This window comes from Argiope bruennichi, chromosome X1, assembly GCF_947563725.1.
Source record: "Argiope bruennichi chromosome X1, qqArgBrue1.1, whole genome shotgun sequence".
Taxonomy (NCBI): domain Eukaryota; kingdom Metazoa; phylum Arthropoda; class Arachnida; order Araneae; family Araneidae; genus Argiope; species Argiope bruennichi.
Window position 1 is genome coordinate 113,411,173 of NC_079162.1, and position 144,179 is coordinate 113,555,351.

Below are 144,179 nucleotides of genomic sequence, written 5' to 3' on the forward strand. Positions count from 1 at the left end.
ACATGGAAACTTTGAAATGATATTTTGTGTTATAGTGCTATATTTTTGTGCTATTTTAGACATAAATAACTAACTTCTTGGTAATGGAATATGCCGTGAAAAATTATTCATATCAGAAGACATCTATGAGGGATGAACCAAAGCTGAGACATATTTATTTTGATACATATTTCATTTAAGAAATTCTAATTAGGTTTCAATTATAGATTTTGTTTTAGCATTTTTTTTTGTTCCAACTTTAAAAAACAGTTTTTTTTTATTTGCATGTACCGAACTTTTCAATGTTTAGAAAGTTCTTTGTTCAATTTTCAATTTATCATTAATAATTTTTAAGCATACTGTTCAACATGGAAACTTTGAAATGATATTTTGTGCTATAGTGCTATATTTTTGTGCTATTTTAGACATAAATAACTAACTTCTTGGTAATGGAATATGCCGTGAAAAATTATTCATATCAGAAGATATCTATGAGGGATGAACCAAAGCTGAGACATATTTATTTTGATACATATTTCATTTAAGAAATTCTAATTAGGTTTCAATTATAGATTTTGTTTTAGCATTTTTTTTGTTCCAACTTTAAAAAACAGTTTTTTTTTTATTTGCATGTACTAAACTTTTCAATATTTAGAAACGTTCTCTGACATCCATTCAATTTTCGATCCGTCATTAATAATTTTTAAGACTAAAGTTCAACATGTAAACTTTAAAATGATATTTTGTGCTATGGTTTTTCGTTTTAAAAATTTCTTAAAAATAACAAAACAAATAATTCAGTTAATTTTCATTTTTTCTATGTGCTTGAAACTTATTTCTAATTAAAAAAATATTCATTTAGATTTATAAATTGCAGTATTTCTACTTCATGTTGAATTTCTCAGAGAAAAAAATATTTAAGTCAATAATTTTATAATAAAATATCTAGTTTGACAATACTTTTATTTCTGAATAATGTAATTAAATGACTTTCAAAACTCTTCACACACATAGCATAAAGAAATGTGCGAAAATATTTGATGTAGAAGATCATAAATAGTATCTTTATTAAAATTTGCTTTATTATAAATTAGAAAATTAGTCGATTTTTTATTTGTGGATTTTTGTTTTTTATTCAAATACCATAAATAAAAAATTTTTGCTGAAAAATAAACTCATTATTCCAAATAGTTAATAAAACTTTTAGATTCTATTTAAATAATTATTTAACATGAATTATTTCGTGCATAAAATATTGCTTTGCTGATAAATTATTTCAAAAAATTCTTTATTCATTATTATTCTTTATCCACTATATACGGCAGATATTTGGACGCATTTTAGGCTGATTTTTAATACGTTATGAATAATATTAATAAGTATTACAATTTATTAAAGAAAAATTTAAATCAAAAATTAAATATTTAATACCAATTAAAATATTTTGATTTAATGATAGGACAAGTAAGATTCACTGAATATTTTGAATTACATGAAGTGTTGTGAGAGAATTCTGGAGGAAAACGTTTAATGGAAAGGATTCATAATGGATCGTATTAGCTATTTTGAAAATGTAATTAAAAAATTAATTTATATTCTTGTACAAATGCCATTTTATATCATTATCGAATGCTAAATATTAGTATAACGCTGAGGGAAAACTAGAAATCAGGAGATATTAATTATAAGTTCATTAATTTATTCATTTATTATATTTTTATAAATAAATATTTTATAAATCTTTTAAAATAATATATTTTTCATTTATTATATTATATTATTTCACGATCATGTGTAACAAAGATTTGAGTAATATTTGAGCAAAATATTATTTAAGTAATTCTAATAAAGTTATGAAAAAATACCAGTAAAATTTTTATAGATGAATGTTATAAGAAAATTAACTAATATATTAAAATATAAGTTTAAATAATATGAGTTTAATATCTTAATTTATTATAATTAATGTATTAAAATAAAAATTACTACTTTATTAGAAAAAAAAGTTCTACAGATTTGATCAAAAGCATCTTATTTATTTCTACTAAAAATAATATTATTTCCCTTAATTAAAGTAATATATTAATTAATGATATTTCTGATATAATTTACTTTTCATTGTTAATTATGAAGTCTCATAACCCATATAAGCTTCTTAAGCAATTAAATTCATTTTAGTTGTGATTGGCTTCAATTGTGTTTGAGAGATGTTATACCTTTCAAATAAAAGTCTTAAAATATCCTTCAGCGAAATTCATTTTGATTAAGAAATTTCATTTCATTAATTTTCTTCATTTTTTTTTTCTTTTCAGTAAAAGATGTAAAGTTTTTATAACAGAAATCGCTTTTCAAATTATTAAATTAATTAATGTTTCATGATGTAGTCTAAAGATGTAAAGTTTTTTTTAATAGAAATTATTTTCCAAATTATTAAATTAATTAATGCCTGCTGGTGTAGTATCGTTTTCTAACCAAACATCAGTGTTTAAACTGAAATCTTTTTTCTTGTTCATTCCTTGTTCATTTTGAATTTTATTCTTATTCCTTATCAAAATCCCTTGATATTTTCTAGGAATTTGCTTTAAATTAATAAGTACCGTCCATAATTCATACGATAAAAATATTGCTGATTTTACTTGTAAACGTTGAAAGTAATTTTTGTTTTCCTCAAACAAGTGTATATTGTTATCATCTTGTTAAAATAAATTTTCATTTTTTTATACTATTATTATATTTATGTTAAATAAAATTCTCGGAACTTTTGGAAACTTTTTTCAAAATTAATATTGAATTATTTTCTTTTCTGGTAGTGAACATGATATGTTTTATTTCATTAAAATAAATAAATTTCTTTTCTTAAAAATAAAATATAAATTAAATTAAACAAACCATTGAGAAAATTAGTTTTGAAAAGGTATAAACTTTCCAGTGAAATGATAATTTAAAACTTAACTTTTGTATTTGTTATCACAGTTAAAAAAATGAGCTGGAATCTCTCTTTTTCTTCTCCAAAAGAATAAAGATTTGTTAATCCTTTATCAGACAAAAAAATAAATTTAAGAACTTGAAATAATGAATGATGCCATTTCTCTATTTTATGCGATAAACTAACTAATTATCGTATTGCTGCGAAATTAAATCACTGAATGACTGATCCATTGACTATAGTAACACTGGTAATCAATTACAAAATGGTAGTTACTGTCATATGCAGTCTCTTTCTCTGATCAAACTTGAAAGAACATATCGTGTAACCCAAGGTGTGGCCAACTCAACACCATAGCTATTGTAGCATCCACAGGGAAAACAAGAATTACTAAGTCCGACAGACATTTATCTTCTCAATCTTATATTGAGATGCTCTCTGACGGATAATCTTCCTCTTTAAAATTTTCTTGTTTTGAATTAAATTCTTCAGGAAACTATCAAATCTTCTCAGATCAAAAGAAAATTTTAATTAAATACTTCGCCGTCCATTTGTTATAGAATGTTATGATCTAAATCGCAATGGCATTCTTTCTACACAAGGTTGTTATAATTAAAATAATTAAACTTACTAATTAAAAATAATTAAATAATTAAATTAATACTTAGAAGATTGTGCCGGGCTTTCTATGGCCTATAATTATATGAAATTTGAATCATAGATACTTGATATCACATACTTGAGGTCTATTAAATAAAACATTAGCACAGAATTAGCACTTCTGTGGCAACAGGTAAGAACCTGCAAACTTCTTGGTCCCACTCTAATATCTTAACTTCTTGGGCATGCCGTCATGGAACATATTGTTACAATTTTTTTTTTTTACTACAAATACCGTCAATTAATCGTAACGCATTTTATCGCTATAGTTCAGCAGCTTTCTTGCTGGCTAATCCTCCAAGACCTCCCGGTCTCGAGTGCTTGCTTTTTTTTATAGTCTTCCCACAGGAAGTGATGTCATTTACAGGAAGTGGCGTAATCTTGGGAAAGTCCCAGAACTTTCTCCAAGTTTCAAGGAAAAACTGGTCTCGGTGATATAATGTTGGGACCATCTGGAGTCTTCTAGAAGATTCCTTTCGTCGCCAAGGTCACCAACATTTCTCGCCAAGTCGCCAAATTTTGTCGCCAAGGTCGGCATGTCAGGGATACGTTTTTATCACTTCATAATAATATGTATTGTAGTATCTGCTGTCCAAATTACATGCCATTATGACCCATAAAAACCTTGCAGCATTACCTATAGATGATTTTTGTGCTATTTTTTTATTTAATAATCTTAACAGATTTAATACTTATTTAATAATATTAGTTAATCTTAAATGTGTGTGGTTCAAATTCCACGTCTTTTTGGCCCAGAGAATGCCCTGTAGAGTCCTCTAAATATAGAAAGTTTAATTAATACTACCCTATATATATCAGCTCTTTCAGGAACATCGTTTAACATTTAAATATTAAACGTTAAACGTTTAAACACATAATATCAACATGTCAATTATTATATCACGTAATATGTAACTTATCACTACAAAATCTCTGAAAATATAAGTTTTAATTATCATATTAAATCTATGCATCATAAGAAGAACTGAAATTTCAGGCTTTTACATTAGAAAATCCAATTTATCATATTCAGATATTCCTTTCTCTTTTTCATAAATTTATCTCCCCTGTCGTCCTTTAGGTATCGCTAAATCCCGTACTCATTTCTTATTCAAAACTTCACGTTTCCAGTATTATTGAAACACCGTGAGAGAATAATATATCTTCATTGTGTCAAGAATACTTTAAAGAAAAGAAGCATAAAATATTGAAAGCGATAAATCAACGTTTCACTGAACCAAGCATAGTCCTTATGCTTCCTTAAAGCTCCTCATGCTTTCTAAAAAGAAAATATCAAAATCTATTTCTTTTTCACGCGATACTTTTCTTATTACACACAAATGTTACTTCATGTGAAAAACAACGCGGTGCAGCACAGTAAGTACTTGAAAGACATCCAAAAAATAAAATCCAATAATCTGCCTTTCCTAACTGTTATAGGTATACCTGGAATTCGATCCCTTTTACATATTTTCTCGATTCTTTTTCCGTTTCTTCTTTTAAAGTATGTGACAATTGTATGGGACATAATCTCTTTATCAGATGTATTTTTCTTTTAACAGATGGAAACACCAGATGAAGTATTTTTAGCATTAATTTGCGGATTAAGGGAATGATTGCCAGAATAAGAATTCATATAAATACTTTCTTTTCCTCCAATACAAAGAATCATTGGAAGGAGAATTTGTGATTTAGCTATGAATGCAAGCTCATTCTCTTGTTATTAAATTATAATATGCTGTTAAAAAAGAGAAATAAAATACTATGAAGGGAAGTGCTTGAGTTAATGCAGATCAGAAAACTGATGCTTGTGAAAGTCATTTGATTTTGATTGTGAAAATAAATAAAGTTATACATACATGATAAAAGAATATTTCTAATGTATTTATTCTTTTTTTTTTGTTGAAACATCTTCTATTACTGTATAGATCGAAAATATTTATTGCCACAATTGATCATTAATTCTAGGATATGTTTTTGCTCGATTTAACTACATTTACTACATTTACGTAAAGTTCTTATTCGTAAAATATATTTCATTTATCCGTTTTTATTTAATTATTATTATATTCTTATTTATAATATTTATAAGAATAAATATTTTAAACTTTATGACTTTAAATTTATTTATAAACTTTACACATACACTATTATTTATATATTGGAAATAACAATATTTTACTATTATGAAATATACATATTTCATCCTAATTAAATGTAATACAGAACCTACACTGATTATACTGAATAAAAATTCAATGTTTCAAATCTAAAATCCCATTTAACCGCAGACAGCATTACTCTAAATCAGAATTCAATATACAAACTTCACATCAAATAGCAAATAAAAATAAAAAAAAATAATATAAATATGGGTATATTAACTTATTAGTACTTCGTAGCATAATGTGTTTTAATCTATTATAACTATAAACTTATAGCTCTAATTATTACTATATCTCAAAATCAACAGTAAATTCTAAAAAAAAATGTAATGGTTCTGGTTGAAAACCAACAACATAATGATTCGAATACAGCAATATAATGCCATCTGAATTTAGGTTGATCGCATCTTGCAAAACAAATATCTTCCTTTTGCATTTGAACACAAAAATAAAACAATTTAAAAATATTTATATAATAATAAGGCCGATGTATAATCATACAGCATGCAAACTACATAACAAAAATATCCGTCCATGTATATCTGATTACAAGCTGTTGTTTAACTTGATTTGTTTCATGCGAAAAGTTGTAATCAATTCTTCATTCAGTTTATAATGTAACAAAAATCTGAAATTCTGTACAATTATTTGTTCTCGGTGAAAATCAAATTGTTTTAAATATCTTCAGAACACAATTACCAATCAGTCGACTAATTTTATTTAATTTTAAAGCAATAAGAGAGACTCTTTCTTATGATGAGTTTGAAAAAAAAAATGATTATCATATTATAATATAATTAATGTAAAAAATTACGAAATATATTAAAGACTAAAAATTAGAAAACAATAAAATAATTTTTTTTATATAAAAAAGAGGATTTTTTAATGCACGAAAATATAGAACTTTTACTCTTTTTTAACAAAAAAGGGAAAACTGAAAGTAGAAGCAAAAATCTTAAAGGCGTGAAATACTGAAAACAATAAAGAAATTAAGAACATTATGAATATAAAAAAGAGAGTAAAAGCTTAAACAATCATCTAAAATTGTGACATATGGTTAATGTGATAAAAATTTCAGAATATTTATAGCAACGTTTTTCTGATTTTTAATTTAAACTTCAGAATTTTAGATAATTTTTCTTTGCATTTTAATACACTTACAAAACTGCACTTTAAAAAATATTTTATTTTCATTTTACTTTCATGAAGAAAGCTTTTATTCCATCATTCATCTGAACGTTAATGTAATTCTAATGCGCCTTTTGTTCCAAAGATACTTGATGCGTTTATAATATAACAATAAAAACATAAAATAATGATCAATTCTTTGATTCACTTTCATCTTTTTATAGTTTTTGAACTTATCTTTTCGTCTACATCAAAATCTTAAATTAAATTATAAACATGTTAAATTTTCCTAGTTTCTGAACTTTCTTCTGATTATCTTGTCATAGTTTCTTTTTTCTGAAGAAAGCATAAGAATATATACACACTAACTTTTTAGGAAAAATTTTCCTAGGGTGTTACTGAAGTTGAGAGCATATATAAGGGGATAAACAGTTTGCTTCTTTTTATCATAATTTATTGGAAGAGGAAAAGAGATGGTCTGGCTTATAGACTTTTTATTGATTGATAGGGGTTGGATTTTTTTGCAAATAAGAATGGATAATATATTACTACTATCCTTATCTTTTGTAATTTATTTGTTAAGGTTATTCATTATGAAGAAATTACTCAAGTTCTCAGTAGGATTATTTATTCATTTAAATAACTGAAAATAGTACTTACAGTGAATTTGCGTGCAAAGTAAGAAAGAATGAGTTTCAGTATATACAGTTTCATTTCAGTAGATTTGATAGAAGGATTTGAATATACTCTATATTATGCTTTTCGACAATGAAGAAAAGAACTGTAGTTTATGTAACAGTTTAAAATGCTATATCAAATCCAAATCCATTTCGATGAATATTGATGAATCTAAAAGCTATTCAACAGATTTTATAATAAGTGATGAAGAAAAAAACAGTTCATAAAGAATTGTAACTAAGTGAGCGTGAGGCCCAAAAGGTTTTCACATATTCTCCAATAAACTTTCTATTCTTCCACCATACCCACTGGTGTGGTGTGGTGTGGTGGGGTGGGGAGAGGGAGGTGCCAGCACAGGTGTCGTCCTTGTCATCTGAGCGCGGTTCAAAATTACGAGGTCCGTCCCCAAATAGACCTAGTTTTGCTTTACAACGGGATGTTAATATAACTAAACTAAAACTATATTACTAAACTTTACACCATAAAATTCTCCATAAAATTGTAGATGTTGGATAAGGTCGCAGATGTTTTGCGTGACATGGGTGGTCGATAATTTCGAAATATAGATATTTAGCTCGAATCTAGCATTTTTACTGGATCCATTGAGAAGATATGTATTTTGGAAGATAAAAGTTTTAATTAAAATTATTTTAACAATCAGTATGCACTTCTTTATATATGCTTGTACAAAGATTTAATATTCCCCGTCTGTTGATCTCTTTGAAAGCATTATGTGCAATATTTTTGAAGGCAACTATATTTGTTTGAAAATTAAAATAATAGAAAAATTTTACGATGAATTTACAAATTTTACTTGTTTATAATTTTGGAACTTCAATAAAAAATAAAATTTCGATAAAAATATATTTTTTTACGAATGTTATTATTAACATTATTGCGTCATAATGTACTAATTGCTTCTACACCATCCTTTCTTCTACCTTTGGTTTTCAAATTTTCATAATATCCATTTAAGAGAACAAAACTGCCAAAGAAATAGTAAAAAAAAAAAAAAAAAATCTTATTTCACATCATTATTCGAAATTTAATTTGTGTTCCACATATATTAAATATCAATACTTGGAACAAAGAATTATTTCCAGTGAAAAAATTTCCTCTGTTGAGATAGGAAAGTTCCATGAACAAGGTAGATGAGAAACATTGATTGATGATCTAGACTGGTAATTAGTTTGTATCCTGAATAATTCTCGCAATAATTACAACAAAATGTTCATTTTATAAATTTTTGTTTTGCGCTATCGAAAAAAATTAATTTGAAAAAGTAATGTTCTAATATATTGGATTTTCCTCATTTCAACATTTTAATCCCCTTTTAACACTAGAAATTGTTTCAAGAATATATGTAGAATATTCTTTAGAATAATATAAGTCCTGATAACAATTTTCTTATATGATCGCAAAGTCATGCTAATTTATAACATTCTCAAAGACGACTATTTCCTTGGAAATGGTTTGTAGCTTTCAATTTACTTATCATTATTAATAAAATTAATTTATAATAAGAAACTGACTCTTTAACTTTCATAATCATTTTTACTAATAGATAGTTTGTCGAAAATGGAACATATTTACAGGTATGTAAAAATAGATTTAATTAAAAAAAACACTATTCATAAAAAAATATTTTTGAACTGTAAAAGCAAGATTTTATGAGTAAATGCATCACATTTTCATCCCTAAATCAACTTACAAAGCTAGTTACAAATTTTATATTAAATATTTTTTTTTAATATTTTGTTTGAATTGAAAAGCAAAATTCTTGAACTATGCAATTTACAACCTCATGTTTTTATATTATATTACCTTTTCGTAAAATAAAATACTACATTTTGTAAAAGAAATAATTTTTCGCATCCAACAATAGAAGGGGATACTAAAACAGATTCTTTGATTCAGTATACGAATTTACATAAGAAAAATAAAACAGCATGAATTCTTAGAAAGTCTCTCAAGTCAACTAAGAAAAATGAAGCTTCTTGGAGAAAACAACAAAACCACGAACAAGGTAAGCAAAATATTTTCTTCTTCACTTTTCTTTACAATACCTTGAGTCAACATTATATAGAATGAAATCTGTAATATTATAAAATTGGATTTTATCATTTTTCAAAATATGCTCATGTTTCAATTTATATTAAAAAACGGAATAATAATGCATGTAATGTTTGACAGCAATATATGCATTTAAAGTTACTTTTATTAAATGAATAAATAAATTTAAAGTTCACTTAAACAGCACAATAAAATATTTAATACTGAATTAATCTTATATGAAATAAAAAGCTAAATAATATTCACGAATTTCCATTTTTGAAAAAAAAAAAATATTTCAGTGATTATTTGTTAATTTGAAGAAATGGTAATTTCAACAGAGAACATTCATTCTGACTTTTGTTTGAACTCATTGGTATTCCTAGTTTAGTTTTGTTGTAATTTGAGACTAGCAGTTTTTGAAATAAAACAAAGGTAAATAAGTTAAGTACTTTTCTGTTTTGTTTCGAAGTTAATCTCTTACTCAAAACTCTCATTTCTTATTTTGTATTTTAAAATGAAAAATCATAAAATTGTTTTCATATTTTAAATATTATTTATAATTGACAAAACTAAATATACATTTATTAATAAAGGTTTCTTCTATTTTTAGGTTCATAATGGTAGAGAAATGAAAAGGAATAATGGAACAACTGAAGTGGAATGGAAGAGGTTAAAGAAGCCATTTATCATTAAAAAAATATTTCATCTTCAAATCCATCGCCTTATTTGTGAAAAATATTAGCTTATTAATGTGAAGAACAAAGATTTTCTTATTTAAAATATCCTAATCTACATGGAAGGAAAAATCGTTTTATATGGCCTATATTAAAAGAAACTATATTTAATTTATTTTTCATTATATCATATAATAAAAGAAACTTCCATTAGCCTAAGCCTAAGCCTAAGCCATACATCCAAGGCTTTTCAATCAACAGTCTAGAGGAAGAGAGTGCATTCAGGGCTTTCTGAAAGGAAACGTTTATTTTTAACGCAGCCTAGAATAAAAAAGGAAGCATGCTGAATTTTGCAAGATTAATATGATCAGTTACCAGATATATCTATGAGTTGTTAGCTGGGATATTTTTGGAAGACTGTATATTATGACTGAAATTTAATTTTGACTTTTGTTATCAAATTTACATGGACCAACTATTGTTTTAGAAAAAAATAGAAGCTTTCAGCTAAATGCAGAATCCAAGAATGTGCATTAGAAATTACGCAAATGGATTGCTAATTGTTTTAGGAAAATATGGATTATTTTCATTGTTTCATAACTTTTTTCTTGGTACTTGAGAGAAAAATTATTTTAGTTTAAGATTGTCTTTTTTCTTTCAATGTAAAACATGTACTAAACTTAATAAAAATTGTAATCATATGAACTTAAAACTGCTGAATGAACTTGATCATGAAAAAAAAATTTTGCTTCAACATTATGCAGACATTTCTTCTTCATAAAATGAATTTCTTCTAAATAATGGTTTTCTATAAAATATTTCTGAAGACGTTTGAAATAAAAATTATAAATTAAATCTTTATCAGTAAAAAAGACTACTCTTGTTCATAAATATCGAATCAAGTTCTCTTCATGTATTATTAAATTTTGAAAATGATTTTACGTGTGGAAATCAGCAGCTATCTTTTTTATGTTCCTTTTATATTGATTAAAAGAAAGCGATGAAAAAATAATCGAAGAAATTGTTGCGTAATCATTACAAGAATGATGCATTTCAAGAAAAGAATCTTCAAAAATTGTTATCGACCAACCTTATTACATAGCAGATGAATCGTGGATACAAAAAGTATGCAGTTTAATTCTGTTCGATTCCGCTTAAAATGTTGGAAGTTTTATGTATGCAATGTTTATGTATTGTATATATTGTGTCTATGTATTACATTGATTTTGATACATATTAAATAAATAATAATTTGATGATGGAGTCACTATTTAGTAGTTATTGTATAGTTTGGATATGAATTGCAAGAAAAGCCGTAAATAATTTTGTCTTTTGTACTTTAAAATACTTTTCTTCCGATAATATATCTTTTATATCTTTAATTTATCATAAAATAAAACCATATAAACCATTTGAAAGTATTGAAGATATACTTCAATTTTTTCTTCATTAAATGCTGAAAATGAGTATGAACGCTTTTCTATTTTTTATTTAATTTAATGTGCATTTAAACATGATCCTACATACAGATTATATATATTTATGAGATTCACTTTAAGATTCGAAGATATTTATTAAAATAAACTTTTTTAAATTTATTTCTTTGTAAATAGTTTCCAAGATTAACCAGAACATTCTAAATGAAAAATTGTTTCAAACAAAATTTGATATTTTTATCATTATATATAAACTTCCAGACAAATATCCGTGATTAACGATAAAAACTTGATAAAAACGCATTGCAATACCTTAAAGGTACATTGAAGAGAATAAAAACCAAAACAATATGATTAAAAAAAAATACTTTCATTATCAACTAACAAATTTTGAAGATATTTTTGGTTTAGATTCATTAATACTAAACTTTTTTGCCCTTTATTAATTGTATTTTCTGCTAATATCTTATTTAATTTCTATTATATATGGAAAAAATAAATTATATCAGAAATGCTTTGATATTAAATAAAGGAGCACATTTTAATAGATGAAAGAAAATTTTCAAAGTAACATCATTTTTTTTAGCTTCGTTAGTTATAGTTAAATTTTCATCCTCGATCATTTTGATGCTAGATAAGCACAATACTTCTTAATTATGTTTTTGCCTAAAAATCAGTTTGGAATTTTCGGGCACAAAATATTTAATATTATTAAGTAGGGAACCAAATTATTTCCAGAAATGACAAGTAATAGGTATAAATTTCTGGCAAACCTTTGTTTCCTATCTAATCAAAAGGGTGAATAAAGGGCATTTCTAAGAAAATTTCGTGATACTGCAAATCTATATGTTCGCAGAATAATCAAAGAAACGTTGTACAAGTTATCACCAAAATAAACAATCTGCAACTTCCTATGAAGGAGGGTATGTTTATATTACATCAAAGAGGCAAGGAACTTAGGTTCAGGTGGCTTTTCACCTTAGATGCAATTTAGTAGCTTTTCCTTTGGCAGTGTTACTACAAATAGCATATGATCCACTTATTCTGAAGAGGAGCGCATATATTCGTATACAAAGTCGAGATTACTTTTATAGATCAATTATTGTATTATATAATATATATATATATATATATATATATATATATATATATATATATATATATATATAAAGTGCCGTGAGTGTTGTAACACAGGTCCCATGATTTAGTTCTATGTCATTGCTATAAAAAGAGGGTCGTTGTTGATGATTCTTGAGTAAGTCCTGCACAGCTTCCTTCATTTTCACGTTCGAATGGAAACGTGCCCCCTGTAATACTCTCTTAATTGGATCAAAGATTTAGAAGTCATGGGGTGACAAATCCGGACTGCGCGGCGGATGCTCCAACACTTTCCAACGGAATTTTTAAAAGTTGTGTGGGTTTCACGTGAGTTGTGTTGGAGGGCATTTCATGGAGAAGGAAAACTTGTTGTATGAGAAGGCCTGACCATTTGCTTTTGATTGCTTTCCGTAGTTTCGTCTTATTACTGCAATATTGTGTTGAATCGATAGTGTTCCCTTGGGACAGCAAATCAATCATGAGTAGTCCATGGTAATCGAAGAATCAATAGCTGTACAACCGTGCGTTGTTACGATCCATGTACAGCACAACTTTACTTTCGATTAATTTCCTCTAATACGAACAGATTTCACTATTGAACGCCGTATGCAGTGCACACCTCCTACCGCCCTCTATATCCTTTTTCGGTGGCCCTGCTATAGCTGCAGTCATTCTGATAGAATCGCAAGTGTCCACTTCTTATTTGGGCAACCCAAATTATATATGTATATATATAAATCTTAAATAAATAGTAATCAATAGTGGAAATAAAATGTACAATAGAGGGCAAAACAAAGATCAATGCATTAATTGCTCATCAGGGGATGAAATTATTGTAGATCACAAAAGGAATGATAACATTTTCTGCAAACAGTGTTGAACAAGTAAATTAAAAGATATTGCCTTCACACCAAATGCTGTAGTAGACCAATGTTAGATATAAATTTGAGATTTAAAGGAAAATAAGTAAATAATATTAAGGAAAGTGCATATTGTATAAAGGCAAACAAAAAGGGAAGTAATGAAAAGTAAATCGCAAAGGAAAAAGAATGGTTTTTGTAGCGCGACTTAGGAGGGAATGTATGTAGGTGCCATCTGAGAGCTAAAAATGTGGGTGCGACGAATATTAATTTCGTAAATTATGTAGGATCTATTAGAGTTCGCTAGTATATCCTACAAAATTCCCAAGACACCATTTCAATTCAACTCACAAGAGTTAATAAAATATGCAACGAAGCTCACTTAGTTAACAATGAAATCCAATGCTTGATAGCTAACCTCAACATCAACAAAATACCCAAATCTGTCTTTGAACCGTTGATTATCGGCCTTAAGATGTAAGTAAAATATTGCGTTTCAGGGTGATATCGGTGCAATTATTTAATATTGCGGATGAGTTCCTTAGGAGGTTTGATTTTATCTTTAAGAGGCGCCGTTTGGCTAAAATATAGAAGTTCCCATTAATTATTTTTCCAAGCATCGTTAAATGAAAACAAATATTTACCTTCCATAATATTTGCACCACGTTTTGAATCAAAATATTTTCATTTTTCTAAAACTTTTTTTTATTTCAAATCTTTATTCTATTGTTGCCTTCACTGCAGTTAGTAGTCCTTAGTTGTCACTAAGCAAGCCTCACAAACCCAAGCTAAACTCAATCTATATAAAACTCTTCAGTTGCATCGCCCTTACACCCACGAGGAGAACTTAGAACTTCTGGGTTAGGATTCATTTCTTTTGTGATTAACTTTTCTTTACTTCTACTTCTGTTTTATCAAAGTATATTGTGCATTTTCCTTCGTATTTTTTTTTTAAATTCTGTTCTCAGATTTGCACAGCTTTTTTCAATCTCACTAACATTGGTCAATTATAGCATTTAGGGTAAAACAGTATACTTTACTTAATTGTTCGTCACTGTTATCTGAAAATGCTATAATTCAGTTTGCTTTATTACATTAATTTTATTATTCTGGGAACTGAATTTCTTGTCAAAAAACACATTTTCGATTTTTATATCAACAAATTCTGGCGACGCTGTCGCAATTTAAAGAATTTGCTCCAACATCGCTTTGAAACGCAATCCTTTATTTATATTTTAAAATTATTTAGGTTCAAAAACAGAAATGGGAATGCTACTAATGGTGAAATTATCCATGAAGCTCTTGATTTGATTTTTAACTTAGCTTGTTCCGTTGCATATTTCATTAATTCTTATGAATTGAATCAAAATGTTGTTATTGTAAATTTGTAGTATATATAAGAATTATTTAGTATATATTATAAAACTATTAAAGCCATTGATTGAAGTTCAAAGATTGAAGTGGAGAAATTATTGATGGTGATATTATCTATCAAGTGTTTTATTTCCTTTTTAACTGCGTCTGTTTCGTTGCATGCTGTATTAATTTTTATGACATGATTTAAAATGGGTGTTTTGTAAATTGTGCAGGATTTACTAGAGTCCTCTGGTATAATCCTAAAAATTCTATTCTCTTGAGTTCATTCACTCCAGAAATCTCTGATCCAAATCTTGATCCGCTACTATTATTTCTTAATACGTTCAAAAAATTCTATGTTATAATATTGATACGTGTAGTATTTTTTCCTTTTTTCGCAACTTTAATTTTAAAAGTTGATTGTAATGTTATTGTTTTAATTCATTGGACAAATCATTTCTATAATCTTCAGGATCTTTGAAATCTTAATCTTTTTACACCTTCTATGGATGTTTTTTACCTAATTGTTTTTGTTTGACTCCAAAAGACTCCATTCCTTTTTACAATGTTGGCTTATGTTTTAACGATTATTTTAGTTTATTATTCACTTAATATAAAATGAAATTAAAATCCAAATACAGATGGATCATAGAGTAACGTACTCTGTTTAGTAATGTATTTAAAAATAACAGATGATCAATCCGAAGAAAATAATGAAACAAATTTCATATGCTTAAACTGGAATGAATATGAAAATGACTTTTTAAAGTTGCAAAACATGAAAAGTTATTGATTCTACCAGCTGCAGTATCTTGTACACGTATATAGGAAGTACATTGAAAATGTAACATGTGAGCTGGAGGATATAAATAGTGATCAATAACAAAATAATTTTCTGCGAGTTTGATACTTTATTTAATTTATTTTTTATGCGTGCATTTTTAATCACTTTTAATTTTTCATAATCCATTTCCAGTGCATTCATTCTTATGTTTTTGTTTTAACAGTGCGAAAATTATTTATCCTATCTTTATTGACGTATGTTATACTTCTTATTTTTTTTTGGGGGGGGGGGGAAGGATTCATTTTACCATGCTTTCTGCCAACTGCATATAAACGTTAATTTCATTCCGTTCTGTAGTTTTAGCTGCAGATGTCCCGTAACTGGAAAAGTTATTTTATAGCCACCGTCTATTACAACCATTTCATTTTTATCCCTATCTTATCGCAGAAAAAACAGAATTGAAGACGCGAAGATATAATAAGGTTTAAAGTAATTATTGAATTTCAATAAGTTAGCAGAATTTCGTTGTTCGCATTATTATTTATTCATTTCATTTTCGTTTTTGTTTTTCATTTCGTTATTTGTCTTAAGTAACATGAAAACTCTTACTAAAGATGTTTTTCGTTATTTAAAAATTCTCTTTATTCAGAAGGAATTCAGCTTGGTGAAATTGAGTTTATTCGTCAAATTCTCAAGTAAATTCCTTGTATAGAAAACATTTAATGAAAAGTGTTAAATTTGAAGAGTGAAATGTTATCAGACTCATTACGTTTTGCTTGGATGGAGCTGCAATATTTCACTCCTCAAAATATCAAAAATAATTTTGCAGACACTTTTCGCATAATTAATTCACAGTTCGGGATAATTTCTGAGTGCATTTCTGTTTTGGTGACAGAAATGCTCTTTTTATATTTTCTGATCTTCTGAGACATGATTATGCGAATTAAAAAAAATGAAATTCATAAATTCCCGTTTAAATGAACTTCTTGAAAGATCTTCATTTCCTCTCTTAATAAATATGCTTAACACTTCCAATATCTCAAAGCCATTCAATATATTTTAAAAGGGAATAGTTGACTTTTATTTTATTAGGACTATTTTCTAGTAAATAAAGTTTCATGCGGGACGTTTGGTTGTTTCTATCTTCTAATTTAAATTACCTTAATTTTGAAGGTGGAGAATTTAATGAAGGTAAAAATAAAATTAAAAATAGTTTTTATTGCAAGCCTTATAATTGCAAATAAAGCATATTTTACATTTATAGTAGGCCAATGGTCACTTACTGTTGTGCTTTCACTGTAGTTAAGTAACATTGATCTCGGTCAGTGATTGACCTGTAACTGGAGATATGAATTTCCTCACGCGGCCAGAGACATGGAGTCAAGATGACTCCTTTTTTACTTTTCTTTTTTGTCTTTTGTTACTTTTCTTTTATGTTACTTTTCTTTTTTGTCTTTGTTACTTTTCTTTTATGTTACTTTTCTTTTTTGTCTTTTGTTACTTTTCTTTTATGTTACTTTTCTTTTTTGTCTTTTGTTACTTTTCTTTTATGTTACTTTTCTTTTTTGTCTTTTATGAATATCACTGGAATTTATTTTGGAAACATAATATATTCTGGAAATCATGTAGTTACCACTAGTATTAAAAATGTTAAATGTTATAATATTAAATTCAGAAAGATGTTATAAGAAAAACCTAAACAATCTTTTAATGAGTATTTACTTCATTTGGATATTACGGAATTACACTAATATTAATAACTGCTAGAATTTAACAAACAAAAATGAAGAATACGATGTTTTAAAATATTATTTTAAGAATATTTATTTATTTTTATCTATTTTTTTTGCATCATTCAAATTAAAAGCAGTTTCATAGGTATGGAGTCAATGACTCCATAAGTAGCAACACAAACTTTGATGAAGAATAACTCGGTTATACGCATGTATTCAAACTTAGACTTTTGTCCATCCACTGCTAAAAGAACAACTTGAAAGTACTGGGAGATGATTGTATTCAAGGACAAAATATCATGTGATAATCAGTGCTAATGAGCAAGGCGGAATCATTGTAACTCTCGTCTCCAATTACAGGTTACAAGCGGAGTACCTGGGAATACCAAGTGCTTTTTTTTTTAATTCCTTTCTCTTAAACTTGGTTAGTACAGAGGAATCAAGTAGAAATTATTATTCGAAATAACAATAACTATAAAGAGTAAATAGAAGTAAGCTGTCATGAATTTTCCTCCCAAATTTCGATGGTGTTATTTGCAAGTTTATTGCATTTGTTTATAAATAATTCTTTATAAACATTTTATATTTTATTCATTTTTTTTCTATTGAAGCTCTCTGTATGTTCTTTAATATATTTATATCATATTAAAACTGAATAATTTTATGTTTGTAAAGAATGAAATTTTGTAATCGATTTTTCGAAAGCTCTCTTATGCTTCTGAGTTTAGAAGTGCTAAGCACTTTTGTGTTCTCAATGAAAGCACTTACTTTAATATTCCAGAATAAAACTTAAATATATCAATTCACTGACCTGACGATTAACTAAATTGATTATATGAGACTGTCATCATTTTAGTAGGGAATTTGTAAAAACAGTATTACAAGATTCCACAATATTTATAACGATGATGATGATGTCGTGTCCGCGTTACCACGGAAAGGGGATGCAGTAGCTTCTGAGGGTAAAGGCCCCTGAGCACCCGAGGGCAGAAGTCTGACTTCAAGCTCATATGAAGATGAAACACACACATTCGCTTGCACAACCCCTTTTTAAAGGGGGACACATTCACACACCTCACAGATAGAACACAGTAACAACCATGCCCGAACCGAGACTCGAACCTAGGATGTCCAGGTCATGGGGAAGATGCGCTACCCCTATGCCAGGACGCCGGCATTTATAACGATGGATTATAAATTAAAACTAAACAAAGAAAAAAATAAATTGAAAAATTTATCCTCTTCTTACATAAATAAAAGTACTTTTAAAAATTACTTATTATTTTAAATTTAAAGAACTTTTTAGCACACGTTACTTAATATTATACATGAGATAAAGAATCTCATAATTGTAATTATTTTAAATTTACTATAGATTTTTAAATTTATTTGGGGAAAATGAATAAAATTACATAAAAACAGAAATTTTAAAGCGTTTATCTGAAATTCTTATTCTTGAAAAGACTGGTCACGCTATTGCAAAGAAGAAAAAAATTTTCTTTCGGTGTTCCACTGTGGATGCTGCCACATTATATTCAGCTAGCGTGCACTCTCTAGTCTAAACCATTTGAATTCGCATTTTATTCACGCAATAATGCACATGGATAATTAAATTCTATTTTTTTCATTTCATGGATTTGTTAAACTTTTAAAGCCCTTTAATATCCTAACTCAAAAATGCAAGGACTTAGAAAAATAATTTTTATACATAATTTTAACATCTAAAGTGCAGATTGGTGTCAGATTTTGGGGTTTGAATTCAAAGGATTGACTGTCCGTTGGTCTGTAATTTCGCATAGTGTAAGCGCGATAAGTCAAAAATACAATGACTTAGATAAGTAAAATTTGATACATTACAATGACTTAGATAAGTAAAATTTGATACATTACAATGACTTAGATAAGTAAAATTTGGTACACAGTTATAGCATTTAATGTGCAGATTTTCTTTAAAGTTCGTTAAATTTGTCAAATGCTTTACCGTCTGTCTGTTTGTTTATTCTCATGAATGTTAAAGGGGTACATCAGAAAAGCATTTACTTATATAATTTAAATTTAGTATGTGATCTTGTAACTAAAATTGTAGATGCGTGTCAAATTCTGTTTTCTTCCAGTTAGAGAAAAGGTGTCCAAAGTTCATATTCGAGTTTCTTCCAGTTAGAGAAAAGGTGTCCAAAGTTCATATTCGAGTTTCTTCACTATACTACGAAACAAATAATGTTTATGTGAGGGACTCTGAAAATAAAAATCTGAGTATTAGTGACATTCATTACTTTGTATAAGGTCCTGAATTTTATGCGGAGAGAATTGCGCCTTTTTTAGGGAGTTTGCGAGAAAGTTTCAGGAAGTCCATTCCTGCTAGTCCAATTAACCAAATTCTCCTTTTGTTAATGCTACTGTCAGAAGTTTATAACTATTGACTTAGTATTTATATTAACTGCCAGAATATATTTAAAATTCCTTCGTCGTTATTGGTCATCTTTTAGGATAAATTTGAAATGCTGTTTCATAATTAAACACTTCAGAAAATATTTTGTCTCCAGAAAATTAAAACATTTATATCAGAATTCAGCTATCAAAACCAAATAATCGAAGCAAAAGCATCACATATTTCAGTCGAGAGACAGAAAAATTTATAAAAATAATATTAAATTTCCTAATTTCAAATACAAAAAGAACAATCCTACAGGACAAAAGAAAAATGGACATTCAGAAATAATCTACGAAAGAAAAGTTTAATTTGACTTACCTGCAAACGTCGTTTCATTCGTAGACATGCAAATACAATAATTCTTAATATTTCCAAATAACCTTTTATTCGTAAGTACGGTACCTGCATATGAGATCTTATTTGCCGGAACTATACATGCAAATAATCCCTTCCTGAAAATAGCTACCATTTTAAAGTAAATTGTATTTGCATGGTTTCTATTTGCAGCATAACTGAAGTAATCTTGGAGCTTTTATTTCTTATATATTCCATTAAGTTTAATGTGTCACAGATAAAAATGCTTCTCCAAAATATCCCGCCTATAAATTTTTGCATATTAGTAGAATCATATTTTAAAGACAGAATTTAAATGTATACTTTCAATAAAGGAATCCCTAACGGTAAATAACAATTGAAAAAAAAAAAAAAACGAGAACTTCGTTTTCTTGTGTTTTTTGTTTTATATAAATTATAATTTAACTTTGGAGATATCCAGAATTACATTTTGCAGTTGCACTTGATAGAAAATAGAAACCTTTATATGTTATGGAAAAAAAAATCGACATTTTCAGTTTTAAGATACTCTATTTAAAAAATCCAAATAAATTGCAGATGTATTTTAATGTAGAAATAAGTCTAATCAAATGGTTTAGAGCAAGTCCTTCGCCATAATTCCAAACAGAATAAATGTACGTTTGATGCTATTCAAAACATGATCCTGTCCCTAAAAAATAAAATTGAAACTCTTCGTTTGTACAATATTAAGTTTCAAATATATCCTTTTTTCTAAGAATAATTTCGTCTGGTTTCTTTCAGTGTGAGAAAATAAAATTTGAAAAATCAAATACAATCAGAAAACAAGTAAAGATTTGAGCTCAATATATTGAGCATTCCTATGTATCATGTGAGTTTTTAATGACTGCCGTGTATAATCATTACACAGTGATTCTGTTTAACCACCATAAGCTTGGCCCAGCAAGAACAAAAATAACTCTTGTTCCAATAAAACACAACCAATCAATCAACCAGTATATAAATAATTTCACTACTGAATTCTCATTATACCGAATTTTTTATCACTGAATAAATAGAATAGCTTCTAATTTAATAAAAAGAATAGCAGGAATTCCATAAAAGTCACTTTTAAAAATACACTTTCAATACTGCAATAAAATTAAAGGAGTTTTATATTTATAATCTTATACTTTACAGCTTTTAATTTATTATTTACTGTTATAAATATTTTGAAATCTTACATCGGATTATCTTCTTCAAATTCATTACTAGATAACGGAATAAAAATTTAGTTAAACAGATTAACTAATAATTAAATTCCGAAAATTTTTTAATGTTTTATTGTCATTGAAAGCATAGAAGTGAGCCATATCTGAAAGATGCTGCACAAAAAGAAGTAAATAAAATCAGGTATAGTGTTAGAACTTTATGAATATGAAAGTAGTCAAGTTAAATAATGTTTATACAATTAACATATTTTATTCAGAAACTGTTCTTTCAAAAATATTCCCAAGCCCTATTTTTTGGTTAGAAATTCAAAAAATGCCATCGAAAATTATTGTTTCATGAGTTTATTACATAAAATATACTTACAATTAAAAAAGCCTTAAATTAAAGAAGTTCGAATAACAATATTGGCTGTTCATGTTAGATATTTTCATTAATATTTGGAGAAGTGAAAGCAAAACAAAAAAATGTTTAAGATTTAAAATAGTTTTTAAGAAGTGAGTAAAATTATATGCTCATTTTGATAAATATGTAAATTCATATCTGCTACGAAACCACTTCCTGCTGTTGCGTAATTCTAACACTATCCAGAGCACTTTGAGAGAAATAAAAAATATCTTCCATCCATAAGAAAAAAAATTCTTTTCAGATAGGTATATAAAAGGGAGAAAGTGTAAAGTTTGTCTAAAAAATAATATTTTCATTTTATCACCAAAGATGGGAAATGTCTGACAACTGGTTAATAATCGAATATAATTGCATGAAGTTTATTTATTTATTGGCTTGCATCATTTGTAGGATTTCAAGAAATTATAAAGGTACTACTTAAGATATGATTTCAGTATAACTTCTTCAATGCTAATTATTCAATTATTTTTATGTTTTTTAAATAAATTTTGTTGTTTAATAAATTTAAAAACTGTTATTTGTCACTTAGAAATTATCTTCCTTCATATATAAATAAAAATTCGAAATAAAAATTGAATTCTTTGGTAAGAAAATTGATTATAGATACTTTATTATTTAAAATTTACTTTACTGTTATTATTATTTTTCTTTATTTTTTTAAAATGACATATTTTAAAGTTAACATAACATAAAGTTAACATGACATAAAGTTAAAAACAGAATATTGAGATAATATATTCTTTCATTTCGTTCATCAAATATGAAATTATATCATTTTTAAACACTTCTAATATAATTTTATTAAATGAGTACACATATATGAAAATCATTGTTTTAAATAAATCATCACTTCATAATATTTATTGTTGGTTTGGAATTATAAATACCTTGTGTTGTTTCCAGTATTTATATTGTTACTTACTTGCTTTTTGATTTAAAAGGAAGACTAATCATCTTGTAGTTAGAAAGAGCTTAGCTAAAAATATATGGAAGTATCTGTAGGTCATCGTTTAGTTCGCAAATCGTTTTACGTTGATCCTTATATAATTCAATTTTCAAAAAGAACTTTATAGGCCTACTGGCTTTACACAATGCGTCACGTTCTCTGAAATTCTGATATTTCTATATTTTCAATGGTTATCCTTACAGATCTTAAAGTTTACAGGTTTTCCCATGATAATTAATATTCTTAAAATGGACATCTTATGTCTAATATAAATATTTTCAAGAGGGATTGAATGAATAAAATTTCAGCGAAAAATATAAGTAACCAAAAATAATTACACATGTGCTAATAAATATGCTTTATAAAAAACAATATTGCCGGCCGAAAATAACTGCATTTTTTTTTTCTCATTTTACTTTAAATTATCAGTCATTTAATGAAACAGACAACATACCTTACATATTTAATGCCTTGTAAAATATATGAATAAATTAATTGAAATTTAGGAAAACAACTTATTCTTATCAATTTGAAGATAAAATATCTAATAATGCACTAAAGGTAATATCACTCAAAATCAATTCCTGCATGAAAAATTTCTAAATGAAAACACTTTTTGATAAACTGCAGTATACTTTACTTAATATTTAAAATAATTATACAATATTTGCACATCAGAATCTGGAAATATTTTTAATTATTCAACTTATTTACTAAATATCAAAATCATTTAATTTTTTATAAGATTTGGCTTAAAAAAAACTTTAGAGTTACTTTCGTAAAACGAAAAGCCTTTGATTACTTAAATATTTAATTTCATTTTCATATCTACATATGCCACACAAAATATAATATGTTTATTGCTCCAGAACTCTGATTTAGTATCAAATATTGATGTATTCAGTAAATATAGATCAATTTCTGAATGAAAAATTTCTAAAATGAAAACGCATACTGACAAACTGCAAAATACTTTACTTAATACTAAAAATAATATAATATTAGTGCATCGAAATCTGGAAATCGTTTTATAATTATTTAGTTTATTTACTAAATATCAAAATCATTTAATGTTTTACGAGATTTGGTAAAAATCTTTTCGCGTTACTTTCGTAAAACGAAAAGCATTTGATTTCTAAAATATTTGATTTTAGATAATCTTCTTATACAACACAAAATATAATATATTGATTGATCAAGAACTCTGATTTAGTATCAAATATTTGATGCTGAGAGAGTCTGCTTATACGCAACATTAGTTTAGTAAGGTACCTACCTGACTTACATACTTCGTTTCACACGCTTGTCAACTCGGAAAATTTATTACAATTCGATAAATGGCAAATTCTGTTACTGCTTCTATTTTCTTCTTTCAGAATTTGTTGCTGTCAGGTGAAATTCGTGTATTTTATTACATTTACTCAAAGTAGAACTTCCATGCCTGGATATCGTAAATGTTGCTTGCACTATAACTTTTGCTATCCAGAAAACAGTTACCACGATTGGGAATAGTACCACTATTACAATGTGAGACGAAAAAGTTTTATTTACCCATTCTAGCCTAATTATTTGCCTTTCAAGATTAATAAACATTTCAGTTACAACTGCTAGATTTCACTAACAATTATATTACGTAAAAACATTTTTAATTGTATTATAAGCAGCAGTTTTATATTATTTCATATTTCTAGCTTCAGAGATGTTTTAGAATCACCATTTACAGTCATAAAATCTCAATTATTATACGCAAAAAAGCTTTTTTCAAAAACTAGAGAAGCATAATCACAAAACAAAACTGGTCCTCAAAGCATAAACATATACAGACTTTTCAATATGACTTTCTCAATCCATTCTAGAAAAAAAATGAATATAAAATTTCCAAACTAGGTCAGTGTATTTACTTTAAAAGAACTTTACTTAAAAAAAATTGAATTAAAAAATGTAATTATACGTAATAGTATAAATACAAAAAAAAGTATAATCCTCAAAATATAATCATTTAGAAACTTTTCTATGTGTCTTTCACTCTTCATTCTAGAAAAAAAAATGAATATAAAACTTCCAAGCTAAGTCAATGTATTTATTTTTCAAAAAAATGTAATTATACTTAAGATGTACGCACACACTAGAAGATTTTTTTTTTAAATTTTAACTTTAAAAATCTGGTTTTCTCACAGTTAGTCATTAATATACGTTTAAACTCATTTCAATAAGAAAAAACTATATTACACTAATTATTATTTAATGAGCTAATTAGCATATTTTTTGAAACATGATATTTTAAATTCTAATTAGTACAGACACACAATTCTAGTTGGAAATTATGCCTAATATTAGTCTTCATGTTCTCTGCCTCAATCAAGTTATAAAAATATATAGTTTTTTTGAACAATTTTTTCATCAACGATGAATAGAAAAAGTGGCATTTCTTCTGTAATTTTAACTTTTAAATAGCTATTAAAAATGTATTTTTCTAAATATAACTTTTACTAAGGCACAAAACATTCACTGTTTCATACAGATTATTTTGATATATAAATAATTGCATTTGGTTAATTTCTTGTTGAGTTACGATTTTTTGAATGAAGTAACAGTGAAAAAATATCATTCTTCATAAAATTAGTTTTAAAAAAACCGAAACTAGAGTTTTCAGTGAAAGTACCTCAAGAAAAATAATTATAACTCGAGAAATATTCTGAATATTGACAACATCTTAGTATTGTTTAAAAGCTACAGGATCAGAGAACATTTTGAAGCTATAAAAAAATATTCGATATTTTGAATGATTTTCGAAGTTCCAAGTGTGTACGTACACCTTAAAATTATTATTATAAGAAAAAAAAAAACTAATCCTCAAAATAAATATTTAGAAACTTTTCAATGAGCCTTTTTCACCTCATCCTAGAGAAAAAAATGAATATAAAACTTCCAATCTAAGTTAGTGTATTTGCTTTAAAAGACTTTACTTAAAAAACTGAATTAAAAAATGTAATTTTACTTAAAAGTATAATTCTGAGGAGAAAAACTAGTCCTCAACACATAAACATTTAGAAACTTTTCCATTTGTCATTCCCAGCCCACTCTCGAAAAAAAGATGAATATAAAACTTTCAAGCTAAGTCAGTGTATTTAGTTTAAAATACTTTACTTTAAAAAAAATCCCTTAAAATATGATTAAAGCAACTCTAGTGTACGTCCCGGCTCTTTTTATTGTAGAATCTATTGAGAATCTAATTCCATTTAATCCTTATATGAACACGATTATCAACATTTGAATCAAATTCTATAAATTTAAGCTTGAGTAATCAAAATGAATTTAAGAAAATTACTTCGATTCACTTCTCTTTCTTACTTTATTTTTGGTAATCTAGCTTTTTTTTGCATTGCAAAGGGCTTTTATTTATTTGCTGAAATTATCAAATTAAAATGTGCAGTGCAGGCAAATGCTCTTTAAGCTTATACATTCCACACTTTATATAATATGAAGAACGAAAATCAGTAGAATATACAATTTTGAAATTATTCATTTAAGAAAGATCGTTAAAAAGTTGTATTTATGAGAATTTAAATTTTGATTACCTAAGTCAATTTACAACCCATTTTGACACCTAGCAAATAATTTTTAGAGGCACCTGGTTTCTCGAAGTTTCTTCGAGAGGAACTTCATTTAGTCCATTAGTTGCTTAAGTTGCTCACTAGTAGTAACAAAAAAGTATGTAGGGCTAAAATATGGCGGATTGAATCAATAAAATCATCATGAATGAGATATCAATATTCACAAAATATAGAAGAAATGTTTAGGAATATTTCGGAATACAGTAGTTTTCAAAACAGCTTATTTTAATTAACGTGTCCTTGCTTTCTCTTCTGATGTTAACCCTTTTGCTTTTAATAAAAAAATCTAAGTAAGAAATTTAAAGTACAACCACTTTAAAAGCTTTTCGGGCGATAAAAGTACTTTTAAGTGGAGGGACAAATTTAGCCCGTTTTCTAGCATTATCGTTAGGAAAAAAGATTTTCGATATTTGCGTGGTAATTTGGTAATTACTTCCACAAGCAAATGCCATTTTGCTGACTTCAAATCATATGCTTGCTGGATAATAAAGGTAATAGAAGAGAATTTAGAAATTTTAAAAGAAGGTTTTCCTCCTAATTGAAGATTTATATTCTTAAGCATTCTTATTTACAAAAATAAATTGCATTGTTTTTAAATCACCCAGCACCTTTATGCTTTTGCGAAAATAATTATTTAATTTGCAGGGAGGTATTTTAAACATATACATGATTGCCGGTACAATATTCGGAAATAATATGTTGAATCCATTGTAGATTTTCTCTTTTGTGGCGCCGTTGAGATACATTCAAGTTAAGCTTTCTGTTCATTCGTGTCGACGTTAAAACAATCATTCGTTAACATAATCAGTAAAAAAGCTAATATAACATTTAAAATTACTCCTGAATTACTAGAAATGGATTTGTAATTCTGTCTTCTTCATATGACTAATAAAATACATGATACCATATGAAATTTTTCTAATAGACGTCGTCTGTACGTCGTCTAAACGTCTAAATTTCATCAAAATTAAGACGTTTAACATGCAACGATAGTGCATCTCATTATATGACTTACCATATGCAGGCTGATTTCTAGTAAAATAAGATTAAAATTCTAAAGCCTAGCTATTTTTTTACTGTAAATGATTTGATCTGATAAGGAAGTATGGGATTCAGGAACAGGTGTCATCTATGAGAAGGATCATTAACAACAGCCTATATATAGTTTCAAATATGCCGTAAACAAATGTCTAAAAATATAATCTTATTAGAAATCTCTCGGTTACTCTGTTTTAGAACTTTCATAAGGTATGAAATTTTAAAGTCACATTTTTTTTAAGAATTTGTTTTTAAAATTTATGAAAAAATATTTTGTTTTCTTCATTTTTCAAAATAAATAAATAAATTAGTGGGCACATGACACAAGAAAATTGCTTAGTGCAAACATTTTTTTAATTCATTTCTTATTTTTCAGTGTAAGGCAACATAAAATTAGAACTATAGCAAAATGCCATTTACAATTGTGTTTGTTCAGCGACTATTTGAAAGGAATGATATAAAATTCTAATGTTTATTTTCAATAGTTTCTCATTTATAGTTTTTAAGAAACTTCGAGGCTTTAACCGTAAATTATTATGTATGAAAACTGATTGGAGAGTTTTCAAATATTTCATATCTTCTTGATAGTATGCTAATTAAAAAATAAATTTTGAAAACGTTTTCAAAATTTATTTTTGTATGCTATAGCATACATGAATAGCATACATGATTAATAAAATTAATTTTTCGATATTTGTTGAAAGAAATTCATTATAAATTCCTCGAAAACGTTCCTGCTTTTAAAATAAGTGAAAGTGGTGCACCTGTAAAATTTAGGTTAAGTAAAACCTTTACACACTATCAGTTTAGTTTAGTTATATTAACGTCCCATTTTAAAGCAACGCTAAGGCTATTTTGGGATGGACCTAGTAATTCTGAACCACGGTTAGATGACGAGGACGACACCTGAGCTGACACCCCCATCTCCACTCCACACCACACCACACCACACCAGCGGGAACACACACTATCAGAATTAATTCTTTTTCGCAAGATACACGTAATTTCATAATAACAAATATTTCGGTTATGAGCATCAGAAAATATCATGTAGCATTCTAATAAGAGATACCTGCGAAGACATCCATTATACCATTTTTACAGAATGTGTCCTTCATTCTTTATCCTTGACTTGCATATCTGCCATATGATTCAAGATATTTGTATATTCATTAGCCAATAAAATGTGCCTTTTACCCCGTACATGATAGGATGCCATTTTCCTTCAGTTGCTCAGAATTTACTTTTGTGAGCTAAAATCAGCACACTGTATTTACCCTTTAATTTATGGAAACTACTGTATAAAGATTTGAAAATACTTTCTTGTCATATTTAGATGAAGCTATATGTCAAATGCCATTCTTTTTGAAAACCTTTCTCTATAAATAAATAAAAAAGTGTTGTAGCCGAAACAAGTAAAGAAGGAAAAATTATAAAATTACTTGATTTAATTTTTTTTCAAATGTTAGCAACTAAATGTAAATATTTTTCAAAAAAATTATGATGTTATTTAATTTACATGCCGAATCAAAATTATCCCTTTGATATCGATTTCCTGATTGTTATGATAGTATCCATAAAATATATCAATATAGATAGAAATTATATTAAGCATATTAATGCATTTAATATATAATAACTTATGTACCTCGGTAATATACTTTCAATTTTGCAGTCATAAGTACTCTAATGGTGGTTTGTGCCTAACATTATTCACAAATTGATAGATTTAGCTCAGAAAGTAACTATTTATCAACTCTGATAATTAACTATTCACTTATGTTTAACTATAATTCATCAAAACACACTTACTAGTCTATGGGATTATGTAAGTAATTTCGAATTGACTGTCTGCTATTCAGAGTATTATTGAGTAAAATTATACCTATCTTTTATAGACTAATTTTAGGTACTAATTGGAGACCGACATATATGTATATGTTCTATTACAAATATAATGATTCATATACATTGATGTCCTTAAATTAAGGATAATACCAGCTCCGGCAAAAAAAAGGTCACAAACAAAACAAAAATGATTTATTCTGAAATCCCAAATATTAAACAAAAGAAAAAAACAGATGGTGTATGTATGATACCATTAAAAAAACTATGATTTTTGCTCTCTGGAGCAATTGCAAAAAATATCTCTCTTAGAAAAACTTTATACATGGTTGGTATGATCTTTAAAACATTGTATGTCTCACAGACGATAAAATACAGTCCGTGCAACGCCTAAGCTTGCTGAGTATCAAATTATCGAGTTTATCTTGGGGAAGATTACTCCACTCAGCAAGAAATGCTCTCTGAAGTTCCGGTACACATGTAAGAGATGGTTGAAAAGCTGCAACTCGTCGGCCAAGTATGTCCCACACATGCTCTATCGAATTCAAGTCAGGACAGAATGCTGCCCATTCCATACGGGTGATATCTTGAAGGCATTCGTTTAAGATATTTTCAATTAATAATTTTTCCATTCCATACTTTTCTGTTTTATAAACAGTAAAGGCAAACGATATATATTTATAATTAGTTTTTGATCAATACATCGCTTCTCCAAGGAAATATATAAATTACTTAAATCTTTGAAAAAATCTTAAATAGTTTAAAATTTTACATAATACATAAAAGTACATAAAAAAAGTTATATATTGAAAGGCGTACGTAAATAGGTAGGATATCTGCCAAAGAGTGTCCTTGAACGTTCAAAAATGCGTTTCAAATCAAAAAACGAGAATGCATTTATAGCGAGGTGATTAAATTGTAATTCGTATAGCTGAAGAAAATAATAAAATTGTTTGACCATCGTTCGGATAAAAATTAATCAGTTTTACCAAGATAATATCGGGGTAAACCGATATTGAATTTACTTCCGTGGATAAAAAATGTCATTCTCGTAAGATTGATTCTTGATATCTTGTAGAAATAATTTCAGCCATGCCTATTTCTTATTTTTATTCGATTCCAGAAATGTCAATCACAATCAGAGTTATGGAAAACCGTTGCCCTGTTAATCCGCAGTTTGATAAAAATAATTTGAAAAAAAAAACTGTTATCGAAGGACCATCATTTTTGATTTTGTCTGAATTGCTTAAATGAAATAATTTCATGGTCTTTGTCACAGAAATTGTCTTTCTTCACTAAAGAAATAAACTGGCGCATTTCTCTTTCGAGAAGCAATATGATACCTTACTTTATAAAAACTATTTTCATCGCTGTTTTATTTCCATAATTGAACAATTTCGTTAACTATAAACCATAAGTTTCGACAGAAAGGCATTTAAATATTATTTCCGATTTTTATTTAACTTTTTACATTTACAAACAACAATGTTCTATTTTATATGCTTAAAAATTGGTGAATATCTCTACACTTTGACATCATTAATCTTTATTTATGTGCTATGCATCGAATTGTAGGAGATAAGAAATTCTATTTAGATTCTTCTACTTAATAATAATTTTTGTGCCTTAAAATAAACTTAGTCAAATAAAGTTAATATATACCTTATGTAAAACATACATCACTGAGGAAAACACACACAATACTCAGAAGATCTAATTCCTTCATTTGGAATGTGGTTCGTGGAATGTGATTTCACGTTATAGACGGGTTGCAAAACTATTTGGCGTTCAGTTCGTTAAGAATCCATTAAGTTGTCAATCAGATTGTAGTTGGGGAAATTGATCAGCATAATTACACGGAGGATATCCTCTGAGGGAGAAGGGAAGCGGATTTAATTCAAGACACCATTACTTCGCTTCAGAGACTTTGTTAATGAACATTGGAACCAGATACTGGGCGAATTTTGCAGAAAAACGATGATTCAGAATTTGCCAATATATTCAGTTTACTTTAAATATAGAACTTACAACGTTGTAAATAAATAACTTTACATTATAGAGGGATTTTCAATGTGTATGTTAATTGCTTTTGTAACATAGGGCACATTTCTATATGAATAAAAATTATTCAAAAGTATACATGAACATTTATCATAAAAAGAACAAATAATTTGAGAAGGCAAATATAATTACTTAATAATAATTGAATTCATCAAAGTTCCTAAAGCCTAACAATATTTTATCTGAAACATTAACCCTTAACTGGGGAGGTGAAATTTTAGGACTTAACTGGGGAAGTGCGGTCTACGAGACCGCACTTAATTTACACTCAAATTAAATTTTCTAATGAATATATTAGTATGAAAAACTACCAATATATTTTGCAGATTTTTTTTTTGATTTATAGATATGTTTTAGAAATTTTTCAAAATATATTATCATTGAAAAAAGTAAATGTGTTGGAATGTACATTTTCTTCTCAAATTACATGTTGCAATAAATAATATTTTTGGAAAAACATATTACTTTTTACTTTTTAAATCATATTTATTTTTACAGTGTATGAAGGTATATAGAAGACAATAGGTAAAAATGGCCCTTTTTTATAGGCTTGTGTGACTTTCATAGCACGGTTTTCTAAGACATTTTAAACATACAAGTTAAGAACTAGTATAAAAATCAATCTTAAAATTCCGTATATATATCTCTTGGTATATTAATATATTTTATAAATTTTTCAAAACTTTCATCGAAAAACTTTTCTGTACAATTATCCTTATCACTAAAATCACTTTCTGCTTCATTTAAAAGTGTCTGAAGCACTTCTTCATAAAGGGATTAGTAAATTGGATGATATTTCGGGGTCCAAGTTTTAGCGCCATCTACTAAGCCTTGTTTATCATTGGGACACTAACAGGGAGATGCGGTCTTAGAGACCGCACTCAAAGAAATAACTGAATTATTTTAAAAAGCATCCGCTGAAATCGATTGAAAAAGTGCACGTGTATTGAAGGTCACAAAACAGGAAGCTACAGGGTCATTCCATTCAATTGAGCTAAAAATAGATTAGGGGTGACAGAAAATCAATCGCTAGCGGTCTCACAGACCGCACGTCCCCAGTTAAGGGTTAATTTAGTTTTGAATTCCCGAATCTACTTCCGAAATTTATCTGTGTTGATAGAAAATAAAGCAAAAAAAATTGTTTTAATTTTTACATTACTTCAAAATATGTTTTGGAGATCAGTGCTATTTAGAATTTTATTGAGAAGAGAAACATTAAAAAATTATAGTCCTTTAATCCAATCTTACCAATTCATAAATTTTCTTATATTGCGGAATCAAATTTTTTTCACATAGAATATTTTATATAAAAAGATTAACCATAGTATTTTAAATTTTGACTTATTAACTAAATTATTTCAGGAATCTATTTTAATTTTGTGAGTAAAGCTTAAAATAAATATAAAACTCAAAATAACAGTTTTAAAATGGTTTGATTCTTAAATACTGATTAATATTTGATTTTATACTTTTAAACCGTTACTTTAGTTTCTGATGTATTTTGTTCTAACTATTTATTTTCATTCTTATTCTTCATCAATATTATCTGTTGTTGATCTAAATATGGTAATGGAAGAATGGCAACACATATATATTTCTATGTGAAAATTTCGTTTCCACAAAATTCGCCAGATCACTTCATTAAATCAAATTACCAGAGAGATTGAAAAATATGACTGCGCATCACAAACCAATAACAAATTTTTTTATGATTTAAAAAAATGGCAATGTCATCATAAAAATATATGAAGTAGCAATAATAATAATATTATTGCGATTAAGTGTAAAATATTTTATAGTGTTTAATATTTTTTGTTGACTTAATGGTAAACTGTAATAGAGAGAATATTTGATTCCATTTCTTTTCTGATTAAGTTAATTTTTTTCCAACAGAAGTGTAGCTTTTTTTAAGATTGCTGATTTCAAAGAACCAAAAACTAAAAGGGAAACTAAATATCAATTTTCTTTTACCAAGAGGAAATATTATAAATATAAATAAATGTCTCTCCTTCATTTATACCTTAATATTATTTCCTTAAAAGCGTGCACATTTTATCTTAACTTATAAATAATTTTGAAAATTTGGTGATATGATTCCAAGAAATATACTTCTGGTGCCCTAAAATTGTGCATACTATAAAATTTTTAATAAATGTTTATACAATTCTTTCTGAAAACATGCTGATTTTATAATAAAATAAAATATTAACTTACCCCCTTTTTAAAATAAAAAGCACATAAGAATTTTGACAGTAAAGTTTGGATATAAAAAGCAGAACTTCATATAAGTACAAAAATATTAATATATACTATAATAAAAATAAAGAGATTCTCATTCCTTCATAATTTATGCAACATCAAAATTATGTTGCAATAAATGTAAAAATCGAGGTTGCAAATTTCCAAATACGCTTTTCATGCTGATTTTAATGGTTAGTTTTCTTGAGTTAAGATGATTTATCGTGAACTTTTAACAGAAAATTTGAGTCTGTTTCTAAGAGATTACGGTTTAAATAATGACCCTTGTTAAACTCATTATGTATAGTAATTCTGATAGATTTCGTGATACTTAAATGTAAAGAGAAAACCTCTAACCAGGAAATTTATTTTAGTAAAAAGCTTTTCTAAAATATAAATAGTGATTTTTCTTGTAATTATTTTTGATTTATTAGCCATGTATGCTCATGAACACTCTAATTTTTCAGTCTAAGAATAATAAAAATGCTCCTTAAAATATATTTAAAATATAAAAGATATTTTTTTCCAAGAATTAAAATCCATATTTTAAATGAGCTTATGTGCCTGCTTAATAATTTCCCTTTCAAAAATATTAATTATACATATATGTTATAACTAACGATACGATTTACATCGTACATTATTTCTAATAACTTTTTTAAAACTGGCTTAATTTTCAAATTCTTTTCGTTTTTACTTGTAAAAAAATGTTTTGTCAAATTGTTCTTATAAGTTCGAGATTCATTTTATAATTTCTTATAAAAAGATTTTTGGAAATTTTTTCTTAAATAAATTTTAAACATCACACTTTAAAACCTTTTGGTTTATGAAAAAATTTAAGAAAGGTTACTTTAATATAAATTCTAAGTTACTGTTGATTAATTCCAGCGAATTTTGAAGGTATCGAATACAATTTTTATAATTGTATTCAATATAATACATAAAAAATACAGTGATAAATGCACTTTTAAATGCATAGAGTGATCAGGGATGGGATATATTTTTCATTGTTTATATCTTTGCATTTAGTATTGTGATTATTTAAAATAATGATAAATTTATTAAATTTAAACTTTTTAAATCCAGAAAAAAGCACATTATTTTTAATAAATTTTTCTTTGCTTCTCAATTGTGTTTATAAATTCTTACATAATTAAAATGTAAAAATTTGGAATGTGGAGCTGAAATTATAAAATTTTACGCTGCTCTTCTATTATTACAGAAATTGGCAATGTGAGAATTTAATCAACACAATGAAGAAATTATTAAAACTTTTGATCAAAAGTATCATTTCAACTATTAAAAAATTATTCAATCCTTTTGCGATAGTATTGAATATACTTTCTTGCCGATAAGTGAAAATAATTGAAGAACAAAAATTATGGGAATATATTACGTGTCATATACGTTCGTAAGAAAGAATGCTATTCACTTTAAAATTGTGAAGGAATAAAAACTTATAAACTGTGGATACGTCTGAAAAATTTGAAATATTTTTTAGAAAGGAGGAGACGAAATACAGGGATTGTTGAAAATAAAGGTTTACCTTCCTAAATTTGGTTATATAAATTAATTTTACCATAGGCAGATAACATCGAATGCTTAATAATTTATTATTTATTGGAAACTTTGAAATCATCCGTAATAGTACTACTAATGAGCAATTGTAAGCAAGCAAAACGTATTAACAATTTCTCTACAAAACTAATTTTTTTTTTAAATTTCACCAATTTTTTCGTTTTAAAATAAAAAGAAGGAATAAATCACGGTATAATTAACGTTGAAGGATTTTTTTCGTTGAACATTTGGTACTTGATTCCATTTTAAACATTCCATAAGAAAATATTTTTTAAATAAATAAAACAAAATTAATTCCCCAGCATTTCAAATAGTCACACTTTATATACGTAGTTTAGAGACCGCTCCATATAATATAATATTTTTCATTTAAAAAAATAGAAGCTCATTCGTCAATTCAAAAAAGCTATCTTAATTTTTTGAATAGATAAATCGTTTTATTTCCTCTAGAAGAGCATTTTTCAGGCTGTGTTTTCAGTCTACTCTGTACTTGTATAAGAAAATCTTTCATTTCTTTTTCTTTTCAGATTCTGTATACCGCTCTCTTCATTGCTGGCCTCGTCCATGCACAAACGCTGTCGATCACTGCATGTAAGTTCAGTTGAATTTTTTCTTCTTTTATGTGTATGTGTATATGTATTTGAATAGTAACTCTTTTATATAGTCTTCTTCTCAACTGTTCACTGTTGCGAAAATTCTCAAACTTTTTCAAGCACAATTGATTCTCTCTTGAATATTATTTTACTCTTTTCTGTTACTCAAGTGTGCAAAAGTGCAATTCTTTAAAACTAAGTTGTAGAGTCTGAAATGTTTTCTCTTTCAAAATTTAGCCTTCTTAAGCTCTTTTTTCTTTAACTCTTCTCGTCCTATTTTCCGGGCTTAGTATTGAGCTTACAGACCCGAATATAAGTCACGTTTTTTTTTTTTTTTTTTTTTTTTTTTTAAATACGTACTGCGAAATTTCAAGTAAACTGAAAATTCACAAAAGAAAGCTCTTATTTCTGATATTTTTTATAAATCTTTAAAAAGCAATAGCACTATTAAATCGATTTGAATATTTTGTTGCTATCTCCTGAAATGAAAAAAAGAATAAGTTAAGACTATTTTCTTATAATTTCTTTAATAAAGATATGACTCTTGCTTTTAAAAAGGCATAATCTTTTTTTTATAAAAAGATGAAATTCCGATAATTATATAAATTTAAGGAAATAATTTAAGTATAAAAATTATTTTTGAGATATTCTGAATGTAGTTTATATTGATAAAAGATGCTCAAAATTTTATTTTCACACACATTTATTTAGATTTAGTTGTTGTTGTTTTTCCTAGTAAATACAGAATTTTGTAATCAATTTTTACTCACTTTTTGATGTGCTAGTGTTTAGAAATTTTGTATACTCATTTGTTATGACAAAATACCCCCTTTTAATATCGTATTACGTAATTGTCATTTTACTAATAAAATTTAAAAAATCAATCTATGCCAATGGCACTTTCAAATAAAAAATTTGAGAAAAATATTGAATTCGAGATTGCTTCTGTGACGTTCATAGCACGGTTTTCGACGGCATTTTAAACATACAGGTTAAGAACTAGTATAAAAATCAACCTATAAATTCTGTATATATATATCTTGGTATATTAATATATTTTATAAATTTTTCAAAATACATTATCATTAGAAAAATTTATTATGTTTGAACATACATATCAAAATCAGTTGACTAAACTTTCATCGTAAAACTCTTCTGTACAATTATCCTTATCACTAAAATCACTTTCTGCTTCATTTAAAAGTGTCTGGAGCATTGCTTCATAATAGGATCAGTAAACTGGATATTTCGGTGCCCAAGTGTTAGCGCCCTCTGCTAAGCCTTGTTTATCACTGGGACACTAACAAGGAGATGCGGTCTTAGAGACCACGCTCGAAGAAATAACTGAATTATTTTAAAAAGCATCTGCTGAAATGGGTTGAAAAAGTGCACGTGTATTGAAGGTCACAAAACAATCCATTCAATTGAGCTAAAAATAGAATAGGGGTGACTGAAAATCCATCGATAGTGGTCTCACAGACCGCACGTCCCCAGTTAAGGGTTAAAAGTGTAAAAAAAAAATATTCGGATCAGATTTATTCATCTCTACTATTTTATTAAGTTTCATCCCAATAAGAAAGAATCTTTTTTCAAGCAAATCAAATCATGTTCTTTTTCACCAAAAAATATTGTTTATTTTGCACCAACAGCATTGTTGAAAAAATGCAGAAAAACCAAAGAAGAATTTTAACTCTTTAAAGTCCCGCCACATTTTATTATGGGAAAAAGGGAACTTCTACGAGCAAAATATGCACCCAAATATTTAGAATGCAGTATTTGCATTTTACTGAATAAAACTTTGAAAACAGAATCTATTCATTTAAAATAAATCATCACATTTTCAATTTCAATTTTTCAAAAACCGAAAACAAACAGCAGCAAATAACGTAAGCAAATCAGAAGATCTATTCAATTCTTTTTATCCTCCTTAGATAGACTATTTTTGTCTAATTCTATTAATACCTCTTTTCAATGTTCCGAATAAATTATTCCTCCTCTGGTATGTTTGATGTAATAAAGCCATGCTTATCAATTGCTGCTCATGTTTTTAAATTAGGCTTAAAGTTCTGAAAAAAGTAGTAGGGTATTTGAATTATTTTATGTTTGGAAAATTTTGCATTGGAAGTCTTTGTATTATTAATTTTTGAATGCAACCCACCTCAAAACTTTTTGACTCATGAATTGTAAAGTTGCATTTAAAATCAAAGGAAAATTTTTCGATAACTCTTTTGAATTCACTTATAAAGGAAGGCATCACAAATAAGTTATGCGACAAAATGTAGTGCAAGGAAGGGATATTTTTAATATTTTTTTAATAAATTTCGAAAAAAAACGAAGAAGAAGAAAGGAATGTTTAATAATTTTTAAACTGAATATAGCTAATTTAAAACGGAAGAAATATTTTATTTTCACATCTTTGCTAGTGTCCAATGGTATATCCTATGTAAAGCTTATGGATTAGACCAAAAGTTAGAAGAAAGATTTATTTTTTAAAAAGGAGAAAATCTTTATTTTCCAGGTTTATTAATAATTATATACATAAATTATTATTAATATTGGATATTTCGACATTTTCTAAAGAATATATTAGATATTTATTTCCTAAATAAAATTATTGAAGGAATTTTTTAAAAAAATCTCACATGTAATAATCCAGGTCAACTGATGTATATCAAAACCAAGTCGATATTACATACAAGATGGCAAATATTCTGTGGAACAACATGCTATTTGTCTGAAAGTATAACATTGTGCATTCATGCCTAAAAAATGTTTTAAGTTAGCAGTTCAATAAAACTAACTCTAATTTTACATCAAAAATGTTTCAAAGATATATTTCACACTTTTAAATTAAACACAAACAACAGATTTAAAAATATAAAAATCAAGATTATAGCAGCATATAATTTTCTTAAAAGCATCGACAAAGCAAGTGATAACAATAGTCTTGACTGATTATTAGACGAATAATTACATCTGTTGGTCTCTCAATTACTGAATGACAATGATTGTAGCTGTCAAGGGGCAACTCTGGCGTGCTTCATTCTCAAAGAAAGCATATCAGTTTGCAATAAGGGAAGAATAAATGATCCCGAAGTATGCATACTTCAGTCTGTGCGCCACAAACGAATGGTGAAACTATGACAGCTATAATAATAATAGAAGTAGAAGTTATGTTCTAAATGATTTATTTTTTTAAATAATTAACTATATAAAAATGTTAAATCATATTTCCGTTTACAAGAAATACATTAAAAAGTAATTTTTCTGTTCATCTTTGTATCTGAACAATCATAATTTCACCAGAATATATTCTTTAAAAAAGAAAATATCCATATCTTAAAAACATTGAGCGTATTTATGCGCAAATTACATGGTGTCAAAAATATTCAAACGATTATGTTTACATAATTATTGATTCAGTTTAAAGCCAATTTCAGTCTTTTGAATCTGGCCCCTTCTTAAAACAGAGATATAAAAAATTCAGATACGATGCTGGTTCTTAATGAGACAGTTTTTACCAATAAAGCGTCCAAAGAAGCATAGATAATTCATCGTATGCATCAATGATTTGGATACAAGCAGTAAAACTCTTTGATCTCATTGTTAGAAAATGAGACCGTACCCTGAAACTATGTTTCTTCATCATGAGATACTCAAAATTACAAAGCACGTGATACTCAAAATTACAAAGCACGTGATACTCAAAATTACTCGTTGGATTCAATGCCAGTACATCAAGCAATGTGTGATTTAATGGACACGATCGCCTGCAAAATCTCAATACATTGAAGCACACGAGTGATTTAGGTATTGGTACAAGCCGCCGCTAGCACATTGTTTGAACAAGTCCACACATTAAATTACGGAGCCTGAGCTTCTTGAATGAGTTAGCATTCGTCGCTGGCTGGAACTGTCATCGTATTTCTCTCGTGAAACACACGTTGGCTTCTTAGAGTATAAAGTGTATTGATAAACACCATAGAAGAGCTTAGAGCCATATTGGACGCATAATGATATGAAGTATCTCAAATGATGATTATTTCCTCTTGGACAGCATATCTTTTTTCAAGGCATATAAAAAGGGCATATGACTATTGATTAAAGAAATAAACATCTTATTTAGTTGGACTACAAAGCGTTAGTTTTTTATTTGATAATTCTATATAACTGATATGTTGATTTATTAATTTTTTCAATAAAATTCTCATTATACGTTAGACGTATTCTGTTTTGTAAACGAGAGTACAGGCTACAAAATTTTCTGAAGAGTATTGAATTTTAATTTTAATAAAACTTTTATCTCTAATAAAAATATAGATGAAGACTGTTCAATAGAATTTTGATGATTACGTTATTTATTCTTACTATTATAACTATATATAATACAATTTTAATATTATTACCTTTTTTAAGATTATTTATACCGGCTCATATTTAATTCTGTTAGAGTTGAAAATACTTCTTTTAAAACTAAAATCTAATTCTGTTAAGGAATATTTCATTTTAGATATTAATATTTTGAAAATTAAAAAGATAAAACATTTTAATTATATATCTCAAAATTTCTGATATGGATTTTATTCATAACATATTTCAAGCTGAAAAGCAAACTTTTGATGTAGATAATTTAAAATTCCTATATAAAATTAAATGAGACAATAATACCTCTTTTAATCAAATGAGAACTTCTTTAATAAAAGATGTAAAATATAGAAAAGAATACAAGACGTGGTTAAAAAAATTTTGCATTTAACCGGAGAAGAATTAATTTCTAAATAATTATTTTCATTATATTAAAATTGAGAGGATTTCTGATTTCCTTCCAACTGTTTTAATTATGGCACGTATCTCCATTAAATCATTGGAATTAAAAAGATAAAATTATGAATAAAATTGATCATAGAATTTACTCATGAATTAACATGGTGTTTTATCGCATTCCTTGCACGTTTAGGGAGAATAGGAATTAATATTATACATAATTTTTTATGAGTCATTATTTTTTATTAAGAGCCTCATTACACTTTATTACAGAACAGAAAAAACAGTGGGTAATTTTTTAATTACGATTTTAAATCAGCATGTTACATCAAGTTCATTATTTCGCAATATAGAGTTTAGAAAAGTTAGAGAATTACCTATTACTTAACCAATAACATAAGTTAATTTCTTGTTTTAATACAAAAAATAAGACCACTATGTTCTGATAACAGAATCTGGATTCCAGCTTACAAAAAAGTGAGATGGACCAAAATTAATTGTTATAAAAGTTTGGCACACATGAATTAAACATCTTCAAACTAGCTGATTTCAATTTGGGAGGTCAGATGTCATATTAGTCATTGATCTTGTAACTTAGCCATGATTAAATTAGTTTTAATCCCAGTTGCTCTAACATATCCAGACAAGTCCATAAGTCAAGGACACATGGCACATGAGAAATATGGCAGCTTCTCTTAAATGCAATGACCAGTAATACCTTAAGCTAAAATCTGATTTAGTTACAATGCATGGGAGAATCTTCTTTCCAAGATAATTTTTGGATGTCCTTCTTGTTTCGGTTGGAGGAAAACTAGAAAAGCAATGCAATTCTTCTCTAAAAATATCAGCCAGCTTTTAAAAAATAATATTGGTTAAAATCGAATCGAAAGGAAGAATGTCCCTCGATCATGTCTTAATTAGGCTACTATTGAGCTTCATTTATCCCTAGTTCTTAATTTGTAATCCATTTTCAATTGGGTTTCATATTACCATAAAATAAGACCTTAATTGGAGAAATAAAATAAAACTAATAAGTAATCTGATATTTTAAGGCAAAAATATGATGTCATAGTTGCGTAATTTTTGAAATTTTAATGAAGTGAGAGACAATACCGATGAACTATTTATCACTTGTTACTACAAAACAACTCTTCTCAGTTCACATTTTTAAAGAGATATTATTGGTTTATTTCATGAAAAATAGTACATTTATCGATCACTGAACAATATGTGATTCTATGATCGTATGTATGTGATGTATGTGATCACATTCATTGATCGGATACATGGTAATCACTGAAGTGTGCAACTATATGAAAGAGGGTGAATTACTTAATATTTTAAATAACCTTAAGTTAGTCTTGCCATTTTTTTAAAGAAATAATGAGTGATAATTCAAACATACTATATTTAATAAATACAGGCATATAATAGTTTACATTTTTTATTGAGCATCAGTCCATCAGAATATTTCATTAGTATTTATTTATTTGTCTAAAGTTAAAATCTTAAGAATGCATGAAAGAAATTTTATTATAAATTAAATCAGAGGATAGAACTGAGAAGAAAAAAGCGAATTATTAGAAAGATCATATTTTTGTAAACATTAATTTCTAATTTCTAAGCTGTAAGAAAAGGATAAATTTTAACTCAAAGATGCTTAAAGATGATTATTAAATTTCGATTCCATTACAATATATCACTTTTATCACCATTACAATATATCACCTTAAAACGAAATTTTGCATGTTTTAATCCGTGTTTGAAATGAATTACATAAATATCTGAGCTAATATATTATGTAAAGAAAAACTGTGAGCAAATTTACTACTATATCAGTAAATAATATTTAGTGAGGCAAATGTTGACATTATTTGATAAACTAAAAAAAATAGAAAAAACATATATCTCTTAAATTATATTATATCAGTGATTACACTTCAAAAGATCGGAACTTTTTAAGTATCATAAAATTTTCAGATTGATAATGCATAGACTTATATCAAAGGCATAAAATGCTTTGATAAAATTTAATTAATTATAATGAATACAGAAATCCAACCAAAATTGCTTTTAAATTCAGAGTCTAATTTGATTTATTGACAATCCCAATTAATGATAATATCTCTTTGATTCTTTCTCTTCCTCATTTCTAATAGTTGTGTAATTTGTCTGCATAATTCTGTTTTTCTGCGAACATTTATCTAAAAAGCATAGAAATCTTATTCTAAAAGCTAAAATGGTAATTTAAGAATTCTCCAATGTAACCGTTAAAACTAACAGATTAATAGTTAATTTACTCAGATAGATCATACTTGATATTTTTTTGATACTTTTCTTATCTACATATTTTATCAGAAAATATATTGAGATAATTATTACATTTCCATAACAAGCTATTCTGATACTGAACTCGAATTTAATCCATTTTCGAAAAATTCGGTATCAAACGCATATTCTTAAATTAGAAGCACCGATTACTTTGATTATATTGCTGTTACATTGTTAATCTCAGCATAAAATTCTTTATGCAAATTACTAATCATACACCATGTATCAGGTGATATTTAATTAAATATTTAAATGAAGTAGACGATATGAGAGGGATGCTATAATGAATGGTATTGTTCAGGAGCATGTTTTCGAATATATTAGAATTAATTTTGAATTAAATATTCTAATGTGAACACAAATTAAAGGATTTGGAATTATTATAAAAAGAATCGTATAAAAATAATTTCTTACATCAAGAATTTCTTCACCATTAACGCATCGATAATTTTGTCGATGCATAATTGGATATGAATCTTGCAAATCTTTATGCATAGACAAAGCCAAATATAGTTAGAAATCTGGAATTTCGTAAGTAATTTTATGCAATTTGTTATGAAATTTATGAATTGAATCAAAGGTTATTTCGTGAATTTAGTCAAAGGTTTTTATTGATAAGAACCAAAAACTTGATTAATGTGCGATATTGAGGTTGCAAAAAAGACGACAAATTGTTATTGAATAAACTGTAAAATTAATCAACGATGAAAACTCAGTAACTGTTGCAATATTAGTAATTCAATGCATAGGAAAATAAACACAATTATTTTTGAACCAAACTAGTATTACAATAACAGATTCTAATATGGAAAATTATCATTCTATATTTGATCATTTGAAATATTCCGATTAAAAACACCTGAACTGATTCATTTTATCATTTCACAAAAAGGTTTTGCTTGCTTAGTTTAGGTTTAATAAATTTCCTATAAAAAGAAATATAACTCTAATATGCCTGTTATAAATCTTTTGCATTTGATTACTTATAATATGAACCATCCTCTTTCAAAAACATTTCTCAGTGCCGAAATACGTCCTTTTTTAATAAAAATATGCGTTATATTTTTCGTGTTAAGAGTTGCCCTACTTTTCTGAGACACCTTAAAATTACAAATACTCAAATTTATATTCCCTTCTTTATTAAGGTGGAATTGTAATTTTCAAAAAATTAAAATAATCAATAGTATGTTTGATTAGCAATCACGGATTTCTAATCACAATGTTTGAATGATGTATCAATAGACAAATATTTGTATTTGCTAGTTTTTTTGAATTAAATAAGTACATATTTCTAAAAATAAATATCTCTATCTTGATTCGTGGTTATGCCTTCTAAATTTGGAAATAAATATATTCTTGCAAATTTTGCAGATAAAAGAATGAAAGTTTGCATGTGCATATATGAATATAAGAGAAAAATTTTACTGGCATTTTTGCACTGTAGGAGGAGTATAAAAATTCATCTTTTAATTCTAATATTTAGAATATTTTTATACAGTTACCCATCTTATTTAATGAAACTTTATAACTGGAAGTACATATCTAGGTGCAATATTAAAGGAAATAATCACTTTTTCCAGTTTCTGGGACACTCTATTTAAAAAAACTATGCAGAAAATTAAATAATATTGATAAATATTAGGAATTAAAATTTAAAATATTAGCAATATTCTATTGCTTACATCATGCCAAGGTTACTACAATTGTTTTCGCTTAGCGTATCCCATTAATCCTTCTAAAAATACCGGACCGGATCGACGAAGAGCCCAACAATGGAGATATCACTTTGATATAATATGTTACAAATCACTACTTAAATAGAAGGCTAAATAGAAATCAATGTAAGTTGATTTTAAAATTTCAACTTTTTCTTTTTCAACATAGAAATCAGCATATTTACGTCCATCTTCGTTGGTTAGCTGACAAAAGCCAAAAATTTCAGGTTTTTGTCAAAAAAAAAAAAAAAAAAAAAAAAATTCGAAGTGTCCTTACTTGTCAGTATTAAGACAACAAAAAAATAGGAAGAGAGAAAAATATACAACTTATCTAAAGAAAAATTTTTTTAAATAATTGCATTTTATTTTTTTGCTCTAAAATTCAAAAAATCAATATTTTGCCATAATTTATATTAGTTAATAACAGTTTTAAAATATTTTGATAAATTATCATTAACTCTTTCGGTTGGAAGTTAATAAATCAATATTGTATAAAAATATATAAATTATGAATATTTTAATATAATTTCTCATTAATTTATACAAAATAAGAAACAAAATTACAATACCCAACTTTCTACTAATAAATACTACAGCATTATTTGAAATACATAGGTATGTTCCACACAAAATGAGTTTTATATATATGGTGAGATTATTAAATATCAGTTTAATCACGATGTAAACAAATTAATTGTATTGGTATATAGTACACAAATTGAACTATATATAAGTGGTGAACATTTGTCATTTCCCAAAAATATTAAGTATTTAATGACAAAATTATTGGAAGATTAAGTCATATAATTCACTTCTATATCTCTAGTTCCAATAAATATCAATTTTTCAACAATTAGGAAAAGTAACTTTTAAATTAATTTCGCAAGAAAAAAAAATCGAGAAATTATTATTTTTTTGCACCTGTTTCTTAATTAAATTGAAATATTTCAAAAAATAAAAAACATTTATACACTAATTTATAAATTTGTTCCCTAGTTATGGATAAATATTTATCTAGAATATTCTCAGAAATTGGCAGAGAGATTTCATCCTTCATAAAGCATTATTTAGTCATTTCAGTCCACTTAATTGCTATCTCTGCAAAAGAGCAAAACTCTTGTAAGAAAATAAATTTATCCTCTTTAGAAGCCTGATTCGTCAGTATCTGATATTACTTTTAAAATTCGGAGTTTCTAAATTGCTTTTCTTTTAATTCACCTTAACCTATATTTTAAGATCTTAGAAGGTAGAATTTGAAATCATCCTAGTATATTAATTTTAATCTAGAATACTGAAAGCAATTTGTGTTTTAATAGTTAAAATTTCACAGTAATCCTTTATCGAAGCTTTGAACTAAATCTCGACTCTGCTGATTTAAACATTTCTGTGCTTGTAAATCCTTTTCAACGAAGCTTTTGTGTCTTAAATAATGAATTGTTGTAAATGATGCATTATCTGAATGATATCAAAACCAATTTGGTTCTTTCGGTGAAGGGATAAAATGTAATATCATTGAAAGTAAAGGCCATAAAGATACTATTTATTCGACACATTATTTTGCCAAAAATTGCTTAGAAATGTATGTATATTTGTCCCAATTCTTTTTATTGAAGTTCGAAACAAATTTTCATATTGTGACATTGTCCAAAAACGCTTTTTTCCCCTTTCTGACTAGACATTATCCCAAAACGCTTTTTCCTTTCTAATTATCCTTATTCTTAATTTCAAGTATATTCTGTTTGCATTCCAAAACATCACACAATTGTGTAACGGGCATAAAATATGTGTAAAACTAAATTTTTTAATTAATTCAAATCCTTAAAAAATATTTTAAATATAATTAATTCCATAGTATAATTATTACATTTGAATTCATATCAATACTATGTAATCTAAAAAGTGCGTCAAGGAAAGATTTTCTTAGTTTTTGATGGGTGTCCAATTTATAAATGATTACTTTACATGTATTCAGCAGTAATGTACTTAAATATATTATTCTGATTTTTTTTAGTTAATAATTATTAAATATGCTTTATTTTTCATTCTAATGTTACTTTCCTTATTTAGCGATGCTTGGATTTTGCTTGCTGATGGTGGTTTTATCCGCTACTTGCATCATTTGCTCCATCATTCTGATTGTTGGACTCTTCAAGGTAATTTTTCTCTTTCTCTGTACAGTTTAGACGATATTTGATTTTTTTTAAAATTGTGATAACTTTTTAACAATTCTGATTTTTTTTTAATTTAAAAATTTATTTGTTAACATCTTTCCGAGATATTACTAGAAAATCGCTTTTCCCTGTCTTTGAGTGTTAATATATTTAATTATTTATAGTTTTCCGTTTCGTGGTATTTGCTTAATGTCTCAGAATATTTGGTTCTGTTTCTAAATGTTATAAATTTTAACATTCAATTAAATGTTATAAAATTTAATAATGTTATTAAGCCTATTTAATAATTTATTATATTTTATTAAATGTAATAAATGTTAATATTTGTATTTGATGTAATTAAGAAACACACAGATTTGGTTAGAATATTTAAATTTTTGTGATAAAAGTAGTTTATAATTGTATGGGATACACATTCATGAATTATAGTTAGCCTGGAAAAGCTATATTTTTCATGCAAATAAAAATATTATTATAATTTAAAACAATTCAAAACTCTCAGAATCAATATCAATCTTTATATAGCTGACTGAAAGGAATTCGTATTTTAATTTACAATATATTGGAGTAAATTTCTGCTGATTAAAAGTAATTTCTAAGAATTTCGAAAAATATAATTTTAAGGCTTTAAAAAAACTTGAAATTAATTGTTAATCATTCCATAACTGTTATGTAAGAATTCTTTTAAATATCGCAATTCATAAATCGTAGTTAAAGGCATAAAATTCTGTAATAAATCCTCGTTCGGATAGGCGCTTCTATACTTCTTTTTTTTTACTCTCAAACTGCTCGAAAATTTGGCAGAACTTTCATTATAACTTCAATAATATTAGAACTTAGAAATAGTCTAAGAGGAAAATTAATAATCTCAAATTTTAAAAAAATGCTTTTGAAATTGCTAATTTCTTAGGTATTATTATTATCATCTGACTTCATAATATGATTTCGCTCATGAATTAGAGAATTCCAACAGAATATGGAGTCTAATAAAAGAATAAAAAAGAAAAATTAATAAATAAAAATTTTAAGAGATACTAAAATATTTTTCTTCTTTTATTACCCGTCATCGGTTATGTATTTTGAATTCAAAATAAATCGGATATGCATTTTGTAACTCTTCTGCTTGATTGACTGCATTATAACTTTGATGCGGATTTACAGTTTTAGTATCAAGCACAGACAGACATCTTTTTCTCTGTGTAATTTATAGAGTTTTTGTGTTATTGTTTTCGTATACAAATGAATAGACAACTCAACACTTAATCAAATGTTTGGCATATTTGTCCAAAATTTGATACATATTTGCAAATTTTGAACTTATGTCACATTTCATTCATGAAGAGCCTTAAAGTTTTCATATTCATATATATGTGGAGCGATATGCAGATTTAACCTATATGCATTTCGTCCAAAATTTCATACGACATTCATCAAATACTCAAGATCACCTTTTCTGAAAGTTGTGATACTTTTTGTTCCATATGCTTTACATATGAGAATATAAAGATTTATGAAGTAAATTTGGTGTGATAATACTTGTCATTTTTTGCTATGAATCAGGAATAAGTAGGAAATTTAAGAAATTAAGCTGTTTTCTCTAAAAATCATAAAAAAAGATCAAGACATAGCCAAACAGGTAAATAAATAAGTTTAAGTGATAACACTTTTTGCCATGTCATGAAATTAATGACGTTCCAGGAGCTAAATTCATGCATTTTAAAATAACAGATTCAAGAAATAAATAAAAAATAAATAAACAATTAATATTAATATTTTTGCAGCTTAGTGGAAAGAAGATATCTATTCAAAAAGAAAACATTCTTAGTTGCTAATGATTTGCAGGAATGATGAAGAATGCAGTTTTTAATACAAATAATATTTCATACTTCTGATGAATGCCATCATTTGATTCACGCTTATTATCTGCTTAGATGAACGTAAAAATGAGAAGAGCAGTATTCATCCAAAATTATCTATTCTAAGTAATTAAGATTTTAGTTTGGACATGTGTTATTCTTCAATATTATTTAAACTTAAAAACATATCTGGAACTACTGAAAAGAGACTGATATACTACTGCTTTTACATTCAATATTAAAAAAAAGTGGAATTTAAACTCGTGCTATTCTTATTTAAATGTAAGTAGAAAAGGTATAATCTAATTAAATAAAATGAGTGGGCTTCAGACATGAACCATAGTGTTTAAAAAAAAGATATTTCTCCAGCTTTTAAAAATTTAGCAAAATTTTTCTCGGACTTTGGCTCTTGCATATATAATATCTAAGTTTAGTCTTCCACGGATTTACATAACAAAGCACATTTTAGAAATATAACACAAGTGCTATAGGAGATTATCGGTATTTTCAGATTGTTATAATGAGATGAATTTTTATTTTTAAATAAATAAGAAAGAAAAAAAGTTTTCAAGTATTAATATCCTATAGAAATGTAAATTAGCACATATCCAAAAATGAAATTGCTTTAACAGAAAAATCAATTTCATTTACAGTAGTTTAGTTCGTTCATTGTAAAAACAAATTGTTTGTTTAGGGAATTTAAATAAAAAGGATTAAGTATTAAAATATTTCTATTGCAAGTCATATTTATTTCTATTTAATAAAACTTTTAAACTCCTATAAAAACTCTTTTAAAGATAAGAAATGTCTTTTTTTTTGTTCTTTTATTTAACTTCTAAAGAAATTGAGAACCATTATTTCTTTAATTTAACAGAGGAGTAGTGAGCTTATTACCATATGTTTATCATGAATTAACTTTTATGTGCTGAGTTTGTCTCATCATTCCCTGTAGATATAATTTTCTTTTCAGTTTCATATATAATGGACTTAAAGCGCATTTAACTGCAATATTTTTCCTGGTTAAAATTCTCAGATTAAGATTTTACAGTTATGAAATACAGAAATTGGAATTTTGGGCTTGAATTCAATAATTTTTCTGCTCGATTTATTTATAAACCATTAGTTGAGAATAAAAATTTATAATTGTTTCGTTAATTGCTCTGCCTGACTGTACGCCAAGTAATAATTACACTGCTGGTCAAAAGTACTGCAAATTTGAGAAATTTCACGTTTTTTCATTAAAAAGGCCCCAAAGAAATATTTTTCGTTTAAAGTGGTATTTTCTAGTATAAATATGATAAAGAAGTTTCAAGCTATTTTGCCATCCATTATGAAGTAATCTTCTGCTATGATTGTGTTATCCCAATAGTTTATTATAAAATCGCTCCGACTGGGAAGAATTTCATTTCGTTTGTTGCGCTGTCGAAGAGCTTTCGCTGTGCATTGCTTTTCAATTTAAACTGATAATTTCTTTTTAAGATGTGTGGATTAACTCATGAAAAGCGCCGATGTGTTATTTGAATACATAAAGGAAACGTTTCAAATGTTAGGATTGCTCATCAGTGCTACTGCAGTGAGTTGACTGTTTCACGCCTCATAAAGAGATTCAAAACAGAAGGAACCGTAGATAAAAAAGCCTAGAAGTGGTCTCTGAAGTTATCTTCTAAACGTACTGATGCTACATTGACACGATTATGCCGTAAAAATAGATTTTCTAGTGTAGCAGAACTTGCAAAAGAATGGAATGAGTCCACGTCTATCATTGCCAGTCCCAGAACATTTCGCAGGAGGCTCTGTGAAACTGATTACAAGCCACAAGTGCCTAGAAGAAACCCAGTACTGACGAAAGCAATGTGGAAAAAACGATTGGAGTGGGCCAAGATGGACAAAAATAGGAGCATTTCAGAATGAAGACAAGTTATATTCAGTGACGAAAGTCGCTTTTTTAAAAATTTCTAACAAGCCTGGTCACGTTTTGCGTACAGCAAAGGAGATCATGAGGTCAAACTGCCTACTGAGTACATGAAAACATCCAGAAAGAGTAATGGTGGGGGAGGGGGGCATATCAGATCAGTCAACTGGACTTCATTTCTTCATTTTGCACAGGGAACTATGAATGGTAACAAGTAGTTGGTGTGCTGAAGAATCAATTGCTTCGTAGTGCACGTAACATGTTCCCAAGGCAGATATGGACATTTCAGCAATATATAGCACCCCGCCATACGTCGAAAAAGGTGATACAAACTTTACAATTAATTTTAAATTTCATTTCTTTTCAGTTTTGACCTCTATATCGAAACATTCGTTATTTTAGGTTAAAGGTGCCTTTGCAAAAAATGGTATTAATGTTCTCGCATAGCCAGGACACTCGCCATATTTAAACCCCATTGAGAATTTATGGATTATAATGGCAAAGGAAATAATTGAGAATAATCCCAGAACAAAACGAGAACTTCAGCAAACAATAATTAAAGTTTGACACCAAGAAATGCTGAAAGAAATGTTGCAAAACCTTGTGGATTTCATGCCTAACAGAGTGGCTTTAGTGATCGAAGCCAGATGCGGCTCAACCAAATATTAAATGATTTTCAGTTAACTTGAAGTCTTTTATGCTCTTTTCTGATCAGAAGGACTTGAAATTTTTTCTTTACTTCATTTTATTCCAGGGAACAAAAATTTATTCCAATACTGATAACCTGTACATTTTGTTTGTATTTTATTCTTTTTGATATTAATTTTTTTTGTTCAATAACATAAATTGATCTAAAGGCAATATATAATAAACATATTGACATAAAAGAATATCACTTTAAATGAAAAAAATGTTACTTTGGGGGGGGCATATTCTTGAAGAAACGTGACATTTCTGAAACTTGCAATACTTTTGACCAGTAGTGTAAATAAATAAAGCTTCACAAGAGCTTCATTAATTGCTTTACTGTATAAAAAGGCACCACTAGGATATATTAAACAAATAAAATAAATATTATTGAATTCTGTTCATTACCAAATATGTTATTGTTAAACGGTACAGCTACATTTATCAATAGTTCATCTCAATTTTAATTCATTTTAGAATAATTCTTTCTGGTTCTTTCTGATTTTTATTGTCTTCCCATTAAAATTTGATACTAATTTTCATCTAATTAAATGTATTTATATGCAAAATTTGTATAAATTTACTTATGTGCCTGAGAAATAATAAGACGTCTTGCTCGAACGATTTTAAATACTCTCTCAACTTTAAAATGCATTTGCAATAGTTCTACAATAAGTATCAGCATTATATTAATATTTCCACCTATTAGGATTCTTTAAATTTTAATCTCTTATTTTTGTCTCATCAGTGTTTAAACAATTCTTATTTCACAAAGAGCATTTTTTCTCACCTGTACCATGTCTTCTTGCTTAAATTTAAATATTTTATTGTATTTAGATTTTGTGTTTTATCAAATAGAAATATTTTATGTGAATTCCTTTTTCTTTCTTTAATGACTAATAAACGTGATTTTAAATCATGCATTTTAGGAAATATAAGAGCACTTTAAAAAGCATCCAAACCTTTTTAAAATTGAAACTTTTTTTTATTAGGACACTCGACAACTATTTATTTTTTACGACACTCGTCTGTATTTGAGCCTCAGTGGCCCCGCATATAACTTAGAGTCTCTTTGTTTGATCATAAAGATTAATTAACCTTCACATCCTATCCACATGATTATGTTTGCGGCTTTGCAGATATTTTTATTTGATTTTAAACACAGAACATGGTACAAATCAATAGATACAGTTGATATTCGAATTAAAGATACTTTACTCACTGGTTCATCTTGAATTCAAAACCACAAAGCTTCTGAATAATTAGTTTCCCCTTTGCAACGAATCAAATCCCTAATGCGTTATGATATGGTTTTGTTTTGTTTTGTTTGGCTTATTGCCGCAAGAGCCATATCTGGCTATACTGCATCAGCCATATCTGGCTATACTGCATCAGCCATATCTGGCTATACTGCATCAGCCATATCTGGCTATACTGCGCAATCATTATGATATGATTGTTCACGTTAGTTTCACGTTCAAAAGGATGTATAAAAGAACAATAAAGATGTAGGAGTAAAACGGACGGAAAAATGAACTTATCTAATGGTTACTAATGAAGTTTATCATTTTATTCAAAAATTATTTAGTTCTCTTTTAAATAAAAAATATACAAACATTATTTTTAAAAAGAATAAACCATACTGAATAATTATGGTATATTCTGACGAAATTGGAATTTTAATTGGGGGATTTAACTTGGACTTGCGAATTTAGAATAGCAAAGAGAATTTTTGCAAACATTAAGCTTTCTAATTATGTTGCAAAATAATTTATAAATTGTATAAATTGAAATCAAAATAATATATAAATTTATAGCATTTTTCCATTTGGAACTACCCGTCCATTTCTAGTCTTCTTTCATTTCTTCTTTCCTTCTTTCTTCCATTCACCCTTCCAATCACCTAGGATTAGAAAGAGCGCTCTACTTATTATATTTAATGAAGAAACATGAAATATTATAATTCATATACTTAACCGTTTTTCTACATTTCTTACACGTTAGGATCCTTTCTCCTATTTGAAAGTCTAAGAAAACAAACTATGGTAATTTCTTTTATGTTTGATGAAAATATTAAAATTTTAGTTACAAGTAGCCTCTTTCTTCCATTAAAATATTCTATTTCCCTTGTTAAATGCATTGACTTTTCAAAGACTTTTATTAACGATTTTTAAAAGATAATATAAAACAAAAATATACAATTATTGTGTTGTATCCTTTTTCTAAGATAAAAAATGTATTCAAAAATCGGAAATACTAGAATAAAAGTATATGATAGCATAAAATTTGTTTTTTCGGCATTAAGAATAAATTAGCTTCGAAAGGACAGGCGAACGTACCTTGGACTTCAGAATGTGATTAAATTAATTATTTATCCCGTTCCATTACATAGGATCAAGAGAATACCGATACACGGAAGTTTATTGGGATAAGCCAGCACTTTTATCACTACCTCTTATCTAATTTATTAGCTCGTATACTGACCTAAATGTATTAACAAAAGCTGCGCATCAAATAAATGTGAGCATTTCTCCAGTAGGGAAGAAATGTTAAATGGAATGTTATTCTCATTGTTAGAACATCTTCATTCCAGGCCGTCTGAAGAATTTGAATGTAGTATCCTCGCTTTGTTTATTTAAACAGTGATGTTAATGTCAAAAAGTAAATTGAATATCTACTATAATTATATTAGAATTAGCAATAAAATATATCAAAAATTAATGCTATTTTTACATTGTTTTTTTACATTCACATCTGTTTCGGCTGCAATTTATCTTCGGCTTTACTAAGGGAAATGACGATGGACTTTAGTAAAGAACTTATCTAGTGAGCAATCGTTAATGATAGCATGAGAAATTATGTTTTCCTCTGCTTTTATGGATAAATCACAAAGGAATTATCTGCTCACTGCCTAAGCATACGGATTGTTTCTAACTAAGGTTGGAGCCCTAATAATCACGAATGAAAATTTTCGCATTCTACGTTATTCCCATAGAAGTTACGTTTCGTACTTGAAGTAAAGTATTTAAATATTAATATTAATAATATTTTTAAATAAATATTTAAAATAAAAACTATTCAAAATAAATATATAATAGAAATTTTCCATTCGCGTTCTTTTTCTTTTTTAATTTCTTTCCTTTTTTTTTATTCCTCTAAATTTGCAAATGCGAGAAACAAATAGAATAAGAAAAATCCTGTGGTGAAAGGTTATAGTAAGCCAGGGCAGTAAACTGATATTGTTACCAATGGACAAGACCTATGTGAAAAATATCAGATTTCCTGAAAGGTGCAGTGTTAAATTTACTTTTTACCATGGTGTTTTACATAAATAAAATGTTTTGCAGTCATATTTCGAACAAATAATTTTCGTCGACGATCTGTTTAGTAAGGCATCCACAAAATTTCTGATAAATAATTGTGGTTTATAAAGATTTTGTGTTTTTAAGGTTTCGATAATTAACTTAAAAACTCTAAACTCATTGTCAATATGTCATATGTTTATGAGGATTGTAGCATGCAACTTACATAGACTTAAGAAAAATTAAGTTACACTTTATGCAATTCGGAAAGAGCTTCAACAAATTTTTAAAAGTTCTGTCAAATTTCAGGAATTGAAATCAATATTTTACTTTGATAAATTAACTAGCAACATTTAACTAAAATGAATTGGTGATAGTATACCAATTTAATACTATCACCTTTATAATTTGGAAGTTTCCTTAAATTGTTTTAAAAATCGATATATGATAAACATGACTTTTCGATGACAAATAAGAATTTTAAGCTCAGTCTTTAAATATTCACTCAGGCTGTTAAGTAATAAAATAGTTTTTGATAACTTGAAGGTCATTCGCGAAATTAATTTGACACGTTATTGAAACGTCAATTTAATTAATAAGCTAGACGGAAGTTTCTTTTTTTGTGTGTTTTTTCCTTTGTTTTTTAATTTTTGTTATCAAGAGAAATTTTATAAAGACAACTTTATGGAACGACCAACTGAGTGATTCCATAATGATTTTAATTTTTTAACTTCCTATTTTAATCACTTCCTTTAATTAATAATTTTTTTCTTCTTTAGGATAACCGCTTTCTGCTCTTGCCATGGACTGTTGCAGTTGCTATGACAACACTGATTGATGTGATGGTTTCGTTTTATCTGATAAGAGATGCGGTGAGTAAGAATTTTCCTTTCTTTTCCTTACTGTTATTAAATATATGGAATTTCCTTTAATGTCTTAAAGTAGCTGTATTTATCGAGTATCATTTAATGATATTATATCATTAAATATTGGGTTGAATAATTTTTTGTTAGCCTTTTTTCTCCAATTAATACATATACCAAAAATAAAATAAAAAAAAAAACATTGGTAAATTGTTTTAATTAATTTGGAATTCAAACCTCTAAAAGGAAACGCTTTTTGTATTTTATTCATTTTGGGTCTTTTCAGATAATAGAAATTTAATATCGAATGAGAGATTCCGGCATTTTCAATACCACTTGCAGGAGGTTTCAATACCACTCAGGGGGATTCTCCTGCAAATGACAAAAGGAGCAATGCCTTGAATTATGTCATTAAATATTAGGTTTTTCTCTAATTAATACATATACCAAAAATAAAACACATTGGCAAAATGTGTTTGGAATTCAATTCATTCATTATTTGGAATTCAAAGCTCTATAAGGTAACGCAATTTGAATTTTATTTATTTTTGGGTATTTTCATATAATAAATATTTAATATCGAGCACTTTCGACATCATTTGCATTACTCATTAGATTTTTTTCTGTGAATAAAAAAAAGAACAGTACTCTGAAATACTACCGCCGTTGGTACTCGACTATGAAAAAGAAAGAAGAAATGTGCTTGAAGCAACTCTTTCGTCAAACACTGATATAAATTTTTTTGAAATTAAATTTGAAAATTAAAATTTAAAATAAAATAAATTTGAAAATTAAAATTTAAAATAAAATAAATTTGAAAATTGAAATTAAAAAGAAAATAAATTTGAATATTAAAATTAAAAATAAATAAGATTGAAAATTAAAATTAAAATCCATTGCTTTTATTACTAAACGTTGAAATCGTAGTAATAAAGTTGCAACTGCAAAAGCATTTGGATATATTTTAATGCTAATATTAATAAATTACCAGATAAACAATTATATTATAGTTACAAAAGACATATTTTACATATTATGTAAAATCTCGTATCAAAATGTATTGTTTACAAATCTCCATTAAATAAATTCATGAACATTGGAAGAATCATAGAAAGATTCTTACTGAATTTTGAAGATCATGCAAATTGTACAACAAAAATAAACATATGCAGGAAATTAAAAAAAATTATAAGTTTTAGTCTTGATTTGATTATTTTCTCCATGCTATTACCAGTTATATAGAGTTTTAAAAATCGAAAATGAATGAATTATGAACCACTCATAATGTTAATTAACATAGTACAGCACTCAACAGCACCTCTATTAAATCACGCACTTATTATGGTATAATCACATCTGGATAAAAATGTATCAAGGGGACATATTTGTTGATAAACAAACTGATTAATTGTGTTAATTGACATTATTAATTAGTATCATGAAATTACTCCTATTATTGCACTGACCAATTGTTTTCGTGCAATCAATTAATTGATCGTTATGAAATAAGCCGCCAAGAAATTTTGCAAGCTTCTGATAAATTTTTTAAGAAATATAAGGTTTGAAAAATAACACTTCCGATGCCAAATAAATCATATAAACTTTTGGAGACATTTCGGAAACTATTATATATTTCTAAAATATTTCACATTAATTAAAGCACACACACATTTTTTTAAGATCACAAACGAAATTACATAGTTCTAACTAGTTCCATTGTTCAATTAACACTTTTGCAGACATGGCAGACATTATTCTAAACAAGTTTTTTCTCGACTACAGGGAGGTATAAAAACATGAAGTTTAAGTAAATTCTAGGGATCAAATAAAAAAAATTTGCAATGCTTTGTCTTGTAAACTTCATATACTATAAATTAAAAATAGATTGTTATTTTAGAGAAAAAGAGAAAAAAGAAATGTTAATACGTTATAAATTATTCCATCGCCATAAATATAACCCATATATAGTTCTTTCAACCAGATGACGTCGATTGAATTTTTTCCAAAAATTTATCTTTATTTCTGTAATTAAAATCCCATTACCTATTCATTCCATTAATCTGATTAAAATATTGTTGAAATATATTTAAAATCAAAATTTTAATATTTATATTAAAAAATAATATGCACTTCTCAGTTTAATGACTTTTTTTATCTTATTATTAATCTTGTTAACTAGAAAATAAAACTTCCTCCTTATAATAAAACTTGATATGTATATTGTCTTAAAATACATTACGCAAATTAATTTCTTACGAATGAGATAAAATTTCACCTAAAAAATAATGATTTTTTTAATTGGATTTCATTTATAATAAAAATGTATGGGTGTATTGAAATGCCTTTAGGATCAAGCATAGAGTTGTATTATAAATTGTTTTGAACAGTAATGAAATACTTTAATGTCCAATAAAAAATCCTATGTATGAAAATGAATGTTTATATTAAAGATTAATCTGAACCCTATTTGGGTAATTTTTCGAAATATCACGAAATAAAAAGAAAAGAATGCTTTTTCTTTGTTTTTAATAATCCGAGATTTACTTAATATATTGTTCTTAGTGGGTTGGTTCTTTCAAGCAACAAAATTAATTATATCTCAAGAACCAATTCGAATTTTAGAAAGAAATTCAATACGCATGCAGTAAAGACCCCTGATTGAATTATGTAAAAAAACTCGATTTTGGTAATTGGGAAATTTTGAAATGCTAATTAATTATGATAATAACATTTTCAATTTTAATAATTAGCACCATTAATATTGATAAGAGTTTTGTGAAATTGCTATAATAAATGATCGTGTTATAAGTGTTTTTTTTTTGTTGTTGTTGAGGATCATATGTATATATATTTACCGTATAGATGACATAGATTTATTACATTTATTTTTTAGGTTTTACTTAAGTTCCCAAATTTTATCTTTATTTTATAATGGCAAATGAATTTACAATGCTTTGAAACATTTATGTAAAGAAAATATTCCGAAATCATGTTTCCAGAAATGAAGAACATTTTAAATTTATCGCATACATAAAATTATATTTTATAATGAATTGCTCGGGAAAAAAAGGTATATTTATTAACTCTCAGAAAATTTTATTCTATTAAAAAATAATTCCGACTGAATGTTATTGAACTATCGATAAATAATATTGTCTATCAAATAAGCAAATAGATAATGTGGGTTTCTTATTCTCTGTCACGATATCATATTAATTAATTAACATAAAACAGTTCAAGAAAATGAAGTGTATTGGAGATGTTGAAAGCAAATATTGTGTCCAAATTTGTTAGGAAAAAAATATCTTTAAGAAACTCAAATAATAGGTAATATTTCATAATAACGAATAAAATATATTTTGAGAAAAATGATTTGTAGTTTCAGAACATGAATGATTCATGGGTTGTATTTTACTAAATTCCGATTGCAAATGAATAAATAAATCACAAATAAATAAAGAAAGGCATAGTTTGAAAAAAAAGCATTCCATTTCAAAAATAAAAATTTTATTACGTTTTAACTTGATTTTAAATGCGTTTATACTTACATATTACGTTTGATTAAATTCTTTTCTTCTTTTAAATATACTTTGATATCAAATGTGTACAATTTCTGTGAAAAATGATTCTAATATATTCAAGTAAACGTTTAATGAAAACCCTTAATCGCATAAAAAAATATATGTTAATAAGAATTTTAAAAATTTAATTGACTATGAAGATTTTACTGAGTTATTTTTTCTTGAATTCAAATCCACTCAAGGCCATTCACCAGTAATTTATTATAACTAATATACCATTTTAAAACCCCATCAGTACCAATTTGGGACAGGAATTGACCACTTTGTGGCCAATTCCCTTGAAGAGAATGTCAGTTTGACAATTCGGTCAATGTATGGATGGACAATTCTAAAGACAGCAGTCGGCCACAACAAATCCTGTTGATACTGCTTCGTTCAGTGGTGGCGGGGTGATCGGCTATACACAAGAAGAAGTATCAATTTGGGATGACTTAAGCATAGTACTAATGGTGCCAGAAAATCTTAAAAACACAGAAAGACATTATGTTGAAAATTAATAGCTTTTAAGAGTGTTTGCTTATCTTTTGTTATAGAACTCATATTTGAAAGAATGTAGAAATTTGTAAGGAGATTTTCCCTAAGTGGTTGCCTGTCCCTCGTGAAATAGGATGATAGGTGCAGGGGAAGATGAGGAAGAAGGTCAGAGATTGACCACTTTGTGGCTGGTGACCAATAGCCTCAAAGAGGTTGACATATCAGGGAATTGGCCAGTACAATTGTATGTATTACATGATAAAGGCAGCAGTCGGTCACAACAAATCCTACCGATACTGCCTCTTTGATTGGTGGCTGGATGGTGAGCTATACACAATTAGTATCAATTAGGGTCGGACTTCACAATTGTAAATCATGACCAGATGAAAGTATGACATCCCCTTTTACTTAACCTCTCTGGAAGCTTCCACGCCATACTAACAGAAGTCATTAGATCAACAGATCCTCAACGGGTTTAACATGTGCCAAAGCCAATTACGTAATGGATCTTTCATATAATTAAATTCATCTCAAGCGTCTCATGAAGCTAAGATTGTTCCCCTATGTCTTTCTGCTCAAGTTTTCAGATATAATTTTAGAAAAAAAAAAAAAAAAACTGCTATTTCTCATTTATTGTGGCAGTGAAGTGTGAAGCAATACTTCAGAATTAAATTTTAACCCAATTATTGATTTGAAGCAATATACAAGACAACTGTTAAGTTCAATTGCTACAAAAAATTACATGAACCTGAATGGAGTTCATGGAATAAAATCTTTAAAAAAATGATGTCTAGACTACATACTTCAAAGCCAAACTGAAAAATGCTAAATTAGGAAATAACATGTTAATCGTAGTTTTTGGTCTAAAAAGCGATCCATATAAACTTTTATTTAAACGAATAAATTCGAAGTACAAATAAATAAGTTCAGTTATAAAAACATGTCTCATCTGTATTCAATACATATTAAGCAAACATTTGAATTAAAAACTTTAAATTTTACTTTATTCGATATCATTTTTGTTTCTAAAGGGTAATTAGTACTGGTGAACAAAAACTCTCCACTTAGAAATAGGCATTACTTCTTTGAATAAAATGTTTTTCTCAAAGCGACTTAATTTCAAAATGTTCACCTTTAAATTTATATAAAAAGGGAGGCAAGAGCTTTTTTGGTTCTCTAAAAATCTTTAAAATTATATTGCCAACATCTCTTTTTCTAAATAAAAACTCTATTATTTTTGTATAATTTTTTTTTCTACAATGCCAATAAGAGAGCAATATAGATAATTGAAGTCACTTTTCCTCATAAATGAGCTTTTCATTTTCAGCAGACTTTATTGTCTGCTCCCTCTGCTGATATTTCAGCAGGCATCTGTAATTGCATATTCTACATTCACATGGGTCATTCCTACATCATCTGTCATCGAATCCGCATTCGACAGCAGTAGCCTGGTTGTAAGGTCCAGGCTTTAGGTTGTGCAATCAAAGATTCGATACTTGATTCCCTCACAGAAACCGTGCATGTAAGTCTGGTGCACACTAATGGTTATTGGCTCAGGAAAAATCTTCATCATGTGTTCACAATACAAATTTTCAAGACATGTTCCTAAATGGCCCTTGTGTTTCTTCTAAAATTTGCACAAATAAAGCTAAGCCAAACTAATCGAAATCGTCTTTAGCTTGAAATAAAGATAGTTTATTTTAGCATTTGTTTTCAAACATGAGTAATTTCTTTCACCAATGAGCTGGAAAAATAATGGAATTTCTGAGAGAAAATCTATATGCAATTTTTAAAAAAAATTCATAGAATCTTAATTTCTTTATTTCACATAATAAAAAGTTATATAGCATAAAATATATACCGAAGACATAATAAATAAAGTTATCAAAGGTTATATATATATATATATATATATATATTCACTGTGGATAGCTTTGTGTCAGGAGCATTCACGGAGAAAAAATTACTGACACAATTGTTTTGTTTAAAAAGTCTTAAAAATACAAAAAAATATAAAATTTGTGGAAACGGAAAGTGTAAGACATGTCCATTAGCAGATAAGGAACAGATCAAAAATGAAAACTCAAAATTACAAATATTCTGTAAAAACAAAAATTTGATTTATCTCCTTAATTGTTCAGAATGTAATTTAAAATATATTGGCCAAACTAGCACCGAGCTTAATTTGAGAATTAACAATCACAGATCCGATATAAAAAACTTCATAAAAAATAGGAACACTGACTTCGAACTGGAGCATTTTCAAAACCATAACTTTAACAATATTAATATCTACATTCTAGAAGACAATATTAACGAATTAAACAAAAGATTAGATCTGGAAAACATTTATATTTGCAACCTGAAAACTTTATTTCCTTATGGTCTCAATAGTAAATTAAATGGGGAAGGTTATGCAGATTTAAACAATAATTGCATTTATAACAAATTTAACATATTTAAAAATTTTCTAAATAAAGATAACTTTTCTAAAAGATTTAAAAGAGGTAAAGGGAAAGGAGGCAATTTTCAAATTACATTTGAGGAATTTCAAAATTACTGTAATCTGGAACACAATAGTGAAAACATTCACAAAATTAGGAAATACATTTTTGGTCTTAGAAATAATAAAATGAAATGGTTTTTAAATAATAAATTCGGGGAATTAGAGTTTAAAAATTCGTACACTAAATGTATTATTCTAGATCTTATTAAATGTAAACTTAACATTGGAAAAAACAATTTACTTTTTAATAATAAAAATAATGTTTTCAAAGAATACGGTTGTGATTAAATTCTTGGATATTTACTTCGAATATCTAAAATTACCCAAAATTATACATAATAATAATATATTTTTTCCTCTTGCAGATAAAACAACTGTTTCAATAGCGTTTAGTTACACTTCAACTTTAAAGAAAAAAATTGTAATTATAATTACTATAGCAAAAATTTAGATAAAATAAATAAAACGGATTGTTACTGTAACAAAGAAAAATATAAAGATTTTATGGATATTGATAAAGGTCATATTATTACAAGTAATTTAAAAATTATTGAATCCAACTCTTTAAGAGATTTGATGGGAAGAGGTAAAAAATTTAGATTAAGAGAAAAAATAAAACATAACAAAATTTTGATTTCTATTGGTAATGATTTGGATGTTTTTATTGCCAAATTATCTAGAAAATACCATTGGCCTGCGGAAGATTTCGGGGAATGGAAAGTGAGAATTTTAAAGGAAATTAAACTAAAAATGAATACTGATTTTGACAGATCTAAAGAACGTGGGATTTATTTTAGTAAAACATTAAAAAACGAAATAAAAAATTTAAAAGAAAAATTTGTTATTACAGTAATAGATAAATCAACAAATAATTTCTGTTTAATTTGTAAATATTATTATAAAGAACTTTTAATTAATGAATATAACTCTAATGCAACTTATATGTTAAAGAACACCGGGAAAAAGGAATTAGATAAAAGAATGCTAGCTTTCGCAAAAAAAACCAAAACTAAGACTTGCTCTCTTAACTATCCTTATTTATTCCCAACAGTTAAATTTCATAAAAATCCATTAAAATTCAGATTCGTAACCTGTAGCACTGGCAGTTATAATTACTATACGGGTAAACATTTCTTTAAATACTTAAAAATTATCCTGGACAAAATAAAAAATGAAGACAACTTTATTATTTCTAGTAACAAAGAAGTATTGGATTTTCTTATAGATAACAACATTAATAAACTTAATACTTTTGATTTCGAAAATTTATTCACTAATCTACCTCATGAAAAATTAATAAAGGTCTGCACTTTTATATATGACGAATATTTAAATGAAAATATCATTCCTAAAAATAACTGGCTTCAGTTATGTAATTTTAATATTACTGAAAATTACGGGTTTAATGGTATTAATTTTTATAAACAAGTCAAGGGCATTCCAATGGGAACAGCTTTCTCAAGTGCTTTAGCTAATATTTTCCTGCATTACTATGAGAAAAAAATTATTAAATATAATTTAATAAACGGGTGGAGATATATTGATGACCTACTTTTGATAAACTTCGACAATACTAACATTATTACAAATTGCTATCCAAAAGATTTAATTCTAAAAGATACAAATAAAAATCAACTTGAGGCTACCTTTCTGGATTTAAAAATTGAAATTGCTAATGATAAAACAATAGTTGGTATATACGATAAAAGGGATGATTTCAACTTTAAAATAACAAAACTATGTAACTACCATTCCAATCTAAACTCTAAAATTTTCAAAAATCTAATTTTCTCACAAGTTAACAGGATCAAAAGGGTTTGCAATAATAAAAATTCTTATATTGAAGCATCAAACAACCTCCTTAAAAATTTAATTAAAAATGAATTTCCTAGAAATTACTGTAATGTCAATTTTTTAACTAAACAAGGTATGGTTTGGGATTAATCCTTTGGCTTAAATAAAAATAGAACTTTCCTTGCATATTGGTTCACTCAATAGATGGCGCTGGGAGCCTACATCTGTTTACATAATTTACCGCTAGTTTTTTAAAAACAGGGAATCACAATCGATAGTTTAAAGTTTCCTTCACTGTTGATGGTATGTACTGGCCTTTTCGTTTTTAATTTTTAATTTTAGTGCTATTTTTTGTTTTTATTGTTATTTTTGTTATTGTATTTTTACTTTGTTGTGGTTAATTTCTTCTAATTTGTTGTTTTATATTTCCTTTCTGTTAAAATGGTATATCTATTGAGCATAATTTCAGGGGATTTTCGGATCACGAGGAATCATTATTAGACAATGTCTGTATTTCCTCACAGAAAAAATCCCTTTCTTTGAATCCCTGCCTGAGGGTGACCCTTGAAAAAGTCTTCAGGCCGGATTCCTTTTTTATATTTTTTATAATTTTTTTGGTTTAATTTTTATTTGATTTTTTGTTTTTCCCATTAACTTGATTCAAATACTTTTATATATATATATAGTTAAATGTTCTTCCTTTGGAATAGATAATTCATGTAAAGTACTCTAAAAATAATATTCCAGATAAGCACAAGGTGATCAAAATTAAATCACCCCTACTCTGAGCTTTCAAGACAACGAACTACTCAATATAAAGGCTTCAAAATTGTTGAACATATTATTCAAAACATGGAGAGACAGATTACGCGAAAAAAAAATGGTTTCAGAAACACCGATAGATGGCGTTGTACAACAGAAAATATGCTAAAAAGACCCAAATTATCAAAAACAAAACAAAGCAAACATGCGATTTGGAATATTTCTTTTTTAATTTCTATTGCTGATATGAAAAAAAGAAGATAAAAAGTGAAGAAAGTGAAACTGTCATTGTAACTGAAAATTCACACTGTAGACACAAAAATTTGCATAAACCCTTGGTTTGCTGTTACTGTTCTAGGCATAAAAGGGTATAAAGCTGGGAAAATGTCATTCTTGATATGAAATTCTTGATATATGTATTGCTGATATGAAAAAAAAGAAGATAAAAAGTGAAGAAAGTGAAACTGTCATTGTAACTGAAAATTCACACTGTAGACACAAAAATTTGCATAAACCCTTGGTTTGCTGTTACTGTTCTAGGCATAAAAGGGTATAAAGTTGGGAAAATGTCATTCTTATCTGCAATGGATTCATGCTTGCTTGTGAAGTTGTTTTATGAAAACAAAGGAAATGCTGCAGTTGCACTTCGAGAGTTTTGTCGACTTGAGAATTTATGCAAATGACCACAACATGCTAGAACATTTTATTGAGCCTCAAATGCAACAGCGCCAATGTCTTGATTCAATTACCTTTAATCAAGATGAAGCTACTCCACAAATTGGACTCTGAGTACAGCATTTTCTGCGGCCACAGTTTTACTAATGATGGAATTATTAGTCGCGCGTTTCCGGTAACCTAACCATCTCGTTCTACACATATTAATTCCTGAGATTTTTGGCTTTAGAGATACTCAGAAAATCTTGTTCATCCAGGCAGTCTGGTAACCTTGGCAGATTTGAAAGACAGTATGACTCTGCATGTCAGAAGAGTCATACTGACCAACTACCATTCATAGTTGAACAAGCTGTCCATAGAATGCACATTTTACATCTGGAAGAAGGGAACCGTATTGAGCAGTTTCCCTTGCATCGACAAGGTCCATGTGATTGAGCGTTTGATACGTTCGAATAAAATATGTATTTTGAGTCTTCAGCATATTTTTTGCTGCACAGCGCCATCTATCGCTGTGTCTGGAACTATGTTTTCGCGTAATCCGTCTCTTCATGTCTTGAATAGTATGTTCAACAATTTTGAAGCCTTCACACCGAGTACAGAAAGCTTAGAGTAGGGGGTGTTTTAATTTTAACCACCTTGTACATGAATTTCAGAGATTTCCTAAGAAAAGTAAGACAAATGCAAAATATCCACTACTAAATAAGTAATTTTAAACGATTAGACGATTTCTTGTTAAATTTATGTGAAATAATTAAATTCCCCAATATCACTGAGGGTGTTTGTCACTTTTCACATTGTGATAAAACTAAGCTCATTTACGGAATTGAATCTGAAAGTAAATTAAATGCTATTATATAAAAGTTACTATCCCTTTGAGTTTGGAACGATTTGTGTAATTTAAAATGTCATGTCAAAAACGGTAATTTTGGTTAATTTTTGTATAAATTAATGAATAGTGAGATTTTAAATTTGATTATATTTGTATCTTATAGCGCCAGACCATGATGCGAAGGATGAATATGCAATCTGAAGGAAATATTTTCGCTAGTTTAGTTGGTGTCTGTATTCATTAGTGAATTAAAACTGCATGCTTCTAATTTTAAACATGTTAAGTTGTTGAAAACTATATCTAGTATCATACATAAATAATTCCAAGATAGTCAGAAACCTTGTAATTAATATATATGAAATATAAGAAGCCGAAAATAAAAGTTGCATTCTGCATCTCGCACAAATTTGTTAAAAAATGATAAGTTTCTAAATTGAATTATTTTTTTTCTTTAATTAAATGTGAAGAGAATTCTATAGATTTACTAGAAAGAAATTTGAAACTGGTTAACAGATTTTAATGTTAAAAGCAACGTAAAATCCTTTCATTTATAATCTTCAATACGAATCAGCATATTTTGATAGAGTGTAATTTTTTTTTCTGCAACTAAAGAAGAAACAAGTTATTTCAGTAAACACAGATGAGTGTCAAATGTTGAGCCAATTCCATTAATGTATTGACTTCTTGCCGGTCTGTATATTCAAGTACATGCAAACACGATAGTTCAAAATCGCAACCAAATGTTCACCAACCAACCAAATTATCTGTGCCAAATTTGGTTTTAGTGGGAATGACGGAATATAGTCAAAAATGCATCTTCACTTTTCTTCAGCGTATTGAGAATCACAAAACATTCATGCAAGAAACTTTTAAAATAAAATTCTGAGCATTCGTCCATTTATGGCCCTGCTAAAAATCCCCAATATTTACCTTGAAGAACAAGGCTAAATCTTTTATTAGTGTTTAATGTGCGAATTGCGGGAAGATCACTATCACTGGTTTATTTTCCTAGTAGATATAGAATTTTGCCGCAGAAGTTATTTACCACGGATTAGATTCCCATAATTAAATTATTGTTGATAAAAATATTATTTAACTTTCGAAATGGAACTTAATATAATGATTGCTCTTTATTTTGCATGATGATGACAGTTAAGGGGCCTCTTTAAAAGTTAGTAATTATGAACTTTAAATTAAAAAAAAACTATCTTATGCCGTATAGTTGCTTTGGTCTTCTCTTTATGCCCGGCTGAAAACTGAAAACTTTGAAATATCACAAATGCATATAAATAACTTCAATTACAACTAAAATTATTTAGTAGTTAATCGCCAGTTAGTAAACATGGTGAATTCTACCCATCACTTTCTGTTGGTCGAGTTTGACGTTTTGTCCCAGTTTAGTGCATTCATTCACTTGAGCGGTGGATTTAACCTCTATATTTCTCCCACTCTGATAGATTGAGCAAATGTGTAAGGAATACTTTTTATGCCAGTGGTTTGGGTTGAATATTTGTATAACATAACCTTGCAAATAATGACTGTCACTCTTCAAGCAATGCTTGTAAATATTAATTCAATGAACCCGCACGGGATGTGCCGTGGCGGATCTGATGGTGTATGTTTTCCCTGTTGGCTCTCTTAAGACCTCCGTCTGATCCATTCGCGAGCTTCTTCAGGGAACTGTGTATTTCCCCTGCCTGATGGGGTTGGCCCACGGGTCTTCAGCAAGCTGGCGTTTGTTTCCCTTATCGACTCATTTAAGACCCTAAACCCTACTATAGATGGTCGAATCAATAAAGGTTTCCATGATAAAGATGCGGCAATCTTTCATTCATAATTCCCCATTTATTGCTATGCAAGGATATAAATTTGTAATTTCGCAGCTTATCATTTCTTGAGATTCTGTTCTGCGGCAGAACAGCCTATTAAATAGAGAATTTTTTTAATTACTTCTGAGAAATCAGATATGAAGTAATTAAACAAAATAAAATACTGATTTCGCTCTACTTCTGATTAGTTTCCGCTACCTATTAACACATTTTTTGCTCATTTCAAGAGAAGGACTCAGCAACAAAGCATAAATTTAAAAAAAAAATCAATTCATTTTTCTATGCATTTAGAAAAAAAATATATTTCCATTTTAGAGAACTCATAGGACTCAAAATAAGCACTGCTTCAGTTTTTAATTTCATTTTTAAAATTCTTTTATCTAAATAGAAATGTTTCATATTTGCAAAGAGGAAAATTTATAATAAATTTTTCACTGATTCCTGAAGTGTTAAGGGTTTTCAATTCTCATGAAAGGTATTTTCGATAACAATTCTATATTTATAATAATATCACAACTCAAATATAAATTGACCGATTAATTTCATTAAATTTGAATTCTATTTCAAACTTCCCTATTAATTATAAAAATAAATTTCAAACTAAAGCCAAGAAATGAGAAATAAAATAAAGTAAATCGTTTTTTAGTACACTGATAAAAATGTGTTTCCAGAAATTGCCTTTGCATATTTTTTTTTATATTAGAGTAGCATTTTGAAACTGTATAAAATTTACTAAGTTAAATATTATAATTTTTCCAACAGCAATTTGATTTTACACGAGACATACTAATATTCTGATCACAAAGCCAAAGTGTGTTAACATTAAGCCTTTAACTTTAACTAGGTTAAATTGCGCTTTTTAACCCACATCTGAAATCTTCTGACTTTTTTTCTTTTCTTATTCAAATAAAAAAAAAACAAGAAAATGCCTGAAAAACGTATCTTATTATCCAAACTTTACAGATCATATTCTTTAACTTAACTTCTCTCATTTTTTATTCATTAAAGAATAATATTTTACTGTGCATAAAATATATTTGAAGATACTCGTGGCGTACAAAGTCGGGCTTTAAGAAAAAATAATTTTTAGTGTGAAATATTTTCCCCGAGAGCCTGTAATTTAAATTGTTGTCACGAATTTGACTCCAAGAAAAATTAACATTTATTATCATGAGGAATTATGTCCTTCGATAAATGAATTTTTAATATTGTTAAGAATTAGCTTCTTGGATAATGCTATCTTTATTATTGTTAAGAATCGAAGTCAAATTACTCCCAGAATCAGTAATATCGCTAATAATAAATATAGCTGAAAAAGATTTAGTCATAACTAATGAAGCACACTTAGTGAATATCTTAGGAGGAATCTTGGTACAACCAAGAAAAAATGTATATATTTCCGGTCTGCTAAAAGGATTCATTGGAACATATTTTTTATAATATGCCTGAAGGTGAATATTTCTGTTTCTTATAATTTTCATTCATTCCTATCGCGCAATCCGCGAATCTAAAATTCTATTTTATATGAAGCAAAATTATTGCTTTTCAATCATAGAACTCTTAAAACCTTTGAGATATAAAAAATATCTGTGTTAAAGTTTATTGACATCTTTATTATCATTTCCTTTATTTATAAAATTTTTTTCAGGAGAATAGAGTTTTGTTAAAAAAATTAGCATTATATATATTAATAAATTTTTGCGTCTTCCAAATAATTTATCATTTAACATTAAGTGAAATTATAAGTTAAGTAAAAGTATTATCCTCTTTCCTAATAATTTGCATTGTTTGTGGCTAGGTTTCTGCGTTTATTTTTGACTACATGCGCAATTGTCGTCTCAGTCAATGGTTATAAAAGTCAATTTAATAAATTCGATACTTTGTAAATAGTATGAATCAAATTAAAGTTTAAAATTCCTATTGGATTAATAATTGTTTCAACGATGTGAATTACATTTTATAGGCACATATCTTATTTAAAAAAATACTAATTTGCTACTTGAAAAGTTTAATTTTTAACTTATTCATTGCAGAGGACGAATCAGGGACACTGAACACAACCTACAGATTAATAAGTTTAAAAATTATATAAAAAGTGATTGTATTAAACTGAAATTGAAAAAAAATATATATTATGAATAAATAATTTTAAATAACTTTATTTTCAGATTGATGAACCCTTTCTGGCTGTCCTCTTCGTGACTGATGTTCTGATCTGTGCCATCAATGTAAGTATATTTCAGTTTTATTTATGAAAATAAGTAAAATTATTTATGAATTATGGTTATTCATCATTTGTTAAATGATGTATCTATTCTTCGACTAATGAAAGTCCACATTATAATTTCAATGACCATGGCAGAAGAAGAAATCAAAAATTTACTTGGAAATGAAGGATCTAAAACTCATGGATATAAATATAAGAATTTTTAGGAAAGTAGAAGTCTTTATTTTGTAATGTAAGATAGTATTTCTCCGATAAATGTTTTATTTTATTTCTCACATATTCGTGAGCTTCTATTTTTAAAGAATTATTTTTCTATTACAAGAAATTTAACTATATCTAGTATTCAAATAAGTATTGTACATAATTTACGAGCGCTGTTAGAATGAAGCTTTTTCTAAATAAAACGATTAAAGAGAAAAGAATTACATAAGGCCAGCAGAAATATTAACATATTACGATATATTTCATGCAACTGAGTTAGAAATTAATTAGAATTTCTTAATTATAGATGAAAAAAATAATAAGAATTGCCATGCAAACTACTATGGAATTCCTCGGAGAAATTCTTTGTAGACACTTTGTTTTTAAATGCTAGCATAGAATTAGGCAAATAATTGAGCAAAAAATGGCGTATGCCGTTCTATTGAATAAATAATGTTCAAAATATTCCGTAACTTTTTGAAGGTAGAGGTAAACAATTGTTTCGCTTGTTCCTGTTAGATCAGCATTTGTCCTTCCACTATAACTAACATCGAGACAATAGTCTTTCGTAAAATCAGCTACATTCCATCCAGATCTCCAGTCAGCTTTCATAGTACAAATGGAGATAGCTTTGACTGTATCTAACAGCTGACAATAAACATGACTCAGGATCTTTAGAGCGGAGGTCAGCTCAGTAACTGATTTCTGAAGGCTGAACAAGAACTGAGCATATTGCGAATCCAGAACTCTATACAGACATAAAATTCAAGATGTTTCTTTTGTCGTATGCATCGTTACATTTGGAAATTTAGTATTTTGCTTTCCATAACCAACAATTTAGCTTCACTTTGATTAACATTTGTTTTTCAAAGAATGAAGATTGCGGATAAATAATTTTCAATACACTATTGAACGTTTTGTGATTAAAGACAATTAAACATAAAGATTAGAACTTGCAGAAACTCCTGCGGCATCATAGGTAAATGGTTTCATCCAAAGCAATGAATACTGAGGTTTCAGGTAATATACGAATACAAAATTTCTTTATGAATGTCGTTTATTTGGAGGAAGAGATTCTTTTATTTACATTCCAGTATATATGTGTTCAAATTTTCATATTTTTTAAGTCCTTGCTCTTATGTGTTGCATATTTAATGCTAATTTAATCATCGATTCATTTTAAATTTAAAGGAAATTAGGAAATTAATACTTTGGTATGAGTTTTATTTGCGTTTTTGTGCATATATATGCCCACAATTTTATATTTTTCTAGTCTTTGTGTTATGTATATTATATCTAAAGCTAATTTCATTATCCACTCATTTCAAATTTAAACAAATTAGTAGATTAATGCGTTGGTATGAGTGCTATAATGTTACCAAGTAAATTCGAAATTTAGTAAATAAACTTTCATTTGAAAACCATGAAAAAAAAACCCGATAGGAATTAAATAAAACGTTTTTTTTTTTTTTTAATTTCAGAAATTGCTTCACTTTGAAGGAGTAGAAATCGCAGGGAAAATTATTCAAAATCATTAAACCTTTTCTTCAGGAGTAGAGATTGCAGGGAAAATTATTTAAGAAAATATTTCTTATACATCTGTATTTAAAGAATTAAAAAAAAATACATGGCTAGTTGTTAACAGAATTTGAGAATAATAAAACATTGATAATAAGATATAATATTTAATGAAATTGATTTTTAATGTCGATAAAACTTTAACGACGACACATAAAAGTTAAAAAGCATGAAAAAAATTTCGCAAGTGACTTACATTTAGGTTTATAATTAAAATTTTTTAAATTCGACACATTCTTATGAAAAAAAGTATATAAAAGATGTCTTAAAAATATTTGATTTCACAGCTTGTATTTCAAAATGCTTCTGAATTTTTTTTCAAGAAGGAGGGGGAAGGTGATATTCAGGAAAAAATAATTTAACTTTAGCAGCAATTCTGAATCTCTAAATGCAATGAATTTCCAAATTATTAGAAAATCATCTAAATTGCAATTATTAGATGTTTCAATAAAATAACAAACATTTGAGTTGCATTGCTTTTTCTAAGCTTTCTGAATTCATCTACTACTTGTACGACCTAATGGTTATTTTTTTACGGAACGAATGTTGAAATTGATTCCGTTTTTTACTGCAAAGACATACAATTAATGGAGTTAGTTTCATTTACTTAGTGATTAGCGATTTCTGAGTTTTTTTAATGCCTTTTCTACAAAAAGTACCTAATGAGAAAGCTTTTTATGGGTGAAAAAGGACAGAAACACTCTCAATACAATCTTTGATCTTTTCTGGCTATTTTTTGTGTTAAAATGTTGTTGTAAGTTTCTTTGCTTTGGCTTGTTCCATTTCTCATTCATAAGGTAATTCTAATTGTGATGATTATCAGTTCCAATTTAAGTAAAATTTTTGGTCCGAATATAACCACTTTTGGGAGGCATAAAACGTCCCTAATATTTTCGTTCAACAATTTTAATAAAAATTACTGTCTTGAATTGTTGATAAACAAATTCGTTATTCGTTCTGTTACATTTTCTTGAAGACAAATATTTTAAACAAAAAAATAGTTATACTTTTCTATTACTAAATCTGTTTAAGTTGAGTATCTTTGAATAATACAATTTTAGAGGTTTTTAATGGTTGAATTCTGTGAATTAAAAAACGCTCTTAAGGGGTCGTGTACAAATTGAAATTATCATTTAATCTATTGTAAGGTTTAGATTTCTTTCGATTGCTTGACATGATGTGGTATCCTTGCCTCTTCAAAAAGACTTTTAGTATTCTATTAAAATTTTTTTGAATCGCTTATTCTTTTGATATTCTATAATGCTTACAAAGGATTTGATATCTTATTTTTTGTCATTTTATTGAATCCCTTATAGAAAATAATTATGAAACTTTTTTAAAATTTGAAAGATTTATAATAATCTGATTAATAAAAGGAAAATTAATCAATATTTTGCTAGTTAGTTAATCAGTTTCACAAGAATTAGCTAATGATAATTTATCATGGAGCATTAAGGATAAAATTAAGTAGTAAATAAAATTACCACTTAATTTTAAGCGAATTAATTTCATGGAATTTTTCAGCCCAAAACAAGAAACTTTCTAGAATATAAATACTTAATTAAAGTAAATCTTGAATTCCATTACGCATTGATCAAGGTTTTGATTAGATTCCAGACTTACAATTGAACACACATCCTTTTAAACAAGTAACAATGCCCCAACATCGAATGGGCAAGTGAGTTTTTCTAAAAACTCGATGTCATGTGGCTCCCTGCACATGATGAATATTCAGTGGCATCGAGATACTAATCTTACGTTTTCCGACATTCCTCTTCTATGTCATCGTAGCTCTGCAAATGAGACTAATTTGAATTGTTCACATCTAACCAGATTATTTAAATCATTTCAGCTACCATATAAAAATATATTCATGCTGTTCTTACTTAAAATTTTCATTTTTTCTTACTACCACATCTACATGATAACACTATAGAGAAATAATAATTTAAAAAAAAAACTGTGTATAATTGGATGGGGAGATAACAACATCATTACACAAAAATAAAATATTAGAAAATTACCGTAATGAAATCCATAATAAAAAGATTTTCATGTTGATCTGAATATACTAGCAACTAAAATGTTTTCCCCTCTTTTTATTCCTTTACGTAGAAGTTTCCTAATTGTCTAAATTCATGCAAGAAATTTCAAACTATTCATCATTTTGAAACAAATATATGTCTAAGAAATTCATGTGTAATCGAAAGAAAAAGCCTGAAATAGTGTTAGGTTAGAAATAGTGTTGAAATAGTGTTAGTAACTAGGTTATTATAAAAAAAACTATCCCGATATATGAGCCCGTAATTATCATGCCGTTCACAGGAACAGAATAAACGTTTGGTTCAAGGTGTTAGTTATGCGATCACGAATCATATGGTTAATAACAATTAACCTAACAATTATGATTACAGTGACACAATTTCGAACTTTTCAAATAACAACACCTCTTTTTTTATTGCAATGGGTTCTCTATAATAAAAAAAAAATAAATAGCGTTCGAACGGTACCTCTAGCATGAAAATCATAAGCGGCAAACAGACTAAGAAGAAAAGAGAAAACAACTAAAAACAGCAGAGAAGCAACTGGAAGCAAAATATTTTATTGTGATTCACAAATATTTCACTTGACCTACTTTAACTACATTGACACTTTGCATGCGGCAAATGGTGCCTAGAATCAAAGCACGCACTAAGCCAAGAGGAATCTGATAAAGTCTCTAATAGGCACATTACAGTTGTTTTCTCTTTTCTTCTTAGTCTGTTTTGCACTGGTGACTTTCGTGCTACAGGTACCGTTCCAACGCTATTTATTCTTTTTTGCTGTAGAGAACACCTTCCAATAAAAAAAAGCTGGTGTTGCCATTAGAAAATTTGGTCACTGCAAGCGTAACTCATAGAGTTTAACAATGGTTTTTCGTATGATTCTTAAGCACATGCAACAAAACATCGTGAACCAAAATTTTATTACTTTCCTCTGAACGGTTTGAAAGTTACGTTCTGATACATCGGGATAGTTTATTTATGATCAACAGGTAAATGATTAATCTAGATAAGTATTCAACAAGATTTTGTGGTAATAGTCTTAGGATCAAAGATTTCAAAAATCCAATTTTTAAAGGATTTCATTATCTATTCAAGTCAGACATAAGCGCCTTTCTCGAATTATAACGTAAAATGAATCATAAAACCTTAAAAATAATTAATATGTACAAATCTTTACCAGAAGCGATTTTTATTCCTGTCGTCTGGAAACGATGTATAACTATGTACAGTATAACAGGAGTAATTTCAGTAAACCAGAAAATTCATAAAGAAAATTCAGATTGTCTAGGAATCGGTACTAATATTACAGAGAGAATTTATATCAGTTTATAAATTAATTGCGCATTACCAAATATTTTGTAGAATAAGGACATTACAAAATGCTTTATCAGTATTTTCGTGTTATTTTCTGTCACTTTAATACATAAAATGAGTAGTCCGAATTACATAGTAGAATTTCTGCCAATCTTTGTTCAAAGGTCTATGTTTCATAAAAATGTGGCTAATATATATATATATATATATATATATATATATATATATATATATATATCCAAGCCAAAGCTCAAAAGTCATAAGTTACTTCAAAGAAATTCTAAAAGGAACGGATTTTCAACGCCATTAAGCTTAAATGTCAGCCTCAAATGCTTAATCCTTAAGGATTTGACAAATATTTACCCTGAATGAAAAAAAAAAACATTTCTTTCGAAAGTTTTATTTTTACTCATTTTGTTTTATTTTTTAAAAACTGTTAAAAGCTTAAAGTAACGCTAAATCTTAAAAAATAATAATAAGTACTTAAAGTTGTAGAAATAATCCTTAAAAACTTTATCAGATAAATTTCTCTGTCCATTTTTTTACTAACAGTTTTTATAATCCTATTTCCGTATTGGAAAAAGGTTTTTATTGACTTCTAATTTTTTAGACTAGCATGTTGGTGAAAGGTCTAAGACGTTTCATAAGAGTTGATACCTTTTTTCCGGAAGAATTCTGAGACAAAATCTGGCAGCTTTCAGCTACTGCTAAAACAAAATTATTTTAATGTATGAATTTTATTTATTAAATATAATATATTGTAAATAAATCTGTCAGGAGATCAATTTTAGTTGCAATGAGAAATTCCAAGTGCATTCTCTATAAAAAATATGCTTCCTATTATGAAAAAATATTTGGACTGAAATAAAGACTAGATTTTGAAGATTTTTTTTTTCTCCTAAAACCTTATAAAATTATAAACATGAATATTCAGTATGTAATTTAAGCAGAGTAAATAGTACCTGATAATTTTATCCCCTTTCTTGATTTAATCAGCTTCATAGATTTTAAATAAACTTATAAAAACGCTTGTGTCTCCAATTCTTGGAGGGACTATCGATGTACAAGCACAAGAAATAGACATAAAAGAAAACAAATTGCACCTTGAGATAACATTCACGATTATTTCTGAACAAGGATTGAAAATATTACTTAAAATCAAATCCATCATAATTAATAATTGGGAACGTCGGTGAATAATTTGTGAACAATTTTGGATGTTTTCTGTGTAGAACTTTATCGTTTGAATATTCTGTGAGGCTATAAATTTTCGAGAAACACATATCTTTGAAATGATCCGAAATCGCGCCACTAACTTTGTCATGTATTATTAAAGGTGCAAGCAAAGAAAATTTTGGAAATTTTTGGAAAAACACGGAAAAAGTATATTTGTCAAAGCTGCTGATGGTAAACTAATTACGTTTACACATATGTCTGCGTCTTATGCGAAGTAAGCGGATTAACTATGTCTATAACTTTCTATACATAACAAATTAATCAAAAATACAAGCATTATGAAATTTCAATTAAAAATTATTTCTGAATCAAACTAAAAAAAACTAAAAAATTATAAAATATGCAATTGTATTTAGAGAGCGCTAATGTTGCTACTACTAAAACACAGATAAACTTAACCAAATTAGTAAAAATATTAAGTTAATATAAGAAAAAAAATCAAAAAAAGGAAAAGAAATGATGAATCTGGGCTGAAGATTTTCACAAGGGAGATATATTGATGACTTACTTTTGTTAAACTTTGATATAGCCACTAATTGTTATCCAAAAGATTTAGTTCTAACTGAAACAAACGAAAATCAACTTAAAGCTACCTATCTAGATTTAAAAATCGAAATTTCGAATGGCATAACATTAGTAGGTATTTACGATAAAAGGGATGAATTCAACTTTAAAATAATTAAACTTAGTAATTACCATTCTAATTTAAACTATAAAATTTTCCAAAATTAAATTTTCTTACAATTTAACAGGATTTAAAAAAATTTGTAATAACAAAATTTCTTATATTGAAGCAACAAATAATCCCGTTAAAAACTTAATTGCTAATGAATTTCCCAAAAGCTTTTGCAATATAGAAGTTTTAATAAGAGAAGGTTTATCTTTATTCTAAAAATTATATCATTTCTGTTTTAGGATTCCTTAAGTTGAAAATAGATAAATTGGTTCGATTATGTATTAAGAAATTATGCATAGATGTATTGGCCGATTAATTATGTATGTGTACCGATTATTGGCCCGATTATGTATAGATAAATTAGCCCGATTATGTTCACATAAATTTCTTAGTACTTTTACATATAAATTTCAAATGTATGTGCACATCATTCGTCACATTAATTAAAAATATGTGGATATCATTTGAGAGATCTTTATGAAAGCTTTATTTTGATTTTGTAAAATACATAATCTAAATTACATTATCAAAATGCTCATTCTGAATAAAATAATAATACAATAAAGCCCTAAACAAATTTTGAAATTTATATAAGTGTCATCCTTTAATTTTTTTGGTTCTAATAAGAGTACTTGAGAATGATATTCAAAAATATTTCTTACTTAAAAAATGATAGTTTATTTGCTAGAATTCGATCATGTAACGAATCGTTATGAAAAAAAAATTATTTTTATTTTGTAAAATACATAATTTAAATTCCATTATCAAAATGTTCATGCTGAATAAAATAAATAATGAAATTCATAATTGTACAGTAAAATTCATAAAGAAATCCTAAAACTTAGATTAATATTATCTATTTGTTTCTAATAAGAGTATTTGATCATGATATTCAAAAATATAACTCTTACTTAAGAAAACTGACTGATTATCTGCTAGAATTAAATTATTTGAGAAATCGTTATGAAAAAGTATTTTCATTTTGGAAAATACCTAATTTAAATTACATTATCAAAATGCTCATGCTGAATAAAGTAAATAATAAAATTCATAATAAAACAATAAAATTCCTCAACGAATTTTAAAATTTAGATTTATGCCATACATAATTTTTCTGTTTCTAATTAGAGTATTTGAATATGATATTAAAAAATAAAATTCTTACTTAAAAAATGATTGATTATCTGCTAAAATTCGATAACATTATAAAGAAATACTCAATTTGGGCGCATTTTTCTAAAATATTGGCAAGCCTGAAATGAAAATCCGTATCAGTTGATACAGTTTTATATATCCATATCTTATAATATTTCAACAGATTATTGAGCTGCAAGCTTTTCCGAATATATCTGCTTTATAAATCATAAATCTTGCCTGGATTTTCCTTATCGTCGGAGTGTGTACTGTTAAGTTCGAAATTGCTCGCACTTTAACACATAGCTGTGCACTTGACAAGCATGAGATTTGAGCTATCTATCAAAATTCAGTATGGTAGCCTAAGCGAACCTATCTTCAGTTTGAGCTTATGCAACACATATGGTGCGATCATTTACAAGAGATATTCAGGAAAGGTATTTCCAGAACTTTATATTGAAAAGGATATCTTCGACGATCAATGATCTTGAAAAGAGCAATAATAAAATTTCATAGGTAGATTTTTACGTTTTTTTTATTAAACTCCTACTTTTCTCTACTGAATAGAGCACATTTCGCCTGATATATAAGTACAACTACAATATTCCAAATACTATGTAGCCTCTAAATATTATGACATAAAATTCCACTCAGTTGGTTTTACAAGGCGGTGTAAAATATTGATAAAATTGTATTAGAAATCCAAATCCTGTTTTAATTTACTTAATGACTGATATTATGAATATCAACCATATGCCTATAAGTATGTCAGTTTTCATACAAATTATTGTTAAAAATGTGGTACAATTTTCCAAACACTACGTAGCCTCTAAATATTATGGCATAAAATTCCACCAAGCTTGTTTTACAAGACGATATAAAATGTTGATACAATTATATTAGAAATTCAAATCATATTTTGCGTTGCTTAATGACTAATATATGCATATGTTAAATATTCATATAAAAAAAATGAGGTATACTATAGAAATTCTTTATTATATGTTTATAATTAACAGATATTAACTACATTAAACTAAAATATACGTTATTAAAGAACAAAAACAAATAAAGAGGAACATTTAATATTCATAACTTAACTTATAATTTTCAGTTTTATGTTTATGTCTAAATTCCTAAAAACAAAACATTCAGAAAAAAAATTCGTCATCCACTTGAATCTCGAGTTTAATGAAATTACAACTTGAATTAGCCTTTCTAACTAAATTATTAAGTAAAATTATTTTTTCACAAAAATAAGGATGAATTTATGAGTGGTTTGTACTTCTCAATGAAAGAAAGAAAAAGATTCTAATATTTCTACAAAGTGTAATCAAAGGCAATTTTACTCGCATTATGCTATATTATATATAATCAAAAATATAAGAAATACGAAATTAAAACCTATTTCTGAAATAATCTAAATTATTTATGAAATGAAACTATAAATATTTCGGAAACGAAAGTAAAAAAATTATTTTGGAATCAAACTAAAAAATTAAAAAGTAAAAAAAATAGAAAACGCCTCATTGTATTTAGAGAGCGCAAATGCAGCTACCACTAAAAAGTTGAAACTAGACTAATTAGTAATAAAAACTAAGTTAACAGGAAGAAAAAATAGAATCAAAATTAAACCAGATTAAATAACAATCCGGCCTGAAGACTTTCTCAAGGGTCACCTTCAGGCAGGGATTCAGTACAGAGGATTTTTTCTGTGAGGAGTTCGACCTTAGTCCAACAGTATTAAAGTAATGACCCCTCGTGACCCGAAAATCCCTTGAAATTATATATATATATATATATATATATAAGCATAACATTTTTTTAATCAGAAGGCAGTTTCGAAAACAGTGAAGAGACTTTAGACTTTTTGACGTCGTTTTATTTCATATCGAGGAGGCACGCATTATACACAAGCAGAAGCGACGAGCACACAAAACGGAACGACACAGAGTAGAATGAGGATAAGCTCAACATTTTATCCCTGGTCTTATATAACATGAGATATTGATAGGGAGAATATTTCTCCACAGTGCTTATATACAATGAGGTTTCGATAGGGATTTTCGCTACACACGCCGACCAGGCAAGGGAACACACAGGGATATTTTAAAAAAGAATTTATTAATTCAGCTGTATTTTGTCCCTTCACTCGCAGTGTGGGAACGTGAGGCTTTTAGCCGATTTAGCAATTTTACAAAGCTTCTGTTGAATTAATTAGATAGAAAAAGTGGAATGGGATCAGGAAATAAGAGAATATTTTAGAATGAAGTTAATATGGGCTAAATTAAGCTAAAAATTAGGAAATTAATTAAGTTTAAATTAAATTAAAAATTAGGAAATTAATTAAGTTTAAATTAAATTAAAAATTAGGAAATTAATTAAGTTTAAATTAAATTAAAAATTAGGAAATTAATTAAGTTTAAATTAAATTAAAAATTAGGAAATTAATTAAGTTTAAATTAAATTTTTAGAATATCATTACATATATATTATATATAGAGAGAGAGAGAAAAGAAAATTTTACTTTCTCTTTGACTATTGAGCAAATAAAACAGTGTTTAAACAAAATAAAATATTAAAATATTACACAACTTGATTCATTTATTCACTTTCTTAAATTTGAGTGCATGAAATAAGTTGAATTTGAATCTGCTGCATTAAAAGAGCTTAGTGAAATAAAGAATCTTAAAGTTAACTAATTCTCCTAATGTTAGAGTAATACTCAGTTTTGAATTTGCTTTGAGATGAGCTTTAGTATAATAGTTACTGACCAGGGCATCCAAAAAAACTACGAGAACAGAGGTTTTGTTGATTTAAAAGAACTTTATCAATGGGTATATAAAGTCACTGATTTATTACAGTTTAGAAGATTTTGTGACTGAACTTAGGAGATAAAAAATTATTAATGAAACAGATTCAATAAGCAAACATCAAATTTCTATTGATATGAAATATTTTTCATATTTCTTGAGTAAAATAAAAATAATTAGTAGGAAATATTATAATACGATGTCAGAATTATACTAAATGTATATCGTCTTGCAGGTCTATGCTCTGCTTTGCGTCTTATCTCAATATCAGGATTACAAGATGGGAGCTGTTGAAGATAATGTTGTCCAGGTAAGCAATATTTTCTAATAAAAATTTTATAAATGAAACTCAACAATTTCTTTTAGGAATTCCTGCGCGGCATTTTGTTATTTATTTTTAGTTTATTTTTTTATATCTTCGAGTTTTCTTTTATTGCCTTTCAATAATTTCTCCCTGTATTTTTATACTTCAATAATTTTCCCCATTATTGATTTTATAATTTTATTTACAAGAGCTTAATTATCAATATAGGCTTCCATCATAGACTGTCATATGAAAATTGATTACCTTGACTTTTGATGATTAGTATACCGAAATTTCAAAGTTAGATAGAGTATGATTAACTATCTCCACTCCATTTTTTTCTTATTTATTATCAAGATCTATATCATTAACTATTTCGTTATCTTAGGATATTATAGATTTTTATATCAGAAATATGTCAGTCGATTATATATTTTGTATGTCAGAACTGCTATAATAATTAACGATCCTCGAGATATAGCCTGCTTTAATTGCTTTTGGCTCAAAAATATGCTTGAACAGAATAAAAATAGTCACATGATTAAGTAAGCATGATTCATTTCTATATATGTAAAAAAAACCGATGCATTGTACAAAAAAAATAAGCCTAATTTGTCTTTTATCTTTCTTTATGTTTTACATAACCGTTTTGAGAAGGAAAATACTTTATAATTCGATTTCAACTCTGTGAAAATGGAAAAGAAAAAAAATAATAATCAGTATCATCGTATCAAATTTCCTATCAACAATTCTAAGCTATTAAAAAAGAAGAAAGAATATTATTGTATTAACATGGCATCATATTTTGTATTAGTATTTTAGGTTAATATATTTCTAATATACAAGTCTGAAAATTAACAATCTGACTTATAAAAATAAAAAGGAACTTAAGTAAGATAGGAATAAAAAGAATTTTAACAAGGAAATGTAGTTAAAGTTATTATAATAAAGATTTTAATTCAAAGAGAAAGGTTTAATATAACATGAGTGATATTAATAAAGAAAGAATGGTTTAATATAAGAAGAATGATTTTAATTTAGAAAGAATAACTTAAAATAACGAGAATGATTATATATCCAAAAGAATGATTTTAATTTAGAAAGAATAACTTAAAATAACAAGAATGATTATATATCAAAAGAATGATTTAATATAACAAGAATGATTATAATGTAGAAAAAAAAACGATATTACGTAAATAAAAAATATTAGTATTGATAAGAAACAAAAACCAATTATTTCAATGCAAAATCTGGAATTACATTACCGAAAAAAATATGTTAAAAAATCAATAATTATTTTAATTAGCAAAATAACTATTATTAAATGTTGTATGCGCTTCGTACTCCAAATTTGATTCCAGTGAAAATTCGAATTGACAAGGCTCCAGTTTTACCTTTATTATTTTTGCATGACTTCAGCACAAAATCCAGAAAGCAATACGGTAAAATTTATCCTCTCAGAGTTTGATTCAAAAACTAGTTAAGAGCTTAATTAATTCTGTTAATAGATTTAAATATTGTCGACTACAAATATTTACCAAAAAATAGAATTTAGACACTTCTTTATTATCTATTTTTAAGTATTTATTTTTCGTTTATATAATTTAACTCCTCTTACATAAATAAATTATTTTTAGATTTTAATGTATGTAACCTTAACCAAGAAAATTGATATATTAACTTAATATAAACAAAAGTCTTGGCTATGTATATATCTTTATATTAATGAATGTTTCATATATATTCCTAAAATTCTTGAACTAATTCAATCAAAATTTGCTTACCTGTTATTTAAGAGAAGAGAAAAAGATTACTGATGACTTTTCAAATTACGTAAATTGATTGAATATTTAATTAATCCATAATTTTACCTTTCCCACGGTAACATTAGCGGAAATAATTTCACAAAAACTACTTTTACAATACCTTAAAACTCAAAATTTGCTTTCTCAACGATATTAATTTAATTGCTATGCTAATTTTGCTTCAAAAGTTATTATTATTTATTTTAATGGACACTGACGATTCTAAATCAAGGAAATATATATTAACTTCTTTTCTAAGTAGCGGCGCGACATTGAATTATTCTACCAATATTTTTTTTAAAAATTCTCTTTTATTTTAATACTTAACTGTTAGTAACATTTTTATTTAATTTAATGTGTTAGTCTAACTTTGTTTGATAATTAGAATAAGTCAATCACTCAAGCTCAAACGAAGGCAAGCGAAGAAATACTTTTGCTAAAAAAATGGCACAGACGATTCTGAATCAAGGAAATATATAGGTACTTCTTTACTGAGCAACGGTGAGACTGAACAATTATTCTATTACAAATTTTTCAAAATTTCTCTTTTAATACTTAACTTTTTGTAAATTTTTTACTGAATTTAAAGTAATAATTGAACTTTGATTAAAAGTTAGCATAAGTCAATCACTCAAGCTCAAACGAAGTAAAATTTTAGCGAGCATATGAAGCAGATGTTTGATGACAGCAGTAGAGTCAAGTTATGAGAAAAATGCGGAAACATCGCGAGGGGATGATTGAGAAATTTTTAATTATTTAACTATTTCAAAGCATTCATTAAAACCTTTTTTAAATTTAAAACTTTAAGTTTAAAGCGGATATTTATAACTTTTGGTGAAAATTAGATACATCAGATTTTAAAAATAGCATGATTCAATTGATATTTTAATTTGAAACTCAAAAGAAACATTTGAGACGGTTTTGCTTATTATAATATTTTATATATATATATATATATATATATATATATATATATATATATTTACTTTAAAATATTACACAACGTCGAGTATATCAACCAATATTATATAATCATGAATTAAATCTCTTACTGATAATTTTATTGTTTCAGCCACGTGACCCAGAAGCTGCAGCTGAGCGACCACAGAGACCCCTGGTAACCACAACTGCTTCTTTCACTGATGATGTCAACTCGAGCAATGCACCTCCGAGCATGACCTTGGATAAACTCGGTGCTGGGCCCTCAACTACCCCTAAGTTCATGCACTGTGAGCTGACTACCATATCAGAGGAGTTAAACTCGGGAACACCAACTACACCTAAAGAGCTATGTGTCACCTCATTCATCGCATCACCCACTGCAAAGAAGCCATCCAATGGTCTTGCTGAGAATCAAGTCAGTGAAATTTAAGCCGAAAAAGAGGAGGGGAAAAGAGTTTTTAATATTTCTTTTCATTTCCTTTCAGTCCTTGACAAGATTTAAAATACTAAATTAACTTAATAATCAAATGCTTAAACCTCCCATATGAGAACAGTTATTTCTGCTTTTTTTTCGCGAAATAATAACCTCGAATTCCACCTTTCTGACACCAACCACTGTAAAACGTTTGATTAAGATCCTTCCAAAGTAAAACGCTATATTGAAGGAGACATTTAAGGATTTTAACCTATAATTCTGCTAAGATTAAAACATCTTTTAAGTCAGAAAATGAAACCTGCTCATATGCAGGAAAATATTTAAATCAAGATGTGTGGTCCTACTGATCTCGGAACTTCAAAGAATATCTAGATCATATTCCTGAAATTATTTTCCTACGAGCAAGAAAAGTACCCTATTAAAACAATTGGGAAAGTAATATTAAAAGTAATTAATTATTGATTACTAACATAATGTAAATAATTGCATTATATCACATTAGATTTTAATAATATAATTAACTACATTATATTATTAAATTGATCCTGACAAAATGTCGTTTAGAAACACCAATAATTTAAAATCTAAACAAAATTGAAATTTCTGAAATATTTTAAACTTTTATAAAATGCTTAATGTTTAATACTTTTTAAATACTGAATGGATTATTGGAAAAAATTATTATGGAATCGAAGATCTGATTCTTTGTTGAATTTTCAGAATTATTTTTATAGCTAAATCTGGAAAAAACATGACAATTCTAAAATCATTTATTAACTCTGAAATTTAAAAAAAAATAACTAAAATTCTCAGACTTAAGTCCATATCAGTTCTAAAAGTACATATACATGAAAGCTTTTACGAACAATTTTAAGGCTCTCTATTGTAAAGAAAATAACTTATGGAATAGAAAACACTTTTAACAACAAAAGTCTGAGAAAAATGAAAGTTTGCAAACGCATAAAACAAAAACTAATAATGCTTGTAGATATCTAACTTTTAATACATTATTTCTCAACTTTAAGAACGTATATAAACATTGTTTCAATTTAACATGATAGATTATATTTTTTATTATTCAAAATATGAAAAGCATCAGCTACGGCAGACAGACTATTCTGCTTAATATAAACTCAATATTTTCATAATAGTTTTAAACACAAAATGATAAAAATAATGATAATAATAAATGTATATATATACAGGGTGGTCCAAAAAAACTTCCCCTATATATGAAACCCTAGCGGCCTATCCGCTCAACGAAACGAACCAAAATTTCAGACATGGTTGTTTGAAGGTATGCTCTGGAGATTGTGATGATTCTAAACAACGCAGAGCTCACGGCTACGGTTACAGTGAGAGAATTTCGAAATTTTCGAATGGCAACGCCCACTTTTTCCTTCCGCAAATTGATCAGCGTATTGAAAAACCACAAATGGCGTTGGAACGATTAGCTTGTGACAAAAATTGCCGCCGAAAAGCGTTTGCAAAGAGCATTATAAAGGACTAATGACAACATAGAGAGGAAAGAGAAAAAAAGATTTTTATTGTAATGGAAAGTTATAATTACAGGTTTTCAACGTGTTCACCTTCGCAGGGGAACACGTATTGCATTCGGGAGATTGTGGACAACAATGCCGAACGTAACATGAAAGGAGGAATCTGCATAACTTCACGTGTTATGGCATCTTGCAATTCTGACACAGTTGCAGAATTCCGTTATTCTTGAATTGCAGCAACGAAATGTGATTAGGGACATTGTATGGATGTAAGATGGGGCTCCTCCACACGTCGCCCAATGTGTTCGACCAGTGCTGCAACAACACTTTGGCGATAGTCATCTCTAGTAACTTTGCAGTTTCGTGGCCACCGCGATCCAACGACTCACTCCTATGGATTTCTGGTTCTGGGGTTATCTGAAATCTAAGGTGTACACACCTGGTCCACGAGATGTGTCAGAATTGCAAGATGCCATAACACGTGAAGTTATGCAGATTCCTCCTTTCATCATACGTTCGGCATTGTTGTCCACAATCTCCCGAATGCAATACGTTGTCGCCTGCGAAGATGAACATGTTGAAAACCTGTAATTATAACTTTCCATTCCAATAAAAACTTTTTTTCTCTTTCCTCTCTATGTTGTCATTAGTCCTTTATAATGCTCTTTGCAAATGCTTTACGGCAGCAATTTTCGTCACACGCTAATCGTTCCAACGCCATTTGTGGTTTTTCAATACGCTGATAAATTTGCGGAAGGAAAAAGTGGGTGTTGCCATTCGAAAATTTCGAAATTCTCTCACTATAACCGTAACCGTGCTCTGCGTTGTTTAGAATCATCACAATCTCCAGCACATACCTTCAAACAACCATTTCTGAAATTTTGGTTCGATTGGTTGAGCGGATAGGCCGCTAGGGTTTCATATATAGGGGAAGTTTCTTTTTGACCACCCTGTGTATATATATATATATATATATATATATATATATATGTATGTATATAGCTGTATAAATAATATATTTTAATTTCCTCTCAGTTTTAAATCGGCCCAATTTAGTTAGTTTGATCTTTTTTTATTGTGCGACTATATATTCATTTCAGGATCTGGAGATAAGCACTTTTCGATGATTGTATTTCTTTAAGTGGTTGTACGCAGAAAAACAAACAGTTATTACACTTTCTAACTCCGCCAATAAACTGATTTTATTCTATTGCTAAATGCAAACCTTTCCTTTTTTCATTTTTTTCTCTCACCCCTTTTTTGACGAAATAAACGCCTTTTGAGGCATATGCAAAAATGCGGAGGGTTTTCGAATACAAGAATGAACCGTACCTAGCTCATTTATTTCCAATGCTCACAATAATATAGTTCGATACAAGAGAATAATTTCATTTTTATCTGCAAAATCTGTAATCAAAACTCTTGTATTCTGGCGTCTGACTTAAGTATCTGAAGAAGGCTGATTTCCAAAATTAATTTTCACTAGTCTTCAAACCCATATGCAGGAACTGGTATCGGGATTCAGTCGTAGTTACTTCTTAACAGAAGAGTGAATAAAAACCAGCAAAATATTTAAGTACAATGTTTTTAATTAAAAAGTAAAAAAAAAACTTAAAAACTAATATTTGCATTGAAAAATTTCTTTTTATGAATATTAGGAAATAATGAAGATTCAAAGAACGCAGATTCATAACTAAATATGAACAATTTGAGTGGAAAAAGATGATTACTATTTCAACTAAGGAATTGATTTATTCAAAAAATATTTTGAACTAATCAGCTTTCAGAATGGAAAAATGCTTCAAAAGGAAAACGAAATTAACCAAGTCCCTCACGTGTCAAATTTTGAAACTGACAGCAAGTAAAGCTTATTAAACGTAAGAACTATCAAAAAATTCCAGAATCAAAATGTTTGTTATTTATAGGGTATACTGTATATCCTTAATTTTTTTTGATCAAATAATATTCAGATTATAACTGGTATAAATGTTCAAATCAGCCTAAATTGATAAATAATTGAAAAGAACATGAAAAGAGAGAGAAACCTAAAATTAGAAAGAGGGATATAGTCTATAAAAATTAAAGCTATTTTAAAATAGAAAGCTTGCACTCAGAGAAATTGGCCACGGAACCTGAAATTTATATTACCAAAAGTTAATATGTTTAAACAAACATTACCCAAAAAGTGCTTTCTATCAATTATTATTTATTTGAATTTATTTTATTTTGCGTTTTGTTTTCATGAAATCAAAAACTAATGCTGCTTTCGGGTATTTATATTTTGAATTGAATTCATGATGAATTATAATCTAACTGGAGAAATCGCATTTTAAAGATTAATCTTTAATGTATCAGAATAATAATTTTTGAAATTTCTTGAGCTATTTCGAAATCAATTAGTATTTCTTCAATAAATCGTGTTGATAAATTCTCTATCATCAATTCAACTCTTGATAATAACATGTTATTTCTATGCACACAGCACCCCTTTTTATTTTGGTTGGCAGTAATCCTGCAACATCAAGAATGATTATCCTATTTCTATGATTAGGAATTTAAACTATCTATAAACAAGAGTAACACAATTGTTGTTTTGCTACGATTTTAAATCAATTAAAAATTTCATATTCTAAATAATTTTTATTATTTTTGTGTGCCAGAATATGTTTATCTTTATATCATATAATGTCACAATCGGAAAACATATTTTTATTTAATTCCATTTGCAATATTTCGTATAAAAGTGATGTTTAATTCTTAAGAGTATTCCTAAAATGTTTATATTATATATATATAAAGCGAAAGTGGATATTTGGAAACTGATTTCATAAAATGACTAACTTTATTATTATTTATTTATCAGTATTCTTAAATTACGAGATTAATATAGTAATTACTTTTCTCTGACAGAGCAAAATATCATACTTTGCTAATATATCATATTTAAAAATTAATATTATTGTAAGATAGTTCTGAACATAATGTTTTTGTAGGAATTTTTTTCAATGATCCGAAATTAGCAATAGGAATCGATTAAAATTATATCTATTTAATTTAGTTAATATAGCTCCATTTTCCTTATTATTTTCTAAACCATACTTTATTTAATTTTAAAAAGAAAGATTTAATTTTTATGGTCACCAAAACAGAAAAAAAAATGTTTTAGATTAAACTTAAAGCATAAGTATTATTTATATCTACCTTTATGTCACTTATTGTCACCATTAGAAAAGATATTTCAATTTCTTTCCGTTAGCAATATTTCGCACAAACTTCTAATAAAAATCATGTTCCTAAGAATTTTCCAAAAAAGTTTATATACATATAGCGAAAGTGAATATTTGAAAAAGACAAATTGCATAGCCCTAACTTTTTGTTATTTATTTATCATTATTCTTAAATAAAGAGATTAATATAATTATCACATTTCTCTGACAAGGCAAATTATCATATTCACCCCTTAAAAAAATAATAATTTTGTAAAATGGTTCTGAATATAATGTTTTTGTGAGAATTTTTAAGCGATCTGAAATTAAGGGGATAGTGGAGTTTGAAATAAGCAAAAATAGACAGAAACATGAAATTTTATTTTATCGTTTCTTCACAAAAATATAAGTTTATATTTAACTAAAATAGTGCTATAAGATATATTGTTCAATAAAATGAATTTTCAAATGCCTGGAGAAAAAAATGCACATTTCAATTACTTTCATCAAAATGGTATAGTAATTAGATGTAAATGAAATTCTCCAGGTCTATTAATTTTTGAAGAAATTTAATAGAAATGATAATAAAGATTTCGGTTAAACCTCAAAAGAATATAGGTATACATATTATATTTCGAGTTTTTTTAGAGAATTGAAAATCAATTTAGTTCCGAAAAAATAAAATTCTTTTGAAAATTCAGTAAGCGGGCATAAAAATATTTTTAAAAAGTTATCATTTAATTGGAATCACAAAATTATACACAGTTCTATTCCAAATAAATTTATATTGGGTAAAAAGGAAAAAATAATAATAAAAAAAATAACTGAATCGCCTGAAATATTTTGAATTTTTATAAAATACATATATCTTTTACTTTAAAAAAAATAATATTTCGTTTTAAAAAGTTATTTAAAAGAAATTTGACGTATTTATATTTTAAAATATATGCATGAAAAATTTCAAAACTCTAAGTGAATAATTCACAAAAATGGCTAATGGAGTCCAATGCCCCCATAAAAGTAAGCCTCTATTAAATTTAAATCGATTTCATTTAATAAATAATGTTCAATTTTCTTATATTTTCTTTAATTCGGTAAAAAAGACATATTTTGGATTATTACTAGAACAAGAAAAAGTTTTAAATCAAACTTAAGCTTTGGACATTATTTACATTTTTAGCATGGTTATTGTTTTACTTAATGAGTGAATAATACTAGTGAAAACTAAAAGGATATCCTCGCTTTTAAGTTATTTACAGTTGCATCTTGCTGAAATTTGTTTAACACTGCAAATTAGGCTCCTGCACTTGCTCGTGGAAACTTAACGAACCCATCTTAAAACGGTTCTTATAATTTTGAACCTTAGTCAGATGACGAGAATGACAACCTCTTGCCAAACTTCGGCATCACACTAATAAGATAAGATCTAGCCCACGACATCAGATTAAACGTGTACCAGGTCACATATACGACTGATCTTTACTGGTGCTCTTAGACCAGGAGGTCGATACCTTACTTCTAGGTCATCGTAACAGTATAGCAAATGCACTAAGGTTGGATTAGGTAAATATTTTTTCGCAAGAAGAATATGGTTAAATTAAACATCTAGTTGTTTCCCCTTGACTCTTAACAAAGCATGCTCTTTTTTATTTGTATATTTTGAATGCCATACTATTCTAAGAGGATGTGTCAGAGATTATTTACTTTCAGTTCCACTTCTTGTCAAGGACTTTCAACTTAATAAGTATTAATGCTTTTGTGGAAGTGTTTTGCGTTTTACAAATATTGATTGATTATCTCACTGATTCTCGAAAAGAGAAACATAAATAAAAGAAATGGATGTTGTGTACGAAGTTGATGTAAAACTTGGCTATCGATATCTCTTTTAAACACTTTTATCACTCTCTTTGTGAATGTGAAGATATTTATTCTCGATGTTCTATATATAACATCTGTTCGATATATAAGTTTATCAAGCTTATAATCTAATTCGTTATAACGTTATGAAAAATGTATAAATATTATCAACATAATCTATAAAGTTCTTCAATGAACATGTTATTTGTGTATGTGGTGCACACTAAATTGTATATATAGTAAGTTAAAAATATGATTGCTTCTATATTGCATAATTTTATTGTGCAATGTGTTTTCCTATTAAGGAAATGTAAGAACTGAACCAAATGTGATCTTTTTAAGGAACAAAATAATTTTTGCGATATCAGTCAACATATTATAAGTAGTCAAAGAAAAAGTAATTAAATCAATTTTAAAACTTATCTGCAATGGGTATTGCAACAATATTTTTATTGATTGAAAATGAGTTAAAAATGATTGAAGGTTTTTGCTTGACAGGAAACTATAATAAGGATTTTTATTGTTTTTTCAATACATATTTAAAAGTAAAAGTAATCCTAACGTAATGCAAATATTTCTTTTCAATTTTCTTTGACGCTAAATAATCATTCAAACGTCATGTTAATGAAACAGTTTAACACTGACAGATAGCATACAGACATGATTTCAGTTTACTAATAACTAGAAGTAATGATGAAAATGAATGATTTTTTAGTTGAAACAACAGTTTTCAACAGCTTACATATTCATCTTATTTATTTATTTTTGTGACGTAATATTTGAAAAGACAAATTAGATATAACTGAGTTGAATTTTACTGTTTAAAAAATTATTCTTATTGCGTAAATGAGCTTGCTCCAATTAAAAAAAAAAAGAAATTTTCAAAACTTTTCAAATTAAGCTCCAGAATGATCAAACAAAACAAGTAAGTCAGTAAAGCAGCTTTCATATTATTAAAATCAAATTAGATGCGCTTTCTTATATTGATTTTAAAACATTTTCAAAAATGTAAGAAAGTTTAAATTTAGTGTATAATTTACGTTTCTAAAAATAAATAATTTTTAACATGTTGTAACAATGTTTGAAAGTAATCTTTACCTGAAAGAGCGGTTCCATTATTAAAATTAGGTACAATGTGTTAGTTCCTGAACTAAAAATAAAAATTCAAGGAAGAATTAAAATATCAGATTTATATCTAATAATATCTTTAATTATGTTGGTAAAGTTTTGCTCCATTGTAAAAAAAAATCAAAATAGCTTTTAGATTTTTTTTTTTATTACAAATGCACAATAAGTATTTTCAAATAAGCAAAATTATATTAATTTATAGTAAGCAGTTACAAACATTTGGAGAAAAGCTCTTTTTTTTTTTTTTTAGAATTTTCATTCACTGGCGTATACGCATAAATTTAATTATCATAAATTTTTAATTATTACGTATAAATTTAATTAAATACAATTAAAATTACTTTTAAATTTTTATTTTATTTTTTAATTTAACTAAATTTAGTTAACGCATTTTAACTGGCTTAATTTGTTTTAACGTATCTTTTGAAAACAATAAGGTAATAAATTTGAATAAATATATCCTATTAGCAAATACATTGAAATGTCATTATTTGGAATTAATTTTTATTGTTTAGATTAGTATTAAAATTAATTGTTAATTTTTTTTCTTAACACCCGCATTATAAAATATTACATGATCCTTTGGTAATACATATGTTTTATATAATACCATCACCTATGTTCGAAAGAACGTATCGTCATTAAGATATCATAGAAAATTCCCCAAAAAGCTCTAGCGAAATGATTATATGGTCATCAAATCTGCAACCCACTTATTGGAAACAAAAGAATGAAAAGGAGACCAATGTAATACATTTGAGGAAACTGATATGGAAAACGCGCTGCGGGATAAAAGCACACATTTAAAAATCAAACATTTCCAGAAAATATCAAATATTTCAATAAATGCATGTGCGGTTATATATGGTAAGGCAGAATCTCTATTGATAAATCAGAAAATAAGAGAAAGTAATTTCAGTGATTGGTAGAGCTCTTTATTGAATTATAATTTATCAAAAAGAAAAACAATGTCGAAGTATCATAGCCATATTTACTTGAGATTGAATTAAGTAAACGCCTATACTATGTTGTGAGGAAAGGATTTTTTAAAAGATCTCTCTTTCTGCTCTATAAATGTATTGAAAGGATACGCATATGTAAAAAATGCATCAAATAATAAATCATGAAATTTTACCATTGTTTGAAATTTTAAAAAAAGATCAGTAAAGATATATAAAAATTACTATTTTCCAAATACATAGATTTAAAGATACATCAACAAGTTTATATTTACTCTGTGTATCTTCCTTTAGCTGAATTTAAAAATTAACTAAAAAAGAAAATTGTTACATAATTCAATCATTTTTTCGAATTTAAATCTCTATGCTATTCTAAATTAACATTAACAAAATTATATTTATCATATATTTAAATAAACTTTATATTAAATGAGAATAAGAAGAAAGATAGGCATTATATGCAGTGTGCTATATTTTAATATAGCATAAAAGGGTTAAGCCTGACATCTGTCAAGGAAGATATCTATACATACGTAATATAGCCGATTTAAACAGATGTTTGCATTTATGGATAGAGATTTAGTTTATAGCGATGTATTTGCAGCTGCCTTTCACTGTTCATACATATAACAAGAGAATAATTTTATATATATATATATATATATATATATATATATATACAGGGTGGTCAAAAAAAAAAAACTTCCCCTATATATGAAACCCTAGCGGCCTATCCGCTCAACCAATCGAGGCAAAATTTCAGACACGGTTGGTTGAAGGTAATCGCTGGAGATTGTGATGATTCTAAACAACGCAGAACTCACGGTTACGGTTACTGTGAGAGAATTTTGAAATTTTCGAATGGCAACACCCACTTTTTCCTTGCGCAAATTGATCAGCGTATTGAATAACCACAAATGGCGTTGGGACGATTAGCGTGTGACGAAAATTGCCGCCGTAAAGCATATGCAAAGAAGAGCGTTATAAAGGACTAATGACAACACAGAGAGGAAAGAGAAAAAAAGTTTTTATTGGAACGGAAAGCTATAATTACAGGTTTTCAACATGTTCATTTTCGCAGGCGATCGGGAGATTGTGGACAACAATGCCGAACGTAACATGAAAGGAAGAATCTGCATAACTTCACGTGTTATGGCATCTTGCAATTCTGACACATCTCGTGGACCAGGCGTGTATACCTTAGATATCAGATAACCCCAGAACCAGAAATCCATAGGAGTGAGTCGTTGGATCGCGGTGGCCACGAAACTGCAAAGTTACTAGATATGACTCTATCCCCAAATTGTTGTTGCAGCACTGGTAGAACACATTGGGCGACGTGTGGAGGAGCCCCATCTTGCACCCATACAATGTCCCTAATGACATTTCGTTGGACGAATGTCATTAGGGAAATAACGGAATTCTGCAACTGTGTCAGAATTGCAAGATGCGATAACACGTGAAGTTATGCAGATTCCTCCTTTCATGTTACGTTCGGCATTGTTGTCCACAATCTCCCTAATGCAATGCGTTGTCGCCTGCTAAGTTGAACACGTTGAAAACCTGTAATTATAGCTTTCCATTCCAATAAAAACTTTTTTTCTCTTTCCTCTCTGTGTTGTCATTAGTCCTTTATAATGCTCTTCTTCGCATATGCTTTACGGCGGCAATTTTCGTCACACGCTAATCGTTCCAACGCCGTTTGTGGTTTTCAATACGCTGATCAATTTGCGCAAGGAAAAAGTGGGTGTTACCATTCGAAAATTTCAAAATTCTCTCACTGTAACCGTAACCGTGAGTTCTGCGTTGTTTAGAATCATCACAATCTCCAGCGTATATCTTTAAACTACCATGTCTGAAATTTTGGTTAGATTGGTTGAGCGGATAGGCCGCTAGGGTTTCATACATAGAGGAAGTTTTTTTTACCACCCTGTGTGTGTATATATATATATCAGAGTAATTAACACTATCAGTCTTTTTATTATTTTTGTAATTTTCATTTTTATTTCATTGGCCTTTTAACATAATTTTTCATTTTATCTCATTTCATATTATTTATCTGCAAATTCCATGCTACATTTCTACTGCAAATTCTTCTAAATTATAACAAATCAGACAATTAAAGGAAATCGTTTCTTATCAGGCGTTATATATATCTCGACTAAATAGTCTTAAAAGCAAATATTTTCCTTTCTCTCACATCTGTCGACAGATTTCTTTCCAACTGTGCAATGGATTAGAACCAAGAATTCTACTTTACTATTTACTTACACGATTTAAAGAAAATGCTATCAATGTAATTGGTCAAGTTCAAATTTATTTTTAATTATCCAAGGAATCCGACGTTACATGGAAAGATAAGAGCGACTCTTTAGAAGGTTGAATCAATTGAATGAAATAGGAAGTAGAAAAACTTCTATAAGAGTAAAATTAATATTTGTCTTTGCTACTGTTGTAGAGAATTTATCATTACAGGCTCTTTAGAGGTTCTGTCTTTGACACATGCTCGCAATAAAAGAACATAAATACTGCTTTTTCTAACCGTTATTCCATTGGTTTTACTTAGACTCAGTTCCTTAAGTTTAATATGGATTTTGATTGTAAAGATTTACTTTGATAGGAAATTAAATGATAAGATATCAGCAAAAGAATTAATTTTGGACACAGAAAATCCTGAATTTCTCATTTGATGAATTCTTTCTCATTTGATTGATTCGAATTCAAATCATCAATTATTTTAATTCGATGAAAAGTGATAACTTGGATAATGAATATGTAAAATGTAATGCGAATGTTTACTTATATAAATGGAATTATTTAAATTTTATTTCATTTTGACTTCGTACTTATTTTTGATTGAAAGTACACATTTCAGTTGATTTCTTTACAAATTTTTAAAAGATTCTTTCCTTTAAAAATTTGTAATTGGTTCTCATTTGGATTTCTTTTTTATAATTTTAATATACTTAAAGTGCTCTAAACGTTTTTTTAAAGCTTCTTTTTTACTATAAAAATATTCAAAATGTCACGAATTAACGCAAATGGAACTTATGTAAACAATAATTATAAACTCTTATTAAGTAAATAATGATAATGATTGTTACAAACAAAGTTTTTCTCATGTCTGTTTATCATAAACTTTTGTTTGATCACTGGAGCGAAATTCAGAAAATTAGAAAAACGATATTTCTAAATGAAATACAAATTTTAAGTATTATGATCGTAATATTTTATGTCGCCTCTTTAATCTAATATGATCGGACTTTAGTAACTTTGTAAACAACGAAAGCTAAATATTTAAGTATATTTTTCTCTATTCTTGATTGAAAAGTAAAGCGGAAAAACTTTTCTAGAAATTTCAAAACTTTTTTTATCGCGAAGTGCAGTAAAGATATCTAGATTATTCAAGTAAAAATATATCGCCAGAAACCAAACATTTTATACCAAAATTTAAATTTTATGTTTGAGAAGTTATATAAATAGAATATATATTTTCCATAAACTTATACTCACAATTGAAAAAATTTAAATAACTAATACTTGCCAATTTTTCTAAGCTCACGATTTCATGGAAAACAACTATCCGTGTCTTATATCACTGTTATAGAGGGTTAAAAAATACTTTCTTTTTCATGTTAATACAAAAATAAAAAAATTGGGAAAGTACAAAACTAATTTTCTTTTTTGAACCTTATACAACATTCTAATTCAAATTTTATGCCAACATAAATTATTTAAATTGCTTTTATTTCGCATTTTATTTTACTGCTGCCCTAGATCAAATGGAAAACATCCATCTGCTTAAGATTTTGAAAATTTCTAACACCATCCTTGATATTCGCAGAAATATATTTAATTTATTATTTTTACTGGTTTCATTTTTTTATAAACTATATTCAAAAGTTATCTCTTACATACATATAAATGGCATATACGTTAAAGATTATAAATGGAAATATCTCTTACATTATCTTCAAACTTGGTTTGAAATGGTGATTTATATAAAGTAGTGTTTGTGTAATAGATGTTTCGTGAAGATATTTAAAAAAAATACTTAAATATTATTTTTAACATAAGTTTTCATTTAAAATATACATAAGTAATCCGAAATTTCAGTCGATTGGTGTTTGTGAAATAAATGTTTCGTGAAAATGTGTTTAAAAATATACTTCAATATTGTCTTTAATGTAAGTTTTCATTTCAAGAATGTACAAGGTAAATTGAAATATCTACCGATTGATGTTTGTGAAATAAATGTTTTATGAAAATATGTTTAAAAATGTGCTTGGATATTGCTTTTAGCACAAGTTTTTATTTGAAAGATGCACAAGGTAATCCGAAATTGCATCGATTGGTGTTTTTGAAATAAATGTTTCACGATGATGTGTTTAAAAATAAATATTATCTTTAATGTAAGTTTTCATTTGAAAGGTTATTTTCATTTTGTTAAATAAATTTGTTTCATTTGGTAAAATAAATACTTCATGATGATGTGTTTAAAAATGTCTTTATATATTGTCTTTAACGTAAGTTTTCATTTCAAGGATGCACAAGGTAATCTCAAATATATATCGATTTGTGTTTGTGAAATAAATGTTTCATGATGATGTATTTAAAAATAAATATTAACTTTAATGTAAGTTTTTATTTGAAAGATTATTTTCATTTTGTTAAATAAATTTGTTTCATTTCGTAAAATAAATACTTCATGATGATGTGTTTAAAAATGTCCTTATATATTGTCTTTAACGTAAGTTTTCATTTCAAGGATGCACAAGGTAATCTCAAATATATATCGATTTGTGTTTGTGAAATAAATGTTTCATGATGATGTATTTAAAAATAAATATTAACTTTAATGTAAGTTTTTATTTGAAAGATTATTTTCATTTTGTTGAATAAATTTGTTTCATTTCGTTAAATAAATACTTCATGATGATGTGTGTAAAAATGTCCTTAAATATTGTCTTTAACGTAAGTTTTCATTTTAAAAATGCACAAGGTGATTTCAAATATATATCGATTTGTGTTTGTGAAATAAATGTTTCATAAATATATATAAATGTGTACTTAAACCTTGTTTTTAAGTTTTCATTTGAAGCATGCACACGGTAATTTGAAATATATATCAATTCGTGTTTGTGAACTAAGTTTATCCTTCAGACAATTAAAAATGTACTTACATATTGTTTTTAACATAACGTTTTATTTGAAAGATGTACAAGATGCATGATAAATATTATGTAATGTGTATTGTAATGTGGACAAAAAAAAATAAATATTTTAACCAAAATCATCTGTTATTTATGTTTAATTAAATAACATGGATGTACAACCAATTAAACTTTTTTCTTTTCCGCTTAGAAAAAGTTAAATTAAGATTCAAAATATAAAAAAGGAAATTGTAAAAAAAGATTTTTATGCATTTATGCTCATTTGTAGAAAGAAAGTAAATTAAAATCAAAATCTCTTTATTTCAACAACTAATTTCAAGATAGATTTCCATTTAATGGAATTTCATAGGACAATAACAAATGAAAATCGGATATTTAATGCTCAAGTTTGTAGATATCATGAGGAATTTCTATATAAATAAATTAACTTTCTGCTCATGAAAAGCATGAAATAATTCCAACAACAAAATTATATTATTCCCTTCATTTTTAAAATTACTGGACATTTCAGCCATAAATTTTATCAGATGTACCCAGCATATTTTCTTTTGATGGATGCATAAAATATTTTTTCTTAGTTTATCTTTAGTTTGGTTTATAACAAAATCTTTTGAGCGTAGTTACTAATTTTACTGATAGCTTACATTTTGTAAAGAATTGCTATGATTATTAATAGTCATATTATAAGCATTATATCCTGTGATAATATTAACTCTGGTCTATTTTTTTCTAGATATATGTCACACTGAATTCACTTGGTCAGTACATTATTTGATATGTTAATTAGTAATAAAAACCAAGTTAACAGTAAAAAAATAGAATCAAAATTAAACCAAATAAAATACGAATCCGGTCTAAAGACTTTCTCAAGGGTCACTCTCAGACAGAAATTCAAATTAAGGGATTTTCTTTTCTGTGAGGAGTCTGACCTAAATCTAAAAGTATTGACCCCTCATGACCTGAAAATCCCCTGAAATTAAGGCCTAAGAGATACACCATTTTTTTACAGAAATGAAACAAAACAAAAAATTATAAAAGAATACGACCACTCATTAAGCAAGTTTCACAATTGTTATGTTATAAAAATCTTAAAAAAATATTTTAAAAAAATATCGAATATGTGGAAACAAAAAGTGTAAGACCTGTCCATTAGCAGGTAAAGAAAAAATCAATTATGAAATTTTAAACTTGAAAATATTCTGTTAAAACAAAAACCTGAATAATCTTATAAATTGTTTAGAATATAATTTAAATTATATAGGTCACACTTGCACCGAACTTAATTTAAGAATTAATAATCATAAATCTGATATTAAAAATTTTATAAAAAATACGATTTCAGACTTTGAACTAGAACACTTTCAAAGCCATAACTTTAATAAAATTAATATATACATTCTAGAAGACAATATTAAGGACTTAAAAAAAGATTAGACCTAGAAAATATTTATATTTGTAATTTAATAACTTTATTTTCTTATGAACTTAATAGTAAATTAAATGAGGAAGGTTACGGAGATTTAAACAATAACTACATTTATTACAAGTTTAATATTTTTAAGGATTTTCTAAATAAAGAAAACTATTGTAAAAGATTTAACAGAGGTAAAGGGGACAATTTTTAAAATATATTTGAGGAATTTCAGAATTATTGTAATCTGGAACACATTAGTGAAAACATTCACAAAATTAGGAAATATATTTTTGGTATTAGAAATAATAAAATTAAATGGTTTATAAACAATAAATTCGATGATTTAAAGTTTAAAAATTTGCACACAAAATGTATAACAATTGATCTAATTAAATGTAATCTTAATATTGGAAAAAACGATTTATTAATTAATAATAAAATTAAGTTAAACAAAGAATTCTGTGATAAAATTTTTGGGTATTAACATCGAAAGACTAAAATTACCTAAAATTGTGCATAACGATAATAAATTTTTTCATTTAACGTATAAAGCAACTGTCTCAATAGCATTTAGTTATATATCAACTTTAAGGAAACAAATTTGTAATTATAATTACTATAGCAAAAATTTAGATAAAATAAATAAAACAGATTGTAACTGTAACAAAAAAAGGTATGAAAATTTTATAGATGTGGATAAAAGTCATTTTATTACAGGAAATTTAAAAATTATTGAATTCAGTTCTTTAAGCCTCCTAGCGGCTATTCGTTAAAAGATTACTCCAAAAAATATCAGCTTCACAAGAGAGAGTGTTCGAAAAAGCAACGAGCATTTTTTACTCCCCTTCCTTCCCAGCCGCGGGGTTCCAATTATGCCAGTGGGGAGACAGGGTTATATTCTATCTGGCTATCTTATCTTATCTTACTGATTGACTACTTCCCTCCCCCCACTTTTCTCTCCCCCTCCTTTTTTTTTTTTTTTTTTTTTTTTTCGTATTAGCAATATGTAGTTCCAAACTAAACTGCGACACGAATTCGTTTTTCGAAAAACTATCACATCTTGGAAAGGGAAAAAATATTTTCCATTATAGGTCTTAAATTTTTGAGCTAAAAATTTTGTATAATTAAATTGATTATTACATATCTTTATTCCGACATTTTTACAAAAGGCACTATGCTATAAGTTGTCTTTTCATAAAAAAAACATTATATAAAAACGAAGAAAAGCATCTAGAAATAAAAACGCACTGAAATAATGCTACACATTCACACTTTTTCGTCAAATAATATAAGTAATATTTAATGCAAATAAATATTTTTTTCGAACGCATATTAATTTTTAAATCTGTGCCTCCTACACTTTATTTTTTCTAAAGACGTACTTTAAGATATATTTCACACTGAAAGGTGAAATTTTACATCTTAATTATAACACCTCACCAATTAATGTCGTTGTCCTTTTATAAAGGGGTATATACCTCGATCATTCTTTGGCTAAACTGTTTAAAGCTGTATATCGAAACTCTTGGAATAAAATCTTTTATATAAATACTTGAAAATATCATTTAAGGGAGTTCCTACAACAATAGGATCTTTCAATTTTGAGCTGAAAATTGAAAGGAATTTTTTTCAAAGGAAATTGAAAGGAAAGTTAAAAAAAGGGGGGGGGAGGAGATTTTACACTAATTTTTTTGAAAATTTCAAAGTGATCAAATCAATTATTAGTGAGAAATGAAATGATATTAACTGTATTTTGCCCACAGCAGTTTCCGTTATTTATTTTATATTTAAGGGCCTAAATCATCTAAATATTGCCATGAAATAAAGCAAAACGCTTTTGTAAAAATAATTGGTTGTGCGCTTGTTTTTTTAAGATATAGTTTTTTTTAAAGATTTTGTCTTAAGATCTTTCTTCCTGTTTTGAATCAAAAGTGATTTGTCACTTTTAATATAGTTTTGTTTTTGAATCAAAAGTCACTTTTGGCAAGTAAACACTTTTCAGTGCTTCAACACAATCTATCTTTTTCAAAAATCAGAGTTAACAGATAGGAACAGTTTTTTAATTATGTTTGTCAGAAAGTGTAAATGTATGAATCAAATGTTCTAAATTAAATGGTTTCATATTTGCCATATTCCTCAAAGAAATCAAGGCAAAACAGGATGTAAACGAAATTAATGCTGTTGGGAATGATAACAAGAACATGTTTGTATCAACTAAGCAACCTTCCAAATTGATTTTACTAATTTTCATCCAAAAATTTTGAGCTGATTCTTTATACAAAATTTTTTAATGGTTTCCTAGTTCAATGAATTTTATCTTGATGAAGATAAAGTGCCTATATGAGAATATTTTCCTTATATTTAAATGCTATTAATTTATATATTGTTCAATAATCTACAGTTTATTTAAGTGATTCATTAATCACGTACTAAATACAGAATTAGTACAGTGATTAATGTATAGAATACAGAACATTAATCACGTACAGAATCTGGTATAAATCCGAAATTAAATTTAATAAAGTAGGGAAAATTTAATTTGTGTTTAGCCTTTTGTTTTAATTTTCAAGCCTGTTTTCATTTTATTATAAACGTTAAGATATTTTTTTCTTTTTCAAATGTAATTTTCACAAAAATTTTGAAACTGTTAGTATGGCATCATTTCAAATTGTAGAAATAACTTTTAAAGGTCAATTTGTGTTTCTTTTCTCCCATTCCTACTCATAAAAAAGTATTTAAAGCCATTTTTTCATAGCCGTGATTTTTATTCAGAACAGAATTGAAGTTTAAGAAAATAATGCAAATATATATATAAAGCTTTTACCATTTATTTCTTCTATATAACACGTACTTAAATAGAATTTTAAAAATTTATCTCAGACGGAATAAAAAAGTCTTTTTTCCAAATTTTCATTATCATTTATTTAGTCTCCATTTATTTATTCATGATTTCATTAATTTATCATTACATTTTATAGCTCAGTTTATAGGATTTTATAATATAAATTCATTTTAAAGGACTGTTATATACTTTTCCTCTAAGTATAATAGCGTTTTATTTAAATTCGAAAATTTCATATAATCTTTATCTTGTAACACTCAAGGTAAAACTCAGAGGCCAGTTTTGTATAGACTGCTCAACCGCTTTCAAATTTACTTTGAATAAACTTCAATTTGAAGTATTTAGTTTGAATAGCTCATGTTCATTCCGTTACTACCGTGATTTCCAGTTTCATTATAATTTTCGACAATGACATAAATTAACATTCTTTTATCAAAGAAAATCATTTGCGGTAATGCAACCTGGTGAACCTCTTGTCCTGCACAAATATGTTTTGAATCCATCCCACCACCTTTACCCCGTAAGTTATTCAACAATACATTATACAAGGGAATGAATATTGATGGAATATATAAAATTGATCATATACATTGATAAGACATATTTGCCAAGACAGTTCTCACAAATGCATGTTTGCTGTCAGATACTTTACTATAGATGTATTTCTACAAATTTTCAGCAGGATTTTCAATAAACGCTAGGTTTTTCGGAACAAATATGCTAGAAAAAGTGTAAAAATTTGACATATACTAAAACTATCCTGAACATAATAATGTAAGAATGATACTACATATAAAATTATATGATTCTGATAAAATTTCTTTTTTTTTAAACTTATTTTCACCAATGTGACAATTAATAAATCACTTAAAATACATTAAAAATTTGAATGAAACGGCATTTAAATTTATAAAATGTTCTACTTTATAAAATGTTCTACTTTATTCATATCATGTTCTACTTTAGAAGATTTATTCTCTCGTCTTCATTGAAATGAGAATTTATTTTTAATAAATTTTATATTTAAATATATCAGCTATCACATTTTTCAAATAACTTCGAAAACTGTTTTGTTTTTATTTTGAAAACTATTTTATAAATGTAAAAGGCTTAACATTTTCTATTAAGCCGTTTTCCGTTGGATTAATACCATTATGATTCGATTATTATAATAAAAAGAAATTATTATCAATAAAAAGATAGAAAAGGAAATATTTTCGAAGGATCAGAATTTCAATACATTTTATTTAAATTTACTGTGTAAGAGTAACTACAAGACAAATTTGAAAGCTCTAGGCCCAATTGTCTTATAGAGAGCATTTTTCGCTAATTTTTTCTTTTCGCTATTCACAGAAAAAACGTCAACTTAAAAACATTAAAATATTTAAATCAGGAATTCTTAAACGAAATTTTCGTCGACTTCTTTTTAACTTTCGTAATATGTCAAAAACAAAAGTGTCAAATGTTTGCGAAAATTTATTAAGTGTTGTTTACAAGTAATAAAAATATATAATGCAGTACCGTACCTTTTTACCTTTTACCTTGCTTTATTGCATTCAAAATAGTGCAAAAAGCTCATAAATTTTTTTTTCAGTTGTAATTATGAATAATCTGTTAACGCTTATATGTAATTAGTTATTGACTAATTGTAACCCTACTTCTTTAAAAACAGATTCATTTATGTTTTTTTATTATTATTATTTCTGAGTGTTTCAGAACGAATAAGGGATAAGCATTATTAAAAAAAAAGAATGAATATGAATGTTGTTCTTTAAAACACATGTAAGAGTAGATTTCTATACATTTTCTTTAAAATATTCTAATTGAACATTCATTATTTATTCTTCATAAAGTATTATGGCGCTGCAGAGAATAAAAATTAACATTTTCTTTTAAGGTTTATTGGAAATGAACTTCTTCTGAAATACGATTCTGAAACGCATTAATATTTCAAAGAGTTTTAAATCTGAAACAAAACCCTATTTCTTAATTAATGAAGCAGTAATTTCTTTCAAGACTTTATTCAGTATTTGGAAGAAAAAAAAAAGAAAAAAATTATGAATAGAGAAACTCTTGCCACCCTTATGTTAAGGTTTAAACTCTCTCGACATCTTAATAAATGCATGTTTCTATTTTACGCAATGAAATTTCTACACCATCGTTTATTTTATGGATAGACTTTGCTGCAAAGCGCGTGCGTGTGTGTGTGTGTGTGTCTGTGTTTGTGTGTGGTTTCGGAGAATGGAAAGTGAGAATTTTAGAGGAAATTAAAACGAAAATGAATACAGATATTGACAGATCAAAAGAACGAGGGATTTAATTTAGCAAAACATTAAAAAAAGAAATAAAAAATTAAAAGAAAAATTTGTTATTATAGTAGTAGATAAATCAGCAAATAATTTCTATTTAATTTGTAAATACTATTATAAAGAACTATTAATTAATGAATATAACTCTAATGCAACTTTTATTTTAAAGAACACGGGAAAAAAGGAATTAAATAAAAGAATGTTAGCTTTCGCAAAAAAATACCAAAATTAAGACTTGTTCTCTAAACTATCTTTATTTGTTCCCAACATTTAAATTTCATAATAAAACCGTTAAAATTCAGATTCGTGACTTGTAGCACTGGCAGTTATAATTACTTTAAGGGTAAACATTTCTTTAAATACTTAAAAATTATCCTGGACAAAATCAAAGATGAAGATAACTTTATAATTATTAGCAACAAAGAAGTTTGGGATTTTCTTAAAGATAACAACATTAATAAACTTAATATTTATGATTTAGAAAATTTATATACCAATCTGCCTCATGAAAAATTAATAAATGTCTGTACTTTTATTTATGACGAATATTTAAATGAATATGTTATTACTAAAATTAACTGGCTAGAATTATGTAATTTTAATATTACCGAAAATTACGTTTATAATGCAATTAATTTTTATAAACAAGTAAAGGGCATTCCAATGGGAACAGCTTTCTCAAGTGCTTTAGCCAATATTTTCCTACATTACTATGAGAAAAAAAATAATTAAATATAATTTCATAAACGGTTGGAGATATATTGATGACTTACTTTTGATAGATGATACCAATATTGTGACTAATTGCTATCCCAAAGATTTAATTCTAACAGAAACAAATAAAAATTAACTTGAAGCTACCTTTCTGGATTTAAAAATCGAAATTGCTAATGATAAAACAATAGTTGGTATATATGATAAATAGGATGAATTCAGCTTTAAAATAACGAAATTTTTTGATTACCATTCTAATCTAATCTCCAATATTTTCAAAAATTTAATTTTCTCACAATTCAGCAGGATAAAAAGAATTTGTAATAATAAAATTTCCTATATTGAAGCAACAAATAATCTCTTTAAAAATTTAACTAATAATGAATTTCACAGACACTACTGCAAGAGTGATATTTAATAAAAGAAAAAGAGATGATTTGGTATTAATCTTTTGCTTAAAATAAAAATAGACTTCCGTTGCATATTAACTAACTCAATAGATGGCGCTAAGAACATCCAATTATTTATTACCTTGAATAGCGTAAGTAGAAGCAAAATGAACAAAATTGGGACACTTTTTATAAAATTTTTACCTGTTGCTGGTATATGCTTTCCTTTTTGTTTTAAAAATTGGTTATGAGCGTTCTTATATAGTTTTTTTTATATTATTGTTTTTTTTTTTTGCGTAATTAGTGGTCGTATTCTTTCATAATTTTTTGTTTTGTTTCATTTCTGTAAAAGATGGTGTATCTCTTAGGCCTTAATTTCAAGGGATTTTCGGGTCACGAGGGGTCAATGCTGTTGGACTTAGGGCATACTCTTCACAGAAAAAATTACTTATTTTGAATCCCTGCCTGAGGGTGACCCCTGAGAAAGTCTTCAAGCCGGATTCTTATTTTATTTGGTTTAATTTTGATTCTATTTTTTTCCTGTTAACTTGGTTTTTATTACTAATTAGTCTAGGTTCATCTGTGTTTTAATAGTAGCTGCATTTGCACTCTCTAAATACAATGATGCTTTTTCTATTTTTTTTTACTTTTTAATTTTTTAGTTTGATTCCGAAATAATTTTCCAGTTTTGTTTCCGAAATTATTTAGATTGATTCAGAAATAAGTTTTAATTTCATATTGCTTATTTTTTTGATTATTTGATATGTTAAAATATTTCTGCTATTTAACAGTTTAATTTAGATATATCCTTTACTTTAATCTTTTTATATGCATGCAACAAATCGAATGCTTACTTATGCAACAAATCGAATATATTCATATAGATAATCTGCATAGATTTTTCTGTTTTGAATTCTGCCAATGAATGCCAGTATTAGATCATTTTCATGCAACTTCTGTTCTTACATACGAAATGCCTTGTATAAATATATAATTTCAGTTGATTACAATTATTCTAGATGATTTGCGAATTTGAAGAGAATTTTTTAACTAAATTGAAATAGAGGTCTGATAAATTGTTTTCAACTAAATGCATTTGAAATTATATTTTATTGTGTATAAATTTTCTGCTAAAATATTCTCAAATTATATATTTCACGTTTCAAACAATTATTATAAAATATATCTCAGAAACGTGATTTTTGTATGCTCTTATAGGAATGTAGTAGAGCATAAAAAACAATGGATATGAGAAATCAATGTATGAGTATAGAAAAAAAGTTATATTTCTTATTAATTTTTAAACATATTTTAATCAAGTCTTAGAAATACGGAAGAAATGTTCAACTTTTACGATCACATCTTGCTAGAAGTTGCATTTCTAAATTCACTGCATGCCATTAAAAACTATTTCTACTTAAGAAATTCTGCACTCCATTCAAATTAAAATCAAATACAAAAGAAAATGGGGAAATATTTATAATAATGAGATTTTGAGTCGAACAACAAACACAAATTCAGAAAATAATTTTATTAAGACTGACAATTGCATACCGGATATATTAATTTCATTATTTCCTCAAACCTCATTTGAAATAATAAAAATAATGATCGTGCTACACAAATCGCAATTTTTTTTTTATTATGTTCTTTGAAAATTACGAATGATTTTGAAATATTTCGAATCTTCTTCGTATAATGGAATAAGAATCTTAGAAATGTAAATGAAGACAGAATCTAACTTATGAAAATGCAAATGAAGATTATAAAAATGCGTTCATCATTTGCCTTCATTTCAAGACAGCACATGACTATCATAATTTCCTTTCCTAACTATCTTAAATTTCGATAAATATAGCGATTCATTTCAATGAAACGAATGAGATTAAGAAAAGAAAAAGAATGCGCACGAGAGTTGAATTTGTGATATTTCAATCCAATGCTTGTAGAAATCAGAATTCATATATATATATATATATATATATATATATATATATATATATTGTTACGAAATTTGCCGAGGTTCGTTTGGATAGTGGGAGTTATATGGTGTGAAGAACGCTCAATCACCAGGTGGCAGTAGAAAATAAAACAACGACGTTTATTTACGCGAAGACACACATGACAGCACAAAGACGATAACTATATACAGCACAGAAGACGATTATCTTCAGCCGCGAGACGTGCAAACAGCAGCACACAACAAGACTCTACTGCAGACAGTAGCGCACAGCTTAGTTCAGCACTAGCTTCACTCCGTCGCTGCTCCGCTAATCCTTGGAGGACCAGTTCTCCACCATCGATTCCGACTACTCTTCACCGTTGATCCCGACTACTCTTCTCTGTCGCTTCTGACTACTCTGGTTCACGACGACTCGGTAGAGGCAGGACTGCTTCCTTTTATAGGTCTCAGGAGGCGGGGCTAGAAGCCTCTCAACCAATCAGGAACGTTCGAGGCGTAACTCAATTCCTGCTGGACGGATCGGGAAAATTCTCGATGTATCGGGTATAATCTATTTTGGCGCCAAAGTCACCAAATGATCACCAAGTTTGTCGCCAAGCTCTGGGACCTCCTATGGAACGGACTATGCTGGAACGCCGCATCACAGATTCGTAACAATATATATATAAGTTTATAGAAAAAGGTGAAAGATAATTTGTGCATTATAAAGCTGTGTTCTCTTATAAAAATCACTATTCCTTTAATTAAGATATACATTTGAATCCACAAGATATATTCATGAACTTTCAATGAAACAAATTTACCTCCCTAGTCGATATAAGAAATACTTTGAGAAATACGAGTAAATGTCTCTCAATTAATTATTTCTAAAAATAATGCGATATTGATGGGTAAATTTTCCTAAATCTGAAAGTTTATGCATCTATTCTTACGTTTTTACCATAAAATTTTTTTAAGGAGTATTAATTATATTATCAATGAATTATATCTTACTTCCGTCTGACTGTGTGTTGTTCCCTATAGACGATAAGATAAATAATTGATGAACATGTACGAAAGAAAGCTGAACTGAAGGTTGTATTCAGAATACTATTGCCTTTAAAAATTGTTCTGATGATATTTGGGAAAATAAAATACTTGGTAAATATTCAATCAAATTAGTAAAATAAATATTAAAAAAAGCAATTAAATACTTGAAGCCAAGCTTTTCATCTATAAAGAGTCTTGGAAACCATCAAAATTATTAGAATGAAGAATTTATATGCGAACCATATTATGCCATATATGGTTATATATTATATCATATATAACCATATTATTTACTGTTACTAAATTGTAAATGAAATAACTGAACAGATACAAAATGAGCTTTTAATGACATTTTGATTTCTGTATCATGTATTAACTTGAAAACTTTTCAGACTGTTACTGAAACATCAATAAATGAAAAAGTATTTCCTATAATAATAAGTAAATTTAAAACTCTTTTAAACACGCTTCCTTTTTATTGACATTATTGAACTTCCATTGAGTGAAATGGAGAATTATTACTAAAACAATATGTAAAGTGAAAATATTAAAGCTTCAAAGTAAATTTTTAATGCTGGAAATATTTGGTGATAAAGACTTTTTCAGTTAATCAGAAAATAAAGTAAGCAAGCATATGATGGTCAAATTGAGAAAGTTTTAGATGATAAAAATATAAACTTCATTAAACTGCAAGTAGATTTGTTTAGAAGTAAGACATTCGAAATGTAATTGTAAAATTATGGTATTAAATATTATTTTAAATAGCATGTTTGGGCATCATTAATATAATAATACCGAAGTTATCGTTATGTCTAATATTTAAGATACATTCTCAATTCGTAACAGACGTTTTGAATAATAAGTAGATCATATATTTATAATTAAAGAGAACTTTAGATTACGTCAGTGATTTCAAACTTCTAGGTACTCATAAATTTTAAAATGTCCATCATTAATTGAGTCTCTCCTTTCTAGGAAAACTGTGTTCGCGAATTTCCTGAAAATTCCAATAATAAATTAATTATGCTGTCAAGCTTAAATAGGCGTGTTGTAATTATCGTCACTTTTCACAGTAATGCTTTCCTTTCATGATTCTCGTTTATGATCTTTCACTTTTGTTATGTTTTCATTGTAGTTCTTGAAAGCTTCATTGAATAAGTTAAACAGATTATGTTGTAACATTTCCAGTTACTCCTTGTAATTAGATGCTAAAAGAGTGATCTGTCTTACTGTCTTGATTTGAATCTGAATATTCATTCAATATTAAGCTAAGGCATGCATTTAATAATTAATTTTGAAAGGATTTATTTTAGTGTATTTTGAAACTCATAAAGAATTTCAGAAAGAGTGAAATACAATATAAAAACATATTCAGGCTGATTCCGAAACTAAGCTAAATGTACATTCAATATTATGCTAAGCTTTGCATTTAATAATTAATTTTTAAGGATTTATTTTAGTTTATTTTAAAACTCACTAAGCGTTTCAGAAAGAATGAAATACAACATAAAGGTATATTCAGACTGATTTCGAAATTAAAAAGAAGGGAACAAGCACTACAGTTTTAGTTTATTAAGTTTGTTAAGTCATTTGAATTTGATATTGTATGTAATTTGTGTAGTAATGACCTTCATATTTACAGGAATTGAAAATACAAAAATATTTCAACAATTATGCATGGATTTTTTTTTATTGACAGTGACATAAACGGTTCATGAATTTTTATGTTTTTAAACATATAGGTAGCATATATGTAAAATAAAAACATGAATATAAATTTTTAAACATATTTTCCAAAAATTATTTTAATATGTATTGGCTTTTTGGTTAACTAGTTGTTTAATTCAATCATGTGTAAGGCATTTCTTTAAAAATGCCAAAAGAATAATGCAGTAATGAAACGGCTTTGTAAGTTAATAGTAGAGGAGACCGGGGCTAGTTGCCACTCGGCTGATAGCGCTGTTAAAAACCACTAAATGGAAGTAGAAGTGGGAATAGAATGAACAGAAAGTATGCGCTCAGGAGTGTTTAGTCAGTTTCATATGAATTTGCAGACACTAGAGGTCAAATTGTTACTTTTTGCTTGAAAAATATTCATTTACCTCTCACTTGATTTTCTTCTAGAGTATACGATAATTGCAATGGAGTTTATTACTTGTTACATTTAGTGTTTTTGGCTTTCATAAACGTATTCATGAGAATGTCTTTTGATTAATTTAATATTTTTGAAAAATATGGAATAAAAATAAAAATGGCATGACAGGGCATGTTGGCACCAGGTCTGGCGGGGCAGGTTGGCCTTATGTTTTGTATAATGTCGACGACTGATATTTTTTTCAGTCATGGTTAGAAACAGAAAAAGTACGACAAATCGAGATTCGATTCTCAGGTAGCCATTTTTCAAGCAGTAAAAGAGATATTTCATAAAGAATTGTCATATTCAAAGGCTGCTAAAAGTATGGGATACCTTTGCTTTCCCTAAACACTACTGCCAAAAAACTTCAAAAGCCGGTAGTGCCTATCAGCTAACTGCCAACACGAAACTTTTTCTCCTGTCAAGAGGAAGCATATCTCGCAGAACATGTACAACGAGGCTCAGATATTTATTTTTGTCTCAATTCGTAAGAAGTACGCAAATTTAATTACCAGTTTGCTCTTTTATTAAAAAGGAAAGTGCCTAATTCATGGAAGTTCAGTTAGTTGTTTAGTTATATTAAATTCCCGTTTTAAAGCAACAGTAGAACTATTTCGGTATGGAACTAGTAATTTTGAGTCACGGTCAGATGACGAGGACGATAACTGAACTGGCACCAATCCCTCCTCTCCAAACTTCCACACTACTATGGCCATTATCAAAGGTTGGTACAAGGCGAGGAATAAGAAAAGGATAAAGGAAGAGGCAGGCTGCTATTCTGACAGATACCTCCATGAACGTTGCAGTTCAAACAAAAACCAAGCCGTTACGATAAAAGCATTAAAACAACTGTGAAAACCAAGACAAAAGTCGTACACAATAAAAAAATGAGAAGGCAAGCTAAAAAATAGGGAGGTGGCAAAAGATGAAATGCAGAGAAAGAAAATGAAATTCAGGAGACACATCTTTCATTCTGAATGGTGAAGAAGAATGCGTGTCTCCCGTTGAAGACTATTTTGATATCAACTATGATTTGATTGAGGACACGGATTATTTGAATTTAGAAAAAGATCCAGTGGCTAATCATTTTACATTATTGAAACTGTTAATTGATGATAAAATTTCAAAATTTTCATGGTTAAAATTTTGAACCAAAAGAGTCCCCAAGAATGGAAGGTAAATTTCCTCAAGAAAAGTTCTAAAATGACGAATGCTTTTATTTTTATTTATAACGCTGAAATAGCAGTTGTCTCATTGGCTGATTTATAAATGTTTCTGCCACTGCCTTTGAACATTAAGGCAACAAAGATGAAAAAACATTTTTGCAATTTGAAGTCGATTTCATTTCGTTGTATCTTGATTAAATGTTCCTAAATTCGAAAAAAAGGGCAATTTTTAGTTAAATTCAATTTTTTAAACTTTATAAATATCTGCAGTATAATTAAGAAAAGCCCAAATATGTAACGCCAACCTGCCCCGCGTATGGTGCCAACGTATTCCGGTCCTGGGACACGTTGACACCGATGGAGTTAGCTCATTCAACTCGATATTACTCGCTTATTTTTTAACCAAATTGTTATTAATTCCGTTTTAGACTAGCCAAATAATGTAAAAATGTTTTGGAATACATGTCAGCTATTTAATCATTACCAAAAAAATTTTAAAAATTTGCAATCAAACTCAGTGCCATCCTGCTCCGGTCTCTACGTATCATAACTTAACTCTCCTGCACTTTTCTTTTTTCAATCAAAAAAGTCTAACTGTAGTCACTTTTTGGGAGACTCTCTCTAATAATAAAATACAAATCACAATCATATTTCTGTCAGCCAGATAATATGCTTGTGTATGTTGCATTCTCGTTCATTCCTTTCTTCTTCTGCAGAAGGAAAAACCCAAAAGGATAGAGGATTCATTGAGGAAAAATAACATCGAGCATAAATAGAGAATTCCCCACTTAGGTGAAATGTAATATAGTCCAGTGATTAAGATAACCAACTAAGTGGAGAGTTCTGTTAAAACGATTTTTAAAAAAGCAATACAGGCTATTTTATCATTCGTTAGAAGTTCACTTGGAGAGTTTACTTATAACATATACGTACGTATACGTGCCTAATATTTTTTTTATATATTCTCAATTTTCAAATACTTTAATTTCTTTATATAGATAGCGCACATGATTAAACGCAGAACAATTTTATTATTTAATGTGATTCTACAAATTTTTATTTATACGTTTATTTAATATTCAACAAACTTTCATAAAATGAGAAACAAATATATTTATTATAGTATGATATACTTGAGGAAATGTATAAGAATATACCTTATGACATGTATAAAGATATTTTTTTAATCTATCATTCTTTGTATAGTTTGTTTTGAATTTCAAAATATATTTTTTTTTTTTTTTTTTTTTTTTTACAAATAGCGCAAATGATTAAACTCAATGCAACTTTTTTTTATTTAATGAGATTCTATAAATTTTTATTTGCACGTTTATTTAATATTCAATAAACATTCTTACAATGAAAATCATATCCATTAATTTATTATAATAAAATATAATTAGGGAAACATATAAGAATATAACTTATGACATGCATAAGGATATTTTTTAATCGATCACTCTTTATATAATTTGTTTTAAATTTCGAAATATTTTAATTTCTTTATACAAATAGTGCAAATGATTAAACTCAATACAACTTTCTTATTTAATGATATTCTACAACTATTTATTTGCACATTTATTTAATATTCAGCAAACATTCTTACAATGAAAATCATATCCATTAATTTATTATAATAAAATATAATTAGGGAAACATATAAGAATATACCTTATGACATGCATAAGGATATTTTTTAATCGATCACTCTTTATATAATTTGTTTTAAATTTCGAAATATTTTAATTTCTTTTTTACAAATAGCGCAAATGATTAAACTCAATACAACTTTCTTATTTAATGATATTCTACAACTTTTTATTTGCACGTTTATTTAATATTCAGCAAACATTCTTACAATGAAATTCATATCCATTAATTTATTATAGTAAAATATAATTAAGGAAACATATAAGAATATACCTTATGACATGTATAAAGATATTTTTTAAATCGATCACTCTTTATATAATTAGTTTTAAATATCGAAATATTTTAATTGCTTTACATGAATAGCGCAAATGATTAAACTTAATAATTTCTTTTATTTAATGATATTTTATAAATTTTTATTCGTACGTTTATTTTATATTCGGCAAACTTTCATACAATGAAAAATGGATGCATTAATGCATTATACTATGATGCATACTTAAGAAAATGTATAAGAATATACCTTATGGCATCTATAAAGAAATTTTTCACTTGTAGACTGAGTACACAATTTATTTTGAGCTTAAACCTAGATTTTCAGCTTTCTGAAACGTACTAGGGTTGCATTCTAAGGATGAAAGAGCTCGAGAGATAATTCATAGTCTTGAAGTTTATAAAAAACTATGGATTTTCTGATGCATTTACTGAGATTTATGGAGATTGAAATCTAATGAAGGTTTTTCAATGACCTCTTTCTTTTTATATTCTTTTCAAATTAAATTGAAATGAAGAAACAAATTACAGAAAGTATTTGATATGATAGGCTACCACAGTGCTGACTCCTACGCATTTCAGTACCAGGATGAATTAATAAAATGTGAAATCTACTTTAAAACTATAGCTTTTTCAGCAAACCCTTTACCTTGCGTTTCAGCGATAAGTATAAGGATTATGTTCCTTATAAAACGAAATGTGCGAAATCCTTGAGGAATCTTGATGCTATTTCTAGAATTTTTAAGGGTTGTTTCAACTGCATTTGAGAAACTACCGTAAAATCTACCATTAAAATCAACATTTTCAAAGAAGGGGGGGGGCTCAGAATTTGACAAGAGCATCTTCAAAGGCTATATAAGCGTCATATATTTCACGCCGGAAAGCAATAAAATGATTTTATTTTAGATTTAGGTCATGTTCACGTGTGACAAAAATCGTTGATTTAAATAAGATGACATTCTAGGAGTAAGGCAAAGCTAGATAACAGGTTTTAGTCACCTTTGACACTTCCATTATCGAATAATTGTATTCCTCTTTCTTTTCGAAATAGACTAAGATATACAAATAAATTGTCAGCGTTTTTTTTTTCGGAAATTCTCTGTTTTTATTATATTATTGAAAACATATTGCATTTAAATATTCGTAGTTAAAATCCTGTTATTAATTAAATAATTTTGGAGTAAATCAATAATATTTTATCGATTTTCAAAAGAAATAAAAGAATTCGTTGAGATATAGAATTAAAACTTTAATATTGAACAAAATAACACTATATATCACTAGTTCATGAATCAAAGTCAAAATATATTTCTAAGATAAATGACTCTTTCATTTGGAAAAATACATATAAGGCTTTTCAAATTAATTTTTTTTCCATTTGTTTGTATTTTTCAACTTTTATTATATTATTGAAGCACATATTGCATTTAAATGTTAGTAATTACATAAAATACTTTTTTGATAAATTTATCAAATAATTTTGGAATAAATAGATGTCATTTTAGCGATTTTCAAAACAAATTAAAGAATTTATTAAGGGATAGAATAAAGAATTTAATATTGAAAAAAATAAAGTTTATATCACCAGTTCATCAATCAAAATCAAAACCTATTTCAAAGATAAATAACTGTCAGTAATCGAAATTTAAATATTGAAGATAATTTTATTGTTTCAGCCTTTTAAAAAAATACATCATTAAAAACCTGGTTTTACTATTTAACTATATCACGAAAACCTTGATGAGGAACTGCTGAATAATAATAAACATCATTTATAGGAAATATCTAGTACATTTTGTCAAATAGCAGTTCAATAACAGAGTTTTCTTGGTTTCATTTTTTCTCATTATATATATATATATATATATATATATATATATATTATTATCTATCCATATTTCAAAGTATTTTGAAAATTAAAAGGATTTATATGCTGTTACTAAGTACACTATACCGATTTATACAGAACATTATGCTTCAATAAAATATATCCACGGGAGAAACAAACCATTAAATCTTATTATTTCAGTCATTAAATTATTCTTTTACTGTGATGGAAAAAGGAAATAAAATATTAATATTTAAAGATTTAGAATTATAAGTAGAATTGTATTGCATATACCCGATTTATTTGCATTCTTAAATTATTCCAATTTTCCACAACATTTGTTTCAAATGCCTAAATTTACCTTTATTTATTTGTGAATTCAAATGTTCAAAGAGGCAGTAGTAATAAATTGTAAAAACAGAATAAAGGTATCGTGCTTAATAAAACGCATAAAAAAGGAAATAAAATTCTACGTTGCGATATTTGTTGAGATTTGCACGAATAAATATTGATCACTTTCTCATTCTTTAACGATATATTTATATATTTCAAGTAAAAGAATAAAAATTAAAGAACATATAAATTCCTAACATTTACTTAATTGGATAAGATTTGTATAATGTTGGATAACTAGGATATCATTAGAGTTCATATAAATAAGAATTTAAATGTTTTATTGGAGAACTATATTTCTTGCCTATGTTGACTCATAATGGATAGATTTTAAAATGTTGCAACGGATTATAAAATACATTAAATACATAAGTCGAATGTAAGTTACATTATAATAATTTCGGATGTAGTTTATTTCGTTATGTAAAAAATAATATATAATATTTTATTGGATTTGACTTTCCTTTTAATAATGTTTCTTGGCATACGATTTAGAAAATTTGTGTGGTTTTAACAGGAATACTTGTATGGATGATAAAGAAGTTGTTATAAGCAATGTAATATTAAATGCATGACTCTTTATAATTAGTTTAATAGTAGAAATTAATAATTTAATGCAGTTGTTTATAAAAACAGCAAATAACAGAAAAAATAATTTTAAACGAAGAAAACTACTTATTATATTTGACATTTTTATGTATCATATTCTTGCTCAACTCCAAAGAACTATGTGTTATTGACATCCAAAAAAGATACCTTCGAAATATTATCATCTAGCCAATCATAATTAAAATTAATGCATAAATTCAATGAATTTGGAAAATTATACATAAGTTGAAATGCCCATTTTATATGTGAAAATTATTTTAAAACGGCAGCAAAAAACTGACAATGCATTTTTATTTCATCTAGAAGGAACTGATTGTTTACATATAAGAAATATGGAAAAAGTATTGTTATCATCAAAAAATTCGAACTTCAAATTTTGGCGAATTCGAAAGTTTGAAACTTAAGTTCGAAAAAAGCATCTTTGGAATTATCTATCTGTCTCTAAACACAGTAATTCATAAGTGCTTTAAGCTGGACAGATGAAATTTGGTATATAGACTTAACACCAAATTTTCAAATTTGTATCAAATTTTGAACGAAATCCATTTGAAATAAATTTGTCTATCCGAATGCAAAGTAACAGGATAACTACCACAGGAAAATAACTACATGGATAAAATCTAAAACAGAAATTTATGATATAAAGTGTAGATATATATCAAATTTTGAACCAAATCTGACAAGGAGTCAACCGTCTTTCTCTCTGCTTTTTTGCATGTTTATAAATGTGATAACTCAGAAACACATTGATTTAAATAAATGAAATTTGACATGTGATCTTGTGACTACAACTATAGTTTTGTGCCAAATTTTGGATTCAATCCGTCTGGAATAATGCATTCTGGAATAATGCACTGGTACTTGTGTATTAACAGTATCTAACCAATCGTCAAAGATTGCACAATAATTGGCTCTTTCTTAGCTATTGTTTGCTAATGGCATTTTATTAATAATACACAAGTACCTACGAAGTACACTGCGAAGCACACACTTCTCACGTACGGAATTCAGAAAATAATTATCTTAGCACTCATGGCATTCACACCTTTTATCAAGGAGTGCAAATTTTTACGGGAGTGGGGAATGATAACACTTTTATCAGTTAGTATACAAAAAAGTTTCCAGAAGACACTCCTACTAGTTTGATTTAATGAGCTGTTCTGATTATTTTCTCTCAGCAGGAATTTTCATTGAGATGGAACCAACATCATTATACGGAGTATTCAGATGCTGAATACATTATATGGATGTGATAAAGATAATTAATAAGCAAAGCATTAGTAGTTTTTTTCGCCTATATTCAAACTTATTGATGGACATATCAAACATGAATGCTTTTCAACGCATTACCTATTTTTCTATCATTATTTTCACATTAAATTAGGTACCTAAAGTTTAATTTACATTAAAGCTTCCTTGTCAAAATTGCAGCATCGGCTAGTGATAGTCCGGATGAAAGAAAATCAGAATTTTGACATTTTATCAAAACTAGTATCTTGCCATTCTCCCTATCTTATTAGTCAACAAAAAAACTGATTTTATTTAATTGAATTCAGCACTTTTTGTGTACTATGAAAAACACAACACTGATACTCAGATGATGTATTGTTTTCGTTTGAGTTTAAGTACACTTAAAAGTAAATAAATATCCACCAAAATACATCTGGAAAAAGTAAGTAATGGCTTACGGTAAAATATATAGGAAAAAGAACGTTAATTAAAAAAGTCTTTATTGTTTTTTATTAAGTAAATGATGCAATGTGTATATGAATATTTTTCACCCATATATGAGATAAAAAAAGCTTATACCTAGAGTTTTATGATTTTCAGAATTGAGTTGAATAAATCAATTTAAGTAAGTAAAAAATGAGTAAAAAGAATATAATGATGAATTGAATAAAACAGTTCATATTCAATTCTATATATAATCCTTTTCAGAAATTCGAAAATGTTATTACACTAAAAAATAAAAGTAAAATGGAAAATAAATTTGAAAAAAATCATTTTCTCTCTTTTTCTTTCCTTTTGATTTTGGAGAAGTGAACAATCAGGACTAAAAATAATTCCATATCCATAATAATCATATATGATTGCTAAGCCCCGTACATAGAATATAATCAATGCAAGATAATGCACCTTTTTCATCTTAATTTTGTAAATTATATGAAATTGCTGAATAAAATTATTTATTAAAAATTCCAGAACGTAATCAAAGTTTTCATGGCAATTTTAGACAAAATAATTATTTTTCTATTTTTAACAATAGACGTTATTAAATTTTTACATATAAAGTATCCTAGAGAATTTCTGCATATAGGTGATGCAAAGTAAATCAGACAACAATTGCGTGATATTAAAATACAAAATGATTAAAAATTAAAATCCATGTGAGGTTCACAGAATATTCAGGCAAAATTAAATGAAAATTTCAAAACACATTTTATCATATATGTCTATGAAAAATCATTTTTTGAATCATCATTCAGACGCAACCATCATTATTTTATTTAAAAGTAAAATGACTGTGTTTTGGCATTTGAGATAGTCAGTTCTATAAAAATGTTTACTTCTTTAAGAAAAATATAAAAACTCTGCTAGTGAATTTAAGATATATATTTAATACACCTGTTTTATTCTTTTTATTGAATACAACGGAAGTGTTCTTAAAGTATTTTCTTTAAGTATCTATTAATTAATAGGATTGTTTTGTATGAAAGATTTATATGTATTAACTATAGAATTTTGATATGAGAATATATATTGAACAATTTTAACCCTTCAAATGGTTATACTAAAGTATTTTACCCTTAGCTTTGACATTACAGGAAAGCAAAGTCTTTGGTAATATTTATGAAAACTATAGTTCTTACAAATAGTATTTTAAATAGGTTTATTCAAGGAAGACTATTAATTCTAGTAACTTTTAGGATAAGATTTCGACAGTTTCATACATCAAATCCTCACTAGATGTCGCTGCTAAAATATACAATGAGAGAAAGAATAAAAGAAAATTGCTGAGCGTCTTTCACACCTGTTTTCAATATGTTATCCAAGATGACTTATTGTCATTTTCGAAGATCGTATTTCCAGAGTTAGAAAAGATATGTGGCAAAAATGCAACTCTTATCCAATGTTAATTTTCTTTTAGCTTCAACATAAAAATGTCGAACATGTCAAAACCTTCCTAAAATTTATAGAGCAATGTAAAAGATATGATAAGAAAATCAGAAGTTTTCTGTTTTCTCTATTATTTAAAGGGAAGGATTTCCTTCATTAAATTGTGCTATTGTATTACCTCTGAAAATTATCACTTTGATAAGCATTATCTCCTAAATTCCTTGTCCATAATCGAAAAAACTGTATTTAGCATTATTTCGAACTGTGGTTTTCACAATTTTTCTGATCAATCTCGGTAACTTTCAGAGATACTTGCCTGTAAAATATACCTATCAAGCTAATTCGCTGAGATTGTTGAAAAAATTATGTATTTCAACCGCTTTCCTACAGCCCATGTGTTAGCGAAATGACGTAGTTGCCCCACTCTTTACTGTTGCTGTTGAGGAGAGTCAAAATTTACATTTCTTGTTTGCATATATTTATATATTTCTTTGTTTAAATGCATGTTTATTCCCTTTCTATTACGCGGCGTTTTGGAGGGGATAGTTATCATTATTTTGCACTCACCCGTTGGCTATTATGCAAAAACACATCGGAAACAATTTTATGCAAACATATAAATAGAAAGAAATATTTGTTATAAATGGAAAAAATAAAATCAAATTTCTATTTTGCAATAAAAAAAACTGTAATAAGCACTCAGACGACTCTTCTAAAAAATTTTTAAAAAAATTCAAACACATTCATTTAAAAATCATAATAAAATAGTTATAATAAGAATAAATAGATATCACATATTCTAAGAATGAAATCTATTTCAGTAAAATAAATTTTAAATTGTAGCGGAATTTTTCCTCTAAAATTACTATTAATACGTAACTGATATTTTATTTTTACAATTTCTGAAAAATTTAAAAGTATTAATATTTTTTATCAATATTTCACTCTACTTTCATAACCAGAATAATGTTTCTTTTCTCATTATTTTTGAAATAATTCAAAATCATTTGAATTTATTTAATTATCCAAATACCGCATTCGAATTATAATTCGGAGAATAATTTAGTACTTTTAATTCTTTTTATTTTACCAGTATTTAACTTTCTTCTTCATTAAGTTTTCTTTCGTTTGCTCGGATATAAGTCTTCCGACTGACGCACTCCATAATTATTCCGCTCGAATAAGTCTTTCTTCTATTAAAACTAGTCTATTAAAAGTGTTCTAATCTATTAAAACTGGGAGTTTTGAGCATTCATATTAGTTTCTTATGATTTTTGTGCTCTTATAAAATGAATATTGCAGAATGAATTAAGAATGTGATCGAATTAAGAATAAAACATGGAATCGAATAATGAGTTAAGAATAAAGAATAGAATCGATTAATGTAATGTCTGAGTCACATGGAAGAGACAATTGAGTCTGCCTTCCATCACCCAAATGCACACTGTTTCAATCATCGCAATGACGTTAGGAGTGCTTCCTTTTTTTGAATATTCTATTTGTATTCCAGATTGTATTTGGCTCATTTCACATGGGCATGAGTTGGTTCCATTACCATTCCTTAAACCATGGCGATAAATAAACAGTTTGAGAAACCGCAACGAATTCTCCTAAATATCGGGTTAGCAAGAAATAATTTTTCCATTTTATAAGACTCTGGAGTGCATTCGGCACCTCCAAATTGAACAGACTGTGCACAATAGAGATTTCATGTTTTGAGCTTGGCATTAATTATTCCATTATGTCTCCTTCGCAATTTTAAAATGGCGCATCTGTGTTTAAAAGATAATTGTAATAGTTAAGTCACTTGTTATGGCAGTGCCATATTTTATTGAATTAATTATACTATCTGTTACTCCCCAGCAATAATAATGTCATGTGATTAATTTACTTTGAGTTTAAGAACACCGTTTGACTTTAATTGGAAAGACAAACTTAGTATGCGAATTCGCTAATAGATGGCGAAGTAACTTAAATGATTCTTATCTGCTTCTGAAAGTCTGGCTGACTTTCAGAAATTCTTAATTCTAGAAATCTCTTTCCATTCATTTCAGTTATGCATGAAATACAAATCTAATGGAAAATTTTCAAAGAAAAATTTGTATTTTTTTTTATAAAAATTTCTTACTTATAAAGTAGATTACATAAAAAATTATTGTACAAATGAAAGTAAATCTGGATTTTTGCAGTTACAGGAAGCAAATTATTTGATTCAATAAAACACTTAAGAAAGAATTATCCGAAAATACAATTAAAAAGTTTTGTCTGCATGCAAAACTATGCAAAAAATTTTAAAAAAATGATTTTAAACTGAATATAGAAATTTATTGTTGAATTTATTTTGTGAAAATGACGATTTATTCTTTTGAAAAAAAATCAGAGTTCTTATTTCGCATACAGATTTTAAAAAAATCTAAAATGTTATTAGCATTTAAAAAAATCAGGAACATTTTAAAACAAAATTATTAAATAAAAGTAAGTTTAATAATTTGACTTCTTTGTTTTTAAGTATTTTTTTTTCATTCTTTATAAAGACTTGTTCTTAAATCACAATTCAGAAAGAAAATACAGAATTATTTCTATTTCAGTCTTTTAAATGCAAGTTTTAAAAATAATTATAGTTCGAAATCTTTAAATACATCTGATGCCAATTGGAAAAGTTGGGAAATAAAAGAATTTATTTATAGAAAATTACTTATCTTAAATAATTAAAAGAAAATAATTGTTCTGAAAAATTATTAAATTAATTTACTTCAAAGGAATATCTATTAACTGACCTATATCTACCGATGTACATGATGTATTTATGTAACCGATGTAATTTATTCACTCTTTTTTTCAAAAACTATAAATGAAAAAAATTCATTAACAAATAATTATATTTAATAGCACCACTACAACGCATATCGTTTGCAAAATAACCTGAAAACAACATATATATGATACACATATATGAAATCCATAATATTTGGAGTAGAAATCTCTGAAAAATGCGAAATTTCGATATTCTTTTTTCAATGATTTTTATTCTACAGAAAAATCTTCAAATTTTAAAAAAGTAACAATTTATAATCATTCATCAGATATTTTTATCAATAGTAAATAAATTTTAATAATTAACGAAAAATCTCAAACTCCTATTTGATTACGTACGTAAGATTATTCTTATAATGCAAGGTAAATTATACCTATATGCTGATTTCTTTATAGGTGCTAAATATAGTTACTTGTTTATTGATTTCACAGGATGTATTTGCTCTTAATAAAATAATCTATTTTGGGAAGCAAGTAATTTATATAAACTTATTTTCAGCATTACTCATTAAAACTTTCCAAGAAGTGAATTACAGAAGCATTCTTTTGATATTTTTAAAAACAATTTAGCTCTCTTTTGGGACATAATTAGTATTCTATTCATTTTGAAATAAATGTATTGAAAGCAGTTTTTCACACAATATATTGATTATTAACAGTATATGCTGTGGCACACAATTTTTCTATATCTACACAAGTCGTATTTGTATCATTTTAATATTCATTATGAGAAGCATATGAAAGACACTAATAACCGTATAGTTAAACTTCTCATAAAGAAGCGTTTTGAATTCTGTTATTATTAATAAAATTACATTTATTAAAGCAAAGGAAATATAACAAATATTCAATACTTGGCATTTATTATGTAATAGATGGCTATTCTATTTTTTAAATGTGTCATTTCACTGCACATAAACAATTTCAATAAATTTGCTATTACGTTTCCTTTGAGAACAACAATTTCAAAAGTAGATAATATTTACAACACAGGCTTAAGACATTTTCAAAGTGTATACTTAGCATTAAATAATAAGTATTTATACTATAATAGTTGATATACTTTTCAAAATGTGATGTTTCATCAAATTAGAATGTTTAAAATTGTTAAAATATGAATCAATCTCTGTCGTCGTTAGTTTGAAACATTTTCAGTACTGAAATAAGTTTTAATTTGTTTGTAACCACATGCATTTTTAAAATTGCACAAAGCATGTTCCACCAAAGGGAATTTATAGTTTTATTATTATTATTTATAGGAAGTCGAGGAATTATCAAAAAAATTCTAATTCAGCAAAAGAGATTTCTCTGTCTTTTCAGGATATATTTTTTAAATCTTCACAAGTATCATTAAAAAAAATACAAATATTTTTATAAAGTAAAAATTCTTTAGTTATCATTAAAATCCCTACAAGATTTTCAATACAGAATTCCTTTCCCTTTTCTAGATCACTTTAGTTCTGAAATATAGAGCATTCGGTTGCAATTCAAATAACTCTGAAACTGTTTATTGTATTGCATACGTAAATCGTGATTCTTTTTATCTATGTGCGTCGGTCAGTGGAGGGTACTTAATATCATGCACATCAGACAACAATGTCAACTGCTCAATACATCAGATAACGAATGGTATTGAGCATCATGAATAAAATGAGAAAAGAGAGAGATGTTTGAAGTGGGTTTGTGTATAGAGAATCTAAGCATACTCTCTTAGTTTGAAAAAGAGAACTGTTTTGCCTATTTAAGATGCAGTAACAATGTCAACTGCTTCTGATAAATCATCGTGACAGCTCTGTTCTTTCTAAAGAGCAGTTAATATATAACATTTATTACATCAGTGTGACTATAAGTGTAGACGTCTCGAAATGCATGCAGATCACACTAAAAGAAATGAAAGCGACTGAAAAATTATCAATGCCATAAAGTTTGCCACTGAAAAAAAATGAAATTAAAGTCTAGTTAAAGACAGTATATATTCTCAAATATTCTGTAGAAATTTAAAGAAATCAAACAATTATTCTGAAATAAACAAAATGAAAAACAGAAAAAAAAACTGTGTAAAAAAACACTTATGCTATTCCATTATATTTGCCCTAAAGTATTTGAAATAATATTCAAAATAATGTTTTTATAGTCACTTTTTCCAAACTTAATCTTTCCTAAGTGATAGAATTGTTATCATTAATGCAGTGTTGGGCAGGGTGCGCATGAACACTTGGAAGACATTTCGCCCAAAGTACAATGTATGATCCCACTTCTCATTGAAATAAAATAATGTTATTGAGATAAACGAAAAGATCCGTCGCTAATAGCTAGACGTTCTTCCTTAGGGAATCTCTTACATAATTTTCAGCTATTAACAGCGCGTTGAGTTAGTTCTCTTTGAAAGAACTTTTATTCTGAAAAAAGCAATAATGTGGTAGGTCTTAACGCAAAAGTTCATTTTTATGACTTACATTTTAAAGAAGTAAATGAGCAATAAATAAAGAGCATACCTGTTTCTTCAACTCACAACCGGGTCACGATGCGTGGACATTTCAATCCTTTGAGAATATCACTTTTCATACAAAACAACGCCTTTCCTCGGACCGCTCATTCTGTAAAACAATTGTAAAATCAGCATTCAGAGAATCAAGGATTATTAATCTTAATTTTTCAGATGCTTAGCTTCTGCGCTTGAAATGCTCATTGTGGTTTCATGAAAGGCTGAGTTTACGATATAAGGCCTATATATACGGTATATTTGTAAGGCAATATTGGTCTCCATATTCTGAAAGCTCCATTAAACATGTTGCAGGCAATGGATGAAAATGTGGTTTTGCGACTAAAATTTGTTGTTCAAAATGAAAGGGAATATATTGAATACTTTCATACCTACATATTGTACATTTATATGCTTAAATGTATTGAACATCTTTACACGAGTTATAGCGACACCTAACGGAGGATTTTGATTTTTTTTATAATTAAACCATATTATTTGAATTTTTAGAAGCACAAGCATGGCTTATTTGGAACAGCAGGAAGAACGGCTCCAAATAAGCTATAGATATTTATTATTTCTCTCTCATTATTATGCTTAATCTCTTGTAAACATAATAAGTTATCCAAATAAGCCATAATTGGGGTTATCACTTCCTGATCTATTTCCCTCCCATCCCGCATTTATTTGTAATTTGTAACTTACATGGAATTAAAAAATAGTAGAAACTTTTCTTAGGTTACTCCTCGTTTAAGGAATAACAATAGACAAATCCGTCATAACAATTGAAACAAATGTCACAAATTTATTGTTCGTCTTGGTGTGGCAAAATGCAAATTATGACGCGATTTATTTTTCAAACAGCTACAATTTTATATTTATTAAGTGAGCTATGACTGCAATATTTCAAAATCTAATAATATTTCAGTTCAAGATCAGAAGTTTCAGAAGTATCAATAAAACTTTTTCAGTCTCACAGGAAGATTAATTGGTGCCCTAAAAGTTTATAATTGATGACGACATTCAGCCGAATGTCACTATATCTTGAAATCTTTCAACTCAACTCAACACAGTTTATTCATAAACAGAACGGAGTTTGAATGTTTAATGACCCATGGGCTAAGTCTGTCTGCTATCTGGGAAGGTCTGTCAAAAGCAGACAGAATATAAATATTAGCTAACTTATGCGGTCGTATCAGTGATATTAAATTACATTTTGTTAGGATTCCACAAAGCAGCTGTTAGGACAGAAGTCAAAAGATGCTCAGTTAGAATAGTCATTCTGAATTTTAACTGTAAGAAAAATATGTATGGATTTTAAGAGATTTACTTTTGTAATGAAAGCTGAGACTCTTAAAGACAACTAATCAATTTAATTATCATTCTTATTCATTTAAAAATTAAGAAAATGTTCATTTAAGACAAATCAAAAATCGATGATGGCAGTTGAGATGAATATTGATGTAACATAAAAAGAAAAAAAAGCTTGAGTAATAATATAATATTTATTTTATCTTGGTTTCATTTTATCAAAAGAGATCTATAGGGATATTATCAGAACAAAATTTTCTTTTAAACGTTTCTTTTTGATTCCTGACCAACGAAAATTCTGAGCTCCGATTTTTGTTAAATTTGAGTTCATAAGAACTGACTTTATCTCTGATCTTAATTTTCAAACAACATATATGTATTTATTCGCAGTTTGGGAATATTTGCTTTAAACTAGCCGTCGTAATAGCTTAAAGTAATATTTTAGAATAACCTCCACGTGCACGCTGTTTCGAAATGTGCAAGCTATTAGTTTAAAACGCAATTGCAAAGTAATTTAAATTTCGTATACTTAATCAGGGCGAGTCAAAACGTTTTCTTGATATAAAGATTTAAAAAATGAGACCGAAAATTATTTAATTCTTTTTTTTTTACTTTTGTAGAGTGTGCTTTTTTGCATTTCATATCTAAAATGTATTTATTCTTATTCCTTTATTTTAATTTATACGGATAAAAAACGAAATCCGAATTGATATTAATGAAAATTAATCTTCTCTCGTGAATATCACGTAATAGTTCAAAGGGCTTTCAGTTCGCAATTATTCGCATATTGTTATTTATGTTATTGTAAATTTTTATTTAAATGTTATTTATGCTATTTAAAATTTTTATTTAAATGTTGTTATTTATGATATTTAAAATTTTTATTTAAATTTTGTTATTTCTGCTATTTAAAATATTTATTTAAATGTTGTGTTCTTATGATATTTTAAAATTTTTATTTCTTTAAACTTGTGAGGCACGCTTTATTTAATGCATCTGTTTCCTTAAATTAATTTACTGGCAGAAAGCTCCATAACATTTCTAGTTTCGAAATGAAATTCCATGACCGTTTTTGGTTATGTCTGGCCAAATTTTAAATTCTATCCTAGGATTCTAGATTCACCCTATATAAACTCCATTTTCTAAGAATGAGCTACTTTTCTAGTTAATTTGTAATTCGGATAAAATAAACATTCCCTTTAATTAAAAATAAAAAATAATTTTAATATTTGAGTGGTAGCACGGCTTAAAATATTTATTAGGGTTTGAAAAGAAATAGGTTTCGGGTTTAAGAATTTATATATTTATGTTTTATGGTTTTTAAACTAAAAGGGGCTCAAAATATAATTTGAATATAAAGTATCATTTCAAAATTTATCACCGAAATTTTCATGCTTTCATACCTGAAACTTTAAATATAAAATTTTATTTTAAAGAAAATAAAGATAAAAAATTTTAACCTTCCTTTTAAATAGTTTTTAGAAGATCAATGAAATTTACGACTCTGATTATCTACAAAAATGTTGTCCATTCTTAATTCAAACTGGTTTCTAAAATTTATAATAGTCGACCTTATGATTTGACCTAAAGCTTTATGAAAGTTGTAAGATTAACTAACTATTTGAACTAACTGATCGTTATACAATTTAAAAGTATTCATTTTAAAAACTTAGGTTTTTAATTAAATATACATAAGCGCAAAATTCTTACATAGAAAAAGTCAGAAGTTAGAAAAGTTTTGAATTTCCCTTTAATAATCGGCAATGAATCACGTGCCGATTAAACCAATAAAACAATTATATTCATCAACAGAATACATTACTAAATCAAGGGAATACTGTCATTTTTTTTACGTAGTCACATACGCATATTTACTCAAATGAAAATGACTGACTGCACAATTTTTGCTTTCTTTGATCGCAGATATACTAAATGCTTACAGTTTCAGATAACTTTAAAAAAAATAGTGCATCGTCTGCAGCACATTCGTTTGAGAAACGTCTAATCACAAATTATACGTCTGGTAAATGCTAAAGTACAAGGTCAACAGCATAATATTTTCTCAGTTGTTTTGAGCATTTCTAAATTCGCATAATCAGCATTACATTAATTCTTTCAAACATTGGTGGTATTGAATAGGAACGTTATGCAATATTTGTGAATATCAATAAATGGATAACAACGCAAGACGACATTCTGTGAAAATGGATAAAGTTAAAAGATGATATTTGCGGTATAATTACCCGCACATTATTCGCTTGACAGCATACTTTCTGATTATATTTTATTTTGGCAGTTGCAATATGTTTTGAATGGTATACAAATTCATAATGTATAAAATGGTATGAAATTTATATATTTAAAAATTAAAAACAATTCTTGTTACACAGTTCTAGGAGCGGAAATTTGTTCACTAGGCATCAAAACATCTCAGATAATGAAAGTTATTGTGTCATTAAGTTAAAATAAAAATAAATAAGCATACTAGTAACTATTTTGATTTAGTGGTAATATATAACATTATTTTTCTTTTTTTTTTCTTTTCTGAATTTTAAATCTCAAATTTTAATCGTTATTATTTGTGCTTTCATGTCCCTAAGTTAGTTATTCTCATATTTTTATCCAACAATTAAATATGTTGTCTATTTCTCATATAAAATGCTGCAGAAAAATCTAATAAACTGATTTAAATTAGATTTATTTTAAAACTGATTCTGAACGTATTATATTTAAACTGATTCTCAAATGAAGTAGTAGCATTTATTTACATCCCACTGAAAAATTAAGTTCGTTTTTGCTATTATAGAATAAAAGTATAACTTGGAATCTTTCCACTTCTTTTGTTGCAATCCATGATTATTTACTTACTCCAATTTCAAGTGAAGAGAAAATTAAGTTTTAGTTTCCATGTTAGTGATTTATTTTATCTAATTCCAAATGGAAGTTTATTTGAAATCTTTTAACAATTTCTCGCTCTAATTCTAAGTTCTTGAAGATAAGTATAAATAGTAAAGAAAGTAAAACTACAAAAACAATTTTAATACTAAAAAGAAATAAATTCATCCGATGATAAAGATTCTAATTTTTTTTAGCGTACAGAAATGGAAAACACTTTTTTTAAGCTTTCTCATGGCATAAATAATTTTACAGTGAATTTGCACAATATAATAAATAACGACAGTATGTTATTTCTAAATTGCTTCTTCTTTACATTCGCAATTAAAATTAAATACCAGAAACACATTTAAAATTGCAATAACTAAAAATATCTTTATGCAAATGAAAACTTTTCGAGGCAAGGAAAATAAATAAAAAAGTTTGGAATGTATTAATTAGACTTTATATTTTAAAAATGTGCTAAATTTCTCAGAAAGAGTTTTTGTTAGCATTCCAGGAAAAATGTTTTTCATAGTATGAAAAACAGTTTTTCACAGTATTTTTTTTTCCTTTAATTTGTCAAAATATTCAACAGTGTTTTATAGAAAAAAAACATGCCTCCACTTTAGTTTCATTCAACAAATGTTTGCAATAAATGTTTAATAAGTTCAAAGGAAATGTCTTTTTGCTTTTTTTCTTATTGCCTTTAAGCGGCTAAACATTTATAGAAAAAATAATGAACTTCTATAAACAATGAATAAAAATGACAATGACACGATACTAGCTAAAATAAAATATTTTTTCTCTAAATTTTGAGAATTTTATTCAAAGTTATCTAAATAAATATCGTATGAGTTATTCAAATATTACTTTTATAGTAATTTTTGGACCTGCAAAGTCTCCTAAAAAAGAAAATCTTTGCAAAATTATAAATATATCTTCGTTTCACTGCAACAGTGTTTGAAATCATGTTTTTTTTTTCTCTCTTTAGATAGAATTTGTATTTGAAAACAAATTTTATCCCTCATGTTTTAAAAATATTGTGCGATTCAAGTTTAATGAATAGCTTTTATTAAAAGATTGAAAAATTAGATGCCATTTCAAATTTTATGATAAAAATACTATCACAGAGCAAATACTTAAATTTTAAGTTTTGTTAAGAAATTAGTAAACAGAAAGTAACTGCAATTTTAAAATTATAAAGAAATAAATTATTTTAAATTTTGTAAATGAAGCTTATACATTTACCCTTAACTGGGGAGGTGCGGTCTACAAGACCGCATTTCATTTACACTCAAATTAAATTTTCTAATGAATGTATTAGTATGAAAAATTGCCAATATATTTTTCAGATATTTTTCTTGATATATAGATATGTTTTAGAAATTTTTCAAATTATATTATCATTGAAAAGAGTAAATGCATTGGAACATACATATTGTTCTCAAATTACATGCTACAATAAATAATATTCTTGAAAAAACTTATTACTTATTACTTTTTAAATAATATTTATTTTTACAGTATATGATGATACATAGAATACAATATAATGCAAAATTCAACAATTGTATGAAAAATAAAAAAATGACAATGGGTAAAATTGGCCCTTCCTTATCGGCTTGTGTGACTTTCATAGCACGGATTTCTAGGGCATTTTAAACATACAGGTTAAGAACTAGTGTAAAAATGAACCTATAAATTCTGTATTTATATTTCTTGGTACATGAATATATTTTATAAATTTTTCAAAATGCATTATCACTCGAAAAATTAATTATGTTTGAACATGCATATCAGAATCAATTGAATGCGAACTTTCATTGAAAAACTCTTCTGTACAATTTTCCTTATCACTAACGTCACTTTCTGCTTCATTTAAAAGTGTCTGGAGCACTGCTTCATAATAGGATTAGTAATATTTCGGGCCCCAAGTTTTAGCGCCATCTACTAAGCCTTGTTTATCATTGGGACACTAACAGGGAGATGCGGTCTTAGAGACCGCACTGAAAGAAATAACTGAATTATTTTAAAAAGCATCCCCTAAAATCGGTTGAAAAAGTGCACGTGTATTGAAGGTCCCAAAACAGGAAGTTACAGTGTCAATTCATTTAATTGAACTAAAAATAGAATAGGGGTGACCGAAAATCCATCGCTAGTGGTCTCACAGACCGCACGTCCCCAGTTAAGGGTTAATGTCGTTGTTCTTTTGATTTATTTTTAAATCAATGGACAATGAGAAATAAAATGAAGTTTTACTTGAAAAGAGAAGAACAAATTGTCATAAAAGCAGCGATGCATTTCTAGTTTTATGTTTTGGTTGAGGGTAAAAGCAACGAGTATACATATGAATTCTAACCTCAACACATAATCAGCGTCTTATATATTTTAACCCACTTTCACTTAGCAACTAATGAACAGTCTTGTAGCAATCCCAGTTATTTTCGAAAGCTGAATTATATACTCAGGCAAATGAATTATGCTATAATATTACAATATCGCAAAAAATAACAATCCAAATGGTTCATTTCAAAGATGTGTAAATCTATTTACAAATGTAGCATTTAGATATTCGTTAAAATATCCGAAATATGTAATGAGAAATACTAAATTGCATAGGATTATTATATCTTTAATTGAGAGTGCTTAGTTTTAAAATTAATTTTATAAATCATCATGTCTTGATTTAGAAACTATCATTTTTTATTTTGTAAAGAGGAACAGGTCTGTGACAGCAGTTGGTTGTATGTTAACAGGCCACGTTTAGTGTGCGGTTCGCTATCGATCACATACCGACTACTGTAGTTTATTTGTTCTAACTTAAATTAGAGTTATGTTTTGAATGTCATCTATGCTGGTATTTTTATGAACGACTATTGGGTGAAATGAGCAAGTTATTAGATAAGATCAAAGTAATAATCTTCATAAAGGAATTTATATGAATGACGGATGTTGACTCTGTATTGAAAATTACGCTAAACTCAAGAACAGAAAACTAATCCAAATCAGATGCTTCATATCTATCTCATAATTTAAGTTAAAATAAAAAATAATACTAGTTCAAAAAGGCATGCAAGATAAAATCAGAGTACATATATAGTACATGTACAAGTAATATGTGCTAGGATTTACATAATGCTTAGATGCTACTGATCATTGGGAATTCAGAAATGATTCCATTGATCAGAAATCTAGCATAAAAACAATCGCTTCATTTCTAGCTTGCTTGTAAAATTTCAGCTACCATCAAAACATCCTAAATTAAACCGAACTACAAGATTAAAGCGCAGTAAATTATTTCGGCTTCTGTGAGCGCGTCAGCTGATAAATTGCTAACCAAATTAGTCACGAACTTCTATGAATTCAGTTCATTTCCTAGTCTGGTCACAATTCAATTGCTAAACAGCCAGTGCAGATAATTACCGTTCTCCGCATGAAAGAGTCCGGGATTTTATACTAAAACTCCTCTTAGTTAATGACCAGGTTATTTTACATTAAGTATTGACACTTTGATTTCCTATTTATATATTTGCATAGTTAGCGGCAATGCTCCAGAATAGCTTTAAAGAATTAATATATTAATATGTGACATTAAAAGCAAGTGAAATTCAAACTGCCCATAAAATGGACTGTTAAATTAACAATTATCGTTGCAGTTATGGATTCATTTAATATAATTGACTTTAATTATATGAAGGAGAATATTTATTCGATAAGAGATATTACAAATAAACTAATTGTGACTTATTTAAAGAGAGACAAAAAATATGTACACTCGAAATCACACTTTTTAATATTGTGGATAAATAGGATAAAATTTTGTAAGCATATATCTTAATTTAATTTCAAGAATATTATGAGATATAAATATTGGAGTATGAAGAAGAAATTATTGAAGATTGTTTTTTCTTCCTTGACCCATTAGCTGCCATTTTTTTTTAAATTTTTTGGCTGGATAATTTATATTTTAAAATTGTTTAACAGTATAATTATATTTAAATTATGTTTCCAAGAACATTCAGGAATATAAATAATGTAAAATGAAAAAAAAAAATCACTGAAGATTATATGTTTTATCTCCCTTAACCCATCAGCTGCCAATATTTTTGGAAATTTTTGGACTGATAATTTATGTATTTAAAATTGTTTAACAATATAATTATATTCAAATTATTTTTTTTAAAAATATTTCTATTATTGAAAAAGGGTGTGGATATAAAATGTTTAATAAAATTGTTTCAATAAAAAACAAAACACCGAATAAGTAGCATATCGTTACTATAACCTCTAAATTACATATTTATTTATGATATTTCATTATAATATAAAAACCAACCTAAAAATATAATGCTTCAAATATGACAATTCTGTTCCGTCCAACTTACAGGCGAATTTCCGATTTGCTTGCTTTTTGTAAAGAAACTAAGCACAGAATGCACACTTTCCTCAGGTAGCATATTATCTTTCACAATATTTCTCGATATTATATCAGCGATTCTCAACCTGTAGGGCGCGCCTCCCTAGGGGGCCGCGAGCACACTAGACGGGGGGCGCGAGAATATCCAAAAGAAAATATTATTTAAAAAAATTGATTGACTGATTGAAAGGAAAGCACACATACACATAGAAAACAAAATACATTTAGACATATTTAATAACTTATTAAAGTAAAACCACTTACTAAATCAAAACGTAGAGCAAAGTTTTTCGAAGATAACGTTCGTTTTCGAAGATTTCGTTTTAATATTAGAAATAGAGACTCTCAGTTCTGTTTCTTTATTTAGCCGAGATCTATATTTTGTCTTCAGAGACGCCACAGCAGAAAATCCAGTTTCACAAAGGTAGGATGTTGAAAATGGTAATAGAATGCGAAATGCCTTTGTTTTTAGCGCAGAAAAATCATCCTCTACTTCTTCCCAAAATTCAAATAGTGATTTATTACTAAATTGTCTTTTAGTTTCGTCACTTGTTGTGAATTCTATGAATTTTTCTTCCTCATCAATTGAGAGTCCTTCGGGAGTCTTATGAAATGGATCCCTAACTCACTCGTAACTTCCTATCAGTTTGTCGTCAGAAAGAAAATACTATTTAAAATTCTTTCCCAGCATGGCTAAATGATTTTCAGTGGTTACAAAAACAACTTTTATATGTTCTTCAGCCTTGTAACTTTTAGTACAATCATCCACATTTGCAAACATTGTTTGGTTTTTTTGATTTAAATTTCTACTCCACTATCCCAACTTTCTACAAAAAGCATTATCACTCGTATTCAACATATGTGTATTTGTTCCTCGGAGTTGAAGTTTCAAGTTATTTAATTTCTCGAATATGTCGACCAAGTAGCTACATTTCACCACAAATAAACCATCACGAAAATTCTCGGCCTCCGGTCTGTTTTCTTCTTCTAGAAAAATGGCGGCGACTTCTCTTAATTCATAAGCACATTGCAAAAATTTCCCACGTGATAACCATCTTGCCCGGCAATAAAATAGAAACGCTGAAAGTACTGAATCCATGTCTTTACAAAGTGCGGAAAAGATTCTCGATTTCAAGGGTCCCATTTTTATATAATTTACTACGGGTACAATCATAGTTAACACAATATTCAGATCAGGACTCGTTTCTTTCGAAGCCAAAGCTTCTCTGTGGATCATGCAATGTTTCCAGACGCACTGAGGCGATTTTTGTTTTATAAGTGGTTGTATACCTTGAAACTTTCCGGACATTAAATGAGTACCATCGGTGCATATTCCGAAGCAATTTTTCCATTTTGTGTTTGCCTCGTTCATAAAATCATTTAAAATAGCAAATAATGCGGGCGCTGTTGTTTTGAGTTCTATTGGTTTGCAGAAAAATAGTTCTACTACTGACATATTATCACAAAATCGAATATAGGCAATTAAATGAGCATCTTTTTTACTATCTGTGGTTTCATCAAGCTGTATTGAAAACAATTTGTCACGCGAGAAAAGCTGAGACTGTACTTCGAGAAAAGCTGACACTATACATCGTCAGATATATCACCAATTCGAAGAGCAACTGTATCATTTGAAAGAGGTATGGATTGCAATTGTTTTGTAAAATGATCTCCAAACATAGTTTCTACAATCTCAATTGCTGCTCCCAAAATAAGCTCTTCACCAATGCTATTTTACATCTGGCTATTTTATATGAAACTTTGTATGATGCAATTAAAGCTTTTTTATTCACAAAATGTTTAAAAAATGATTTTTGCTTTTTATATGATTTTAATTTTAATTCGAAGAATTCTCTGGGTGTGTTGACGTACTCACTATGAAGCGTTTCCAAATGTCGTTTAAGTGTATTATGTTTCATGCTGTCTGCGGCCAACATTTTTGAGCAAATGATACACAGGGGCATTTCTTCATTTATTTCAGTACTGGTAAACCCAAAATTTAAGTATTCTTGAAAATATTTTCTTGATTTTATTTTCGGAACCACGCTCGTCTGTGCACTTGTTGATGCTTGACTATCGTCTAATGCTCGCTTTCTTCCGCTTAAAAATTTATCCATGAATCTGCATAAATCTGCTGCCGTGAATATTTAATATGGTGAATGGTAATTAACACGAAAGCGGGTATAAAACATACACATTGACGAAAGATTCGATAGCGATAGAAGGATCGACTCGTACGAAACTGGCTAGAATTGAAATTGTATACATTGCATTGTAAGTGGGGGGGGCGATTATGATTCAAAACTGGACCGCGAATACTGAAAGGTTGAGAAACGCTGTATAATATCATTTAATATTCGACAATATTATAAAATATTGCGAATACTGTTTCATATCATACAATATTGTACAATATATATGTGCTACTAGGGTCTACTACATACAGTATTGACTGATATATTTAGAATGAAATTAAACTTTTAGGCGTATCAAATATATTTTTGGCGCCGATGGGTGTACGTAAAATTCCAAAATCTCCAAATGGGGATAATTGCATCTGATGGATTTTTAATTATCTGAATCCCACTCTTTCTTTGCAATTTTCTAATATGATTTTATTACATCTGGTATATCGGAAGATCGTTGTCTATGACTAAACTCTAAGTGTCGATTTCTAAAAGTCATACTTACTCTACATAAATGTTAACAATAAAATTTTCAAAAATTATAAATATCATGAATATTGAGTTTGAGATACAATTTTAATTAATGATGGATATTCGTTAATTGCTGACTTATCTCCATGCTTTTTTAGTGTAATTTTATTTAATTTGACATATTTCAGCTGATAATGTTGGAATTTTAAAAACGATTTCTACACACTTCTGATTGGGGAAGGGTTTTGAATTGTGCATTTGAATTGAATTGGTATCATTTGATAGTGCATTGAGAAAATGTATCAAGACAATTAATTTCAAATTAAAGAATAATTACAGACAGTTGTAACAATTAAAACTAAAGATAATTTACATTTTATTGCACTAGTAATTTTTTTAAAAATTAGATACATTCTTATTTCTTTTTGATTCTTATAAATAAGTATTATTATTATTTTTATTCATTGCTGTTAGAATTATTTCCCCAAAAGATCATATATTATTCGCCTAAGAAAGAACGAAATTCATCTTAAAATTTCTTATTCACAGAATATTCGAAATAGGATTGTAAATAATCAAGATTTTTTTAAATCTATTACGGGCCTTCAAGAGGACAAGCATTTTGATACTAGGCTTTTCAGGACATGCGGAAATGAGCTATTCAGTTAGATTAGCATCAGTTCTTGTTAGTAGCTCGAATCAATGGAATCTGAAGAGCAATTTTGCTGAATTTTTTAACAAAAATGTACAAATCGATAGGAAATTGAACAGTAAAAAATAAAACCCTTCGAATTTGAACAGTAAGAATGTAAAGAATCATCTCAACAGCTAAGACAACTTTATATTTTTGTTTAATTTCTGTTTTAAAGACATCCTTTGTGCAGTTGTCCTTTGAGATGAATGTCAACAGCTCTGTCACCAAACACTGCATTTCAAAACACATCCTTGATCTCAAGATTGATTTTTAGTAAAATATGCTTAACTAAAAGTTATAATATTTATTAATTCTACCATGCTTTAGGTAATCTGGAAACATAATCATATACTCCCGTTACTGTACACAACACTCGTAGTTTGAAAATGTTTAATAGAATATAGCAAAGTTGTTTTTTTATTGTCAGAATAGTCTTTAGAAATAGATTCCGTTTTTTCAATAAAATCATTTTTTTTTTGCCAAAAGAAAAATGATAAGAAAATGCTGAATCCCTTAGTTTAATTTAGTATAAGAAATAGCTTGTTTTTTTTTTTAGAACGAAATAGTAAATATACTTTCCTCTTTGACTTTCAAGTAAAGAAAAATATCTTGTCATACTTAATAAATAAGAGGAGGTTGTAGGTTGTGACAATATATATTTTTTATTTCATAATATCACAAAGTTGTATATGACAGTATTTATGATCAAAATTTGTGATATTATGATGGGAAATGATATAACTGTTAGTTATAACAAACAAATATCAAAAAGGGGTTTTGAATAAGTACTCAAATACTGGATAATTTCTAGTCCAAAATCCTGTTCAAAGAGTGTAAATAATGAATATTTTTCTTCCAACTGCTTCAAAATTTTCAAAGAATATTACACTTTTAAATATTTAGTAATTACATCGAAAAATTAGAAAGGCTTTCTATTTTATATCCTTTAAATATATTTTCTATCATTAAACCATTGATTAAGCTGAAAGTTTCATTCAAACAATTTTCTTTCTCAGTGAGAAGTAAACATTTATAGAAGCAAATTTGAATTACAGAAAATAATGATGGATAAAGAATTTGAATAACTTTGCATTGTCACTGATAAAACAAAACTAGAATGTATTAATTTATTATATATTGAAAATGTTATTTGAGTCAAGTAATTTAGAATTGCTGTTTTGCTTTTTTGAACTTAAATAGGCAAAAAGTTTCACATTTTGAGGTTTGAAAAGCTCTGCATTAAATTTTTTAGATAAAAAATTGATTTTTTTTGGAATTACTAATTTAAGAAAAATTATTTATCACACAAATATTTAGAGTAGAAAAATAGCTCCTAAAGTATCTGATATCAAAAGCAGGAAAAAGCTCAATTAACTGATATTGAAAGCAGGAAAAAGCTCAATTATTTAGATTTCATCCTTGAATTTTTGAAGTGTCTCGGAGAGATAAATAAGTTTTTGTTGCTAACATAATATATATGCTGAAAGTACTACTAGTCAGAGTACCAGAAGTTGGGAGGGAATTCTCAAATTTAAGACTTGTATGCTACATAGAGCAGAAACTAAAAAATGTTGTACATGAAAAAAAGTTTGATTTTGCGTCGAAAAAAGTTTTCCTTTTCATTATTCTACCTGAAAAAGAATGACTTTTCGACTATACGATGCTTATCTTACTTATCTGAAGGTAGAAAAAGAGTTCGAAGAAGAGAATAAAAAAATGAACCGAATCTTGCTTTCGGAGATCAGTTTTTATAAGGAGTAAAATCGAGAATTTCTTCCGATATAAAACTTCAAGCTCTGCGGATTTATAAAAAATCCGATTCTCGAATTCGAAAAGGACTCGGAGGGTATTAAAAATATGTTAAAGAAAAAAATATTCCAATACATCACTCTCTCTGGGTTTTTTTATGTTTAGTCTGTTCTCCGATAGAGGCAGAAGGAAGTGTAGTAATTAAAGCGTTCCTTGCAAAGAGTTTTAAGTATTTTTTTGCGAAGTCACTTTCATGAAAAACGGTAGCATATTATATTGCTTAGTAATTCTAGTCAAAAAATGGAAAGTCAAAGCAAGATAAAAAATTCAGAATCTTTTTTTAGTTGATATTTTTACATTCAAATGCTTGATTATTTATTCCTCTGAAGTTTATTTTAGAAGTTTTATGATCACTGTTCTCTACAGGCCAACTGCTATTTTTCCATTTTGAAAACAGAATGCCTTCTTTACGGTTTAGAAAGATGAAGTTAAACTTTATTATTTTTTAAGGACAAGAAATATAACAAGGGCAAAGCTGAATTAGGAAATACAATAAAAATTATTTAAAAACAGTATATCATTTGATCCCGGTTATTTCAGGATATTTGATAACCGAGAGACCTAGCAATATAACTTGATGCACTGAACGGAAAATTCCAGGATTGACACGGGATTCGGGAGGGGTAATTTTTTGAAACAGTCTTCTGTTTATACTTCGTCTTGGTTGTTATTATTGAAAAGAAAGCAATTTATATGAAGTATTCATTTTTAGATCATTTTGAAATTCAAATTATTTCAGTGAGAGAATGATATAGAGGCGTTGAGGTTAAATTGGAATAGTCGTTTTAAGCTACATTTAAAATTAATTCTGATCTACCATGTTATCAATTCAGTGGCGGATTATGGAGTGCACATTATGAGACATTTTTCTCTTAATAAGCCGGCATATTTAATTTTACATTTCAGCAAATTTTTAACATGTTATAATTTTAGATTAAAATTATTTTTATTTCATTTACTTTCTTGATAAAATAAAAATAATTTAAGATTTTTCAGTATCCGCGTTTGTACAAAATATTACAGATTTGTATAAATATTCTAATAATTAAGGGAGAGTAATGAAATAAATAGGAATCTAGATGTTTATACCTGATAAAGTATTAATAGTATTCTAATATTTTATCATTCACAGAATTTGTATCTTTTTTACAAACTTATTTATTTGACCACTCGAAAGATAAACTTTTTAATTCATCTTCATGCGGTCTCTTTTAGCTTAGCAACCATAGGCAGCTACCTAGTCTGCTTAGTTGAAAATTGCCACTGCATTAATTCAAATTGCAGCTAAGATATTTTTCGGTAAATGAGCCGTGTAACGATGAGAAAATTTATTTCGATTTAAAATCTTCTTCTAACTGATCGTATGGACTTCTATAGATTTCTTCTACTACTTCCTATAGATTTACCAATGAGCTGAACAAGTTGTAAAGCAAGGAAAAACCGTCCTTCAGTCTAGTCCTTCATCTAGTGGAGTTTAGAAATAGTGAAGTGGCTACGCATGACTCAATGAGTCTGTTAACAGCACCATCTAGCACCGAAATTCAGAATGAGCATTCATTATTCAAAAACGATAATTAGATATGAGGAAAGATAAGTTACGAAGTATTTGAACCTTCTCGATTTATAACGAAGATATACCCAATGGTCAAACCAAATGATACCCATATAACGGGTATTTTCTCATTATTCCCAAATTGAGAAGTCACAGTAGAATTTGCATCTGAAAGACTCGGGTGCTGAGAATCCTGGATGAATTATGCATTTATTCTACCTCCAACATCTTTGTGCAGATGATGTTGGGAGAAGTTACAAGTATTGCAATTTTACCATAAATCACTTCGGTATTCAGCCAATCTTCCTTGAAGAGATGGATGGTATTGAGTAAGAAGGATATTTTTCGAATAATGGCATGTAGAGCAGACAGAACGCAAATTACTGGAGTCCAGAAATCCACTAACCTTATAGAACATTTTACGACATATTACTGACGATTGTACTTGACTGTCTGTCGCCTAAACCATGTTGCACAGTAAGCAATAAGCATTGGTGCAGAAAGAATTATAAAGGCGTCTAATGACAAGTAAACGCTGAATTCTTCCACGTTTCCTGGTGCACCGTTTACTCAGTTTCAGTTTTACAGTTTATAGTTTGGCAATTGCAGTCAAGCTATAAAATTGAATTACAATTATTCAGAATTACGATTACTGTCTGTCTGTCCAAATATAAGTGAACTCGATAACTTCAAAATGTAAAGAGATACATAATTAAAATTTGTACACAGCTTTAGAGTCTAAAATATACTAGTCATATACAATTTGAATAAAAGATGTCAAAGAGTTGGCCATCTGTTGGTCTGTACTTTTATATGCGTATAAATGCAATAACTCATAAACGCAATGATTTAAATCAATGAAATTCGGTGAATAATCTTATTATTACAACTGTATTTCATCAAATTTGTACACAGTTTTAGAGTCTAAAATATACTAGTCATATAGAATTTGAATAAAAGATGTCAAAGAGTTGGCCATCTGTTGGTCTGTACTTTTATATGCGTATAAATGCAATAACTCATAAGCGCAATGATTTAAATCAATGAAATTAGGTAAATAATTTTATTATTACAACTGTATTTCATCAAATTGTGATTTTAATCGGTCAGAAAGGCGTTCAAATTATATATTTGCGCGATAAAGTCAATAAAAATGCTAGATTCATATCAAAAATCAGTATTTCGTAATTATTGTTCGCATATGCAAGCAATCTCGGCCTTGCCCAATATCCACTATTTCATGCGGCGGGGTGGGTTGAAAGGGAAGAGTATGCAAGAGAGCTTAAGGGGTATCTCTCTCGCTGGTTTATGCATACTGTTGTCTGTAAACTCAATTAAGATTTAAATATTTTATTAGAGGACCAAATTCATATCATGAGGAAAATTTTAATTCAAATCATAGTGCTTCTCTAATATTTATTCGAGCTTACATTGAATTCTAAAATTTGCAAATGGATTGCACACAACCATATATATATCTATTCCTGACAGTTATGGTCCCCCACCATTAAAAAATATTTAATAATTGATTATTTACATGTCTTCATTGCGTCTATTAAGATACTGTTTGATCCATTTACTTTACATAAAATCAATATGGAATTTTTTTTTTTTCACATTCAAATAATAATATCAGAAACTTTAATAATAATATCTATTTTTTTTATTCTTAAAATGACTGATAGAAAAATATACTGTCATAATTTTATAATCCAGAAACAAACAAACAAATAAAAAAAATAAAGCTTTAGTTATCCGTTTCTTTTTCATTTAAATTTAATTTAACAAAAGCAACTTGTAAATTGTAGAAAAAGTGTTTGCTGTTCAAAAGGTAAGCACTGTGTTTATCTTACATTTTTTTTAGATTTTTAATGGATAAATTTTTAAGTTTTAGTACGAAACTTTTAACTAAGAAGAAACAGGTCGATTGACTATATCAAGTATTTGCTTTTCCACTGCCGATAAAATATTTACCCATCTTTCATGCCATGTCCTACATACTTTAGTTCTATTATATTTTGTTGCAATATTTTTCACGGGTTGCGATATTTCCCTCTTTTTTTCCCATCCATCATTATTTGACTTGTCTATCTTCTGTCAGACTAACTGAATCAAGCATTCATTCCGTGAATGATAGGCATGTGGGATATTTTTCCTTTGATAACTAAATATCCAACGTTTTTTATCAGTAAGTTTAGTGATAAGAGGTATTCACTCAAAATTTAGGCAATAACAAAATATTTTTGATTTATATTTTAAATAAAGACAGTTTCTTACTCCTATATTACATTTTCTTAAATTTTGTGTAATTAGCTCTTTAATTTAGCTTTAATTTTTTTCTTCCAATTTCTCAAATTATTCAGTACCAGCTCAGGTGTCTTCCCTGTCATCTGATCGAGGGAACAAAGTCACGAGGTCTGTCCCCGAATAATCCTAGTGCTGCTTTAAAACGGGCCATTAAAAGAACTAAATTTTAATATGGGTCATATCATTTAACTGTGGTTTTATTCATTAGTTAATAGTTAATATTCTAATATTTGTATCTAGCTCGTCCATGATTATTTAGCAGTCATTTATTAGGGTGACTTCGAATTAAATTTCATAAGATTGGATTTGTGTGATTTAATGGCGCAAGAGCTAAGTCTGGCTACACTGCACCAGATGTGTTTAAAAGATAAAATAAACATTTCTTATGTATGTAAATATAAAATTATCCTAAAATATGGATGATAAATTTGAAAAGTAGCATAATATAAAAAACAAGATTTAAAATACAGAAACATTCAAATCTAGTCTAGTACCAATTAAAGTTAACTAAATGTGATAATTTCAAGCCGAATTCGATTCTTCTAGACATGGGCATCATCTAAATTATTATTTTTCTATTAATTATCACTATAAGTTCTTATTAGCGACATATTTAAATTCTTAAATGTTTGGAAATAACTTAGAAAAGATCCTTGAATTTAAATTCAACAATTCTGTAGTAATTTTTAGGTGTCACATTATTAAATTATTATTAATACTAGCATTTGTTAAAATAACTGGATTTAAAAAGTTCATAGCTAGTTTTGTTTTTACAGAAAAACCCTTTTCGTTTTGCAAATAACTGCAATGCTCACATTACCAATATTATTTCCTTTGATTTCTTAGATTAACATCTTGTTACTGTGCTACTCCACAATGTTGGGAAAAGATCTTAAAATTATTAAATGTGAACAGAAGACGAGAACAGCATCTTTACTGGCACCCACCTATCTAAACTTCACACCTTACCAATATGAGAGTGTTTGATTTACGACCAGGATTGCATACATGGTATCCATATAAATATAGG

General features: G+C 27.4%; 1 protein-coding gene across 1 annotated transcript; it reads left to right on the forward strand.

Annotated features, from left to right (window-relative positions):
- Positions 1-29,822: 29,822 nt before the first annotated feature.
- On the forward strand, positions 29,823-84,564 carry LOC129959358 (uncharacterized). Its single transcript, XM_056072176.1, has 7 exons — positions 29,823-29,852; positions 35,740-35,803; positions 46,683-46,768; positions 55,323-55,415; positions 70,025-70,084; positions 81,316-81,390; positions 84,265-84,564. Exons 1-7 carry the CDS (start codon positions 29,823-29,825, stop codon positions 84,562-84,564), a joined length of 708 nt encoding a protein of 235 aa, XP_055928151.1.
- Positions 84,565-144,179: the final 59,615 nt, after the last annotated feature.

Bases quoted from the DNA above. Each gene is read 5' to 3' on its own strand.
- LOC129959358 (XM_056072176.1), top strand. From the start codon at position 29,823: ATGGTTGAAAAGCTGCAACTCGTCGGCCAA. The intron at 35,804-46,682 runs GTAAGTTCAGTT...TTCCTTATTTAG, and splicing joins AACGCTGTCGATCACTGCAT to CGATGCTTGGATTTTGCTTG. The intron at 70,085-81,315 runs GTAAGTATATTT...ATCGTCTTGCAG, and splicing joins TTCTGATCTGTGCCATCAAT to GTCTATGCTCTGCTTTGCGT.